Source organism: Ascaphus truei, chromosome 1 (assembly GCF_040206685.1).
Source record: "Ascaphus truei isolate aAscTru1 chromosome 1, aAscTru1.hap1, whole genome shotgun sequence".
Lineage (NCBI taxonomy): Eukaryota > Metazoa > Chordata > Amphibia > Anura > Ascaphidae > Ascaphus > Ascaphus truei.
Genome location: NC_134483.1, coordinates 369,722,906 through 369,834,546, shown reverse-complemented (window position 1 = coordinate 369,834,546; position 111,641 = coordinate 369,722,906). Strand labels below are relative to the sequence as shown.

The 111,641-nt window shown below is 43.1% G+C and overlaps 2 protein-coding genes across 2 annotated transcripts in view; both read left to right on the top strand.

Moving 5' to 3' along the window:
- Nucleotides 1-2,823, top strand: part of CYP4V2 (cytochrome P450 family 4 subfamily V member 2) — a 41,127-nt gene extending 38,304 nt beyond the window's left edge. Inside the window, exon 11 of the mRNA XM_075610121.1 lies at nucleotides 1,546-2,823. Coding sequence (XP_075466236.1) covers nucleotides 1,546-1,703 — 158 coding nt within the window. The 3' untranslated portion in view covers nucleotides 1,704-2,823. The remainder of the gene's footprint in view (nucleotides 1-1,545) is intronic.
- Nucleotides 2,824-22,476: 19,653 nt separating this feature from the next.
- Nucleotides 22,477-108,739, top strand: KLKB1 (kallikrein B1). Its single transcript, XM_075610120.1, has 16 exons — nucleotides 22,477-22,559; nucleotides 22,916-22,974; nucleotides 37,234-37,393; nucleotides 37,630-37,736; nucleotides 38,959-39,118; nucleotides 50,514-50,623; nucleotides 52,631-52,790; nucleotides 73,594-73,703; nucleotides 73,810-73,969; nucleotides 74,183-74,295; nucleotides 74,650-74,830; nucleotides 84,108-84,283; nucleotides 85,047-85,142; nucleotides 93,054-93,193; nucleotides 108,224-108,378; nucleotides 108,480-108,739. Exons 2-16 carry the CDS (start codon nucleotides 22,917-22,919, stop codon nucleotides 108,490-108,492), a joined length of 1,899 nt encoding a protein of 632 aa, XP_075466235.1. The 5' UTR covers nucleotides 22,477-22,559; nucleotide 22,916; the 3' UTR covers nucleotides 108,493-108,739.
- The last annotated feature ends 2,902 nt before the right edge of the window (nucleotides 108,740-111,641 follow it).

Genomic DNA, 111,641 nt, shown 5'->3' with positions numbered 1-111,641 from the left:
CCTAGTACCTCTATGTAAGTAATGAGGGATCAAAAAACCCCAACATTTTTACTAAACATTAAAATGTGAATATTAATATTTTTAAGAGAATAACATGAAATACATAGTTTCGAATATGTTAATGTAAAACTAGAGAGTATTGCATGCTTCCGTTATATGTTTTTCCGCCATAATTGCAGTGTTACTAGGAATTATTAAAATAATGACATTATCAAACAGTTCAATAGTGGTCATGTGACTATTATCAAACAAAGCCAATGCAAATCTCTTGTTAAATAAAGTAAATGCAATAAATAAAAGTAGGTATAGCAAATCATTTGTGTGGAAGTGTTAAAAGTTCAGTCCAAGCGCAGCTATCGTTTCTTGTTGTTTTGTAAATCAATTTGAAGCAAGGAGTCCCCGGAGCTGAACCATGTTAATTTCAGCTGAACCATGTTAATTTCAGCTCCACAGACCCCTGCTTCCTGAGATACAGATTGCATGTAAGAGAGCTGACTTACTGTACAAACATTGTTAGCGCTGTAGGGCAGGGACTCGCTAATTACTAATGTCTAACAAACTTCAGAAACATTGTCTGTCTATATTACAATTTTGCAAACATTGGTGGCGTTATACAAATAAACACATGCTGCACATACATAAAAGACATTTTTCTTCTTCTCTTTTTCCTTATTGCTCTCTTTGTTTCTCGTTTCCTCTCTTTTTTTCCTTCCTTTCTTCCCTCCTTACTTACCCTATGGTACAAAAGAAATAGCTTTTGTTCTAAATCCAATCCTAATGTTCCCCACATTAGAGAACATCATTTTATTTAGAGCTAAATAAATATCTGATGGTGGCAGGCAGGACCCGCACTCTTCCATGCACCCCACAAAAATTGTATAATCCTATTGACTCTTACAGTCCTAAAGTACTGTAGGAGAAATAATACAGACTTTTGATTATACGGAAAATCTGTACTGTACGGATCTTTTCATACAGGGTATTTCTGAATAAGTCATTTTTATAGAATTTGTGTAGCCACAAAGTTGTGCAAAGCTCCCATTATATGGAATATACATTGTGTCTGAATATGGATTCTATATAGATTTGTGACATTTTAAATTCCACAGATTTCCTCTTCAGAAATATATGCTGCATGATTATACAGTACGTACATGTATTCAAACAATAGAGATTGCATATGAAATTTCTGGCACGGCTTTGTCATTTACATTTTTAAAGGGATAATTTGCATAGAATGTCACTAGGGAAAATGCAATAAACCTCCCTTCAACTTTAACAGCCAAAACAAAGAAAATGAATGGAATTTGCAGTTTCCTTATGTGAAAAAAATCCAACAAGTTTCCAAGTTAATGTGCAGGTCACATGATACTGCCATATTCGCACAAGCGGAAATTCTGGTGGAAATTGGCAGACGTGCCATAATTTGAAAAAATGTTGCTAAACGAAGTATTTAAGAAATGGTGTTGCATTTTTAACCTTAGATGTTGATGGTGTTATTGTCCCTTAGCATTATTGATCATTTCATGTCTTTTTAACGTGTAGGCCAACGCTTTGCTCTGATGGAAGAAAAGGTTGTTTTATCCACCATACTAAGACAATTTTGTGTTCAAGCAAGCCAGAAACGGGAAGAGCTTTGCCTAGTGGGGGAGCTAATTCTTCGCCCACAAGACGGCATGTGGATTACGTTGAAGAATAGATAAGACTCTTATCAGATCTCAAAACCTGCAATAATATCAATGTATGATCTTCATGTTGGTCTAATATTATACATCAATTACTATTAATTGTAAGTAGTTAATTTTCTATATGACAGAAATATAGACATTACAAAATGACAAAGAGAGTATTGTAGAAATTGGTGAAAGACAATGAAAGTGATACAAAAGTTTCCAGGCCTATGAACTGGAGCAACAAAAACTTTGCTAAATGTACATGATCAAAGGAAAGCATGCCATTATTTTAAGTGGCATTACAGTAACTGGGAAACTGTGATGTCCGATTAAATGTCTTCAAGTACAGTAATAATATTTGCAATTCCCTTGCTGTTGAAGCTGGTCACCCTAGGCAGATTACTGCATTGCAGTAATAGCATTAAATGTCTTTTTAGGTCCCCCGGATGGTTGTAGTGCAACCTGAGCCCCTCTTAACCATAGTTCTTTGCAAAACAGCATTATGTTTTGGTGTTGTCTGCTTCCCTGTACAGGTACAGCTACTGGTGAAGAATCTTTCTAGTTAAAGTATCAATACTACTTTCCCCCTTTTTTCTTTATGTTTTATCTTATTATTATTTGTATATGTAAAGCTTGTGACAATGTATAATTCTACATTCTTACCAGAGCTGGCAATCTTTTGGTGCTCTTGTTGTAAATCTGTAAAAATCCTGATTGTGTGCCTAACATAATGGCTGCCTTCTAACTTTGTGCTACTGTCTGGGAAATGCTGCAGATGATATGTAACATTATATTACTAACTGTAACACTTCATTATTACAGCTTGAGAGCAATAGACAATCAGAAATCCCTCTAGCCAATTAGGCGAGGGATAGACCCCCTCCCCCTCACCTCACTAAGGTGTATGGGCTGCCGCCGTGGCCTGGGGGAGGGGCTAGGGAGAGGCCTTAAGGCACAGTCGGGAGCGGGAGCGTTCATTCTGCTCCCGGCTGTAGCGAAACGGCCAGCTCTTTGGGGCTCGGACGGCTACGGTGGCAGCAGGACAAGGCCTGGCTGACCAAACAACCCATTGAGCGAGCACTCTGGCAGGGACTAGCGGTTACTCTATTATTGTTTAATAAACAAAGCTGTGGCCTTTTATACGTCCAAACCGAGTCTGTCGTTACTTGTCTGTTATATATGTGTTTCGGTCAAAGAGGGGGGGGGGGGCTCGCAGCCACCCTGTCATGCTGTTTGGAACACAGCAAAGTGCAGAGATCAAAACAGAAAGTGGGTGTGACTTTCTAAATGGTTTCTGGTGCAATTAAAGGATGATCAGTATATTTTTTAAAAAATCATTAAAAATGGCATTAGGAGTTAAAAATAAAATGCTGACAGTATTATCTAATACTACAAAACTGAATTATTTAAAAACATAGGATTTTTCAATTTTTGCTGCTTTAAAGTTATATTACCACACTTAATTAATATTTCCTATTTGACTACCACATCCTTGTATTTTTTTCTAGGACAAAATTTAGGGGGGAGGCAGTGGGAAAATAAGAAAGTCTAAGATTTCAAAACCTTGTTCATATATATATATATATATATATATATATATATATATATATATATATATATATATATATATACATACATACATACATACATATATATATACAGTTGTGTGAAAAAGAAAGTACACCCTCTTTGAATTGTATGTTATTATGTCCTGATATGTAAAACCAATCATCTGTTCCTTACCAGGTCTAAAAATTAGGTAAATACAACCTCAGATGAACAACAACACATGACATATTACATATACTTGTCCCTGAAGAAGCTCCTTTGCTGGAGGGAAACGCGCGTTGGACGCGCAATGTTGTCAGTCTCCTACTTGGAGCTGTTTTCAATGTAGTGCTTGCAATATCCTGGGTGTAACTGTGAAGACCATATGAGTTAAACTATTCATTAATCAATTCATGGTCAGTGTGCCTGCTATCCTTGCACCTTATGTGAGGAATTTTCACATCACACTGCTGTGTATTCAAGCCAGCACTGCTGTGTTAGGAAGTTCTATAACACAGCTATTATACCATCACATGCCAGCGGTATTATCTCTATATACTGTACACGTGCAGGGGAGCTATATATAGCAGTTATAGGATATTCAATCCTGTGGCCACCTACCTGAATATATTTATATACAACTCTACATTTGGTCTCATCGTTGCCCCAGAGGGGTTAATACCCTACTCATAGCAGTCCCTGTCTTTAACATCCCATCATATCAATTGGTACTGGGATAGTAAGAATAACTAATGACACGGTTGCTTGATAGCTATGATTTAATACATTTTTAATTCACATCACACATTACTTTGGTAATATATGTTTTAAGTATTTATTAAAAGTTAATTTTTACACTTGGGTGGTGTGCATTTAAGTGAATTCTTTTGGGGGCACATCCATTTTGTGTTTCCCCTTCCCCTTTTCTGATTCACTTTCAGTTCACAGTTTGCACCCACCTTTTGATTACCTCACTTATGAATATAAACACTTCATTCAATAGTATGGTCCTGTGATCACTCCCCACTCTTTGTTGTTTCGTCATATTACACCGTGTCATGATTTATTTAATAAAAATAAAGCCAAAATGGAGAAGCCAAGTGTGAAAAGCTAAGTACACCCTTACTGCTTCCATAGGAATTAAAGTGCTAAGTAGCAAACAGGTGCTGCTAATCAAACGCCCTTGATTAATTGATCAGTTTGCTGGTCTGGAGCATTCAGGTGTGTGTTAACACAATGCCAAGGAGGAAAGACAGCAGCAATGATCTTAGAGAAGCAATTGTTGCTGCCCATCAATCTGGAAAGGGTTATAAGGTCATTTCCAAACAATTTAAAGTCCATCATTCTACAGTGAGAAAGATTATTCAAAAGTGGAAAACATTCAAGACAGTTGCCAATCTTCCCAGGAGTGGACGTCACAGCAAATTCACATATATCTCAGACTCTACAGGCCTCAGTTTGCATGTTAAATGTTAAATTTCATGACATTACAATTAGAAAAAGACTGAACAAGTATGGTTTGTTTGGAAGGGTTGCCAGGAGAAAGCCTCTTCTCTCTAAAAAAGAACATGGCAGCACGGCTTAGGTTTGCAAAGTTGCATCTGAACAAACCACAAGACTTCTGGAACAATGTCCTTTGGATAGACGAGACCAACATGGAGATGTTTGGCCATAATGCACAGCGCCACCTTTGGCGAAAACCAAACACAGCATATCAGCACAAGCACCTCATACCAACTGTCAAGCACGGTGGTGGAGGGGTGATGATATGGGCTTGTTTTGCAGCCAAAGGACCTGGGAACCTTAAAGATATCAGAGCATATTGTGCTCTAGAAAACTGGTGCTCAAGAGTAACTCGCAGATAAGAAAATAAGGCAGAAATTTGTCCCCTGCTGGGGAGTTGTTCATATACTGCATGCAGATACCAGGGAGCACGCCAAGCAGAGGATCCACTATGCTGTGTTTATTTGGCAACTACAAGCCACCATACCTTTACTTCATCCATTGAGAGAGATGACATCACGCAGCTTGGGCAGAGAGGTCTGAGGGTTTTGACACTGCATACTTCTGGCTGTGACGCGGAGCTGTGAAAGCCGCTACAGAGCTGAGTTTAGCAACGTGGGAGGCGTGGACACCACACTCGACATAAACAGTGCCGTGAGAGATGTGCCAGTCAAGGATTACTCCCTGATGTAAGGCGTGCAACAATTATTTGCTATACCAGACGCTCCCCCCCTCTCCAGCAGCCCATTTGCCAAGTCATGAGTACTATTACCCTTTGATGGGTGTTCTATTACTATACAGTGGAACTTCTGCCTTATTTTCTAGTGACTCTTGAGCACCGGTTTCCTTAGAGCACAATATGCTCTGATATCTTTCTGGGCTTTGTATCCTGGTGGCCCGAGTCAGCAAATATAATAAGACTGTATGTTTATCATTTATTTGAATGAGTACTCATTCTGATGTGCTTAAGCCAAAGTTTTTTATATTCTTATCAATCATCATGCACCTCACTTAGAAGATGGAACATAGGGTGAAACGAATCAATATCACCTAAAGGAAAAAAAATTGTGCGTATTATTGTTTATTGCACCCAATCAGGACACAATTATCTGGACATTGCTTCATATAAATATATTTTAGTGGTTTATGTTGTGATTGAATTGTTACCACTATGGAAGATGGGAGTGAACCCACCACACCTGATGATTCTGTTATACCTGAAGATAAAACCACATTTGTACAAAGATGTGGGGATGATGCTAGAAGATCTAAAAAAGCATTATATGTCTTTGAGAAAATGGATGATGAGCTTATTTGTGATGAACCGTCTGATTTGATTGATTTATTTGTAAGACTTGAGAAATTGGTATCACAAGATATTAGGTTATTTTGGGATATCACAACACTTGAGAATTATTTACTTGTCAAAAGGATTTCTAGAGGGCTAAGGATGAAAACAAATGCCCACATTTGGTTTCAATGATATTGAATTTGAACTTAATTGGAAACAAATATTAGATGATTGTTCCAATAAATTTATGGAATTTATAATACAATCCAAGATCAAAGAAAGGATTGGTCTTAAATCAGAGATTAAATCTCTGAAATTGAAACTTAAAAAATTTGAAACAATGGACAATTTTGATCATGATGATAAAGTTCTATCAAATAACATTGAAACCATGGAGAAAGTTCTTATAAGGAAAAAACATGATAAATTTGAGAGAGATAAAAAAGATTACGAGAGGAAACAAGTTTATATCTGACAGAGAAATATCACTGCCAGAGACTTTAATAGATCCAAAATATTTCAACATTCAACACCTCAAAATCTAGCAAACAGATCCTTTCAAAAACAAGAAAAAATACCTAAGAAATCGATACTCAAGACTAACTACTCTGAGTTATCGAGTTTTGATACTAACTGAGATGTGGGAGATAGACCCACAGTATCTTTCTCTAGAATGAGTTCACGTGAGAGAGATGAATCATATGACACGGGACACTGATAGATATACCATGTCACGAGAGGATACTGCTAGAACTACTTTTAATACACATTCAAAAAACTGGGAAAGACAAGAAGGGGAAAAAAGAATAGAGAAGCAAGGCGGGCCAAACAAAAGGAAAAAATATTCTTGAATGAAGTACAAAACAATGTCATTAATATTTTGGGCTTTGAATTATCAGTAGAACAATTGAATTTACTTAATAAAGGTTTAAATTTTGCCCCACATACAAATTTCAATTTGTTTGACACTATGATAGATGTACAAAAATTCACTCGAAAACTAGCTTTGAAGAAAATGTTTATTAAAAAAAAAAGATGATTTAGATCATAATGGTCTGGATATACGTTTAGGGAGTAAAACCTCTAATGTTGTTCCTACTTCTTTCAGAGAAGTCACTTTTTTTAGTGATATGGAAAGTTTATTGCAAGAAGGTGACACTGAAGTGATTGACAATGAAACCCCCTTTTTTGGTCATGTTGATTCAGGACTAAGGAGTAAATCGATTTTTATACCTAGTACCTCTCGTGGTCCCTTTATATCTACATTTGAGAGATTAGTTGAACGAGACCTCCGCACGTTAGCTGAGGGATATTCTTTTTCTCATCCTAATGTTGACAATTTAACATCTGAGGAACGAATCAATTTAAGAACCTTGAAAGAGAACAAATCAATCGTCATAAAAAATGCCGACAAGGGGGGCGCTATTGTTATACAATCAGCTTCTAAATATAAATCTGAAGCACTCAGACAACTTAATGATTTAACTTTTTATGTCAAATTGGATAGAGATCCAACTAAGGCTTTTCTGCCAGAATTTGAAGATCACTTGGAATTAGGGAAAATGTTATATGTTTTGAATACTAAAGAATACCAATATTTACATACATTACATCCAGTCATACCAGTGTTTCACCATCTCCCAAAGATCCATAAGTCTCTTGACAACCCTCCGGGGCGACCCATCGTGTCAAGCATTGGATCTTTGGGAGATGGTTTATCACGGTATGTAGATACATATTTAAAACCCTTAGTCTTTGGGTTACCCTCTTTTATACGAGATACAACTGACCTACTCATGGCATTGGAAACCATCACGTGGAAAAATACTTATAGATGGGTTGTTATGGATATAATTTCTTTATACACTAATATTGATCACTTTCACGGAATTACAGCCACACAACATTTTTTAAATTCTTCACATTTATCTATTGCACAACGCACTTTTCTTATTGAGTCAATTTTATTTTTACTCACTCACAATTATTTTATGTTTGATTCACAGTTTTATTTGCAGATGAAGGGGACAGCGATGGGCACATCCTTTGCCCCTTCCTATGCAAATTTATTTATGGGATTTTGGGAGCACGAGCACATTTATAGTAGTAATAATCAATTTCATCATCACATTATATTTTACAAACGCTTTATAGATGACTTGATTTTAATTTGGGAGGGTGATGAACACACACTCAATTCTTTTGTCACTTCACTTAATATTAATGACATTAATTTACACTTTACCATGGAAACTAATATTGAATGCATTAACTATTTAGATGTGACTTTATCTGTTGACACAGATAATCATATACAAACAAATGTCTACAGGAAATCACAATCTAGGAATTTGTTTCTAAATGCCACGAGTAGTCACCCACGATCATTGATTTATGGTATTCCGAAAGGTCAATTCTTACGTTATAAAAGAATATGTTCAAAAGAGACTGCTTTTCTCGAGATTTATATCATAGATTTGAAGAGAGAGGGTACCCCTGCGTTTGAACAAGCCAAATATACTGACAGGAAGGACTTATTGGTGTACAAAAAAACAGGATTCAAGAAAACCAACAAACAAGATTTGCAAAATCCATTGTTTATTACGAAATACAGTAGACAAGCTACTCAAATTACAAATATTTTGAAGAAACATTGGAATACATTGAGACTAGATGATGATCTTAAATCAATTCTAAAGAGAGGACCCCACGTGGTCTTCAGAAAAGCTAACACAATTGCAACCTCAATATCCCCCAGCCTTTCCCGCTCTGATGATGAATATCAAAATATTCATTGTATTCCAAAGGATTTTTTCTCCTGTGGTTACTGTAACTTCTGTAAATAAGCCAAACCTTTAAAGAAGATAAGAGGTACCCATTTAAAAGGGGGTTACAAGATACAATCTTTTATAAACTGTGACACAAGCTTTGTCATATATACACTCTCCTGTGGATGTGGCAAACGCTATGTGGGCCAGACAATAAGGCCTCTAAAAACAAGGATTTCAGAACATGTACGACTTATCAAGAAAAAAGATATATCTCATCCTGTTTCCAGACATTTCTCAAGTTGTGAGAAAGGTGGAATTAAGAACTTCAGTTTTACAGGGGTGGAACATGTAGCTTCACACATCAGAGGAGGTGATAGACTCAACTCTCTAAATCGCAGAGAGATGTATTGGATATTTGTTTTAGACACTTTATATCCTAAAGGAATAAATATAGATTGGGAACTTAAACATTTTCTCAACTAATTAGATTCCTCTCTGATGTCTGAATTACATTAATATTCCACAAAGGTTCAAACTTTGACATTATGTTATATTTGTATACTTATCAGATTGGTTCAATCAAACTTGATTCCATAAGAGTTTAAACTTTAACATTATATTATACCTGCTTATTTATCAGATGTGGTTATTTCACTTAGATTTTATAAGGGTTCAATTTTGGTATTGGGTTATACTTGTTAACTTTGATGTATTAATACATTCATCATAGTTTAGGTATAGTACATATATAGGAGTGGTATAGATGGGATTAATCAATTCCATTCTATATTTTCAACTAAAATCAAGGATTGTATTTATTCACATTAAATGAATTATTAAGTTTATATATATTAACTCCAATTTTTGATCTCAGATGATAATGATTATTAAATATTAGGTCATTTCCAAAATTCATATTGATTTAATATACTGCATGTCCATTAATTTGTTGTTTCTATGTTATGTGCACATGTGATATTAGGTTCACAAGATTAGTTTCAAGTACTGATCAGGTTCTACACTTGGGACCTTAATGCAATTATTCTCAAGATTTTGTATTTTCTTAATATATAATTAATACAATATAAATAAATAAATATATATATATATTAAGCATGGCTGTCTATTTGTTTAGACTGTTTTTTCAGATTTTAACTCATTGGATGTTGTTGTGGTTATGATTAAACCATTATTTGCTGTTTGTGATTTTCTGTCCTGTGTATTCATTGAGTGAATTTCTTGTGGCACATCCTCTCTTACAGCTGTTGGATATCACAATCACGTTGTGATTGGCAGGTATTTCAAATGGGTGTGGGAAGATAACTATAAGAACATCACTCAGAGACTCATATTCACTCTTTGATAAAGCACCCTGCATGTGAAACATGTTAGAGTGACTGTATCAGTGCTTTTTTGTCCATGTTTTTTATCTAAATAAAAACCTCTGATTATTCATTCATCCCTTCGCTGTGCACCGGTTTGTCCCCTGCTGGGGAGTTGTTCACATGACCTGGGAACCTTGCAGTCATTGAGTCGACCATGAACTCCCCTGTATACCAAAGTATTCTAGAGTCAAATGTGAGGCCATCTGTCCGCCAGCTAAAGCTTGGCCGAAATTGGGTCATGCAACAGGACAATGATCCCAAACACACCAGCAAATCTACAACAGAAAAAAATCAAGGTGTTGCAATGGCCCAGTCAAAGTCCAGACCTCAACTCGATTGAAATGCTGTGGCTGGACCTTAAGAGAGCTGTGCATAAACAAATGCCCACAAACCTCAATGAACTGAAGCAACGGTGTAAAGAAGAGTGGGCCAAAATTCCTCTGCAACAATATGAGAGACTGATAAAGTCATACAGAAAACGATTACTTCAAGTTATTGCTGCTAAAGGTGGGTCTACAAGCTTTTGAATCATAAGGTGTACTTAGTTTTTCACACATGGCTTCTCCATTTGGCTTTATTTTTGTTAAATAAATCATGACACGGTGCAATATGGCATGTGTTGTTGTTCATCTGAGGTTTTATTTACCTAATTTTTTGATCTGCTAAGGAACAGATGATTGTTAATATGTCCTGATATGTAAAACCATGGAATTCAAAGAGGGTGTACTTTCTTTTTCACACAACTGTATATAATAGGGTGTTTATGGTGCTTAGCCATCCTTTTCTGTTAGCGCATCACACCACTACCTGACTCATTTTGTGTTAGTCACCTGCTGTGCCATTCCCTCTATGACTTCTCTAATGAATACTGATTCATTGCTCATACATTGCTTTATCTCCTCCCCAACACAAAAACATAATAGTAACCTAAGTTCTTATGTCCACAATACAGTATTTAACACACAGTATAGTGCAGTAAATAGTGTTTTCATGTCCACAATGCACAACAGCAGTGTATTTAATCATCTCACGTGCAATGACTAACAATTGCTTCAATAAGCCACGCATGTGCACACAAACCAAAAACATAAGCAACAAAAAAAATGACAAATACAAGTGGTTATACACAATTATCCACTACATTATAAAATACATAATAAATATATACTGTACACATATGTTTTAAAAATATAAAATGTATAAATTTCTATATAATTTGGATCATACCTGTGTTACACGTATAATACCCTTAACTAATATAGATTGTACATACAAATAAAACAGATTACTTATTATTGAATTTATACATTATTTAGTCTCAAGTGGAGGAGACACAATAAAAACCACAAAAAAGAAATACTCCTGAAATAAAATTTTAAAAAGGAATTCCATATATTCAAATCACTAGTTTTGAATATATGGAATTAATTTTTATCATTTTATTTATTTATAGTTTTCAGACCTTATGGATATATCCCTTGATGAAGCGATTTTCACGCGAAACGCGTAGAGGTATCCATTGTCCTTACGTAGCATGTGTGACATCTCACGCAGGACGTGGCCCAAATTCTCCCCCCCATCATTCCCCTCTGGGATCTACAGGCACGCTGCTTGAGCTCTGCAGCGGGCCATGGTGTAGCCCCAGGCAGCGGTGTCATCTGCTAGCTCCAAAACTGGCTTTATGCTGTTATCTACAGATTAGATCTACCTACCATCTGGTAGCCTGAGGAATGTGGGAGATCGTGCAATCATTTATTAAAGACTGCATCTTGATGTAAGTGTTAAACTTTTATATTTATCTATAAAGTTATTATTAGTATATTGATCTTTTTTGTTTTTATACAATTTTTTAGATATATGATACTTCAGTTGCTAGCTGATCCACATTGTAGAAAAAAATAAATCTTAGTGGAAAAAGGAGGTGAAGGATATGGAGATGTATAATTATTAAATTTCAGTGAAAAATAAATTCTCAGTAATGTGTGCTGACACGCATGCATATACTATTGTGCAGTGAGTCGTGACACATATATATGCATTCAACAGTGTCTTACAAAATAGTCCAATGTGAACATAAAAGTGCTCTACATAAACTGCTTATGTTAAAGGTAAATCATTAAAAAAAAAATCTGTTACCTGTTTACCGTATATGCAGAGTGAGAGTTTAAAAACATAAGAAACATTTACAGTAGGATACCTTGAACATGTTTCACCATACATGTACTATCTTTGTTTCTTCCGGAGGAGCAATACACTTAACTCTGGGTAATATCTTAAGGCAAAATTGGATTCAATATTCTTCTTTGTACCTGCCATGTATTACAGCCAGTACTTATATTTAACATCTTTGAGGGTTTATTTAGAGCACAAGTTTGGAGATTTTAGCCCACAGAAGCATGGTAAAATGTAAAAATTAATACTTTCTATAAAAGGTAAAGTCACAATTTGAGTTGATCCGACTACAAAGGATCTTTAGATCGCCAGACAGAACACAGAGGTTTAACAAACCAGAGTTTATTTAGCTGAAACTAACAGTAAATCACACAATACATACAGTAAAAATGATAAGAAATAGGGCTCGGGAACAAGAGAGACTACCTACTGTAGTTAGACTAGATACCAGGTACTTAGATGCCAGGTACTGTCATAGCCAAGGTACATCTGGAAGTCCTTTTAGTGAGAGAACAAAAAGTGATTCTTTTGGCGTCTATTTCGTTTAATGACACAGGTCCAACTCACAAGACAACTGCGGATACCTATTCCAAATAGGTGTAGGGTAAAGCCGTAACTGACTTACCTCCTAGGATCGGGTTAGTCATCCAGCAAAAAAGGGCTTCTTTTCCCAGATGGATGCGGCGATGAACAGGACTTGCACAAACAAATATATAGTCCCCAGCGCTATAAGTCCAAGATACCGTGACCTTAAAGGAAGTCTCTGATCTTTCAAGATGGTAGTTGGGCTTGATAAAGATGTTTCAGATGGGACAGTGTCTTTGATGTAGATGATTACACCTTCTGAAATATAGATGACAGACACACCTGATTGCGCAGCGTATTTCTACAGTCAGATCCCTATCTAAGATAATACAGAATCTTACTCACATGAGTTATGTCTGTATGTTCATTGGAGAGAATCTGTGGTGGCTCCCCTTCTCCTCTGTTCCTCTCACGAACCCCCGTGTGGAGACAGCTTACTGGGATCAATCACAGTCCTCAATGACGTCAGGGATGGTTCCGTTGCGACACCCCCACCGACGTGAGATAAGATGGGCACAATATGGTGTAGTATGCAATTACTTTATTGGGCTAAAACAATTAAACAATGCTTAAAATACACTCACATGGTGCAATGTGGATGATACTCCGCGCTAATGCCGTCCGCAGCTTGCAAATCCTTCCAACACAGCGGGGAGGTATACGGTGAGTGAGGAGTATGCGAGGAGAGAGCCCGATGAAGTAGGACGGCTGTGGGGGAGTGTCGGAGGATGCAATTCCAGATGGATGCGGCGATGAACAGGACTTGTAGGCTTCCTTCTTCTGTCTTCCACACACAGCCTAGACACTGGCGGTATGGATGCAGGTAACCTGATTCACACAGAATACAGGTCTGAGCACACGCACTCAGAGGGACGAAAGAGTGTCATACCCTGCTAGACCAAGTGGAGATGAAGTGGGCTAAGGATCTCATGAACTCGCGGTTAGAGATACATAATGCGGAGGCAGTCACTGGTCTGCGCGTGCACGTGGGAGAAGGGAGCCGACGCGCGCGTTTCGCGAGAGGCTTTCTCAAGGCGAATGGTAAGTATGGTTACTTGCCTCCGCATTATGTATCTCTAACCGCAAGTTCATGCGGCAGCCTGCTCGTGCAGAATATACAGGCTAAAAGTGCCCCGATGGTCATTTTAAGCCTCTACTGTGTGGTGTCTGTTTAGAGAGTGCTAAACATACATAGATGTACTGATTTATGGTTACCCGCAGTAACATCCTAGCTGCGCCGCTGTTAAGGATATTCTAGATAGCAGCACATAGGGTCACTATCTGTGCTTACCTTCAGCTTACCCTCTGATATAGGATCATGATCACACACCATCTAGCTATAGTGCCTTCCTGATAAAGGTCCCTATAACCTTACCTTCTGCTTACAATTTATACTATCTACCTGCTACACACAGCCCTAGAGGTTAATGCAGGACACTTATCCCTGCAGTATAGCATTTCAAGGTTACCTCAGGTCAGTCTGACACTCAGCTGGATACACCCCTATATACAGAGTGGCAACATAGCTGACAGCACATACGACCACTGATAACCACTATATATATGTTCCCAGTGCCTATCAGCATCTACATATCACACTTACCACCTTATTAAAGGATTTACGCAGACCCTGCTACTATGTGATATGTCTTCTCAGTACCTATTTTAGCACACCCAGCAGCACACACCTATCACACAGGTCCACATCAGGATCTCGGTGCTGTTCTGTTACCAGTGTTCCAATATAGTTATATCTGGTATATAAGATACTATCTGATCCGGAGCCAACACGGCTACTACTATCTAGGATCAACCTACATCCAGTACGTTGCTCCAACACCTACTATTTTAATATATGTTACTAATAAAGAATATGTTTTAAATCACTCACCCACCATCAGAGCGTGAACCCGAGTGCTATATACTGTAGGGTTCTCTCTCTTTTTGTTCACTACATTAGAATACATAAAACATTTCTTTAAAAGTTAAAAAAAAAGCTACAAGTATTTTCTCATAGTACAGAACTGATTTATTTAAAAACACACATGTAGGATATTGCTTGAACTGCAGCTTTAACAGAATTATTGTACTTCCATATTAAGGGACTGTTTAATACAGGGGTGGGGAACCTTTTTTCTGCCAAGGGCCATTTTGATATTTATTAAATCATTCGAGGGCCATACAAAATTATCAACTTAAAAATTAGCCTGCTATATTTGGTCAAACATTTAATGAACTCACCCCTAATGTGATGGCTGGAACTGCTTCTCTTTGGGTGACTGACTGACTCTTGGGTGGTGGGTGACGATGACTGACTGCGGGTTGGTGTCCGTGCACACGCACACACACATGTACACACGTACACACACGTACACCAGGCAGGGGGGAGGGAAATCAGACTCTCAGACCCACTCTCAGACTCTCAGACCCGCTTTCAGACTCACTCTCAGACCCACTCTCAGACTCTCAGACCCACTCTCAGACTCTCAGAGCCACTCTCAGACCCACTCTCAGACTCTCAGACCCACTCTCATACTCTCAGACCCACTCTCAGACTCTCAGACCCACTCTGACTCTCAGACCCATTCTCAGACTCTCAGACCGACTCTCAGACTGTCAGACCCACTCTCAGACTCTCAGACCCATTCTCAGACTCTCAGACCCACTCTCAGACTCTCAGACCCACTCTCAGACTCTCAGACCCATTCTCAGATTCTCAGACCCACTCTCAGACTCTCAGACCCACTCTCAGACTCTCAGACCCATTCTCAGACTCTCAGACCACTCTCAGACTCTCAGACCCACTCTCAGACTGTCAGACCCATTCTCAGACTCTCAGACCCACTCTCAGACTCTCAGACCGACTCTCAGACTCTCAGACCCACTCTCAGACTCTCAGACCGACTCTCAGACCCACTCTCAGACCCACTCTCAGACTCACTCTCAGACTCTCAGACCCACTCTCAAACTCTCAGAACCGCTCTCGGACTCTCAGACCCACTCTCAGACTCTCAGACCCACTCTCAGACTCTCAGACTCTCAGACTCTCAGACCCACTCTCAGACTCTCAGACCCATTCTCAGACTCTCAGACCCATTCTCAGACTCTCAAACCCATTCTCAGACTCTCAGACCCACTCTCAGACTCTCAGACCCACTCTCAGACTCTCAGACCCACTCGCAGACTCTCAGACCCACTCTCAGACTCTCAGACCCGCTCTCAGACTGTCAGACCCACTCTCAGACCCGCTCTCAGACCCGCTCTCAGACTCTCAGACACGCTCTCAGACTCTCAGACCCACTCTCAGACTCTCAGACCCGCTCTCAGACTCTCAGACCCACTCTCAGACTCTCAGACCCGCTCTCAGACTGTCAGACCCACTCTCAGACCCGCTCTCAGACCCGCTCTCAGACTCTCAGACACGCTCTCAGACTCTCAGACCCACTCTCAGACTCTCAGACCCGCTCTCAGACTCTCAGACCCACTCTCAGACTCTCAGACCCACTCTCAGACTCTCAGACTCTCAGACCCACTCTCAGACCCACTCTCAGACCCACTCTCAGACCCACTCTCAGACTCACTCTCAGACTCTCAGACCCACTCTCAAACTCACTCTCAGACTCTCAGACCCACTCTCAAACTCTCAGAACCGCTCTCGGACTCTCAAACCCACTCTCAGACTCTCAGACCCACTCTCAGACTCTCAGACCCATTCTCAGACTCTCAAACCCACTCTCAGACTCTCAGACCCACTCTCAGACTTTCAGACCCACTCTTAGACTCTCAGACTCTCAGACCGACTCTCAGACCCACTCTCAGACTCTCAGACTCTCAGACCCACTCTCAGACCCACTCGCAGACTCACTCTCAGACTGTCAGACCCACGCTCAGACTCTCATACCCACTCTCAGACTCTCAGACCCACTCTCAGACTGTCAGACCCACTCTCAGACTGTCAGACCCACTCTCAGACCCGCTCTCAGACCCGCTCTCAGACCCGCTCTCAGACCCGCTCTCAGAATGTCAGACCCACTCTCAGACTCTCAGACTCTCAGACCCACTCTCAGACTCTCAGACCCACTCTCAGACTCTCAGACGCACTCTCAGACTCTCAGACCCACTCTCAGACTCTCAGACCCACTCTCAGACTCTTAGACCCACTCTCAGACTCTCAGACTGTCAGACCCACTCTAAAACTCTCAGACCCACTCTCAGACTCTCAGACCCACTCTCAGACTCTTAGACCCACTCTCAGACTCTCAGACTGTCAGACCCACTCTAAGACTCTCAGACCCACTCTCAGACTCTCAGACCCGCTCTCAGACTGTCAGACCCACTCTCAGACACGCTCTCAGACTCTCAGACCCACTCTCAGACTCTCAGACCCACTCTCAGACTCTCAGACCCACTCTCAGTCTCTCAGACTCTCAGACCCACTCTCAGACTCTCAGACCCACTCTCAGACTCTCAGACCGCTCTCAGACTCTCAGACTCACAGACCCACTCTCAGACCCACTCGCAGACTCTCAGACCCGCTCTCAGACTCTCAGACCCACTCTCAAACTCTCAGACTCACACTCAGACTCAGACCCGCTCTCAGACCCTCAGACCAACTCTCAGACTCTCAGACCGCTCTCAGATTCTCAGACCCGCTCTCAGACTCTCCAACCCGCTCTCAGACTCAGACCTGCTCTCAGACTCTCAGACCCACTCTCAGACTCTCAGACCCACTCTCAGACTCTCAGACTCTCAGACCCACTCTCAGACCCACTCTCAGACTCAGACCCGCTCTCAGACTCTCAGACCCACTCTCAACTTTCAGACTCTCAGACCCACTCTCAGACTCTCAGACCCGCTCTGAGACTCTCCAACCCGCTCTCAGACTCAGACCCGCTCTCAGACTCTCAGACCCACTCTCAGGCTGTCAGACCCACTCTCAGACTGTCAGACCCACTCTAAGACTGTCAGACCCACTCTCAGACTCTCAGACCCACACTCAGACTGTCAGACCCACTCTCAGACTCTCAGACCCACTCTCAGACTCTCAGACCCACTCTCAGACTCTCAGACCCACTCTCAGACTCTCAGACCCACACTCACCCACCCACACACACTCACCCACCCACACACTAAATAACCCACACACACAATCACCCACACACACAAAATCACACCCAGAAACACAAAATCTCACACACACACACAATCACCCAAACACACCCACACACACACACTCACCCACACACACTAAATCACACACACAATCACCCACACACAATCACCCACAGACCCACACACACACACACACACACACAATCACCCACACACAAATCACCCACACACAAATCACCCACACACACACTCACCCACAAAATCACCCACACACACACTCACCCACATCACCCACAAACACACACACACACACACACACACACACACACACACACACACACACACACACACACACACACACACACACACACACACACACACACACACACACACACACACACACACACACTCACCCACAAAGTCACCCACACACTCACCCACACACTCACCCACAAAGTCACCCACACACACCCACACACTCACCCACAAACACACTCACCCACAATCACTCACCCACACACACACAATCACACACACACACACACACACACACACACACACACACACACACACACACACACACACACACACACACACACACACACACACACACACACACACACACACACACACACACACACACACACACACACACACACGCATGCACACACACACACACAATCACCCCCCACACACAAAATCACCCACACACACACAAAATCACCCACACACACTCACCACACACACACACTGACCCACACACACTAAATCACCCACACACTAAATCACCCACACACACACTAAATCACCCATACACACTAAATCACATACACACACACACACACACGCACATGCACACGCACACACACATACACTCACACTCACACTCACACACACACTCACCTACACACACACTTACACACCCACACACCCACACATACACTCACCTACAATCACCCACACACACTAAATCACCCACCCACACACACTAAATCACCCACCCACACACACTAAATCACCCACCCACACACACTAAATCTCCCACACACACTAACTCACACACACACACACACACACACACACACACACACACACACACACACACACACACACACACACACACACACACACACACACACACACACACACACACACACACACACACACACACACACACACACACACACACACACTCACACACACACACACACTCACACACCCACAAAATCACCCACACATACACTCACCTACAATCACCAACACACACACTCACCCACAATCACCCACACACAATCACCCACACACACACACTAAATTACCCACCCACACACACTAAATCACCCACACACACTAAATCACCCACACACACTAAATCACCCACACACACTAAATCACACACTAAATCACACACACACAATCACCCACACACAATCAGACACACACAATCACACACACACAATCAAGAATGACAATCAGCTGCAAGAAGTGACAACTTGAGATGCATGAGATCACACAGTCATTTTATGGGGCAAAGATCATTGGGGGGGGGGGCTGCAAAAGTTAATCATACAACTTGTATTGAAGTCATGGAAACCAATGATGCTGGGATTAGGCTGTGTCCCCGCTAGCGCTGAGCGGGCGGCGCTTGGCGAGGTGACTTGCATATATATATATCAGCATCATATATGTGAGCTCACGTGATGCGTAGGCGCGGGCACACACGCTCATCGGCGCTTAAACAAATTTTAGACGGGGGGGGACGCTGCAGGGGAAGCTAGAAAGTTTTTAAAAAATTGTTTACTTAAGCGCCGGTGAGCGTGTGTGCCCGCCGCATACGCGCGCATTGCGTGAGCGGGGACTTATATATATATATATATATATATATATATATACAGTGGTTGACAAATCACCAAAAAATCTACTCGCCACACAAAAAAATCTACTCGCCACCTAGTACCAAACGTGTGCTGCTTGGGCCAATATTTACTCGCCCGGGGGTTAAAACCACCTGCCCGGGGCGAGCAAATGTATAGGTTTGTCGAACACTGTATATATATATATATATGCAAGTCCCCGCTCACGCGATGCGCGCGTATGCGGCGGGCACACACGCTCACCGGCGCTTAAGTAAACAATTTTTTTTTAAACTTCTAGCTTCCCCTGCAGCGTCCCTTCCGTCTAAAATTTGTTTAAGCGCGTGAGCTCGCATATATGATGCTGATATATATATATGCGTCACCTCGCCAAGCGCCTCACGCTCAGCGCTAGCGAGGACGCAGCCTGTGTGTGGAGGAGGACCGTGTAAGTGCGCGGGGCGGGGTCCGTGGACGTGCGCATGGGGGGGAATCAGAGCGGGGGGGGCGGGGAAATCAGAGCAGGGAGGATCGTAGGAGGACCGTGTAAGTGCGCGGGGGGGATTCTGAGCAGGGGGGGATCGGAGGAGGATCGTGTAAGTGCGCGGGGGGGGATTCTGAGCAGTGGGGGATTCTGAGCAGGGGGGGATTCTGAGCAGGGGGGGATTCTGAGCGGGGGGGATCGGAGGAGGACCGTGTAAGTGCGAGGGGGGGGATCGGAGCATGTGCCCTCCTCCACAACTGCTGCCCTGTGTGGTGTGTGGAGGAGGATCATGTAAGTGCACGGGTGGGGGGGGGGAATCGGAGGAGGACCATGTAAGTGCGCGGGGGGGGGGGGATTCTGAGCAGGAGGGGATCGGAGGAGGTCCATGGACGTGGGGAGGGGGGGGATCGGAGCAGGAGGGGATCGGTGCAGGTGCCCACCTCCGCAACTGCTGCCCGGTGTGGAGATTACATTTTCAAGATTCAAGTTTCTTCCTCTGCAGACTTGCTCTTCTGTGGACGTGCTCCGTAGGGGGGGGGGGGGGTCTTGGCAAAAAAAACAAAAAACTCTTGGCAGTATGCCAACACGAGGCAGCCAATCAGGAAAGGGGAAGTTTATTTTTTTCCCCCTCCTTTCTTGCGAGCGCGCAAACGGCCCCCTGACTCACGGGGGCCGGACCAAAACAGTTGGCGGACCATATACGGCCCGCGGGCCGGACGTTCCCCACCCCTGGTTTAATACAATGCTGCTTTAAAAAAAATCTTTATTCGTTAGAAGATTTATGCTAAAAAAAATGAATTTTTTTCTATTAAGTTCTGCTTATGTCGCATGTTTTAAGTTAGATGACTTATATGCTAGTGTCTAGTTATAGAAAAGGAGTAGCAGCACATTGTACAAATCATTCTGAAGGTTTAAGATAAGAAGTTTGAACATGTCTACTTGTTGCATAATTTGCCATAAATTGCAAAGAACTACGCCGTGCGCGCGCGGCACATATAATTGCCTGAGGTTAGTCAGCCCTTCTATACAAGGGCCGCGCGCGCATGGCAGTGAGCGTGCATCTGGCCGACAGCGGGGAAGATGGGGAATACAATGATACAGTGTGTATATATGTATGCGTGTATGTGTGTGTGTGTGTGTGTGTGTGTGCGTGTGCGTGTGTGTGTGTGTGTGTCTGCACGTGTCTGCACAATGTTAATAAATATTTAATTTTTACCAATGTGTTTTTTTTTAATAAATAAATTACGCACATGCACACACATACACACACACACACATACATACATACACACACACATAAACACACAGTACATTCTCAGCACACACCTCACAGAATACACAAAAACCCTGCAGCACGTGCACGCGCGTTCGCACTGGCACGCACGGCCGCACACACTATATATTACAAGCCTTAAGATTCTGCACAAGAAGCTACAAAACGTCACCTGCTTGTCAAAAAGAGGTTTCAAACTATTGTCTTGTAATGTTACAGTGCTTCGTTCAAAGAACAATATAATACAATATACTGTAATACTAGGGGGCCGAGTATCTTTAGTGTTCTCCATATTTTATACAGAATAGATATTAAAATGCATAACTACAGTATTCTGAAATACAGATCACTAGCTTTGCAAATATTTATGTCATTTTATTTTAACCATATAAATTACCACTAGTTTTTAAAGCCACTTTGACTTTTGCTTACAAATCACATCAACATCACATATTTCTACAGGTATATTATTTCCAACTATACATTCTACAGTATGCACTAAAAACCTTCTTATATTATGTTCTATTCATAGGTTTCTTGCAACCCCCAAACCTAAAGAAATCATTGAAAAAAATATAGGTATTAAAAAAAAAAAGACAAATACGTGTTTGACAGTTTGTGAAAGAATAGTCGCCTTTGTGACTTTCTAATACAATACTCTGCACTTACTGTATTGTGCCACTTTAATACATGGTATAGCTAAGGATGCAGCAGTTTCAAAATGCTCTTGTGGCAGCTTTGCTGATTCAACAGCTTTTTGCACAGCAAATATTGAACTTAACTTGCAGTCAGATAAAGATTACTCCCACAGATTTACGTAACACAGTGTAAACACAACATCTTTTTTGATGAAAGCTAAAACTCTGGACTCAAAGAAAGGCAGGAGAAAAACAAGTGCCGTTTATACAGGTAATAGCATTTTGTCTCCCTATGGAGCATTGTAAGACATTTATTGAAATTAGATATTTATGACATTTGGACTGTTTTTTTGTTTTTTTTAAATAATATGGTGGCCATTTGTGGCAAAACATTGTATATACTGTACAGATGTCTTTCTTTTTAGTAATACAAACTAAAGTTATAACTTATCTCTTTACTCTGCTTTTATCAATTAGAGTTTAGATTGGGTTCTTAATTTATATTAGTGCATTATCGATTCCATTGTTTATAGTGTGTAAATATGTACAGTATGTACATTATTTCTAGAAGAAATAGAAATGTATATATAATCAGTCCTATACTTTTCAAACCATTTTACCCTGTAGGATGGACTGTTATTATAGTGTGGTTTGCTGTTTCATCTTATTTACTTCAGCATATGGCGGTAAGTACATTTTATTTTTCAAAACAGTTGCTTGCTGTATATGAATGGTAACGTTTGTACTTCAATTCAAGATAAAGCTTAAGATAAAATATATGAAGATGTCATGACAGGTTTATTAAACAGTTGTCTTGCCATTGTTCTTTAATGAATTTCACAGTAATGAACATATTGATTACCTGTCCTGCTTCTTATCATACTGTGTAACTGTGTTTTTTGTTATGTCTAGTCTTACAGTATGCAAGTGTAGCCCCCTTTCCCCGTGTCTAAGGGAACTATGCGTGCTGATGATTACCTGTATGGTGTACAGGAGGCCTAGGCCTCCGCTGCTGGGAGACTGGGGTGGTCTCGTTCCTCTGGTTACAGCGCCTCCACATGAGAGGGATCCTAGTGCAGCAGGATAACCCCTCACAGGAACCAATACAGTCAGTAATTACACACACAGTGTATATAACAAGAGTATTTACTGAACACAAACCACACTAATATATAGCAGTACACATGCAAAATAACACAATGTCATGCAAGGCCCAAAATGCAATGCCCACACCATAACACCACTCCGGTGGAACCCCCAAAGTACTGAGGTGCCCTGGGCACCTAACCACCCATTGTCCACTGAGCAAGGCCCACCCAAAGAGTGTGTGGAGTAGCGCTACCCACTGTGTATGGCCGTTGGTGCATGTAGAGTACCTTCCTGGTCTTAGGCCAGACCAGGCCGACTTAGATGGTAGATCCGTTAAACCGTTGGAGGGAGCTCCAGCTGGTGGGTGTGTCTTTAAATGTCTATTAGAATGCCTGTGGTCTTCTCCCAGACTGCAGGCCACAGCTCAATGCATAGCGTCCATCACCGGTGCACTAACCTGACACTAATGTGCACTAATGTAGTGTCCCTATCTGGGGGCCTTTCCTACAGCACCACAAGCTAGCTGGGACCTAAGGGGATATCTGGCCTAGTCCAACAGAGCACTTCTCCCTGAACCTTACCTCACCCCTTGCCGTCCTGTTCTCGATTGAAGTGGGTGGTCCTCAGCACACCAAATGTATCTATCTGCCTGCCGGGAATACCAGGGTCCTGTTGGCTGTCGGGCCCCACGTGGTGTACAGCCCCTGGGGCTGCTAGGACTCGTAGTCCCGTGCGGAGCGTGGCAAATGGCCGGCGCAATTCTGTGCACTGCGCATGCGCATATCTGCCATCGCCCATGCTCGAAGATCAAGATGGCTGCCGCCTGTACCGCCGGTCCGCCCTGGAGTTCCGGCCGCACCCAACTGCCCTGCAACCTCCCCCCAAGCACCACGGATGTGAGTGGGGAGCGGGACTACACAAGCAAATAGAATGTGAGACAGACAAGGAAAACAATGATTAGTATATTTATTATACGCAAAAGGATTTTGTCCATGATCATTCTAAAACCTTTTTTTTTTTTGCACCTTTATTGTAGTGCTTCTGGCAGGGCAAGCTAATAAAAATATTTCTGTTTACCTTTCTAATACAATTTACTGTATGGAACTTGTTGTCAATGCGAATTATTAGAATTATTTGTGGACTTTTTTAATATTAAGAAAAGGGGGAAAAGAAAGGAGACAGGAGGATTATCTGGGCACACGCACATGTGTGTCACAAGGACCTTCATGGAGCCTGTAACTCGGGAAGCAGCGGGTCCCTGGAACTGAAATTAATTCGGTTCAGCTCCGGAGCCCCCTGCTTCAATACTGTATTATTAAAATAAAATAAAAGCCCAGCGATCACCTGTTAGAGGGGCATGTCTCTTACAGACAACTACAGCCCGGTAGGATTCACACTGATTTACAGTACCTGAATATACTATTGTATGCAGGTGTTTGCACAAACGCTTGCGCGACTCACCGCTAGGGCTCCCTGCTTCAGCATATCCCAGAAAGGTAAATGGGGCAAAGGGATGAAAAAAGTCCATGTAACTGAAGGGGTTCCTAGATTAAGGGGGATACCCCAGTTAATGCCCAGGTAGCCCAGAACCTGTATTGGGTTCATGGGTGCTCCAACCGTAGATAAGGTTGTGAGGTGACTCTCAGTGTCCAGTCTAAGTCCAATAGATAGTGTGTGGGGAATAAAGGCTGATAGAAATAAAAGTACATTTTTCTATTCTATTCCTCATACCCCGGGCTTAGGGATGTATAAAAGTTTATTTTATTAATAAATTGAAATGTACTGTTGTGTACCTGTAACATGCTGGAACTTTTGGAAACCGATGCCCACACAGACTGTCAGGGCCACCGAGAAGTGCCAGTAAGTCTGCTGGACATCAGAATTCAAAGTAGCCGGAGGATGCAGGAGGTGTGAAAGCTATTTGGGTAGCAGGGAAGGGCTCAAATACCCAGGTCCGGGGGATAATGGCAGTCGTCCGGGCTGCCATTTGTTCTGCCAGACCTAGTGGAGCCTGACCCAGCGGGTGGCATGAGATAGCCAGGGACAGAGGTGGCAAACTTGCGCATGTCACTTGGCAATTTCAGATTTCCTGCTGACCCAGCTTTTCAGAACGGCTTGCTCTGATTGGCTACTGAGAAAGTTCCAACGCAATGGTTGGCTGCGGAGTTTCATGAATGAGACTCAGAATACTATAAGAAACGTCTGAGCCAATCAGATTTGAAATTTCTAGTGGTAGAAGTGCGAACGGGCTTTTCAAAGATGCTCTTACGCAAATAGCAGAGAAACCGGCTTCGATTTCAAGCCAGAAAAGCGTGCCTGCTAGATTCTAAATCCCGTTTTTAGCGCCCAAGTTCTCAAAGTCGAACGTAGCACTCGCAGCTGGGATTTGATGCCGATTTCGGTTCCAGAGGATCGATGGTAGCTCACGGTGAAAAGAGTCAATTTTCTCAGAAAAGATGGGAGCGATGACGTGTGAAACTTCACGCCGGTTTTGAAACCAGGAGATTCCGGGTCAGAGTAAAACTCCTATTTAGAGTTTCCTGTATCTAGGAGTGTCTAGTTTTAGACCCCCAGTAAGTGCGTTTTCGTCTGTATTTTGTGTTTCATTGTGTGTATGCGAATTTATGCGAATACATTACAATTTATTTCATTACCTTGTTTTACTCAACGAATGATCCTGGTAAAAAGGTGTAACACTGCCTGGTCCCCAGTGACAGTCCTTGCCTTAAGCTGGAGGCCTGGATACCTAAAATAATTTTTTAGCACCCTCAATCTTACTTTAACCTTGCCATTGATGCCAACATGTACCTTGAAACCTGGGCCAATCCCAGACCTTCCAAACAATCTGTGTATCCGATCCACAATACAGTATGTCGAATCCAAGCACACGAGAGACAACAAACTGCTCTGTGCATGCTGTCACGGCAACAGATTACCCTATCTACTCTCCTAACAATTGAGTCCCCTACCAACACAAGATGCTTACTGTATTCTCTGAGTATCCTAATCCCTTTTGTGTGCTGGAGGGTCTATTGCCCTGGATGCTAGAAAAATCAGTCTATCCCAGTATTGCCATTCCTGCCCTGACCCCTCCAATATCTTCAATCATTTTGGCAAATCTATTGGGATGGGTTAGCTCAAAACTGACCTGCCTCTTCTCTTCCCCTTCTAACTGTTACTGAGATGGCTACCATCAGGTAGGCCTTTGTCCTTTGTCATAGCGTCACATCTCCATACAAGCTTGCCAATGTCCCTCAATGTTGCAAATTGCCTATTCAGATACAGAATCTGAGACTCCAAAGAGACAACCTGTCCCCATTTCCTGTAGAGGTTTGCTCCCTGGAACGGGCGCTCCAAGTGCACATATGACATTATTTTTGCATTAATTCATACTCTCAATCCGGCTAATTTACCTACTTCCAAACTCTGCAATAAGAATTCAATAAATATGCAACTATGGAGTAACACGTGCCAACTAACAAATTTGTTCTCTAAATCTATCTACAGGTGATTTAGATAGCTCTATCCAAACAGTGCTCACACGCTCAAGTGTTTGTTCAAATCTCTGCTTTTTCACAGCTACATACCAACCAGGTGTGTCAGGAAAGCAATGATCTCACACACCCATGCCTATTGCAACCTCTCACAGATTAGGCAGTAAATAAATCCCTATTATGGGCAGGGAAGCATGACCCTTTGCCTGATGAAGCATGGAGTGATGCATTGTGGGGGAGGAGGATGAGGGGGGGAGAGGTTACTTAAGGGAATGCTGCCTCATGAGTGATCACTCTCACCCTGAATCACCTCCTCAACAGATTTCAGCCCTGTACTCCTGCTGCAGGATTAGCGGGACACAGCTAGCAGGAGAGGGGCATGCGGGGGCTGTCTGGCACCTCTCTTCAGAAGCAGCATCTGGCTTGAGGACGAGCTCCAATGAGTAAGGGAGTAAGAGCAGATGAGAGCCCTTCCCAGTTCTACATCTCCATTGGATGCTAGGGTATCGGTCAAGAGAAGGGTTCACTGGCATTGTAGAGGAGCCGCGGAGGTCCCAAAGCAGGCAGAGGGGGAAGAGCCTTGGACCTGGTGGAGATCTCCCATCCCAAAAGTGCTTAGCATCAGCGGTAGCCCCAGCCTACGAGTGCAGCTGGCATGGCAGCAGAGTAGAATCATCCCCAGCTCTGAATCTATACTGGTGGAGCATGCAAGGGTAAAGGCCGGAGTGAGTGGCAATGTAGCACATCAATGAGAGGAGCTTCATGCCAAGCGGAGGTCCCTTCTCCCAGAAGCAATCAGCCATGTGGCAGCCCCAGGCCTGCGAACAGCGGTGTAGACGGACGTACACAGAGGTACACAATTGGAGACTTTATAAGGTGAAATTATAACGAGGCTTTATTGTGCCTTTCCCTTAACATCAGGAAACCATCCAAACAAGGGGGAAACACAGCTTCTATTCACTTGGGAATGGTTCTACTGAAATAATATGCAATTCACAGCTCCCTTAGTTAAGCATGTCTCCCAGCCCCAAACACATAGCATGAAATGAACAGATATAAAAAGTCTTGTAATAAAAGTCTTATCTGTTCCTTGTAGTTTGGAGGGAAAATCTTCTCTGTCCCTGGTTGCTACCTTTTCTTCAGAGTTTGACAGCATTCAGGTTTAGAAATTTCCCCTGTGTCTTGGAAGCAGGTCTGCTGTGTCTTCTGGCAGAGCTCAAGACATGGTCAGCTCCAGAGATCTGTGTTCTCTTGGTCAGTCTCTCCTGGGATACTCAAGAACCTCTGCTCTGTCTCCAAAGTTCAGCTCACACGTGAGCTAAGGAGTCACTTCCTGTCTCAACAGAGAGGCTTTTGTAAGCAATCTAAATCAGGCAGGTGGTGTTTATTAATTGACTACCAGCAGTTAACCACCACACTGCTAGATTAAAGGCACATTACTTGAACAGGGATTACTCCCCTGTTACATACCTCCCCTGTTTGTGGGAAGCTCGGGCTTGTCACGGCCAAAGCCCATCCTTCCACTCTCATTCAGATATCTCTGTGACTAGAATGAGAGTGGATGGAGGAAGAGAACCCTCAGTCCTGCTGGGATTGGAGCCCTTTCTCCAGTTTATTCGTGTCTCCTCCTGAAGGTGCTTGAGATCAGCACCCCTCAGTCGCTCGAGGAGGACTTTTTCCAAGTATAGTCTTTTTTCTACGTGCGCGGTCATGAGATTTCTCTCGTGTCGGGTGCTCATCTTATTGTAGGCAGACTGTATGGCAGCAGTTGCAGAGCATTTAAAAACAGCCCTTTGAGTTTTCCGCTCTTGAAGCTGTCTCTCTGCCCTTTTCCCACTCAATGGGGTTGCTAGTTCAGCCTCTTTGAGATTAAGTTGCAATTCCACCCCCACTTCCAGAGACTGCCCCATCTTTTCAGCTTCATCAGCTAAGGATTCTTCTGGTTTTAATTCAGCATGTGCACCTTCTTTTGTTGCCTGCTGGGTGGCTGAAGGTTTTGCTAGTGCTTGTTTAGGGGTTTCCAATTTTGCAACCTTGTCTTTCAGATGAGCGGCATTCCCAGCTCTCACTGTACCCTTGTCTTCATGGGGTTTTTGAGGCTGTGGGATACTGACGCTTAGTCTGGGTCAATACTTGTCCTTGTAGGACTGTAATCTCATCTGCGAGAGATCCCTGTTTTTTGAGTGCGTCTTGCAAGTCTCTTCTCATGGAATTTATCTGCATGCTTTGCTTTCTCTGAGCTTGCTTCCACATTTTTATTGCATTGTGAAGCACATTTGAACTTCTTTGCTTGGGCCCCAGTTACTTGTTTCAGTTTCTGGACCTTCTTGTGCTCCCTTTTGTGCCGCGTCACCTGGGTTCTAAGCTTGGCTTTTAGCGTTGCTTTGGTGATGCTCAGGGTAGCCTTCAGTTTCTCATGCTGCTTTGCGGGGACACACTGGGTCATCAGACGTTCCTGCAGCACTTGAATTTCTTTAATAGCCTGCAGATTGTCATCCTGCAGAGTTCGCTGCTTCTCCTCTGCCTTCTCGAGGTGCGTACGCAGACCTTGCAGTTGGTTCTGCAGTCGGTGCTCTGCTTCAAACTTCTCACCTTCCAAAAGTCTATTTATTTCTTTAAGCTCGTGCAGCTTTTCATTTTTTTCCTTGACGTCATTTGTCAAATTAAAATTTTCTTCTTTGAGTTTTACGTTTTTTCTTTGTAATCTTAAATGTTCTCCTTTTTCAGTCTCTGTACTATTCAGGGCCTCTTTGCAGTCCTCCTTCCATTTACGCACATCTGCTTTGAGACTGACAGTCTCCTGGCGTGAGACATCCTTCTCTAGGTTGAGGGTCTGAAGCTCCTTCTGGGAGACTTGGAGATTTGTATTAAGATTGACAATCGTTTCTTTAGAAATGTCCAGCTCCTCAGTGAGACGGTGTAGTTCCTTTCTGGAAACTTCCAGGTCTGTGCGGCAGCTGTTGGTCTCATGATGTGAGGCATTCAGCTCTATGCGAAGAGTATGAACCTTTTGCTGGAAGACTGTCATCTGCTTCAGTGCCTCCTCATACTTCCGCTTTAGCGTAGCCACCATTGTATCAGATTGGCTCTGCTTTTCATCCATGGCGGAAATAGTAGCATTTGCAGTATCTAGCTCAGTCTTGAGATCGTCCAATTCTGTCCCAGATTCAGAGTACATTGCGAGCACAGTCATCTGTAACTCAGCATTATCTGCTCTCTCAAGTTTCAATTGTTCTCGAAGTAGATCACAGTCACGCCTGACAATTTTCAGGACGTCTTCAGGGCTGGTCAAGCGATCGTCACTCACTGGTTCCGGCTCCGCTTCCCTGGGATGACTGGTTGAGGGTTCCTCACTGTTGGCACCGGACAGACACTTCTTTGGGGTACACGATTTCTGCCTTGGGCCCTCTGGATATTCGGTTATCCGCGGGACAAATTCTCCATTTTCTCTAGGCTGCAGGGCAACTCGGTCTCCCTTTTCCTCCACAGGATCTGCGGATGTGTCTGTTCCTTCCACGGTAAGTGAAGAAACACTTTTCTTTTTCTTTTTCCACCATTTTGTTTTGGATGACTCCGTCCCATCAGGAATACTGGGGTCTCCTTTATTTGAAATTTTAGCAGCGTCACTGGATCCACCTGGCTTTTCTTGCAACTGTAATAGCTGACGGAAATATTCGGTGATCACTGCTCCCGCTCTGTCTCCTGCTGATCATATTCGTCATCAAAGGGAGCGGTCTTTTCTGTTCGTGCTGAGTTCAGGCACCCCACCATTCTTGGGGTGTTTTGTGGGTGTGACTCGGTTCGGGTTCCCCATAAGAGATGTCTTCCTCTTTATTGGACTGGAAGGGCCACTCTTCAGTGGGGTAGGGTTCATTACAGGAACGCTACATCTTGTCCTCAATTTTTAGGCTTTCAGGTGTAATTTTCTTCCTGACCTCAGGAGGTGCTATTGCAGCTGTTGCCACTGTATTTGCTAGAACCCCCAATTGTGGTAGTCCTACAGGTGGGCATATTTTGCTTGTAGAGGTCGTTGCTCTCACAGGCATCTCTGTAGACTTTTCTTTCTTGGGTAATTTTTTTAACAATATCAGCAGTACTGTGCATGCATTTTCTCTTATCAGGTATACAAGATGTGCAGTTGCTAGGTAAAAATGTCTATTTGCTTTACACCATTTACTTGCTAAGTCTAATCTCTCATTAGGTATGCTGAATGTGTGGTTGCTAGGTAAAAACTTCTGTTTGCTTTACACCATTTACTTGCTAGGTGCATTGCCTCCGCTTCAGCAACAGAATTTGGTTTTCTGCTTGAGTTCAGTCATTTTCAGTCTCATCTTTGGGTATTATGGCATTCACACTTCACACTTTGGGTGTCTGTTTTGCTCCCAAGATATATATAGGCAGACTTTTTTACTTGCAGAAAAAAAAACATTCTTTGCAGTGGACTATTTCTTTCATTCCCGGCAGGGTGACTCAACACTCAGCAATTGGCTTTGAAATACCTTTTACACAGTTCAGCAATCCCTTTTTCCCCTCTCGGGCAATTTTACGCTCAGCATTTGTTTGCTAAAAATTCCCCTGCTTCAGCACAGTCTTGTATCAATTTTCACATTTTTCTGCATATACTCCATACACAGCTGATAGCCCTATGCGGTGTGGCAACCTTTATTTGCAAAATCAGTACCGCTCGTGGGTCACCATCGGAATTCACTGCTTCAGCGAAACTTTTGAAAACAACAAACACCTATCCCTTTTTAAGGGCTGACTCACTTCTTGTACCCTGACTATGGCTGGAAGGCAAAACCCCTATTTCAATGACCATATTACACTTTGTGATAGGCAAATAAGGTTTAGCTGCTTCAGCAGTCTCTCTCCTCTTGGGATTGGGGTTTCAGTGCAGTGGTGTGTATCAGAAAAAGTGAAGGGAAACACAAAATGGATGTGCCCCCTAAAAGAATTCACTTAAATGCACACCAAAATAGTGTAAAATGTAACTTTTAATAAATTTACTTAAAACATATATTACCAAAGTAATGTGTAATGTGGATTAAAAATATATTAAATCAACATTATCAGGCAACCGTGTCGTCTATTTGAATTATATACTATCCCATTGAACCACTTAATAATGGTGGGATAAGAGGACACAGGTTGCTAGAAGTCAGGGTGTTAACCCCTCTGGAGCAACGATGAGACCCAAAAATACAGGTATATAAATGTACACAAGTGAGTGGCCAGTGTGTTTAATGTCCAGCTACCTTGTTTAAACAACCAGCACTGCGCACTATAATAGAGACTTTAGTATGTTAAAGTAGGAGTGCTGGAGTAATAAAGCTGGCAAGTGCAGTGATAATGATGATACATACACTGCAGCATAAACCTGCCAGAAACAGCAGTGCTGTGCAAGGAAAGCAGGCACACTCACTATAAATAAAGAATAAATAATTAACTAATGGGATCAACAAAGTTACAGCCAGGAGACTGCTGACACTACATTAAAACAGCTCCAAGTAGGAGACTGACAACATTGCGCGTCCAACGCGCGTTTCCCTCCAGCAAAGGAGCTTCCTCAGGGACAAATTTTACTGGGGCAGTGAGGTCTGAACCTTTTTATACCCTGGCAGTACCCTAATTGCAGAATCAATTGTTAACAGCTGTTGCACATGCGCAGTGTGTTTACACCTAAACTCACTTCATAATGTACTTATACTGTATACTGATTAAACATACTATCAGTCAATTGCTTAGTGTCATACCTTCTGAAAACAATTGGTGTGGTGGTGTGTATCACTTTAATTCTGGTCTCTGCTGCCTGAGAGTTTTTTTTTTTTTTTAAGTTGCTCAGACTGTTTGTAGGCAAAAAGCATTAAAATAATTTCACAGAAAAATATCTCCGGTCCTTTCTAACTTCAAAGACGACCTCTCGTCCCACTTCGGACATCATATGTAGACGGACGTTCACAGAGGTACACAATTGGAGACTTTATAAGGTGAAATTATAACGAGGCTTTATTGTGCCTTTTCCTTAACATCAGGAAACCATCCAAACAAGGGGGAAACACAGCTTCTATTCACTTGGGAATGGTTCTAGTGAAATAATATGCAATTCACAACTCCCTTAGTTAAGCATGTCTCCCAGCCCCAAACACATAGCATGAAATGAACAGATATAAAAAGTTTGTAATAAAAGTCTTATCTGTTCCTTGTAGTTTGGAGGGAAAATCTTCTCTGTCCCTGGTTGCTACCTTTTCTTCAGGGTTTGTCAGCATTCGGGTATAGAAATTTCCCCTTTGCCTTGGAAGCAGGTCTGCTGTGTCTTCTGGCAGAGTTCAAGACATGGTCAGCTCCAGAGATCTGTGTTCTCTTGGTCAGTCTCTCCTGGGAGACTCAAGAACCTCTGCTCTGTCTCCAAAGTTTAGCTCACACGTGAGCTAAGGAGTCACTTCCTGTCTCAACAGACAGGCTTTTGTAAGCAATCTAAATCAGGCAGGTGGTGTTTATTAATTAACTACCAGCAGTTAACCACCACACTGCTAGATCAAAGGCACATTACTTGAACAGGGATTACTCCCCTGTTACAAGCGGGACTTCAAATGAGAAGCCACATGGAGCAAGGGTGAGCTGCACAGTTAAAAGAGGGGTTAAACCTCAGTAGACCCCGAGAGGGAGCAAACCCCAGCAGGCACATAGGAAGGGGTATATAGGAAGGGGGGCTCCAGCAGACCCCTGTTTGTAGATTCCTTGGAGGCTCCTAAATTGGGAAGCCCTTATAGTCCCCTGTGTTAGTGTGCTCAGCAGGCCCCCAAGGAGGGGAGGCCCCAGTGGACCCCAGGGCTATTGCCCTTGCAGGACCCAAAGGAATTCAGGCCTAGCATGCCCCAGGGAGGTAAATGCTTGTAGGGAATGGAGATCACCACAGCAATAGGCAGGAACCATATGATGCTAAAGGGAGATGAAGGCACAGGCAGGAACAAGGATGAGGTAGGCCTGAGGTGCCCCTAAAAAGGAAAAAGAAAATATGGAGTTTAGACCCTTGCCCCCTCCCCCCAGGAATGTCCAGTAGTGGGATCAGAATAGCAGGAGCTGGGCCCCTGATGGCAGGAAGGAATGGTGGGGACGTTGGTGTGGTCAAATGATCAGTTGAAGCAAACAGTATGGAAGAACCAGTGGCAGCTGGGCTGGTGCCCAGTCTGCTAAGTTTAGGAAAGCATAGAAGATAGTGGAGGATGTGGTGACAGGTAGTAGTTAAGTGGGACTTGATGGGCATGGGATTGTGGTTGTCTAAGATGATGCCGCAGTGTCTATTCCCTGGTCAAGCGCTGGTAGCAGGGCAGTTGGCCATGCGTTAGGCAGGGAATAGGTTAGGCTTTTAAAAAAAGGAGAAGGTATGGAGGGGCGTCATGGCGCTTCAAGCACGAGTGCTTGTGTTGCAGAGGGCAAGGGCACAACATAGTTCATTGCGTTAAGAAGGTGATGAGTGTTAAGGAGGGCTGCTCGGAAGGGCGAAAACTCCAGTGAGGGTGGATGGGTTGTCCTGTGGGTTTGATTGTTAGACAAGCTAGCGAGTGGGAGAGTGGCCCCGAGTATTCGGGTCATACGAATGGGGGTTAATGATAAGGGCCAGATGTAATAGCTAGAGAGAGGAATGCGTGTCACATTGGGATGTAGCCAGGTTGATGGTAACATTCCAACACCACGATTTGGCGTTCTCAAGTTCTGAGTAGTTGGGATTCTTTTGTAGGATGTTTTGAAGCGGGCTAAACTGCTGTTTGGAGCAGCCATTCAAATTTAAGGGGTCAAATGGCCTTGATATTGGAGGGGTAAGGACTGGTCAGATTTGCCGAGGTGGTAATTTAGTGGAATAGGAGGGATCCAACAGGAAGCTCTCTTGGGTCTAAGGAGATACTGATAAGAGGGACCCTTTGGTGATGCAAAACATGAGGGCTCACTGAGCGGCAGTGAGCTTAATCAGGTTTACTGGTTTATTCTACTTGCTGACCAGGTCCAGGAGGTTGTGGTTTATGTTTAATAAAAGGCTATTGCCATTTGTGTTTTATTTGGTTTGGTATAGTGTTTAAATAAGCTTGGAATGGGCTATAATCAAGGGTAAGGGGGTCAAGAAATCCAAGCCTATTAGGGGAAGGGAAGCATGACCCTTGGCCACTCAATCATCCACCTCTCAGTCATTCCTGCTCCATCAACCCCCCTTCTTCCCCTGCCACACACACACACACACACACACACACACACACACACACACACACACACACACACACACACACACACACACACACACACACACACACACACACACACACACACACACACACACACACACACACACACACACACACACACACACTTCCTCCCCCACACACATACACAATTCAACTAATTTCCCCCACAATACCCACACAATCCCCCTCACAATAATTACTGCCCCACAATACACACACCATAACCCCCCCCAATAATTAACCCACCCACAATACCCCCACAATACACACTCACTAGTTACTCACCCACAATACCCCTACAATACACACTCACTAATTACTCACCCACAATAACCACTCCACACAATAAACACACAATAATACACCCTACAATACACCCCCACAATACAAACAACAATAATAACACCCCACAACAGACACAATACCCCCACAATACACACACATCCTACCAAATTACCCACACAAAAATGCCCCCTAAAATACACACAATAATACCCCCCACAGTGCACACAATAATATCCCTACACAAAATACACACAATACCACCCACAAAAAACACATACTAATACCCCTTACAATACACAATAATATGCCCCCCACCATACACAATACACACACAATACACACAGACAGATTAATCTTGGAGTGGGGGTTCTCATGCCTATGGTGCCACTCCAGACCGGCTTAACTGCTTAGCAGGTCCAGCCTCCCAAGCACAGCGATAGGAGATGCACACCCGGCGAGAGAGAGATATCGCAAGAAATGTGTGGTGCTCTAAAGGCTTAGGCCTTAGTGCTTGATTAGCTCACAATATTGAAAAGTTCTCTGATGGAGTACTCCTTTTGTATCATATTGATGTAAATATTGAATACACCTTCAGAAAAACATCATGGTGCCACAAATATTGAAATTAGCTGGTAGAGATCCCACTGGCACTGTAGGTGTTGGCTTTTTGCCCAGACATGCTGCTTTTTTTATATGATCCAATAAAATGTGACCATTTTTTTTCATCGTGGGTACGCTCTCTGCTTGACTAATTTTCAACTGCTTGGAAGTAGTGCTCGGTTTTCTTCGTTTCTTCTTCCGGCGAGAGAGAGACAGGCCAGTACGGGAAAAGAGGCCGGCAGCATCTGGGGAGAACTGGGCACAGCAACAATCAGAGGCCTAGCAGCCAGACGTAGAAGCTAGGCCTGACATATGGCCAAGCCCAACTTCCCGCACCAGCAGGCGAGGCCCCACGCAGCCAGTGGGACAGTTGTTCTGGCTCTCACCCCTGTTTAGTGGCCCTGGTTTAGGTTATGTGTATTATTATGCTTATACTTGTTTTGATTGTATTGTAACGTTATAGTTTTACAAAAGAAAAACAAAATGTATGAAAAAAAAGAGTTAAAAGAGGGTATGGTTAAAGTGGCAGGTGGTGGTATTACATTTATCACAACCAGAGGGGCGTGGACTCGGCAGTTTTGCTCAGGTGGTAATTTTATGGAATGATGGGGTGGGGTGGGGTGGGGGTGGAGGTCTCAACAGGATGTTGTACTCTAGTGTCAGGACCCCAGGTGTGTGGGCCTAAGGGACCTGTTGGTGGTTCGAACCATGAGTGGTCACTGGGTCATGTAGCGGTGGTGAGTATAATTAGGTTCACTGGTTGGAGCTACTTGCTGACCAGGTCCAGGAGGTTATGGTTTATGATTAATAAAAGGCTCTGGCCATTTTTACCCAAGAAATGTCTGTATTTATATGAATGGGTTATTAAAAGGGATGGGAAAGAGGTGTGGATACAGGGTTTAAGGACAGTGAGCACAGAATGAGCTATAGTCAAGTGTACACGGGTCAAGTAATGTTGCTACGAACTCCCAACATCTAGATAATTATTATAAATTAACCCTCTCTCTCCATGCTCACAGACACACTAATACAGTAGAAATAAATTCTAGCAATAAATATTGCGCACCATTTTCCTTCTGGTCAGAACTCCACAATGAATCCATCTGCACTTTACCAAACTGCACCTAAATCAAACAGAGTTTCCCTGTGTTAGTCCCCTTATCGGCACTATTGCAGTTTAAGGAATAAACCCCATAGAACTGTAAAAAGAAGGAAGGTTTTACAGTGACATTTCTTTTCTCAGACTGTATATCAGAGCTGTACCAAGATGTATACTTCCAAGGAGGGGACCATGGTTCAGTTTTTGCACCTGATGTTGACTATTGTCAATTAGTGTGCACTTTCAGCCCACGCTGTTTGATGTTTTCTTATCTGCCAGCAAATTGGCCTGTACAAAATGAAAGGTAAATAAATAATTGTAATGTTTCGTTGTACATGGATGATATTGACTTAATAATGCTGCTTCTTATGACACCTTGCTGCATCAGTGGACATCTTAATGTCCATTCATTTGCATGGACAGTAAGAAAGAATCTGTTTTGTTTAAACGTTAATTAACAAGCCAATTTTTTTCCATTTTTTTTTTTTACTAAATAAATATATAAGATTTGTATACATATATTATTGTTTATTTGAATAGGTTTTCCTGTTTTCTAAAGGACAGTGCAACAGGTACATTGCCAAAATTGCCCTTACCAGGATCAACTTCTGGTCATTCCTTGAAACACTGCAACAATAAAATAAATGGTGAGAATATTTATCGTATTTTGCTTATGTCTCTGCCAGAATCATGGAATTATTTTCATGTTTACAGTGCTTAGCTACAATTTTGGATCCTGTGCGTGTAGTCATAGCACTAGTCAGTCCATGAGTTGAATGTTATTTAAGTGAACATTTAAAGCTGCCAAACAGAGATAATACTAGTGCAAAGAAAAAACGATCCCTGAAAGATACTGTAAAATCCCTTTTTTTTCATTGGTCCTTCTTTTACTAAGGATTCTATGTACAGTAGACTCCCTATACACAAAAATCCCTATACAGGATTCTCAGTAGACTCCCTATACACAAAATAAATATCCAGATCCGAGTCCGTAAGTGTAAATCTATCTATGAAAATACCCTTCTGTGCATCTCAAACCTCGAAAAGGAATATTCCCAATTTATGCCAGTTCCCGTGAGCCTTTGAGCTATGTCCTCTGCATTTATTTTGCTATTGAAATCTTCATACTCGTGGGTAAAATAGCTTTACAGCATACTTAATAGAGGCCACAGAACCTCCACCACACTCTTGTTCCCTAGGGTAATATATAATGTAACCCCTTTTCCCCCACCCTAAGGGAGATCTTGTTACCGGTGTAGTCTGACAGGATACTGAGTGTCCACCAGTGTTAGTTGGGGATAGACAGGACAGGCTTTCAGATCTGTAGCTCTCATCTTTGGTGCAGCGCCTACATTCCAACAGGGCCTATCAGAGATAGGTGCAGTCCTTGCAGGAAAAAACCCTCCCTCCCCCTGAAAGACTGCAGTCTCAGGCAGGAGTAAACCATAATGGTGGTCTTTATTCGGTACGGCATACATCAGAACAGCACACTCACATCATACAGCACACTCTCTTCTCTGTGTCCTTGGAGCCAACTCCTGGAGCTTGAGGCCACAAGAGTCTCTCCCTGACTCCCACACTCAGTGGTGGAGTATGGGGTAGATGCTTCAACTCCCCTGCGGGAGGGAAGACCTGAAACCAGGTGTGAAACCAGCATGAGTTAACCAAGAAAGTGTTATTTATTTTCCTGTCCTCTTTATAATGGTTTTGTAATCTATGTTAGAAAGATGTACTGTATGATGCTTTGATCTGATTTTATTTAATCCATATGACATCACATAATATGCTTGCACTCTTTCGTGCAAATTATAATGATAATCATCCAGAAATGTGGACATATATTTGTCACACATTCTCTTTGTCCCATAGCTTGCAGTAAGAAAATTCACACTGCATTGGATATGATAGGGACAAACTATAACATTACTACAGTAGCAAACGTAGAGAAATGCAAGGAACAATGCACCAATGACGTACACTGTCAGTTCTTTACTTACGTCACCGAAGCATTCCACAGTGTACAACTGCGGTGAGTAAAATGTATGGTAAGTATGAAAAGGAAAAAGAAAAAGTAGGGGGACATACAAAAAAAAAGAAAAAACAAAAGTGTCCTTTTTTTTTTTAACTTCAAATTTTTGCCTTACATTTTTTTTAAACGTGGGGCACAAATTCTGGATATCAACTTTTGTTGATTACTCATCTAAGTCTTTGTCTCCCTCCTCCAAAAGCCGTACTGCATTTCGCCTACCTGAGGGAGATGAGATATTTGGCCATGACTTTCTGGGTGATCTGCTAACTCGCATCTTAGTGAAAAGCCAATCAATGTGTCATTTTGCGAGTTTGCCTCATTTGCATCCAAAATAGAATTGCATGGTCATTTTTGTAGAGTTTGGACATGCGTCTGTTTTCATTTGGAGTTGTACATATTGGAGTTTAATAAATAGGTTCTAATGTGACCAGATTAAATGTCACTTCTAAAGTCTTCAACTGAAGTCATGCAATTACTTGCTGCTATCCCACTTGGCATGTTAATGCTAATGCTACAACATTTCCAAGGTCCACAAGAACTACACAATACTGTATAAAACAATGAACATTTTGTTTTTTGTCACTTACAAGTGTCAGGAAGGAGTTTATTTTTATTTCCCTTGTTAAACAGTTAGAAATGTTCTTTTAGTGCTTTACTCTATCAATATTGAAAAGCAAATAAATGTAAATGTATCTTCTCTGATGCAATATGCAATATTAAATGAGTTGAGGGACATAACGACCATTTCTAAACCATGAAAAAACAGCAATTTAAAATAACTTGTAAAAGTAATGATCCGTTGTTCAAAATGTTGGAGAAAACTATTGGCAAATAACAAACACAGAATCCCAGCAAGCACTAACCCCCAGAACCCACTACACATATACCTATTTGTATCAAAAGGAGTGCTACTGAGCGTGGCCAAATGTACAGTATACAACAAAAGACAACAATACCCAGTGCTACATCCAAATGTGCAAAATACATAGTTAAATTCTTCAATGTTAGTATTCTCATGAGAAAGGGTCATCAAGTTAAACCCTTTAGCCAAAGCGTTATAAGCCTGCAGCCACTTCACGGCATGACCAAGTATGCAGCTCCTAACACTATTTGTAAAATATCTCATTTACCTCTGCTGTGGAGGGAGAATGGTCTTAATAGACCTGTCCTGCACAGGAACATGAAGGTAGTGTTAGGACCTGCTTACTGGTCATGCTGTCAAGTGGCTGCAATCTTATAATGTTTTGACCAAAGGGTTTAACTAAATGACCCTTACTCAAGAAAATACTAACATTGAATTATTTAACTATGTAATTTGTCACATTGGATGTAGCATTGGGTATTTTTGTCTTAAATTGGCAAATAAAAAAAATATTTTTACTAGACTTTCGTAAAGAAACGTGTACCTACATATATGAGCACAAATATACAAAGTCACATTGAAATCAAAGCTTTCATTCCAGAGCTATTTGCTACGAATCTGCTTTCCCTCCTGGCAGTAAGTCCTGGTACAAGCAGGCCTTGCCAGTAGTTATCATGGGATTTTCCATCTCCTTGGTGTTGCACTTGAGTGACAGTGGGAGGTGGTGACATCAGGCCTGAGCGTGTCCAACCATGGGGCAGACCTGGTGCCCTCCTCCTGGCTGAACTTAAGGGCAGTGCCACCCCAAATTTTTTAGTGCCTCTACCTACTTGAGAGGGGCAGGTCACAACAGCTAAGAGCCTGACTATTCGGCCTTCTTTGGTCCTCTTCCCTCCGGGGGAGAGTGAGTGTGTACCATACCTCTGCCCCTGATAGAGGGGCAGGGAAGAGCTGGGACTGCTGCAGGTGCTCTTGGCCTGTAGTGAAGGTCCAGGGACCATCCCTCAGTAAGTAGCTGACAGTTGCTGCATTGGGAAGAACCCTGCCATGTACTGTGCTGCCCAGAGTGAGACAATAAACCGTTCCTGTTATTATACCTGCGGCCTGGTGTGTGATCTTACTGGGGGAAGAGGTAATCGGTTCTACCGTGGGAGATCATCTTCAGTTCCTGGAGCCTACAGATGGAGGTGCTGCACTGCTAAAGATTTGTAGGGTATAAACCCCAGAAGCCTAGTCCTGTGTCCCCACTACCATCGGCGGACGCCCTCCTGTTACAAGCAGTTATCATGCACCACAGACATGGCCCAAATCTCCACCGGGTTGGGGAAACACCATTACACTTATATATCAGTCTCTTACCTGCAAAACTGGAACAAATGCAGTACACCAAAAAACATAGGGGGCTATGCACTAAGCAGTGATAAGTCATTTTAAGAGCGCAAAGTGCTCTTAGAACGTGAAGTTCCACCGAGCGCGTATCACTTTGCGCTCTAAAACTGACTTTTTTCAAGAAATTTTTCAAAGTCCAACTTTGCTCGTACGATCAGCTGTTTGCGCTGAATCCTGCCCTTCTGCGGGATTCACTAAGCAAAGGAAACTTATCGTACGCGAACGTTTGCGCTGAATAAAGCTCACCAGCTAAAGGCAGGTGATAAAAAAAGCAGGAGTTAGAAAAATTTCTTTGTTTACATTTTTGCAGGCGCAACACCCATACAACAAGTCGCGGGTGTCCCCGGCTGACCCCACGGGGTCCGGGGGTCCTGCGGGTGTCCCCGGCTGACCAAGCGGGGGTCCCCGCGGGAGTCCAGGGGTCCCCGCGGGAATCCGGCCCTGCGGTACCAATGTTGTGCCTCCAAAAAAATAAACAATATTTCTAACTAAATACACCCCCCTCACCCAAGCCCCCTAATGCATACAATACAGTAATGGCCAAAATTACTATTATCCACATATGGATAGTAATGCATTTGCCCATTTAAAATACATATAAATCACAATAAATGCAGTAAATACATATTACACTTACCTTTTCCAGGCACCCACGATGAAGGCCGTCTTCATCCTCATCTTCATCCTGCCCATGTCCCCTCCTAAGCTGCAAAACATACAAAACAATCAAAATAGCCAATGTAATGTCCCCTAACCCCTTAATCACCTTAGCGGTCATTAACCGCTATAGTCATTAAGTGGTTAACCCACCCTCACCCACCACTCGGGAGGCCTATACACCGTCCCCCACTACCCACCCTGTGAGGCCTAACCACCCACTACCACAAGGAGGCCTACCCAGCCTGGTTTGGGGACATTACCCACTTCCCCCTCCCCGTTAATCACAATAAACAGCACTATATTTAATAACACTACATAACCCACCCCGTGTGCCCCCCATAAATACCTGATTTATTTTTTTACATACAGGGTTAATACCCCAGGCCCACGGGAGTCCCTGGTGGCCCTGACGGGTGTCCGTAAGCCTCATAGTAGCCCAGCACAAGGTTTCAAATAGGGTCTGGAGGCCTACGGGTGGTCCCTGCCAGGCGCCGTGGTCCACCAGATGGTCTCCGTGGATCACCGTGGGCCACAATGGGGTCTCCATGGGTAGGCCTGCAGGTGTCTGGGGGGCCCCGGGTCAGACCCACAGGTGTCTGAGGGGTCTCGGGTGGTTCCACGGGGGCCTGGTGGCCCTCGGGTGGTACCTATGGGTCCGCGGTGCCCCCACAGATGGGGCCACCGGTTCTTTCCCGCAGGTGTCCCTCGTGGACATGCCCGCCTGGTACCCGTAAGCGTCAGAGGAGACCTCAGGTGGTCTCCAGAGATCCCCGCAGACCTGATGAACCAACCCTGTATGTAATAAAAATAAACCTGTCCTATCCATTTAAATACATAAATACCCCCCCCCCACACACACACACACACATACAGTACAGTAATGTGCAAAATAACTATTATCCAGATATGGATAATAGATTATTTGCCCATTATGAAACACATAAAACATGCATAAATAAAAACATGAAATCTTAATCTGAAAATCATCACATTGCATCTTAAAATTAAACCAGCAGCACTTTTAAAAATAAATGATACTGTATCTCCTCTCCCAAAAAACCAGCAGCTAGATAAATGATTATCAAATGTCACACAATTGCATTGAGTGTGTACATGATGCAATTAATCTGTGCATCATGTAGCAATATGCAAAATCAATTTCAAAATAAAATAAAAAACATACAATGCCATACACAAAATCAAATAGAAACTAAGCAAGTAAACATAAATAAATTTACCATCAATCAATTAATCAATTTCCTAAATCATTTACAATACAATACAAATCAATTATACAATTCACTATTCAATTCCTAAATCCAAACCATTGTGAAAAAAATTCTACTTCAAAGTAACCACCATCATACAAATCTAACTACCAGAAATAAGCCATTATTAAAAAGCAAGCCCATGAAATATACTACTGCAAAGACCATTACATGTAATTAAATAAAAATTCAGGGGCTTGCTTTTGAATAATGTCTTATTTCTGGTAGTTAGATTTGTATGATGTAAAGTCCCATATGTCGAGACGAAACGCGTAGGGATTGATTCATGATATATTGTCCTGCTTTTATTATTTATATGCCACTCCGACACATGGGACTTTACATTGTTTGGCCATCAACACCCCCGATATCCTTGCGGGGATCGCCGTAGCTTACCCGGATAACCCAGTGACGTCACGAGCTCTCGCGAGACTGCTACCAGGAGCTCATTGCTGTGACGAAGGGCTGGAAGTAGAGAGACATTCTCCACTTGCTCAGGTACATGTAGTAGAACTGCAGTGTCGCTGTATTCCTTCACATCAGACGGTACTGGAGCGGCTGTATCCTGCTGATGGGCTGGCGATTGAGTATAACTCATGAATGCTTTTATTTCCCTTATGTTTGTGAGTCTGCATTTTTACACATCCTACCTCTTATAAATTTGTAAACCTTAATACGCTATGAGTGCGCCTGTTTTTTGTTTGTTTTTTCTGTAGATATCTTGGAGGGAGTGGTTACCCCCTGTATTCAGGCTGCAAAGACTCAATTGGACAGCGTTTGGAGTTGGATTTTGATTTGTATTCCTTTTTTATATTTGGACACTATTCATTCATCTGTTTTAATTAGATTTAGGTGGCACCATATCTTCTTCTCTCTCTCTCTCTCTCTCTCTCTCTCTCCTCTCTCTCTCTCTCTCTCTCTCTCTCTCTCTCTCTCTCTATATATATATATATATATAAATATATATATATATATATATATATATATATATATATATATTGCAAAAAGAAAAAGAGCCACTCCCAGTTGAAGGCTAAGGCCGAAACGCGCCGAAATGCGCAGGAGCAGGTCCAGTTGGCAGGATCCCCTGTTTTGTCCCCCTCTTGGGACACTCTGATGTGCTTCTGCTTTGCTCCTTGATTTCTCTACAGACCTTGCTGAGTACCTGACATAAGGTGAAGTATTCATTTTTTGCTACAGCAGACTAAGGTGGGCTTTTCTGTGATAATCTTTGCATGTTCACTGTGAATTTGCTGATTTTGCAATGTTATATACTTGTCCCCAGAACTAGGGAGACAGCAGCAATTTGCTACGCACTGTATGAGCCACCTTATATAACCACTGAGTTGTGTCTGCTGATAGCTTTGTATTACACACCTTGTCAGGTACTTTGTCAGTATTTATCTGTCTATTTAGACTTTTTGATTTGTCTTTCAGTATAACTCCCTGATTAGAGTTTAATTCAAGTTTGCACTATCCAGGGGATCCATGCCGTGTTTTATTTCTTGTGCTTTTAATTTTATGTTATGTTCTGTGACACTCTAATAAACAATTTGGTTTTGTATTGTGAGGCATACTTGAGTGCTTTTATTGGGGCTCTTTTTCTTTTTGCAATATTATATGCCCTTATAGCACCACCGACAGATGATTACATCTTTATGTTATTGTCGGTTTTATAGTTGCCATTATTTGTCACATGGATGCGGGGTCATCTCTCTCTCTCACCAAATATATATATATATATATATATATATATATATATATATATATATATATATATATATATATACAGTGTTCGACAAATCACCCAAAAATCTACTCGCCCAACCCAAAAATCTACTCACCACCTAGTCCCGCCCCTAGTCCCGCCCCCAACCCCGCCCCTAGTCCCGCCCCCACCCCGCTTTAAAATAAAAAATATAAATAAAATACATTTAATAAATTCCTAGTCAGAACAACATTCGTTTTTGACATAAATGTATTTATTGTATTACATTATACTACAATTAGTCCTTGTTACATGTGTGTGTGTAAATGTCGGATCTAGAAATAAAAGCCAGGTGTGAATGACTAGTTTCCTGAACCCCTTAACCAGTGTCTGGATGTCCCCGCTTCACAATATCTAAAGCAGCAATCCCACCTGGGATCTTACCTGATCCGCAGTCCCTCAATGTCCAGGTACGCTCATTCCCGCAATGTTATACATTGGGGAGGTGTTCATTACCTGTCTTCTGGGTTAGGGGGGGGTTCCGATGTCTTCCGTGTGAAGCTTGAGCCAGATCTGGAAGAAAGCAGTATAGGGTAGTTAAGATTTCGGTGTAGTATAGGGCAGTTAAGATATATAGGGTAAATAAGAGATCCAGAGTGTGAGTGACAGAGAGAGAGAGTGTGGGAGTGACAGAGAGAGAGAGTGTGGGGGAGAGAGAGAGAGAGAGTGTGGGGGAGAGAGAGAGAGAGCGTGTGGGGGAGAGGGAGAGAGAGTGTTGGGGAGAGGGAGAGAGAGTGTTGGGGAGAGAGGGAGAGAGAGTGTGGGGGAGAGAGGGAGAGAGAGTGTGGGGGAGAGAGGGAGAGAGAGTGTGGGGGAGAGAGGGAGAGAGAGTGTGGGGGAGAGAGGGAGAGAGAGTGTGGGGGAGAGAGGGAGAGAGAGTGTGGGGGAGAGAGGGAGAGAGAGTGTGGGGGAGAGAGGGAGAGAGTGTGGGGGAGAGAGAGAGAGAGTGTGGGGGAGAGAGAGAGTGGGGGGGAGAGAGAGAGTGTGGGGGAGAGGGAGAGTGTGGGGGAGAGGGAGAGAGAGTGTGAGGGAGAGAGAGTGTGGGGGAGAGAGTGTGGGGGGAGAGAGGGAGAGAGAGTGTGGGGGAGAGAGGGAGAGAGTGTGGGGGAGAGAGAGAGAGTGTGGGGGAGAGAGTGTGGGGGAGAGAGTGTGGGGGAGAGAGTGTGGGGGAGAGAGGGAGAGAGAGTGTGGGGGAGAGAGGGAGAGAGAGTGGGGGAGAGAGAGTGTGGGGGAGAGAGAGTGTGGGGGAGAGAGAGTGTGGGGGGGGAGAGAGAGAGTGTGGGGGGAGAGAGAGAGAGAGAGTGGGGGGGAGAGAGAGAAAGTGGGGGGGAGAGAGAGAGAGAGTGTGTGGGGGAGAGAGGGAGAGAGAGTGTGGGGGAGAGAGGGAGAGAGAGTGTTGGGGAAAGAGAGAGTGTGGGGGGGAGAGAGAGAGAGAGAGAGTGGGGGAGAGAGAGAGAGAGAGAGTGTGGGGGAGAGAGAGAGTGTGTGGGAGAGAGTGTGGGGGGGAGAGAGAGCATGTGGGGGGGAGAGAGAGCGTGTGGGGGGGAGAGAGAGAGTGTGGGGGGGAGAGAGAGAGTGTGGGGGGGAGGAGAGAGAGTGTGGGGGGGGGGAGAGAGAGTGTGGGGGGGGAGAGAGAGTGTGTGGGGGGGAGAGAGAGTGTGTGGGGGGAGAGAGAGTGTGGGAGACAGAGGAGAGAAACGGTGGGTGACACACACAGAGGGTGGGTGATACACAGAGAGAGAGGCTGGGTGAGTGACTGGCTGGTTGAGTGGTTTGCTGGGTGAGTGGCTGGGTGGGGCAGGGGTGACTGGGTGGGTGAGTGACTGACACTGACTGGGGGTGGGGGGTGACTGACACTGACTGGGGGTGGGGGGGTGACTGACACTGACTGGGGGTGGGGGGGGTGACTGACACTGACTGGGGGTGGGGGGGTGACTGACACTGACTGGGGGTGGGGGGGTGACTGACACTGACTGGGGTTGGGGGGGTGACTGACACTGACTGGGGGTGGGGGGGGTGACTGACACTGACTGGGGGTGGGGGGGGTGACTGACACTGACGGGGTGGGGGGGTGACTGACACTGACTGGGGGTGGGGGGGTGACTGACACTGACTGGGGTTGGGGGTGTGACTGACACTGACTGGGGGTGGTGACTGACACTGACTGGGGGTGGGGGGGTGACTGACACTGACTGGGGGTGGGGGGGTGACTGACACTGACTGGGGGTGGGGGGGTGACTGACACTGACTGGGGGTGGGGGTGACTGACACTGACTGGGGGTGGGGGGTGACTGACACTGACTGGGGGTGGGGGGTGACTGACAATGACTGGGGGTGGGGGGTGACTGACACTGACTGGGGTTGGGGGGTGACTGACAGGGGGGGGGTGACTGACTGACTGGGGGGAAGGTTACTGACTGGGGGGTTACTAACTGGGGGGGTGACTGACTGGGGGGGAGGTTACTGACTGGGGGGGTTACTGACTGGGGGGGACCTCTGGTGTCACACACATACACATACTCCCATACACACATACATTCATTCACACACACACACACATTCTCCCACACACACACACACATTCTCACACACACACATTCTCCCACACACACACACATACACATTCTCACACACACACAGGGGAGGAAAGGCCGCGACCAGCACCACGCAAATCCCCCACCCACCCGCGCCCATCTCCCGCTCGTGTGGGGGGCAGGCCGACACCCCCCCCCCCAATCAGCAGGGTGGGAGGCACGTGGCGAGGTATCCCCCACTGGGCGCCCCAGGTGACAGTCAGCCCCGCCGTGGCCGCCACTGCCCTGCTCCCCTCGCCGGCATGTCACAGTGCACGGCCAAGCTGCAGGCTGCTTCTTCCCCCCCAGCCCGCGGCGGCATGATGCTCGTGGCGGGGGGGGGCCAGGCCGACATCCCCCCACCTCATGCGGCGGCTGCGCCATCATGAAGGTAGGGGACGCATGGGAGGCACGTGGTGAGGGCCGAGCCCCCCCCCCGCAAGCCAACCGGGCTGCAGCAGCGGGGACCTCCCGCCCCTGACATCGATCGGTGGATCGAGGGGAAGGGGACAGGAGGAGGGGAAGGGGACAGGAGCAGGAAGAGGGGAAGGGAGCAGGAGGAGGAGACAGGGGACAGGAGCAGGGGACAGGAGGAGGGGACAGGGGACAGGAGCAGGGGACAGGAGGAGGGGACAGGAGCAGGGGAATGGGACAGGAGCAGGGGACAGGAGAGCTTCCGCGGTGGGGAGTAGGGAGCCATGTGGGGACCAGGGGGATCGCAGGGAAGGAGCAGAGGGGCCGCAGCATGGAGAATACTTACCCTCCAACAGAGCTCCAGGCAGAATGGCTGCTCGTTGGGGGCGGGCTCATATAGCGCCTGGCCGCGCGCCCACAAAGCCTGGAGCGCGCGCCAATCAGGAGTCAGGTAGGGGAGTTTTTTTTTTTTTTTTTTTTTTCAGCGCGAGCAGGGAAATTTCAGCGCGAACGGGGGAATTTAAAAAAAAAACACGTGTGCTGCTTGGGCCAATAGTTACTCGCCCGGGGGTTAAATCCACCCGCCCCGGGCGAGTAAATGTATACAATTGTCGAACACTGTATATATATATATAACCCACTGTACAAATGCATGGGGGCAGGGTGAGTTAACCCCTTAATTACTGTCGCAGTTATTATCCGCTAAGGTGATTAAGGGGTTAACTGGCATTTGAAAATATTTGCTATGTTTTTTTTTGCCAACGGTGGCCGTTTGATGCCCGGATGCCCACCATTGCCAGGGGGTCAGTAGAACTCAATTTATTTATGTGTTTAATAATGGGCAAATAAGCTATTATCCATATGTGGATAATAGTTATTTTGCCCATTAATGTATTGTATGTGTTAGGAGGCGGGGGTATGTGTGTTGTATATTGCTATGTTTATTGGGGGCAATTGTTCCCAATAAACATGCTATGGTGCCTTAACCCCTTCATTGCCTTAGCGGATAGCTGCTAAGGTAATGAAGCTGCTTTAATGTATTTTTATTAATAGTGTGTGGGAGCAGGGGGTCCCCTGAGCTGAACAACATTGATTTCTGGCTCAGAGACCCCCTGCTTCCCGAGTTACAGGCCCCGGTTTGGGGCATTGGTGCCAGTGTCATTGCCATCTTTTAGCGTCCACGTCGCGTCTTGGACGCTATAAAGATGGCGGTGACACTAGCCTCCGATGCTCCATACATGGCCCTCTAACTCGGGAAGCTGAGGCAGAAATCAATGCGGTTCAGCTCAGGGGACCCCCTGCTCCCGCACACTATTATTAAAATATACATTAATGCAGCTTCATTACCATTGCAGATAGCCGCTACGGTAAGGAATGATTGTTTATTGATATGTGTGTAGATGTGTAGGGGGTCTCCTATGCTGAACCGCATTGGTTTCAGCCTCGGGGACCCCCTACTTCAGGAGATACAGGCCCCGTTATGGGGTGCCTGTATCCCCTGCAGAATTTAAATGTCCCGGTCACGTGACGCAGAAGCTTTAAAAGTGCAGGGGATACCGGCACCCCATAACGGGGCCTGTATCTCCTGAAGTTGGGGGTCTCTGGACCTGAAACCAATGCGGTTCAGCTCCGGAGACCCACTGCTCATGTACACTATTATTAAAACGTATTTATTTTGTGTAAGATCGCCTGTAACAGCCTAGCATGGAGATGCAGAATCTCCATGCAAATGTTACAGACGGCTTATTTTTTCTATCAGCTAGCGTACGTGAAGTTTCAGTGCGCTAGCTGAGGGAAAAAACCTTGCACGCACGATGCCAGTTTTGGGCACGTCCGATAGAAAATGGGCTCAGGGCCTCAGTGAATCGCGCCGCCGGCTTCATTTTTTATCGGACGCGCTAATTTTTTTCATACCGTTTCGAAAGCTCGGAGCTTAGTGCATAGCCCCCATAGATTGTGCTCATCTGCGAAGGGACAGTGTCTGTAAAAAAAATGCTATGTGCTGTGTGCTGCGCACTATACTGTAATTTGTGTCCCATTGGGAGAAAAGCACAATATATGAAATAAAAGTTATTATTATTACACAAATCTACACCAGAAATATCAAAAGGAAACAATTATATAGCTGTTTTTTTTATTTATAAATCTGGTACTGTTTTTTTTTTGCAATTGTGTCTCGGTATTGCAGCCATCACACCTCGAGAAATATACTTCTTATTTTGTCTCATCTGATTAAATTAAGTACAATTAATGGTTGATAATAAATTGTGGTTTATCATGAGATTTTTGTGTGCGAATCTTCATAGTGTAATTGCAACCATATTAAACTCCAGTATATTTCTTAAGATTAAATTATTACTGGGTATCCTAAGTAATAACAGTACCCACCAGGGATTTTAGATGTTAGGATATCAAATGTCATATACTGTTTGTTACATTGACTGATGTTATCTTTTTACAGCAACAAATGCTATTTCAAGTACACTGGTAAAGGAACTCCAACAAGAATAAGACAGCTTGACAATGTTGTATCTGGTTTCTCATTAAAAGCTTGTGGAGAATCTTCATTAGGTGATTATATTCTTAAATGTAATTCAATAAAAAAGGCCATAACTATGGGGGTGGTAGTTACAACAAATAATATTAGCATGAAAACGGGTAGAGAATGCTCAGAAAACATCTGGGTACCAAGGAAACATTAAACACACACACACACATATAAATATATATATATATATATATATATATATATATATATATATATATATATACACATGCTTATATATATATATATATATATATATATATCCATGTAGAGGTATCAGTACCGTGTTAGCCGAGCTTCAATAATCAAAAAATAAATAGATGATACCGTTCTGTGGCTAACGAAATGCTTTTATTTGTGCGAGCTTTCGAGATACACTGATCTCTTCTTCCATCCCAAATTTTTCCATCCCTATACACCAATAGGGACCACATAGTATCCACACACACTTTTAGTTGTGCTACAAACTCTCACATTTCCACACCCACCCACACCATTTATATCCCTCTCACTCCACACACACCTTGTGTAGAGCACTGTTTATACTGTGGGCTCTCCATTCATTTTTATTCACACTGATACACATACACACTCTTTCTTCACTTGCTTTCAGTTACCCTTTGACACCTCTAGCCATAAAACACATCTACACCGGGGGAAGGACCAGCACAGATAACATTCCAAGAGACACTGTTTTTCCTTGCTTCATTCATTGTAACATCGCCGGAAGAAGAGATCAGTGTATCTCGAAAGCTCGCACAAATAAAAGCATTTCGTTAGCCACAGAACGGTATCATCTATTTATTTTTTGATTATATATATATATATATATATATATATATATATATATATACAGTGTTCGACAAACCTATACATTTGCTCGCCCCGGGCGAGTGGATACAGTGCCTAAATATATATGTATAAATATCTATTAAGTAAAATGGTCTTTTAGTTTAACATTTTAGGCCAAAATTGTTGTAAGCCCTTGAGCCAACTGCACGGCAGACCACAATTATATATTAGGGCACTGTACCGTGTATGAGTTTCACTGGATGTGCTAAAACTGAGCTTTGTCTGTGTTTTATGTTCTGTCTCTGGTTTTAAATATATATTGCCATGCTCAGTAGCACTCCTCTGTGACACTCATATGCTTATATATATGTTGTGGTTATTTTGGGGGTTCAATAGGAGCTTGTTAGGTGTCCAGTATGTTTTACAATTGTTGTTCAGCTAGTCTCGGCTGATTGGAGGGTGGCAACCTCCTACCTAATTGTAGCTCACCCCCTCCCACATTTAAATGGTTAAGGGCTCACTCCATAGCATCTTCCACTCAGGGGAACTTGCGTGCTTGCAGTATGGTTGTGACAACTCTAATACAGAGTGCTTTTCCTGGTAATGTACAGGTTAATAAAAGCTTAAATCAGACTTAGAACTTTGCAACTAATATTGACAGATTTACTATAAATCATTCTTCCTGTTATTACACAGGTTATTAAGAATTTATATTAGCGTTAGGGACCCCTGAATTGTGGTCTGCCGTGCAGTTGGCTCAGGGGCTTACAACAATTTTGGCCAAAAATGTTAAACTAAAAGAGCATTTTACTTAATAGATATTTATACAGATATATTTAGGCACTGTACCGTGTATGAGTTTCACTGGATGTGCTAAAACTGAGCTTTGTCTGTGTTTTATGTTCTGTCTCTGGTTTTAAATATTTATATTTAACCAACATATAATTGCAATGTGTTTCCCTTTGCAGGGTTATACGGAATCTATAAAGCACCAGTTAAATTTGACATTGTTAAATACATTTCACGCCATAATCACAATCACCTCTTCAACTAAGTGTAGAGCTGAGCTACAGTAAAGCTTTGTTTGTGTTAAAAATGGTAGAAATATTCATACTTATTTAATTTGTTTTCAAAACTAATCTGAAGATAAGGAAAGTTTAAGGGAGGTTTGATTGGTTAGGAAATGTCAATAGAACAATAGCATAATACAAATATCTCAATTCACTTTTTTTTTTATATAGGTTGCCAATCGGATTTGTTTCAAAGTATGGAGCTTTATGGAGATAACATCACAGCCGTTTTTGCCCCAGATGTACATACTTGCCGGAAGATTTGTACATACTACCCAAACTGTTTATTTTTTACCTTCTTAACTAAAGACTGGACGGAACCTTTGCAAAGGTTAGCAACAATTTGTTTTGTATGTACTGTTAGCATGGCTTATATAGTAGATATGACAAATAAGAAAAGAGTTTATGGTGAGATAAGTACGCGCTGGCTGATAGATAATCTACACTCCCTTCTAAGAGTCGCTCCTGCAGCTGATCCTTCTCCCGTGATCAACAGGGTCAATACAACACTAGAAGAAAAAGTAAAAGAAGCGCATGGAGGGACACTATTAGTAAAAATAATGTGTTACGTTATATAAAAAGAAACACTTCACAACACTTACATAAAAATGTATGTTCCAATCGTCCTAATAGGACTCAGTTGTTCACTGGACCTCGGTCCCATCTGATTTTGGTCCAGGGAGAGTCTTATTTACTAGCAGAGAGCTCACAGAACGGCTATAGAAGCTGGCCATAGTGTTCTCACTAGGGAGGCGTTTACTCCAGGCGTCCGTCATCATGGCGTCTTACGTCATCCGTTATGGAACTCCAACTCAATATCTCAATGCGTTTCACGTCTATGACGCTTCATCAGACTTAGGTTTCACTATGTACATTTATTTCCCCATTTATTTTTAGCCCAACGGGAGAAGCGCAGGGATTCACTTTCTGTTTTTTCACTCTATGGTTTGTGACTGGACTACAGGTGTAGATTAGGCGTGGTAAATATAGTTGTGTCATTAGCATAGAGATAATAGCTGAATCCAAATATTTAGAGAAGAGTAGGGGACCTAAAACCAAGCCCTGAGGTAGAGTATACCAACAGAGAGATACATAAAGGTAGGAAGGCATTGGCAAAAGAGAGTCTAATGGAGTGGAGAGGTATATAGGAAGAGACCAGGAGAGGGCATTGTCAACAGCATACAAAACAGAGGAGAGGTCCAGAAGAAATATAGTGGAGAAGTTTCCTTGAGATTTGGCAATAAGAAAGTCATTAGATACTTTGGAGAGTGTGGTTTCAGTTGAGTCGTGTATGCTGTGCAGAAGCACAATTGGAGAGGGTCAAGTAGATTATGGGAGTTGAGGAGACATGGCGATAGCTACAAAGAGTGGTAAGGTCAATTGTGTCATTGCTGCATGAAAGTATTTACTGAGAAATGAAAGGTACTGTAATATGTACAAAAAAAAAACAATACAAAAAATTATAATGCCAAAACATAACAAAATAGAGAACATATACCATTTAAATAGAAGTATAAGGCAGGCAATAGTTGGTACATGCAGGCAATGTTTTGAGCGCAACAGTCCAGCCCTTTCTTAAGCTTTTGTAAGACTCAATCACAGAGTCAGAGTCCATAAATAGTGCTCCTCTTTGCACCGGAATGAGTGATGGGAGCGACTTACCCCGCAAATCGCAGATTTTTTATAGGATTTAATGGCAGTGAATATCACAACATATCCCACCAACATGGTCAATAGAGTTATGAAACACAGCAATGCTGTAATTGGGGAACAACATCCAAGAATCCACAAATGTATTGTGCAGAAAAAATATATACAACTAAACGCAACATAACAGAAAAAATAAAATGCAGAAAATATCTACGACTAAAAAAACGTAACACACAAAGACCTTAAGCCCTCTTCTAGTTCAATGACAAAAAAGAATTCAAGTAACAATATATAGCATACCTCTATTAAGATTCAGGCTCAAAACAATCCCTTGTGTGTAGAATGTGAGGAATTATGAAGCCAAAGAAAAACATGTACTGAATATTAAGAACAGCGTGTACATAGCAAAAGCATGTCCGAGCAGCGTCTCAAGAGTCATTAGTAAAACTAGCCTGTATGTGGTAGACAAGGTCATAAATATCAGGTGACAGGGGTCATAACAAAGGGAGCTGCAATGTGTGTACTGACAACTGTTCAGAGAAATGTAGGACAATTATCTACTCGCACAAATTAAATGGAGAAAACAATACAAACAACATAAATAAATGGGAAAAAAAAGGAATAGAATACAAATGTTCACCATACAAGTAATTATCAAAGGTGACAGGTACAGAAAAGCAAGAGAGAGTTGTGCTATAATAAATCCAAAACTGTAGGGAGACTGAGCTATCAGGATCAGGACTCCAATATAGTCCCATGGATGACATACTACAGCGAAGACCTACAGTATGGAAACTATTTTGTATGTAGTATCTTTAGTTTTTTTCAGTAAATTCTTTGACCCTGCAATTCCAGTTTGCGTTTATTCATTTTTTTTCTCTGAGTGTTGGAGTAAGTCTGCTCTTCTCTTTTGTGTATCTGCTTCTCTCAGCACTCCATTCCAGATTTCTATCTGCAGTTTTTGTTTAGCTTTCTACAAGTTGAGTACTATCTGGGTATGCTTCTTTGTTTAATGTATTATCTGCATTGTCCTGGAATGTATGTATATGTATGGATATCTTTATTCATTTTGCGCCCACAGTATACTCAGCACTTTACAAAAAGAGACAATACAGTACAGGGAATTATATTACAATACGTGCAATAAACACAATCAGACAATAAAATAGGAAGTCCCTGCCCCAGAAAGCTTACAATCTAAATGGTAAATTGGGAGACTTAAAGGGACAAGAGGTGAGGCAATAAGTAGATGGCAGTGCTTAGCCACCATTGTTGGTAGGAGTGACTGTGGGTGTGTGACAGTAGACATGAGTCTAGGCTATTGAAATGCTTAATTTAAGAGGTGAGTTTTAAGGTTTGACTTAAGTGGGAAGAGAAGGTAATTAGTGTATACTAGGTGTGAGGGTGTTCCATGCGTTAGGGGCAGTGAGGGAAAAGGTTTAAGGCGAGAGAAAACAGTAGAGGTGAAACTGGTGCAAAGGAGACAGTTGTGGGTAGAGTGCAAGAGACAAGCAGTGGAATAATAGATTAAAGCTCATATGCAGAGAGGAGCAGATGAATGGAGAGCTTTGCAGGTAAGGAGGAGAACTTTGTAGGTTATCTTATGTAGCTAGGTCACCTGATGGCTTCTATTCTGCCCTTGGGCTGACAGTAAACCCTGGTACAATCAGGTTGCCAGTAGTTGGTATGGGGGTTTCCCCGTTCCCTTTGGTACTGCACTTGAGTGACAGCAGGGGGTGGTACATCCTGTTGTAGCTGGGACAACGGGGTGCCCGCCTCCTGGCTGTACTTAAAGGCAGGACCGCCCTAAAGTTAAGAGTGTCCTTCCCTCTGAGGAAGGCAGGTCACACAACTGGGTGCCTAAGATTGGGGCCTTCCCATGTGCTCTTCCCTCCGGGGGAGAGTGAGTGTGGACCATACCTCTGCCTCCGCTAGGGAGGTGGGGAAGAACTAGGATGGCTGCGGGTGCCCTTGGCCTGTAGTGACGGTCCAGGGACCATCGTTCAGTGAGAGCTTGCAGTACTGCATCGGGCTGAAGCTTGCCGTGTAAGGCTACGCTTATAGTAGTGCCGGCGACACGACGGTCAGGCGATGGTCGCTGGAAAATAAAATAGAGATGACTTCCAGCGATCGTGACCAATCCGTCGTGGCAATGAATTTGTTTTGCCGCGAAGTCGCGTCGCTGTCTTCGGCACTGCTAATGCAGCCTAACTGTGCTGTACAGAGTGAATAAACCGTTCCTGTTGTTATATACCTCCTGCCTGATGTGTGACATTACTGGGGGGAGAGGTAATAAGTTCTAACATGGAAGATCACCTTCAGTTCCTGGAGTCTACGGCAGATGGAGGCGCTGCACTGCTGAAGAGATTTGTGGGGTATGAACCCCAGAAGCCTGTTCCTGCGTCCCCACTACCATCAGCAAATGACTCAGCCCTCCTGTTACCAGGAGGTATATGCACCATACACTGTAGTAATGGACAAATCTCCCACTAGGTGGGGGAAACACTGTTACATTTGGAAGCGCTGCTGAGATATGTTTACCAAATAGGACAGGCTTTCAGCGAAACAAAGCTGGAAGTTTATAGATACGCTTCCAGAACAAGTGCTGAAACTGAAGGAGGGATGCTAAGTATAGTGTCCAGGGGACCCTGGAATACCATAACCAGGGCCCACTTTCCCCGCTATGGAACTATGGGGGCTATGCACTAAGCTTAATGGCTTTGCGTTCTGATTTGGCAAAAAAGCAGGTTCGTTAAAAAGTGACGCGATTCACTAAGGCCTTGAGGCCATTTTTTAACGTACCTGCTCAAAATAGCTCAGAACACCCACAGCGTACGTGTTGCTTTTTTGTCCCCCTGCTAGCGTTCTTAACCTTTACGTACGCTAGCTGATAGAAAAAAAAGCCGAATGTAACATTTGCATGGAGATTTACAATCTCCATGCAAGGCTGTTACAGGCGATCGTACACTAAATAAATACATTTTAATAATAGTGTACATGAGCAGGGGGTCTCAGGACCTGAACCGCATTGGTTTCAGGTCCGAGGACCCCCTACTTCAGGAGATACAGCCCCGTTATGGGGTGCCGGTATCCCCAGCACTTTAAAGCTCCCGCATCACGTGACCGGGATATTAAAATTCTGCAGGGGATACCGGCACCCAATAAAGGGGCCTGTATCTCCTGAAGTAGGGGGTCCCCGAGGCTGAAACCAATGCGATTCAGCTCAGGAGACCCCTTGCACATCTACACTAGTATTAAAACACACATAACAATAAATAATAATTCATTACCGTAGCGGCTATCCGCTATGGTAATGAAGCTGCTTTAATGTATTTGTAATAATAGTGTGCAGGAGCAGGGGGTCCCCTGAGCTGTAGCGCATTGATTTCTGCCTCAGAGACCCCCTACTTCCTGAGTTACAGGCCCCGGTATGGGGCATCGGGTGCCAGTGCCGCCACCATCTTTATAGCGTCCAAGACGCGACGTGGGCTCTATAAAGATGGTGTCCACACTGGCACCGATGCCCCAAACCGGGGCCTGTAACTCGGGAAGCAGGGGGTCTCTGAGGCAGAAATCAATGCGTTCAGCTCAGGGGACCCCCTGCTCCCGCACACTATTATTAAAATTAACATTAATGCAGCTTCATTACCTTAGCGGATAGCCGCTAAGGCAATGAAGGGGTTAAGGCACATTAGCATGTTTATTGGGGACAATTGCCCCCAATAAACAACACACATCCCCCCCGCCCCCTAACACATACAGTACTGTAATGGGCAAAATTACTATTATCCACATATGGATAATGATGCATTTGCCCATTTTAAATACATATAAATTACAATAAATACAGTCAATATATATGACACTTACCTTTTACAGGCAAACACGATGAAGGCCGTCTTCATCCTCATCTTCATCCTGCCCATGCCCCTCTGGTGCTGCAAAACATGCACAATAATCACAATAGCCAATGTAATGTCCCCTAACCCCTTAATCACTATAGCGGTTATTAACCGCTACAGTCATTAAGGGGTTTACCCATGCTCACCCACCACTCGGGAGGCCTACATACCCTCCCCCACTAACCCCCACCCCATGAGGCCTTACCACCCTCACCCACTACCCAGCCGGGGAGCCTACCCACATACCCTTGGGGCCAATACCCCCTCCCCCCACCCGTAGTACCCACAATAAAAACAATACACTGTATGTATTTAATGTATAGGTCCGGTTTATTTATTTTACATTCAGGGTTTGTTCCTTTGGTCTGCGTGAGACCTCTGGAGACCACCTGAGGTATCCTCGGGTATCTCACGGGTATCAGGCTGCGTGGTCCACGGGTGACACCTGCGGGGAATAACCGGTGGCCCCACATCCGTGGGGGCACCGCGGACCCGTAGTGTGTGGGGAAGAACCGGTGGCCCCACATCCGTGGGGGCACCGCGGACACGTAGTGAGAACCCGTGGGTCCCCAGACCCCCGTGGGAACCACCCGAGGCCCCTCAGACACCTGTGGGTCTGACCCGGGGCTCCCAGACTTCTGCAGGCCTACCGTGGGGACCCAATTGTGGCCCACGGTGATCCGCGGAGACCACTTGGTGGGCCATGATGCCTGCCGGGACCCACCAACAGGCCTCCAGAACCTGTGTGAAACAAGTTGCTGGTAACCTGTAGGTCTGTGAGGTGACCTGTTGGGCCCACCGGGGACTCGCGTGGGCCTGGGGTATGAACCCTGTATGTAAAAGAATAAATCATGTATTTATGGGGGGGCACAGTGGGTGGGTTATGTATTTAATAAATAGAATTATGTTAATTGTGGGGCTGTGTATTGTTTTTATTGTGGGTACTGGGGGTGGAGGGAGGGGGTATTGGCCCCAAGGGTATGTGGGTAGGCCCCCCGGCTGGGCAGTGGGTGAGGGTGGTTAGGCCTCACGGGGTGGGGGGCTAGTGGGGGAGGGTATGTAGGCCTCCCGAGTGGTGGGTGAGCATGGGTAAACCCCTTAATGACTGTAGCGGTTAATAACCGCTATGGTGATTAAGGGGTTAGGGGACATTACATTGGCTATTGTGATTATTGTGCATGTTTTGCAGCACCAGAGGGGCATGGGCAGGATGAAGATGAGGATGAAGACGGCCTTCATCGTGGGTGCCTGTAAAAGGTAAGTGTAATATGTTTTTACTGTATTTATTGAAGTTTATATGTATTTAAAATGGCAAATGCATTATTATCCATATGTGGATTATAGTAATTTTGCCCATTACTGTATAGTATGTGTTAGGAGGGTGTATTTAGTTATAAATATTGTTTATTATTTTTGTAGGTGCAACATTGGTACCGCAGGACCGCGGGTACCCCGGGACTCCCGCGGGGACCCCGGGACGGCCGCGGGGTCAGCCGGGGACACCCGCGCGACCCCCGGGCTCCCTTGGGGACCCCCGCGGGGTCAGCCGGGGACAACCGCCGGCCTGTTGTATGGGTGTTGCACATGCAAAGATGAAAAGCAATAATTTTTTCTATGTCCAGCTTTTTTTGCGTCTACTCTGACCTGACGTGTTCTGATCAATGCAACTTTCGCGTACGCTAAGGTTGCGTTGCTTAGTGCATCCCGCTTAAGGGCAGAATTTAACGCAAACAGGGTTACGAACGAGCAAAGTTGGACTTAGAAAAAATTCCGGAAAAAAGTCATTTTTAGAGCGAAAAGTGCCTGTTTGCGTTGCTTAGTGCATCGTGTTGAGCGCGAAAGCACGTTCTAAGAGCACTTTGCGCTCTAAAAGTGACTTAACAGAGCTTAGTGCATAACCCCCTATGACTTAGATGGCCCTATCAGGTGAATGGTCTGGAGACAAAAAGGCTATTTCTGTTCTAAGTTGCCTGAATAGGGTCCGTGAGGTCGGCAGCCATCAGGGCGGTGTAAGAGTACCAAAAAGGGAAGAACCCAGAGTACTACTAGCCAGTAGCCCGAATATGGAACTAAGACTTTTTGTGATGTACTAAAATCGTGTATGCGTATCGAGATGGTGCTTTGCTAACCTGGGGTACAACCTACTCTTGGTAGACTGCAAATCTATGTGCTGTGAGGAACCCCAAGGAACGGATTCCTGCCGGAATTGCGGTCATTGCGTGTCTGTGAAGGAACTGTGCCGAGAATGGGAACTGCGTGGGAGGCTTGCAAAAAGTCTGTAAGTATTGTTGCAGAGTCCTGCAATGGTTTGGCCAAAAGCCAGAACCCCACCCAAGCGTTAGGACTAAACCAGATAGGAATCAGAGTCATGCCCCATCCATGTTACCTAGTGTCCCTCCTCTAATCTCCACCAGAGGGAGGGAACACGCCGACAGAAAATGCCTAAAGACTTTGGAGAATAAGGGAGGTACCGGATGTGGGGGACGGCACCCTCAGTTCTTCAGAGCCTGGCGTGTGAAAGGAGTGAGCAGCCCCTTGCTCTTGTGCCCGTGTTTGGAGATATGGAAATTGACCCTGATCAGCTACCAGAGGACTTCTGGTTGTGAAGGTGGAAGGGAAGAAGTACTATCGATGCCTCTGTCCCAAGTGTGACTTCCCAGGTGGCGACCTGGTTTGGGGAGCCCAGTGTGCTCGCTGCGGAGTACCATTCCTGAAGCCCACGCTGTTGAGGGTTACGGAGTTTGCCCAGAAAGATGTGACTGACCCCAATATTTGGGCAGTCGATACTGCTGCTAAAGCAACTACCTCAAGTATGCAGGCTTCGGAGGGCCAGTGCGCCCGAGATGAGGCCCAAAGGGATCCGAGTGTCTCGATGACCACAGAGCAAGCTGAAATGGAACCAGACCCGGTCCCCGCAGAGGAGCCAGAGACAGTTGGTGAACCGGAGCCAGTCCACGAGATGTCGGGTAAGGTAACTGCCTGGGGTGATGAGGCACCATTGTTCTCAGAGGCACAGGAACCTGGAGAGGCCTTGCCTATTGCCACTGTGGATGCGGAAATAATCCGGTGCCTTTCACCTGCGGATGTATCCCTACCCTCGTCCTGCACCAGTAGCTGCCTATTTTCGGTGGTGTTTGTTGATTATGACAGACGAGATTGGAGACGGACCGAATGGTGTCAGCGACTGTGCATGACAGCTGATTCCCTTACCGATGACTGCGACTGTGAGACCTGAGAGGCGGATGAGCCCACCTTTCGTGGAAGTGTCCTGAAGCCTACCCAGAGACTCTCTGGTAACGATGGAGGTAGCTTCCGGCCCTGATGACCATATGGTGGAAGCAAGTCAAGATACAGATTCTACCTCTACGCAGCGACCGGATGTCGACACCCTTCCAGTGAAGGATCTGGGGGAGCGCCAGGATCCTGTGTAACTTGTCGGAGAGGACATCCTGCTGATAGCGACTGCTGGGGCGGATGAGATGTTTCGATACCCGCTCCAGTGAGTACCGCTTCCCCTTGTGTACGAGAACTGCAATTATCCACTCTATGTATGAGCGCAGGGCTCAACAGAAAGCAAACGAGATGGCCAACAAGGACAATAGGCCTCTGGTGTGTCTGGATGTTCCCACCCCTGCTTTTCTGGCTCAGTACAAGACTATTTGCAAGGACAGACACCTCGGCCAAAATCGATTACTGCACAGCCGATAGTGAGTATAACCCTAGTGTCGGGTCCCGGGGATGTAACCATTCAAGGCCCCTTTACCAATGACCATTTTGACTGGTCTTCGGGTGTCTTGTCGCCCTTCTTTTGCTGGGACTTCTAACCAGGGAACCCCTACTATCCGAGTGACTCAGGGTGGGTTACCGCCTGGGGAAGCTGATCGAACCACAAGAGAATGATACTTCAAAAAGAGGAGCCTGCGGGCCTCTAAGACTCTTGTCCCATCATCAGACTGGAAGGACTGGTCTTATGCGAATGAAATGTTGATCGATGATAAATGTGTAGAAGATGATGTGTGCAGTGTAAATAGTGGTGTTAGTCATTATGCCGTGTCTGTCACATCTGATGTTTCCACATCCACAAACACTACCTCACACACAGGGTATGCTGTAACAGGACCAGCTGGGTCTTTACCATGGTGGCACCCAGGGTTTCAGGGATATGTACCCTTTATGGACCGCACAAGGTTCTTACTCGAAACCGAGACCATAGGGGATGATTGGTGGACTAAAGGAGTGATTAGTCCTGATGAGGCTGCCCGAGAAATGAGGAGAAGGGAAGCAGATATCATTTAGGGTGTTATTCAGTCTACGGATAATGTCTCTGATAATGATGTGCCCCCGGTTCAAGAACCATTGTACTGGATTCAGCCAGGTCAGGCTGATAGTCGCCAGCTCACTAAGATTAGCTGAGCGGCATATAGTGCAAAGGTACCGGAACTCTCATGGGTTTGAGTACCTGTATGTCCCTGAGCCACTGATGAGGGAGATTGAAGCTAACCGGGAACAGTGGTTAGTAGAAGCTGTAAGGGCTTACGTGCTAGAGCACAGCCGCAGTACTTTCCATAATATGCAAGAAAGAATATCGTATTTAGTGCAGGTCTGGAAAGTAGGCCGATTGGTGTACATGGATAGGGTGGTGTACATTTCAAAAAGAACCCCAAAACGAGTGTATTCTATTACAGTCACTGTCGCCTCAGGAGCTAGTGAGAAAACCTGACTCAGAGCACTACTATTGATAAGAAGGTTGGGAGGGACCTAGTTCTGCAACACAGCAATTTGATTGTTGTATTCAAATATAAGCCTTATAACGATATTCATTGAAATGTATTATTATGCATATTGAAATGTGATCAACCATTGTGTGAAAAATGTTATCTTGTAAATGTTCAGGTTTTCTTTAACGATGGTACTCGAAAATTTAGGACCCAAGCGGGATTGGTGGGAATCCACCATAGGGAGAATGTTTCCAGGTCACCTGATGGCTACTATTCTGCCCTTGGGCTGGCAGTAAACCCTGGTACAATCAGATTTCCAGTAGTTGGTATGGGGTTTTCCCACTTCCCTTTGGTACTGCACTTGAGTGACAGCAGGGGGTGGTACATCATGTTGTAGCTGGGACAGCGGGGTGCCCGCCTCCTGGCTGTACTTAAGGGCAGGACGCCCCAAAGTTAAGAGTGTCCTTCCCCTCTGAGGAAGGCAGGTCACACAACTAAGAACCTGAGATTGGGTCCTTCCCATGTGCTCTTCCCTCCGGGGGAGAGAGAGTGTGGACAATACCTCTGCCTCCGCTAGGGATGTGAGGAAGAGCTAGGATGGCTGCGGGTGCCCTTGGCCTGTAGTGACGGTCCAGGGACCATCGTTCAGTGAGAGCTGAGAGTACTGAATAGGGCAATTGTGTGCTCATTTGAATGTCATTTCCCAGAATCCCTTGCTGCAGTGGAAGCAATGTATGCTGGGGATAATGGTGAAAAGCAGGGTCTCCAGCTGAGTCAGCACAACCAACCTCACACTGATGATACCCATCAAGGTTGAAACATGTCTGTGAGTGGGTTTACTGGCTTTGCATCTCACCCCAGCCTATGCTTAAAAGCTGTGTTTAAAGCAGCATGCATTGGCTTAAGGGTTGCTCATGTGATATGAGCTTGAGACAAAAGGTGGCACTGTGTGCTCATTTGCATGTCATTTCCCAGAATCCCTTGCTGCAGTGGAAGTGCTGTGTGCTGGGTGATAATGGTGAAAGGCGGGGTTGCAGACCTGCCTAAGACATGCAAAGGAGCATACAGTATATTTACATTTGCTATATGCTTTGCTGTGGAGGGTTTTTGTCACTTTTTTTACTCACCATAACTTAACTCAGAATATATATACTGTATATATATTCAGTGATTTTTTCTGCGCAAAAGGGTGGGGATACAGTGGTCCTCTATAACACAAAAGAAAAAAATATATATGGAAGCGCAGTTAAAGGGGCACTGGTATGAAAATACCTCTATATTAAATTGTGTCAATATAATCACAAACAATAACAACAATTGTCAAATTAAACTCAAAAAATATATTAATATAAAAAACAAGTGGAAGTGGGTGCAGTACTGAAAGGCGATCAAAGCAAGTTCCTGCTAATTGAATGTCAGAGGGGTTACATCAGGATTCTCCTGACGAAGCCATTCATTGGTGAAACGCGTAGGAGGAGGAGCCAAGGGTCTGTGCTCTCATTTGGTGCAGTGGAGTGGAACTACCAGCACTGTAACGTGCGTCTGCGAGGGCGGCACCTGCCATCGGCTTGTTTGCCTGCTAATTTGACATCACTACTTCGTAGTAGGATCGCACAGCCCAGAGACAACCGGGAAGGGTTATTGCGTCACATCAGGAAGTGACGTCACACCCGGAAACCCGGCGGGCTTTGCAGAGTCAGCATCTTACCATCGTGACCGGAGAGGCTGTTGATTTGGGAGAACCATCAGGCCCCCACTAGACATCGGCGGAGGTTGGGTGAGCACACTGAGCATTGGCTCAACCCACGGGCACCCCCCTCAACAACATATCCCCTTACGTTTTACGTATTCATCTGGGGCCACTTCCCTGGTCACAAGACTTTGATCGCAAGCCAGGTGATATCCTGATGTAACCCCTCTGACATTCAATTAGCAGGAACTTGCCTTGATCGCCTTTCAGTACTGCACCCACTTCCACTTGTTTTTTATATTAATACTGTATATTTTTTGAGTTTAATTTGACAATTGTTGTTATTGTTTGTGATTATATTGACACAATTTAATATAAAGGTGTTTTCTTACCAGTACCCCTTTGACTGCGCTTCCATATATATTTTTTTCTTTTGTATTACCAATCTTTTCAAGGACTGGGGTTCCTTGTTTAGGAAGCTGTGTTATCATTTGGGTTTTGGTTTTTCAACACATTTACCCTTTTGTTGCCAGACCCTACATGCTCCAGATTGGTTCATGTCACATTATATATTGTATATTTATTTGAATTATCTTATAAGAGTTAGTCCATTATTTTAAGTTGTATTTCTATTTGGCGCACCCACAATTCTTTGTTTCTTTTTTCTTTTGGTCCTCTGTAACGCCTGTATGCCCGCAGACCTGACCAGTCCCCAGTACTGAGGTGGGTAAAGGTATACCACGCACCCACAGCAGTGAGGGCGTGCCCGGAGTGTGGTAGTAGCGTTGCCGGGCCTGGTGAGTAAGGGTTAACGTTATACTTGCTGAGTCCGAGGCGCCAGAGGTCAGAAGGTATTGTCCAAGAGCCAGAGTCCAGGGATTGGAGAGAGCAGCGTAGTGATGTCCGAAAGCCAGGATTCAAGGGCAGGAGAAGGCAGCGTAGTCAAAGTCCAAAGCAGAGTTCAAGTTCAAACCAAGGGAATCCAAACAAGGGCAGGGACAGGAACCAGAGCTGAAATAGACAAGGGAGCTGAGCATAGACACTGCACACACAGGAGCTACAGGAAAGCTATGCAGAGCAAGGAAAGAGAGGACAGACTGGGGTTATAAAGGAGGGAGGACAAATAGCAGGAAGGGGTGGAGCAGGGGTTTGTCTGGGAGCTTGCAGGAATAGGTGTGTGAGAGCAGAGGAGGAGACAGGGAGGTAATCTAGGGTATCGGCCTGTAAGCTCCGGGGGGCGGAGCCAGTACCTGGGGAGGGTTGGTAAGTAGAGTGGGTGTGCGCGCCCTCTGTAACACAGTCACGCTCGCGCGGCGTGCGAGTACCAGAGCGTGGGGGAAGCATCTCGGAGGAGGTGCTCGGCTGGAGGGTATGAGAGGGGGAAGGAGCGGAGGAACCAGGTAAGGAGACGGAGGTACGCCGAGGGGCGTGAGTCCCCTGACGGGAGACCAGGGACCGGGAACGCGCGCGCACAGTGAGGGGACCGCGCAGACCGCGAACCGGAGCGTGCCGACCACGCCGCGAGTGAATGAGGCAGAGATCGGGAAGGCAAGGAATGGGAAGGGTTAGCCAGAGGAACCAAGGTGACGGGGACACACTGGGAAGAGAGAGTCCCCCGATCCGTTACATCCTCAAACAATCTTTTTGTGAGAAGCTATTAACACAGGAGCCGTCTGCTCATGTGCGACCTCTCGCGCATGCGCAGATGGCTACTGTGTTAATAGCGTACACAGAAGCCTTATGAAAATGGTAGGGATGCAGCATATCTCTATGTACCCCCAGAAAGAAAGCCCTGTATGTATATATATATATATATATATATATATATATATATATATATATATATATATATATATATATTAAAACAGTGTTCGACAAACCTATACATTTGCTCGCCCCGGGCGAGTGGATTTAACCCCCGGGCGAGTAAATATTGGCCCAAGCAGCACATGTTTGGTACTAGGTGGCGAGTAGATTTTTTTGTGTGGCGAGTAGATTTTTTGGTGATTTGTCAACCACTGTATATATATATATATATATATATATTTTTTTTTATATATATATATATATATATCCAAACAAGAGTGACCTAGGCGCAAGTAAAAACAAGAAAAACAAACATAGGGTAATACGTTCAAACAATTGGTCTACTGGGGGGTACGATATGCACTTACAGCAGGTAGAATAAAATCAGGCCTTGTATCCACTCTGGGATCAGGAACAATGAATGAAGATCTGGAACAGCCAGCAGCAACTCATCTACAGGAATCGTATCCTCGTGTGAAGCATCACATATAGAAAGAGAAGTGGGACACATACATAGTGTAACACAGTTTATTTTAAAAATTTAATAAAAAAGACAATAGGTAAAATACTCACACTTTGTGAGTTTGGGTAAAAGCGTTTGAGAATTTAGAGCTTCTCACACTCATCAAGGGTGGGTATACACAGACTCTATTGATTCCTTATAAAATGTCCTTGTAACCACATGCGGTGTTGTGGCCAACTTCCAAGGGTATGGAGTCACTTTATGGGGCACTCCTAATAATATCCAGAGCCTCTGAGGATGGGGTACTTGCTCCGTTGTTGCGAGACCCGTAGTAAAGGGCCGTGTGTTTCTTTAGCTGCACCTAATGTGCAAGTAGTACTCACGCTACTTCTGGGGTACAGTGTGATGTTTTTCCCCATTAGTTAGTGTCCGCCTCGATAGTCTGTGGACCTCCCCGCTTCTCTGACTGCTCCGGATCTCCGTGGCCGTCCGCCTGCACGCAGCGGCGTGGTGACGTCACGTCGTCTCGCGAGATTCTGGATCCAAATCTCCCGCTCGCTGTGTTGATCTCCGTCCCACACCTACTCGTTGGAAACATGTACCATGCCGGTACACCGATACAGATCACTGCCAGACAACTGAATATTGCTGGCTATTCTCCCAATTGTCCTGTGCTCACTCTCAGTAGTTCCAAACCACGCCCTACGCGTTTCTCCTTTCGGCTTCGTCAGGGGCTGATCTAACTATGTGTCCCTATTCCTGTGTAGATATACCCTCCTCCATTACATGATTGGCTATCTAGTTGATTAGAAAATTACAAAAAGCACCTCTCAATTGGAATTGTTATTTCCATTCTCAGTAGAAAGTATTCTATAGGGGTTTTAATTCAAATACTAATGTTAGTAATTTAGATGCATTTTTGGTGTGTTACCAACTGCTGAATAAAGTAAATATTGCATCATTATACAGTATATACATTCACTTTCATTATAATTATACATATACATAAACATCTGAGTTAGAATTTAATAATAAGGAGCAATAGATATTGAGTATATTTAATTAACCATTTATGTCCTTCAATTTAGACAGAACTCACTATAGTTAAGTATTTTTTAGAAATACCTTCATTGTAGAGGCTATAATTATAAACCATATTACGTTCTCATACTTTATGCAGGACAATTTTGTATAAGTATTTATAAATGGGATATAGTATTCCACTTATTTCCAATATGTTACTCATAGGGGGATGGTGTAAATTTAAACCTCGTTACTTCAATTGTGACCACTGTACATTGATAATGGCATTTCAAAATAGGATAATATAAACGTACGTTCATTCATTAATTAGATACCTTTGGGATACTTTATTTAGGCCTAATGTATTTGATTAAGACCAAACTGTAATACAACGGTATTTTTTGGATATATATTGACATAATGATAACATATGTATTATATTCGAATCTACAAATGGTTGCATATTTGCCAACTGGTAATAGGCACTTATTTCTTACATTGCATATTTAATGGTGATATTGTATTCAGGGCAATTGCATATATAAATATATCTTACTAATACATAAAAACCTTACACACAAGCTAGAACATAATTTTCCCAAAAGTTGTTTAACCACATCTTTATAGTTGTATGATTGCATAGCATAATCTTATATTTGGGAGTGGGATGATTTTATCATACTATAATCCACTTTGTTTTTTACTGATTTGGAGCTGAACTCAATGTAAGACATATATTTTAACACAGATATTATCTAACACAGGTTATGTTTAACACAGATAATGTTTAATCTCTTAAAAAAGATCCCAGGTCTATGTCAATATTGAGACCTAGCGGAGTAAGTGTTTTAAGGGCATAGATCCAGTATGTTTCCTGTCTTGATATCTTGTTCACAGGATTACCCCCTCTCCAGCTAGGTCTAATTTTTTCAATACCTACAAATTTTAGACCCTTAGGGTCCTGGCCATGGAATTCTTTAAAGTGTTTTGACACACTATGTTGTTGTAAACCTTTTTCTATGTTTCTTACATGTTCCGCTATGCGGATTTTCAGTTTTCTCGTAGTTCTCCCAATATATTGTTTGTTGCAAGGGCATTGCAACAAATAAACTACAAAGCTTGAGTTACAATCGATCATGTCTTTTATATCATAAGTGTCATTTGTGACTTCTGACTTAATCGATTTGTAACTCTTTGTTGAATTTGGATGAAGTTTGCAACCTTTACACATTTGACATTTGAAAAACCCTGTCGTTATAGTGACAGGTTTCACATTGTCCTTTTTTAGACAACTGGGGGCTATTCTTTGCTTTAAATTGCTTGCCCTAGTAAAGATAATCTCTGGTTTGGATGGTAAAATCTGCTGTAACATAGGGTCTTTATGTAGAATGCCCCAATGTTTATGAACAATCCTCCTAATATCACTAGCAGAATTACTATACCTCGTCACAAATGGGATTGATGTTTTACCCTCTTCTCCCCTCTTTGTAACTCTATTTTTTATAATGTATCAGTTCTGCCCTATCCATCAAAGAGACTTTTCTATATGCATCCTCTACTGTGTCTTTTTTGTAGTTTCTCTCATCAAACTTAACCATTAGATCTTTCGCCTGTTCGTCAAATACATGCTTTTTTGAGCAATTACGTCTAATTCTTTGCATTTGACCCAATGGGATGTTATTTATCCATTTTTCAGAATGTCCGCTATTACCCAATAAAAAGTTATTAGTGTCAACACTTTTAATATATGTTTTCGTTTCAATCTGTCCATCTTCTATATAAATAAGCAGATCTAGGAATTCGATCTGTTTGTTACTGTACTTAGTTGTGAACTTCAGATTGTATGGATTATTATTTAATCCAGCTAGAAACTTCTCCAAAAGATCTATGCTACCCTCCCAAATCAGGAGGATATCATCTATATACCGATGCCATGATACCAAGTTTGCGCCAAACTCGTGATTGGACCAAATATACTGGTCCTCCCACATACCCATAAAGATATTTGCATAATTTGGCGCAAACTTGGTACCCATGGCAGTACCCCTCACCTGTAGATAGAACTTATCATCATTCCAGATGTAGTTGTGACTCAAGATGAAACCAATGCAGTCTACAATGAAATCTACTTGTGTTGATTCCAGAATTTTACTGTTCGTCAAATTATCTCTAACAGCAGTGCACCCTTGTAGATGGTCAATTACTGTATAGAGCGATCACACATCACATGTTACTAAAACATAACTATCCTTCCATTCAATATCCTGTAAGATGTTGAGAACCTGAATTGTGTCCTTTAGATATGATTTCAACTTACTTACAGGTTCCTTTAGGAAGTGGTCAATATAACCAGATAGATTCGATGTGAGGGCCTTAATTCCCGACACTATGGGACGACCTGGTGGGTGGATGGGATCCTTGTGGAGCTTTGGCAAGTAATAGAATATGGGGATTCTGGGAGATTCTATATACAAAAATTCCCACTCACTTTTGTTTAGTATACCATCTTTAAGACCTCTATTTAGTAATCCTAACAGTTCTATCTGGAACCTCTCAGTAGGGTTACTTTCCAATGGTTTGTATGTTACCGTATCTCCCAAAAGTCTTAACGACTCCAGATCATAATCCTTTCTATTGAGGATCACCACCCCTCCCCCCTTATCTGCAGTTTTAATTACAATATCATCTCTTCCCATTAGTTCTTGGACCGCATCTAGTTCCCTTTTGGTCATATTCTTAGGGAAATTTTGTTTTTTCCTTCCTTCTAGTTTCTCCATATCCTCCTGCACTAATTTGCTGAATGTATCAATATGTCCTCCCCTTAGGTAGCTAGGGTAGAACAGTGATTTCTTTTTACATGCAGTATGTATAAATCTTTCATTACTTGTGGTGTTTTCGTTTCTAACTTCTTGTGTCACATTTTGTTTCATAAAGTACTTTTTTAATGTCAGATTCCTTGCAAATTTGCTAATGTCGATGTATGTGTTGAAAACATTTATTCTACTACTAGGGGCAAATGCCATACCTTTGCCCAGTACAGACTTTTGTTCTGTTGTTAAGTCAACATCACTCAAGTTGAAAATGCCTAACTTATGGGTATCTACAGTGTTGGTTTTTTTGGTGGCTTTAACCCCTCCTCTAGTCCCTCTTTTAGTGGACTTTCTATTTTCCTTTTGCGGGGTGACGATGTTTTGTGCATCGTCTGGGGTTGTGTCTTTTCCCCCCCCGCTCCCCCTCCTGGTTTGTCTTTTTCCTGTCTCCTCTCTAAAAAAGACCTGGATTCTGCGGATGTTGTTGGTTTTTCTGCTTCTTCAAACACCTCCTCTATATCCTCGTCTTTACGTGTATGGTTCTGTGGGGCTTGTTTTTTATAGTTCCCTTTCCAACTTTGTTTCCTGGGTCTATATTCCCCAGAGCCTCGTCTATCTCTATCATGCCAGTATCTACCCCTATTATCTCCCCAATGGTGGTAATCTTTTTTATAATGATAATTAGATTTTGGGGCATAGTATTGGCTATTGCTCACATTTTGATGGCCTGTTTGGTTTTGTGGGGCTTTATTGTCTTTAGATTCAACAATGGGCTCTTTTTTATTTTGTTTCCATGTTCTATAGCAATTATTTTGATAATCCTCCTTATCCCTCCTTGCTTTTCTCTGTTTACGTAATTTTGTATCTCTTTCATTTTTATCAACCCTCAATTTAACTTTCTTCTCTATTTCCTTATATTTCGAATCATGATTAATTAGATCTAGTTTATTTTCCAGCTTGTGTGTAAGGTTTTTATGTATTAGTAAGATATATTTATATATGCAATTGCCCTGAATACAATATCACCATTAAATATGCAATGTAAGAAATAAGTGCCTATTACCAGTTGGCAAATATGCAACCATTTGTAGATTCGAATATAATACATATGTTATCATTATGTCAATATATATCCAAAAAATACCGTTGTATTACAATTTGGTCTTAATCAAATACATTAGGCCTAAATAAAGTATCCCAAAGGTATCTAATTAATGAATGAACGTACGTTTATATTATCCTATTTTGAAATGCCATTATCAATGTACAGTGGTCACAATTGAAGTAACGAGGTTTAAATTTACACCATCCCCCTATGAGTAACATATTGGAAATAAGTGGAATACTATATCCCATTTATAAATACTTATACAAAATTGTCCTGCATAAAGTATGAGAACGTAATATGGTTTATAATTATAGCCTCTACAATGAAGGTATTTCTAAAAAATACTTAACTATAGTGAGTTCTGTCTAAATTGAAGGACATAAATGGTTAATTAAATATACTCAATATCTATTGCTCCTTATTATTAAATTCTAACTCAGATGTTTATGTATATGTATAATTATAATGAAAGTGAATGTATATACTGTATAATGATGCAATATTTACTTTATTCAGCAGTTGGTAACACACCAAAAATGCATCTAAATTACTAACATTAGTATTTGAATTAAAACCCCTATAGAATACTTTCTACTGAGAATGGAAATAACAATTCCAATTGAGAGGTGCTTTTTGTAATTTTCTAATCAACTAGATAGCCAATCACGTAATGGAGGAGGGTATATCTACACAGGAATAGGGACACATAGTTAGATCAGCCCCTGACGAAGCCGAAAGGAGAAACGCGTAGGGCGTGGTTTGGAACTACTGAGAGTGAGCACAGGACAATTGGGAGAATAGCCAGCAATATTCAGTTGTCTGGCAGTGATCTGTATCGGTGTACCGGCATGGTACATGTTTCCAACGAGTAGGTGTGGGACGGAGATCAACACAGCGAGCGGGAGATTTGGATCCAGAATCTCGCGAGACGACGTGACGTCACCACGCCGCTGCGTGCAGGCGGACGGCCACGGAGATCCGGAGCAGTCAGAGAAGCGGGGAGGTCCACAGACTATCGAGGCGGACACTAACTAATGGGGAAAAACATCACACTGTACCCCAGAAGTAGCGTGAGTACTACTTGCACATTAGGTGCAGCTAAAGAAACACACGGCCCTTTACTACGGGTCTCGCAACAACGGAGCAAGTACCCCATCCTCAGAGGCTCTGGATATTATTAGGAGTGCCCCATAAAGTGACTCCATACCCTTGGAAGTTGGCCACAACACCGCATGTGGTTACAAGGACATTTTATAAGGAATCAATAGAGTCTGTGTATACCCACCCTTGATGAGTGTGAGAAGCTCTAAATTCTCAAACGCTTTTACCCAAACTCACAAAGTGTGAGTATTTTACCTATTGTCTTTTTTATTAAATTTTTAAAATAAACTGTGTTACACTATGTATGTGTCCCACTTCTCTTTCTATATGTGATACTTCACACGAGGATACGATTCCTGTAGATGAGTTGCTGCTGGCTGTTCCAGATCTTCATTCATTGTTCCTGATCCCAGAGTGGATACAAGGCCTGATTTTATTCTACCTGCTGTAAGTGCATATCGTACCCCCCAGTAGACCAATTGTTTGAACGTATTACCCTATGTTTGTTTTTCTTGTTTTTACTTGCGCCTAGGTCACTCTTGTTTGGATATCCCTTTTTTACCAGCCCGTGGAGCGGTAGACCTTTTGGCTGCAGACTTAATCAGGGAAAGTTAGATTGTGAGGTAGTATACCCTCCTATATATGTGGTAAATATCATTATTAGTCTGATTGTGATTGCGCTTATTGTAGTTTTCTGTTTTTATATATATATATATATATATAATACAAATGCTTTCTTTGTATTATAGGTACTTGTATACACGTATACAATACAAGCAATCTATTTACATATAGTACTACAGTAAATGTAACGATATAATATTGTATTATATATAGATATAGTTCTATATTTTTTTCCCTAGGAATCTATGCTATATAAAGACATCTAAAACTGGACTTCCAACTGATGGAAAAGAAAGGGAACATGCTATATCTGGTTTTAGCCTTTTATCCTGTAAATATAGCCCTTCAGGTAAACATAATAAACCAGTTTAATCTGATTACGTTATCAGTTGCAAAAGCGTTTGCCATGTTACTGAAATTGTACATCTTGTTTTGTCATTTTTCCCCCATTCTAGTTTGTCCATTACCACTACTCTCAGATGTTAACCTTCTTGGAGAGGACTTACTTATAGAAGATGTTAATGGGGAGAAAGATTGTCAACAACTTTGCACGAGTAATATTCGGTGCCAATTTTTTAGCTACAGACAAGTTCAAGCAGACTGTATTCAAAACAAGTAAGGAAGAGCATATAACTTGTACATTAAAAATATAGTATTGCTTCAGTCACAGAAATCTAAAGTCACTGTTCCCAGAGCTGTTCTACATCTCCCATAAAGAGACCATGCTGCGTTTTTTATGTGGTAACGCATCCGAGTGCAGCCACGGCTCCAGAAACAAGTAGCCATGCTACATTTATATGTATATAATTATTTGTGGGTTTTCTTTAGGTGCAAATGCCACTTGAAGATGTCTTCCAATGGGCTGCCAACTGGCATATTGCATGGAAGAGGAGGCATTTCGGGATTTTCTTTAAGGTTGTGTAAAACAAAAACTATTATTGGTAAGAACAGTCTTTATATTTGATGTCAAAATATAAATTCAGAATGGAAACACCTTTCTAATGCATTATTGGTAGGAAGGTGTAGGCATCAGATGTATAGCATTCTTTATTATCATACCATAGTCAAGGGCAGTTCAACTGATATAATGAAGTTATTGCTAGTTTTAATTCAATAATTAGCTTAGCATTGTATTTTACATTTTCATGCTATAGATTATCATACTAATCTTGTCATATTGAAGTCATTTAAACATTGTCTTAGTGTAAAAGCAAGTATACTCGGCATATAATATTCAATGAGATACTTTTGTTCAGTTTAATAGTGAATGTTTATTGTATTTATTTCTCTTACAGGATGTGGGCAGCCCATTGAACTAGAAAACAAAATTGTGGGGGGAAAGAATAGCTCTATTGGTGAATGGCCATGGCAAGTGAGCTTGCAACTCAAGTTAAATGTCAATACCAAAAGGCACACGTGTGGTGGATCCATTGTCAACAACCAATGGATATTAACAGCTGCCCATTGTGTTGACCTGTGAGTACTTGATCATCCTGAAAATACATTACGCAGTTGCAATACAGATTAACAACTGAACAAACAACACACACTGCTTGAGAGTCTAACTAGGAGATGAAATCAAATTGAGTGAATAATGCCAGGGACACACACACACACACACATTATATTGATAGATAGATAGATAGATAGATAGATAGATAGATAGATAGATAGATAGATAGATAGATAGATAGATAGATAGATAGATAGAAGCAGCTGGCACTCCAATACAAGCAATGTGGTTTGGTGCATGTTCCATAAAGGTAAATAGAAAAAACTGTTAACCCAAATGAGAAAACAAGAAACCGCACTCAATGTAAGATGCAAAGAAAAACCTGCATTAGGCAATACAAAGCACACTTAGTCCAACGTTTTGGTCTAGAAAGGACCTTCCTCCAAGAACAGAACAATGGCGCAGAACGATATTTATACCCAAAAGCAACACCTAGTGTTGTCAAGCAGAAGAAGCTAATTGACTGTTTAGGAAATCACATGACTGCCTTGGGAAAACTACTGCCCTCATCTGTTCCTGCCACCAGCGGTCACAGAAGGAGAGAGTCTCTTAGACTCTACGGTCAGGCAATTATAGTTTTCATTTTCTTACACCCATTAGACATTCAATTTTATTTGCTCTCATTTTTTGTCTACCTTCTATCCCACCGTGTTATATATTCTTTTAACTCTACTGAGAGGTGTTAATATCCATCATTGTATTGTGTGTATTTTAATATTCAAAGCTACTTATAAAGTATTTTTTCATTTATTTCTTGTGCCCTTCACTTTCTTTTTTTCTTTCTTTTGAGGTTTTCTCTATCCTGAGTGGAGTGTCATTCTCTCCTGTGGGCCATCATCATCTACTGGGGCATCATCATCTACTTGTTGAACAGTACAACTACTTAATATTCCAACACACATATGAGGATTATATACCTTTAGGACTATTGGGACTATATATGTACTGACTTATGGTCTACATTCCAAAGGGTTATGCTATCAGCGTTTTTATATCTATTTATTGGTCTTTTTTGCATCATTGAATATATTTATCAGTTTTATTTTCATTCTTGCGCTTCTATTTTTGATTAAATGTGTTTTAATTGATTTTATTACATATATTTATATTTTTCCAAGGCTTATCCGCCCGGTGGTTGGATTAGGACCATATACTGTACCCCTAGAGGTTTACTTAGTGTTCAGGGGGATAAGGGTGTATTGAGCCAAGCTCACCACATAAGCACCTCGGGGCATGTGCCTCGGTACATATTTTTCCCTACTCAAATAATTAACCCCATACATATATTACAAAAGCCTTAAATGGAGAGAGAGAAAACAAAATAGAGAAAGAAAAAGTGATTAGAATACAATAATGGAATTAAAACAAGGTGGTATCAGTAATAACTTCCATCTTAGACCACCACCATTGCACTTATTCTTGTGCATATTTTCTTTAATATATCTAAGAGTGAATAAATTAAAGATTAAAGCAATATTTTAAATAGTTTTTGACATAGCTTCAATTATAACTAAAAACCTGCAATCGTTTGAGAGTCTTTTTTTACTATGGGAATTTGGACACAATATATACATGTAGACTAGTCCTCCTGCTACTATCTTTCTTTTGGACCCTAACAGTATAAGTACTGTTAGGTGAAGGCTCTGTGAGGTATAAGTTCTTTGATGAAGGCCGAGCTTGTAATTGCAGCCTGAATGCACTGTTACTGTATGCAGGGGCGGGCCTAGCAACTACCCGAGAGTGTCATCCCTGGGAGGATACTGGCTGGGTCACATGCACAAAATGTGATGCCTGTCAGTATCAGATCTGCCCTGTTATGGGGTTACAAGCCACTCCCTCTGGATACATATCTGACACGCTTCCAGAAGTCAGGGCTCTCTCCCCTCCCCCTGTGGAGTGGGAGCATGTCTTACCCTGTATGCCATCAGGGGTAAAGGAGCTGGGATGGGGCCTACAGGGCCCCAAGCTTGTTAGATGCTGCTCCAAGGGTTGTACTGGTATGAAAAACATATGCCTTTAATAAACCCAGTTGGATTATACTTGTGTCTACATTTCCTGGAACACATCTGGGTGCCAGTGTGGACCATCCTGCCTGCACCAGGATCGTCACTGGCTGGAGGCACTGCATCATGGAAGATCAGTACTGAGAACATATACTGATGTCACCCCATTCCACCGTGGAGTTTCTCAAGGCTTCCTGTTCCACCTCACAAGTATGCACCGCACCAGAACACACGGTAGCCGCATGATCTCACTCAGGGTGGGGGAACAGGTGATACATACAGATCCTTAATATCTTTATACTTTTAATTTAGATTTAATTCACTGCATATACAGTAATAGAAATAAAGCTATGTCTTTATAGTATAGCCAATACATACCATTAGTCCCATTATATAGACATAAGAGGATAAGAGTACATTGTTATTTAATCTAGTTTATACTCTATACCTCCTCCTATAATTAGGAGGGTATAGATGGTGTATCATAATTTGTTGGGGAATGTTGGTACCATCCACACTATATAGATGGTCATTCAATAAGGGAGGATATTAATCCCATTCTACCAATAAGGGTAGATAAAGGCCATATTTTTCAGTCCAATTTTATTGAACATTTACTCCAATATTAAAGAGGTAAATCATGGTCTACAATAATACCTAAAGCTTATAGTACCCACCATGGGTCTCTAGAAAACAGGAATTAACAAAGAGAGTCCCATAATTAGATATACTGGAAATTTTTAATGGACTTATAGAGGTAGATCCCTACTTTTAAGACAGAAAAAAACATAATTCGAAATCCACATTAAGTCCATTCGGGACTAGGGTCTTTAACTTGTGGATCCAGAAAGTTTCACTCTTGGTTAATTCATTATCCCTGTCACCACCTCTCCAATGGGATACTACGTATTCTAAATCTGTAAATTTTAGTCCCCTGGGGTCTGCTTGATGATGTGTCAGAAAATGTTTCCCGAAGTTATGGGTGACTAATTTCTGTCCTATATTTCCCAAATGCTCATGGACTTTTACAGGCCGTATTGTCTTGCCCACATATTGGATGCCACAGGGGCACACTATGAGATAGACCACATGGTCTATATTACAGCTGATGTATTTCTCAATTGCGAAACTTTTCTCAGTGACCTGTGACACAAATTTGAATTTATCTTCTGCTCTATGGTTACAGGCCTTAGAGGTTGCACAGCCAAAAAAAACCTTAACCTGAGCTACAGTAGCCAGTTTTTTCTTGGTTCTTTATCATTGACAGAGCACTTGGTGCCAACCTCCTTTTCAAATTATTTGCCTTGTGGAAGATGACATTGGGTTTTGCTTGTACCACATCCCTCAGTAATGGGTAATTCCTAACTATATGTCAATGTCTATTAATGATGTTCCATCCTTGTTATAGTTGGTCATAAAAGCTAGGTCAAAGCCCTGTCAAATATCCGGTCTCCCTCCAGGTTATTTGATCTTAATTAATGCCTTTCTATCCAGACCACACACTATATCTAGTGCCTCGGCCCAGAAATCTTTTCTTTAGAAAATCAGACTGACTTTCAAATTCAATGTCTTTGGTACAATTTCTTCTAATTCTTCTAAATTGTCGGTATGGGACATTGCTAATCCACTTCTGGTGGTAACAGCTGTTTTGCAATATGCAATTGTCGCTATCAACTGGTTTGAAGTATGTCCGTGTCTTTATCTTATTATCCTGGACATAGATAGAAAGGTCTAAGAAATCAATCTCAATCAGACTCCATTGACATGTGAACTTTAAATTAAAATTATTATTGTTAATGTAGGTTATGAACTCACCAAACTTAATTAATCTCCCCTCCATATGAATATCACATTGTCAATGAACCTCTGCCAGAGTAACAAGTTTGCGCAGAGTCCTGGGTAGGACCAAATAAATTGGTCCTCCCGTACCCCCATTAAAATGTTTGCATAACTCGGCGCGAATCCATGGCGGTTCCGCATTTCTGTATATAAAAATTCCTGTCAAACCAGAAATAGTTATGACATAATATATACCGAATACAGTCTAAAATGAAATCCGCTTATCTACGATGGTGTTCTTCATCTCTGTCTAATACTATTTTAATTGCATCAACTTCTTGTTGAAGTCCTATGGACGTACAGCAGAGACTGCGACTATTCTAACACAAACCAGTGGCAATCGCCAAAAAGACCCAGGTACACCCAGGTACATTCTGAATACATGCCTTAAACTTGCTTTAAACTAGCCCCAGCATTTCTGCATTGATTAATGGCCATCAGATTAAGAGCGGGGGTCCCTGGCAGCCCCATTTAAACTGAATGGGACTGCCAGGGGCCCCTGCTGTGTTAATCCTATGGGTCATTAGTCAATGCAGAAATGCCTTAAACTTGCCTTAAACTAACCCAGCACATACCCAGAATGTAACCGGGCTAGTTTAAGGCAAGCTTTAGAATAGTCGTGGTCTTGTCTGTATAAAGCGATGTTACATCGCAGGTTGCCAGTGTCATGCCTTCATACCAAACACAATCCTCAATGCATCTTAAGACGTCCGACGTATATCTCTAAAATAGGATCTAATATCCTTAACATATTTGTGAAGGTAGATGTTAATATAATGAGAGACATTTGATGTTAGAGAGTCAATCCCAGATATAATGGGTCTACCCGCTGGATTGGACAGGCTATTATGGATTTTTGGGAGGAAGTTGTAAAGAATCCACACCTCGGTTTACTGCTTACCTTGCCTTACAGACCTGTGCAGTCCTGGAACACTCCCCCTGGTATCTACTGTAGCTGTGCAAGCTATCACTGCAACCTAGCCTTATACTCACTCATTGGAGCGAGAGCATTGGAGCACCCTCACACCCTCCTCCGGGGATTGGCCCGCTGGCCTTTAAGTACTGCATCCCCACAATCCTTCTCTGCCGAGCATAATCCTTCTTGGGTGTTCTGTGTTTGCCACAGCCACCTGTCTTGGCCATCTTGTCGCTGTTTCTTGTCCTTTGTTCCTAGCCCATGTTCCTGGTTCCTGTGCTGAAGCGTTGGATCTCCAGCATAACTTCAGTTTCCTGTTTCCTGAAGCCTGCTGCCCTTCCCATAGCAGAGGCCTGTCTCTGGTTCCTGGGACCTGCTGCTCTCTCTCCATTGCAGAGGCCGTGTCCTGGTTCCCGTGCTGAAGCGGTGGATCTCCAGCGTAACTTCAGCTTCCTGTTTCCTGAGGTCTGCTGCCCTTGCCATAGCAGAGGCCTGTCGCTGAGTCCTGAGTTCTGTAGCTCTCTCTCCCCGCACAGGCTTGTTCTGGACTCCTGCGCTGAAGCATTGGTTTACCAGTGCTGCCTGGCAGTGTGCCCACTCCGGTCAGCCTTCTCCTTCCTGAGACCGGCGCCATGGGCCATGGATGCCACTTGCGCAAACCCCGTTTCCGACCTGCAGCAATTTTGCTGAAGCAGGAAGACCTGCTTGATCTCCTGTTGCCGACTCCCTGCTTGGACTACGTTTACCCTGATGTTTCCTATCCTGATCCTGGCTCGTCCACTGACTACGCTGCTCTCTCCAGTCCCGACCCTGCTATGTACAGTACGACTACGAACTGCGCAATCCGGATCAGCCTGCGCGGTCTAAGGTCAGTGCTTATACAACCCCACCTCAGCCATGTGGTCCGACCCTGGTTTGTGGCAAGCACAACCGTGACAGAAGTAGAACACTGGCAACTGCGTTTCTCATTCAGAAGATAAAAGAACTCTTTATATTTCAATATTCCACTTTCTTTCCCTATGGTACGTAGATCATTCAGTTCTATGAGGAATTCAGCGGTAGGATCAGTCTTAATCTTAAAATAGGTTTCTACATCACCTAGTATTCTCTCAGATTCTTTCACATAGTCAATACAGTCTATAACTACAACCCCCCTTATATGCTTGTTTAATTACTATGCTCTTATCCTCAACTAGTTCAGTACCAGCATCTCTCAGCTTTATTGAGATTGTGTTTAAATCTGTGCTCTCTTCCTGTTAATTCTTCAAAATCTTTTTGTATGAGTTGTGTGAAAACTTCCAAATGATTAGAAAAGTTTTGAGTAAACAGACTATTAAAACGTTTTTTAAAACTAAAGAGACTGAATTAAGGACTTATAAAAACAGAACTGATATTAATCCTGTTATTATAAATCCTTAATTCAGTCTCTTTAGTTTTAAAAAACGTTTTAATAGTCTGTTTAATCAAAAACTTTTGCGCATCAATAAAATTGTTTGGTCCTGCCGTGGGCGCAAATGTAAGCCCCTTAGATATAACTTGTTTTTGAGTGACAGTCAGAATTTTATCACTAAGGTTAAAGATATTATTTATTTTGCATACCTCTTTGACTTGTTTCCTTTTTCCTCTCCCCTGTTTTCTTCTGCTCTTGTATCTCTCTCCATTACAGTGTAGCCCTCTTTCCCCTACTCCTAAGTGAGATTGGGGTGGGTATGCTATCTTCAGCTACTTCTAAGTGTGTTGGGCTGTGACCTGTTGATGAACAGGAGGGCCGAGTGCTCCGCGATGGTGTGGGGAGAGCAAGAACAATGGTGCAGGTTACCTTTTATTCCTGAGTGGTGCAGCGCCTCCAGTCAACCCAGGTTCTCTGCAGGGGCAGAGGATGAGCCATGCTGACACCTTGATCTTTCATCTCAGCAGGCAGTAATTACAATGATGCTGGGTACAACTGGCTTTATTGCAGATAGGTGATATCAGACAGCAACACAGATGCATCCCTTTTCTCTCCTTGTTCCCATCTCCTGGTAAGAGCCCTGATTCAGGCCTGTTCCTCTTTCCTCCCATCCCTTGATGGAATGGAGAAAGAGTCTCCCCTCTCCACAAGTGGAGGGGATCAACAGAAATCTTCTTGAATTTCACATCACTTCTAGAACTTCACCTACTGAATTTAGGAGTGTGTCAGGATTTATAAACTGAGATTGGGGGTTGGAACCTGTCCCATAACAGCACAGGTTGAATACTGATTGGTTATCACTGCTTTTAGATGAACCAATCAGTATCCTTCTCTCAGGCTGACACTCTCTGGTGGTTGCTAGGCCTGTCCTTGGATACCAGAATTGGATCCAGGTCTGTAATACACACACAGACCTATAAAGGAATTAACCCCTCCACTGCCTGCTCCTAACAGGACTGACACTGGAAGGGCCCAGGAAAAAGAAGTAGCGACTGGGAGGCTATGCTATAAGAGGAAGAAATCTGTTCTCTCCCCATGAATTTGAAGACTTCTTTGGTCCTTAAAAAAGACCCTGATCGAGGGGAATCTATTCTCCTGGGTCAACATCCTTGTGTGCTATGGGACTGTCTGTGTCCAGGTATAGAGATCTTGTCCTCTTGTCTTGCTGGCAGCATACAGTCCTTCTGTGTGCATTAAGACATCTTCTTTTCCTTATTTGATCCCAGGTGTGGGCTAATGAATCTCTGCAGTCTTTTTCCTTGGTCATCTCCCGTGTGAGCTAAGGAATCTCTGCAGTCTTTCTTTTCCTTATTTCAGCTCCCTTGTGAGCTAAGGAATATCCTTCCTGTTTCTCAGAACAGGCTTTTTCTGACAGTCCTAATCAGCCAGGGGGAGTCTGGTTGATTGCTGTTGGGCAATTAACCAGCACACTGCTGGATTAGAGGCACGTTTTTCCCTGTTACACTTTTATTAATAGTTTTTCTAACTTCTGAAATTCTGCCTCCATAATGTTATCCTCTCCTACTGTTGATGTCTCTTCAATGTTAAGAATTGTATTAAAATCCATATGTCGTAGCAATCTTTTCGAAAAAAACATTGCCACCTTCCATATTGGAACAAACTCAGTGGTGCAGCCACCCAAATGTGAAACAAATAAACGTATACAAAGAGAAAAGAGCATGGCACTCGACACTGAAGTGACAAATAGTGTGTATGTGATATAATAATCAGGAAGTACTTAAATGTTAATTAAAGTGAAGCGTGATCTATATAAATATTAACAGAATAATAATGATTAAGTGAACAATAAGGTGAAAATATAAATATACTGGTCTAGAAATAATTAGACCATATAATATAACAAGTGATAATAATAATTAAAAGTCTATACTCCTTCACTCGTAAGCCCTGGAACAGGATATGTTTCAATATCCTCCACAAGCAATATCCACAGAAAGCAGGGGAGCAGGGGATGTGGCACCATAGGAGAGAGAAAACAACATCGGGCAATATTGCAGGATTCAGTATTGTTCTTCACTCAAGTGATCATTATTATTCAGTTAATATTAGATCACACTTCACTTTTTTAGCACTTTAGTACTTCCTGATTATTATATAACATAAGCACTATTTGTCACTTCATTGTCGAGCGCCACGCTCTTTTCTCTTTGCATTAGATTCAAATGTGAGTCAGCTTTAATTTTGAAAGAACTTAGACAGGTGGTGACTGTGAGAGACTCCGGTAGATTGTTCCAGTTTTGGACATCATCCCAAAGGCACATATACAACAACACTGTATAACTGTATGACATATATTGTGTGCTTTAATTTTGGTCATAGAAAAACTGAACCTCCAAACTGCACATAAAAGACATTTTCTTTTATGTGTTCACTTTTCAATGCTGCTGATGTGTGAAGCCCATTAAACTAGCAAACAAATTTGTCTGGGGAACGAATTGCTTGATTAGTGAATGGCGATCGCAAGTGAGTTTGCACCGCAAGTTAACTGCCTATCACAAAAGGCACTGGTGTGGGGGATCCATTATCAGCAACCACTGTGTTGACCTATGTGTACTTGATCATCCTGAAAACATGTCAATCAGTTGAAATAAAATAAAATCAGCTCTTTAGCACCGTTTTAATATTGTTTCAATGGAAAATGTGATTAAAGGTTGTTCAAAATTAGTTTAAAAAGCCTACAGTCACTGCAAGACAGAATAATGATAAACAACTGAACAAACAATGCATACTGCTTTAGAGGCTAACAAGGAAATCAAATTGAGTGAATAATGCCAGTGACACAAAATTATGGCCTATTGAAAAAATCCCAGATATATCCCTCCAACCCACCCCCCAAAAAAAAGTCTAAGATGTATTGGGTATCAAATTACACATGAAATGAGAATTGAATAAAGATCGCCTTTGTTCTAATGAACTGGGAGAACTTTTATAATAAAGGTAACCAATTGTAAATGTTTATCACTATTATTTGAATACAGTATGACTAGAGGTTTTTTTTTTGTATTTCCTAGTTTAAGAAGACCACAAATATGGAATGTTTATGGGGGCATTGTAAAACAGTCAAGTATAACTCCAGCAACGCCATTTTTTGAAGTTGAACAAATTATAATTCATCCTCTTTACACTGGATCAGAATATGGCAATGATATTGCCCTATTAAAGCTAAAAACACATATCCCATATAATGGTAAGTATTCTAAAAGTTGCATAAATGTATACATGTGTAATAATAATGTACATCAGTGGTGCGTCTTTGTAAGTAAGACGTGTATAGGTGGGCCCCGGTAATATGGTGGGTTCCGCTCTATGGTCCCGTCGCAAAGTAAAAATCACCGGAAAGCGGAATCGGCGATTCTCGGCAGCTACACATGCGCAGACCGGCAATTTTCCCTTCTGCTCATGTGCAACCTCTTTTCTGTGCAAGCGCGACCATATTCTGTGCATGCGCGACCTCTGCACCCTCGTTCTGCGCATGCGCGACCTCAGCAGCCCCCATTCTGCGCATGTATGAGTGGAACGCCGTAAAGCAGGCCACCGAAAAATGGGGCCCTACTGTATTTAGAACAGCAGCTGGAAAGTGAAGACATATTTATTGCCACCACTTAACAACTTAACAACTAGAAGCTTCACTTTCCAGCTGCAGTTAATTCTAGTACATTCAGCTCATCAGTTGCACCCACCATCAATCTTGACGGTTCAGGCACCATCATATTACTATCACATCAATTGATTTAGTGAGCATTATATTTCTTTTTTTGTTTTCTTTCTGTATTTAGAACAGCACTGACAGCCACTGTCAGCTCAAGTCCAAATTAAAAAAAAAAAATCTTTGGTTCCAAACGAACCATTTTGTTTTCTAGTGTGCTACGTTTTGGAATTGTATACATCCTAACCAATTCTTCTTTAAAGTCCTTCTTAACATGCCGATGTTATATTTTGTAATATTTCAGATTATCAACAAGCTATCTGCCTCCCACCAAAACAACATTCATTTAAAATTCCTACCTTTTGTTGGATAACTGGATGGGGTTTCACAGAAGAAAAAGGTATTTGGATATTAAAAAGTTCATACTTTTTATTTTGTTAGTCAAGTCTATTATTTGTTTTGCATTGGAAGTTTTGCTAACGTAGACAGATGCAGTGGCCATTATTCGAACATTTACCTGGTTACATTTTGCATTGTGCCGTGTGTAGGCTGCGATATATTCACAAGTTGTGCCGCTGCAGACATAATGGCCCATCGGATTAACACAGCAGGGGTCCCTGCTGTGTGAGTCCTACTGGGGTCTTCCTGTCTGTAATAGACGCGCAGAAAGAGATAGGCTGAATCAGTCACTCTACTGCACGCCCCTCACAGGCGATTGTGAGGGGTTTATTTAATTTTAAACATTACTGTAATGTTGCAGGGGGTCTCCGGAGCTGAACCGCATTGGTTTCAAGTCCGGGACCCACTGCTTCCTGAGATACAGCCAGCATAATGGGGCCATTATAGTCTGCCCTGGCAAAACTTGTGCGGATCACAGGGAAATCTCGAAATCCATTTTGAGATTTGTTCGAATAACGGCCGCTGCATGTGTATATGACACTAGTACACAGTTTCTTCGCATTAAAGCTACAGTTCAAGCAATATCCTACATGTGTTTTTTTTTAATAAATCAGTTCTGTACTATGAAAAAAAACCTGTTGCATAAAAAAAAAAAAAAAAAAGTTAAAGACATTTTTAATGTATTCTAAAGAAGCAAGTCACACCCCCTTCCTCTTCTGAAACAGACTCTGGCTCTTGTGCCTATAAATAATCTAAGGGCAGAGTAGAGAACTAACAACCACTGAGGAAGCCACAAGAAAGCAAAGGTGAAACGCGTAGGGCTTTTTGACCCTCTGAGGGTCCCATAGCCGGTTGCGGAGAGTCCTGTCCCTGGTGAGCCACCATACTGCAGCACGTGCAGACGTGGATGTTGGCGTTGGCGTTGGATCCAAGCTACTGGCGTGGGATTTCTGCAAACAAGGAGACTCTGTTCCGGGAAACTTTGGATGAAGCAGAGTGGTGTGAGTGTGCACTTATAGCACTCAATGCTTTAAAGATTTGGGAAAATGGGAGTGTGCCCCTTTCCCACCATATTTGTATTTTTGTTTATTAAACTGTATCACGCTATGTTCTCTCTATATACATTCTTTAAGAGAGGGAGTGCGTGTCAAGATATTCTTCTACAGAAATTCATGCAAGTGATTTTTTCACTTAACACTCGAGCACTATTAATGAATTAATTTTTGGTATCATTGGTAATTTAGTATTGCTGGTTGCACTCTATTGCGCTTAATTTTCCACTATCAACACATGTATGCAGTACCTAGAAACTGTCATTTTTTGAGCTGCACAGAGAAGCACTATATATTGTTAATTTAAGATTCTGCTTCTCTTTTTTCACCTTCTTGTCACCACTTCTAGTTTTAGGAGCTGCACCTTAAGTTTTAACAATTTTTACTTTGTACATATATGCACTGTTTGCACAATAAGATTGATTATATTATTTCTTAATTTTGTATATCACATTGTTATTTTCTTTAGTCACTCACTCCATTAGATATTTCTAGCTAAAAGTGATCATCTTATAGTGTTATTATGGAGGAGAAGTACACCTCTATATTTTCCAAAAGAAATTCTAAATATGTAGATTATGATGCCATATTTTCAGGAGAAGAAGGTTTTATTAAAGGAAGGGATGTTGATTTTTTTTAGCTGAAGGTTTCTCAAAATTAGAAAAACTTCTCTCAATTGAGTCAAGGAAATTATGGGATATGATCACTCTGGAGAGATATCTCCAAAGTGAGCGGATCCCTAGAGGACTCAGGTTTGTAAAACTACCCACATTTGATTAAGAAGATCAGGTTTTCCTACAAGCCTGGAACCGAATTTTAGACAATTGTTCATTTGAACTTATGAGACTCATTGTAGTACACCATAAAAAAAAACTTTAAATAGAAATGACCTACAAGTAGAGGATCTAAAAGAAAAACTTGAACCTTATGAACATTTGGCTGAGTTTAAAACAAGGGACAAAGGCGTTCAGGCTAGGATAAATAAATTAGAAGAATCTGTGATTTGCACAAAACAAAACATTTTTAGAAGAGGCAAAGAGGATTACTTAAAGGATGAAGTTAGGAACTGGTCCAATAGTAATCCTGAGATTAGGGATAAGGATTCCAACAATAAAATAGAGACTAGTCATGTAATGAGGTCAAAACCTAAAAATACCCAAAGTAGTCCCAAAGGAGAAATACTAGATGAGAAGGTCTACGACACCAGACATGTTAGCCAGAATCCAACATACCATGAACCACGGAGAGAATTTAGACATTATGATCACAATCAGAATGATTACCCTCCTAGAGGTTTTTACCCGCTAAAAAGGAATGATCATTGGGGAGGGGTAATTTTAATTACCATAAGAAAAAGCTTTACGAAAATCGAAATTAACATATAGAGAATAGAACCCCACAATGGAATATGGATTACCATACGGGGGGGAATAAGAGATTTTACAAACCATCAAGAAAGGGCAAGTGGAGGGATTACACACCTGTTCCGATGAACTATTCTAAACCACAGGAAGTGCCAAAATATGTTGGAAACCAAGAAGGGAGAGTCAGATATTTCTCAGACTTTCCTTTTTTAGGGGAATGGGAGACCACGGAAAAGACAAAGGTGGTAGAGAAACCTATTTATCTGTGGCTCCATCCCAACAGATTTTCCCCCTTGAGATAGCTGTCTCTGGTGGCATCAACCCTAAAAAGAAAAAATGGAGAGGGACCAGAGGCGGGAGAAGGCAGAATAACAAAAAAGAAGATGAGGTAATACAGCCAAAAGGTATCTTCAATATTAGCAATGTGGAGTTAACTGAAGATCAGATTTCACTTTTAAACAAAGGACTACATTTTGCACCAGCCCAAGGACAGAATTCTTTTAAACTATTTGTGGATGCCCACAAATATTTGCGGAAACTGACTCTTAAACGCTATTTTTTTTTAAAACAAAATGCGGAAGAAATTTTTTTCATGAAAAAGAGAAGAAAGAAGAGATAGTTATTAGTGATAACCAGGTACTCTATCAACATTCGAGCCTAAAAACTTTTTTTCCGCTAATCACCAAAGATTTTGAAAATTTACCAAAGACTTGCAGTAAGAAAAAGTTTAATCTACTAAGTAAAAAGAACACCAAGCAATTCTGGATTTACAGTTCAATAAACAGCTTGTTATAAAACAAGCTGATAAGGGTGGAGGAATAGTGCCTCAATCGTATTTTAGGAGATACATCAACGTATAGAATATAGGAGGGCGATCCAACAATCAGCTTCCAAAAAGTTTTAGAGAAATTACTGGTTGAAGGAAAAAGTATAGGGATAATTAACGATAAAGAATATCAATATTTAAATAACAAGCATCCCAGACTCCCAATTTTTTACTTTATCCCAAAAATACACAAACATTTAGAGCGGCCCTCTGGCAGGCCAATAATATCGGAAACAAATTCTATAACCCAAAACCTGTCAGAATATATTAACTATTTCCTCCAGAAATATGTGGTAAAACTCCCTTCTTATTTAAGAGACACAACACAAGTTATAAATATATTTGATCACTTAGAATGGGAGGATGATTTTATGTTTGTAACATGCGATGTAAACATCGCTTTATAGAAGCATAAAACATGATAAAGGCTTAGGGGGCAACACTCAAATGCAATTGTTTGGCATTTGATATATATTTGTCTAGCTGCTGGTTTGTTGGGAGAGGAGATATCATTTATTTTTAAAAGTGCTGCTGGTTTAATTGTAAGATGCAATGTGGTGATTCTCAGATTAAGATTTCATGTTTTTATTTATGCATGTTTATGTAATCCTTTAACATTTATTTATTTGTATATATATAATATACCCACTGTATAAATGAATGGGTGAAGGGTTGGTATCGGTGCAGGGTGGGTTAACCCCTTAATTACTATAGCGGTTATTATCCGCTAAGGTGATTAAGGGTTAACTGGCCTTAGAAAGAAATTGCTATTTTTTTTGCCAACGGAGGACCTTTGATGACAGGACTGCCCATCTCATTGCCAGGGGGTAAGTAGTGTGTGTGTGTGTGTGTGTGTGTGTGGGGGGGGGGGGCGGGGGGTATTTATGTATTTTAACTATAGGACAGGTTTATTTTTTTTACATACAGGGTTGGTTTCTTAGGCCTGCGGGGACCTCTGGAGACCACCTGAGGTCTCCTCAGAGTTTCCACGGGTACCAGGCTGGCAAACTCACGGGGACAAAACAAATGCGGGGAAGAACCGGTGGCCCCATCTGTGGGGCACCGCGGACCCGTAGGAACCTCCCGAGGGCCACCAGACCCCTGTGGGAACCACCCGAGGCCCCTCAGACACCTGTGGGTCTGACCCGGGGCCCCCCAGACACCCACGGGCCTACCCGTGGAGACCCAATTGTGGCCCACGGTGACCCACGGCGCCTGGCGGGGACCACTCGTAGGCCTCCAGACCCTGTTTGAAACCTTGTTCTGGGCTACTGTGAGGGTTACGGACACCCATCAGGGCCACCGGGGACTCCCGTGGGCCTGGGGTATTAACCCTGTATGTAAAAGAATAAATCAGGTATTTATGGGGGGGCACAGGGGGTGGGTTATGTAGTGTTTATTTAATATAGTGATGTTTATTGTAGTTAACGGGGGTGGGGGAAATGGGTATTGTCCCCAAGCAAACTGGGTAGGACTCCTTGTGGGTAGTGGGTGGTTAGGCCTCATGGGGTGGGTAGTGGGGGAGGGTGTATAGGCCTCCCGATTGGTGGGTGAGGGTGAGTTAACCCCTTAATGACTATGGCGGTTAATGACCGCTAAGGTGATTAAGGGGTTAGGGGACATTACATTGGATATTTTGATTGGTTTGTATGCTTTGCAGTTTAGGAGGGGACATGGGCAGGATGTAGTTGAGGATGAAGACGGCCTTCATCGTGGGTGCCTGGAAAAGGTAAGTGTAATATGTATTTACTGTATTTATTGTTATTTATATGTATTTTAAATGGGAAAATGCATTATTATCCATATGTGGATAATAGTAATTTTGCCCATTACTGTATTGTATGTATTAGGGGGTGGAGGGTGTATTTAGTTAGAAATATTGTTTATTTTTTTGGAGGCACAACATTGGTACCGCAGGCCGGCGGGGAGCCCGGGACTCCCGCGGGGACTACCGTGGACAAACGCGGGGACCCCCGGACTCCCGTGGGGACCCCCACATGGTCAGCCGGGGACACACGCGGGACCCCTGAAAAAAGTCAGTTTCATAGCGCAAAGTGCCTGTTTGCGCAGCACTGTGAATCGCGGTCGGCGGAACTTCAGGTTCTAAGAGCACTTTACGTTCTTAAAATGACTTATCACAACTTAGTGCATAGCCCCCTTAGAAGCAATAAGGAGAGTACTAATAAAAGATGATTCACTTAAAAAAGAACAATTGGAGTTTTTGATTTCGGGGATTAATTACATCTTGAAAAATAACTACTTCTGGTTTAATGATTGTTTTTACCTACAGCTATGTGGCACGGCCATGGGGACCAGGTTCTCCATAAGTTATGCCAATCTATTCATGGGGGCCTTCGAAGAGGACCATGTTTGGAGGTGTGGCGTTCTTGGGGTGGGCCTGGTCCGGTGGCATCGCTACATAGACGTGATCTTTGTATGACGTGGCATCAAAGATGATGCCACAGAATTCATAAATAATCTGAATCAAAATGCTTGGAATCTGAATTTCACATACACTGTGGGTGAGAACAATATCCAATTTTTAGATTTAAATATATATGTTGAGGACAAGAAGGTTAAATGCAAAACACATTTCAAATCCATAGACTGCAATACTTGGGAAGAGATTTGACTCTGATCTTTTAGACAGTGCGATGAAGAGAGTCAGCAATTTAAAAAGAGAGGAGACTCTCATATCTAGCAATAAATCTAAAAGGAGTAAACTAGAAAAATGTCAGGACAATTGGATCCCGTTTATAACCCATTTTAATACCCAATCGGGGAAAATAAAAAAACATTCTAAACAAACACTGGAAGATTCTACAGCAGGATCCTTTGTTAGGAGAGTTTCTACCTCCAAGACCTCAGTTAATATTTTCTAGGGGTTCAAATCTAAAAGAAAAATTGGCACCAAGTGTCCTTAAAGGACATAATAGAAAGGACAGGACATAATAGAAAAAGAAGGTTCTAAAGATATGTGGCTGGAAACCTATCCAAAAGGTTTCTTTTCTTGTTTACATTGTAAGGCCTGCCCTAATGGGATCAATAGTCTATGGAGTTCAGCTCAAATGTAATGAAAGAGATATTTCCGATTAGACATTTGACAAACTGCAATAAAAGTTTTGTCATCTATCAATTGGAATGTTCTTGAGGCCGGACGACTAGATTATTAAAAATAAGAATTTTAGAACATCTATGTAATATTAGAATAGGGCTCAAAATACGTAACGTCTCGTTACATTTTAAACTTTATCACCAGTCAAACCCGGGGTGTGTACTCTTCAAGGCCATAGACTTTGTCTCTAAAGATTGGAGAGGAGGTGATAGGGAAAATGATCTATCCAGAAGAGAGACCCTCTGGATTTACCGGCTTAAGACCTTGAAGCTCATCATCCAGCCAAACATCTGCAGGAAGTCTGTATTGCTGTACAGGACCAATTTCAAAAGACTTTATTGACTAACACGATCCTGCCTTATGTTTACAGAAGAAGGTTGCTTGGCAACCAATATACAGAAGGAGGTGTCTGAAGGCGCACGACGAGGACGCCATACGTGATGACATCATGAAGCAAGGAGGTCTTCTCTTCGGAAGCAGGACCGCATTGGGAAGCACAGCGAAAAAAGAAAATACCATGATGACGTCACGCTCTCGCGAGAGCGCCGGTAGGAGCAGCTATTGGAGGGGGGATGGAAGAATAAGGAGCCTGAAGGATGTCAACACCAGAACAATCGTGAGCAATGCGACGGAGCTGGGTTATGATGAGCTTATGGACTAATATGGGACACCTGGTTATAGGGCTATAAGATGGTTTTGTTTGGGACATTGAACTTTATGCCATTCTGCTTTTGATAAAGGCCATGTATGGCCGAAACGTCACGTCATTCTATTGGCAATAAATAGTGTATTTAAAATATGTGGCGCACTGTTCTTTATACCTTCCCAAGGCATCCCCCTTCTATTGGCCCTACTTGGGACCAGGAGGTTCTCAAATCAGGGCTAAGTCCATATTAAACCCATCTCTGCCCTCGGACATCGACCATGGGGTCAAAATCCACCAAAATGTAACCCTATTTCTTTCAGCAAGGCTGTCAACCTCTCTATTACGTATACCTGCCATATCCTGACTTTTACCATATTCATGTCAGGTATTCTTTCCTGCTTCCATAGGGCTGCACGCAACATCTTGCTATGTTTGTTTTTAAAGATGAACGTTAAATTAATAAAGCTGTGGCTTTTATCACCATTTTCATATACTACTGTCTGGTCTCATTATTTATTCTAAGTTTTAAGGGCACATGCGTCCTGTGCAGGACAAACTTATAACCGGTATTCTTTCTTTACAAAATATGGGAATTAAACTAGTATGCTTTCAGAATGCTTTAAAAGGTCGCAATATACAAAAAATATGTATTATATAGAAGAAACTGATGTCTACTTTTCCATTTAGATTTACTGTAGAACACTAGCAAGCAGTGCTGTGCTCCTCTATATTGTGCACTATAGTTTTTCCATGTTCTATTATATTTCAGTGCAGAATATCAATTGTAAACACAAACTCAATTATTGAAGAAAAAAAATGATGGGGTCATTTTGCTGTCATATGTTTAAAAGGGATTTCCTGGCCAACACTGGATGCTTATTTGTAAATCTATTTTCTATTTCATTGCAGGAAGTCCGAGCAATGTTCTCCAAAAGGCAGAAGTCCCTCTAATTTCAAATGAGGAATGCCAAGCGAACTATCAACATCATAATATTACTAATCAGGTGTTGTGTGCTGGATATAAACATGGCCAAATAGATGCATGTAAAGTAAGTGGATGACTAGTTTATAATTATATATGTACAAATCTGTAGTACTTGCAAAGAATAAACTCAATTCTAGCCTGTAAGCCTGACAACTGGTACTATTTATGTATAGGGACATTCTTTACACATTTTAAAGTGCTCTTTAATTGCATGTTGGTTGTCTCTTAATTTATAGTATTTAAGTTTCTCTGTGAATTTAAGTTTATTTTTGTTATATATTACATTTGCTGTATAGTATTTGTTATCAGCCCAGCCCAACACATTTACAAATTGTTTTTTGCATATGCAAATGAATCTATATGGCTGGTATATGTAATTGTTACATAGTTAGGTAACCCTGTTTTCCCCACCCAATCTCACATAGGGCCTCTCTCTGGGAAACTCGCTCTAGTTACATGGCATAGTGTGGTGCAAACCTGCTGGTAACAGGGGGCCCTTGGTCTCCCGCATGGTGGTATAGGGGAATAACAAGACAGGTTTCTGAGGTCTTGCCCGAATAGTACTCACAGGTGCAGCGCCTCCATCTCGTGCAGCCCCCAGGTGTATGGGGAGACGTCTCTGCAGAAGAATCTCTTCCCCCTCCTCCCAATAGACTTCACTCTCAGACAGGAGGTATAATAAAACTCAGACTTCTTTATTGGTCTCTGTATTCAGCAGCAGCAGTTGATATCAGTTGAAGGGTGTCCACCCTCAGGAGGTCCCTGGATCCACTCCCAGCCAAAGGGCACCAAGAGTGGTCCTTGCTCTTCCCTTAAGAGGATAAGAGGTAATGGTTTCCCACCGCTCCCCTAAGAGAGGGCCTCAAACTGCCAGAGGCCTGACAGCTTAGTTTGGGAAAACCAGCCTCTATCACGGTAGAGGCAGACTGGCTAAATACAGGAAGTACAGTGCATTAAGTACAGATCCAGTTAGCACCACCCCTGTGCCTCTAATTGGACACAAGGCCTGATGACAGTACATTCTCTGACTCACTGCACTGCAAGGAATGGGGAAACCCATGATTACTCCTGGCAACCTACCCTTACTAGGCTTTACTGCCAGGAGGTGAGCAGACCTATAGCCCAAAAACCAATCAGGGCTACAGTTATGTAACACCTTCTCTCTATCCCTAAGGGAAACAGCGTTAATTACGGTCACTGGTGCTACCTGTTAGACTTACAGAAGGCCTGAGCCTCCACTCCTGGGGAGCCTGTGGTGACAGTGTGCTTGCTCTCTCTCTGGTTCAGCGCCTCCACCTTTGAGGATCCCGCATAGCAGGATAGCTCTTCATAGGAACACGTATTCATTTATGGTATACCCCAATAATACAATACAACAGGATTATATAATAACTATTTTACTGTGGTTCCAAAGTAGGGCCAAATAATACCCACAGTCACAATAGCAACAATAGTGACAATAATAACAATAGGAATGGCCCTGGGGTAGCTAGCCACAATAATACCTAGGGTGCTTGGGCAGCTATAGCCTGGTGTCTGGCAAGCAACCCTTCCCAATGTGTGTATGAGGGCAGTGCTACCCTCCCCCTTGCGGTGGTGCACCTGTACCTTCCTGGTTAAGTCCCTAACCAGGGAATACTTCCAGACGTAGAAGGATCACCGGCAGGGTCCCACGCCGCGGGGTCTCCAACAGCAGCCCCTCACGCTTCACATCCGGATGCTGCACAGTGACACTGGAGGAACTCCTCTCCAGCTCTGGTCCTGCTCTGCGGCAATCACTCAATACAGGGAGATCCTTAACTGTATGCCCGGCCCTATACACCACTAAGGTGAGGGGACTACATGGGGCCCATGGGTGGATGTCTCTGGCCTAGTCCATGAGTTTGACTGGCTCACACCTTGCAGACTCTGCAGCAACTGGCAAAGTCACCTCTGTCCCGCGGAGGAAATCCTGCTTCTCAGGACATCTTTTCTCTGTTACTCTATCTGGTTTGGGTGTACCAAGATGGCTGCCACATATGAGTCCCATATCCCGATTTGGGTGCACCAAGATGGCTGATGCAACTGCACTGTTTCTCCCAGCCAGTGAGCTGATCTCCCCCCAGGAGGTAAGAAGAGAGACCCCTGCTACTCTCCCCCTGGTGAAGACTTCAACGTCCCTTCATGAGAAACCAACATTAACACACAGTTCTATTATGGAAAATGCAATAGCATAACATACAACATAATTTAATAACACAGGTACTTAAACTACATTAAATACTTCAGTGAGTATCTTCATTATGGACACAAGCTAGCTCCAAGACGACTGCTGAGATTCATAATAGGGTGCCCCAATGAATCATAAGCCACCCTCATTGGAGGGTGACTCATTCTTTGACCCCAACGAATGTCTTGAATGATCACTTCGGATTCTTCCTCCACATCTTCTTGGTCGGAGAGGCTTCCAGTGGCTTGAGGCCCTGGCCCTCTCATAGTGTGTGATTGTCTGTCTGAATAGTCTCTTTTTGGGGTGAAACTTGGGCTTTTTTGGATCAAGAGGCTGACTTGTTGTTTAGCCACTGGGGATGACTCTTGCTTGACAGGACTATTACCCAACTCTTCATCTGTGATTGGAAAATCTTCCTCCACTGAAGCCTGGGTTTCTTCATCTGTGAGATCTTGGATCCCACTGGCGTCTTCCTGCTCCATTTGTGGCATCATAGCTGACTGATCAATCTCATTATCAGCGTCCACCTGCGGAATGTGTAGCAAATGGTTCCGATGCCATACATTTAACCTACTGTACCTTCAGCATCCTTGATACGGTAGATGGGGAGGCCAGGCATCTGTGACTCAACTTCAAAGGGGGCATCTCTCCATCAGTCAGCCAACTTATGTTTCCCTGGTACTCCCAGGTTCTGTAGGAGTACATTGTGCCCATGCTGATGTTCCCGATAGCGCACTTTGCAATCATATCGCCTTTTGTTGTTCTGATTCAGTTTGGCGGTGGCTTCTTCTGCCAACTGATACACCCTATGAAGGTTATCTTTTAGTTGTTGTACATACTGATAATGGGTCATATTGGGTACTCCATCGATGGACACTCTCAGGCGAATATCCACAGGTAATCTGGCTTCTCTGCCGAACATCATGAAGTATGGAGAGTACCCAGTGGGCTCATTCCTAGTGCAGTTTTATGCATGCACCAAGTGTTCCACATGTTTACTCCATCTGGCCTTTTCAGAGTCCCACATGGTACCTAGCATATCAAGCAAGGTCAGATTGAACCGTTCCGGTAGGGCATCTCCTTCAGAATGGTAAGGGGTCATATGTGACTTCTCAATGTTGAGTAGTTTCAGCAGCTCTTGAGTCTGCTTTCAAAGTCACTCCCCTGAACTGAGTGCATTCGGTTGGGTAGCCCGTAGTGGATGAAGTATTTCTCCCATAATACCTTAGCCACCGTGAGGGCCTTTTGATCTTTGGTGGGGAAGGCTTGGGCATATCGGGTGCAGTCGTCAGTTATCACAAGCACATTTACAATACCCCTGGAATCTGTTCAATACACAGAAAGTCCAAACATATTATGTCCTTAGGACCAGAACTCTTCAGGTGGCCCATTGGGGCTGCCCTTGTAGGCAGTGCTTTATGCTACACTACCGACACACTTTATTAAAGTGTGGCCGGTACTGCAAGCCGGGAGATTTCCCGGCTTGCTAGTGGCCGCCCCTCGGCGTGCCGCGCGCCATAGACGCGCGGTCACGCGTCTTCGGGAGCCTGCGCCCCCTGCACGCACGTCCAGGGCTCCCCGAGGGAGCCCTGGTGTCCCGCGATCGCGGGACGGCGGCAGGGGGTTCCGGGGGACCCGGCGGACCCGGCAGCGGTAGGGAGAGCGCCCCGATCGGAGGGCGCTCTTCCGCTGCTTCGGCGCGCGCCCGTCACCCTCGGGCGCGCACCAGGCTACTGCTGCGGCCAAGAACGGGCAAATGCTCGAATAAACTTGACCGCAGCAGTAAATACATCACAAGCATCTTCGGTAATGATGTTCCACTGATTCCCTCATTTTGGGCCAGAAGAATCGGTTTCGTAGGAATCCGAAGGTCTTGTTCACTCCCAAGTGCCCGTGGTCATCATGCAGGGACCTTAGGACCATATACTGCAGTTTCCTTGGCAGAACTAGCTGTCTTCTATATGGATGGTTGTGATAAGGAACCACTCGATAAAGTACGCAATTGTCTATTTGAAACTTATCCCATTGTCGAATGAGGATAGCAACCGTGTCTACGGGGGCACGCTTCACTAAGGAGGGATTCTGGGTTTGTATGGCCCGGCTTATACTGTAGTTCTAGCCACCGAGTCAGACTTCTGAGCATGGACGAGGTCTTTCCAACTCATTACAGTGGCTTGAGTGATGGACATGGCCTCAGGACAGCAGTACACAGCAGGGAGTGCTCCTGATTGAAACCCAGGGAGTCTGCCACTCGAAGTTCAGAGAAGGCTATGTTTCCCTCTAGTATAGAAGCTGTGGAACACATAGCCTGAATCCCGGGACCAGGGATCTCTTCCCACACTCCATCGTCAGGTACTGGGCTCTGCCCTGGTCTTATGGACAGAGTGTCGGCTCCCACGTTCAGGGGGCCCGGCTTGTACTTTAGGGTGAAGTTGAAGTTGGATAGCGTGGCCAACCATCTGTGGCCGGTGTCAGAATGTAGGTAAGCGGATTGTTGTCCGTTCTTACCTCGAAGTATACCCCATAGAGGTAGTCGTTCAGCTTGTCTACAATGGCCCACTTTAAGACGAGATACTCCAGGTTATGTACCGGATAATTCCTCTCGCTCAGAGTTAGGCTGCGACTCACGTAGGTGACAGACCAAAGCCCCGTAAGGTACTTCTGATGGAGTACCGCTCCCAGTTCATTGATGCTGGCATCCACGTGCGACACGGTTGATCCAGGTCAGCATAGGCCAAAACGGAGCTTCAGTAAGCCTTTTCTTCAGTTTCAAAAAGGCCTCCTCACAGGCAGGGGTTTATTTCTCACCAAACGGTGTTCTTGGACTCACAGCCTTCTGAAGAGGGTCCTCAGGATAGATCTTCAGCAAGTCATTCAAAACTTTGGCAATACATTTATATTCTTCCACAAATCTCCGATAGTAGCCACAGAATTCTAGGAATGAGCAGAGCTCCATCACATTCTCAGACCGGGGCCAGTTCACCACCGCTTCCATCTTGGTAGGGTCAGTTGCCACTCCGTCTGCGGAAACAATATGACCCACATAGGTGGCGGAGGTCCGACAGAATTTGCACTTGTTTTGGGACAACCTCAATCTTTCCTTCTGCAATTGGTTCAGGACCTTCAGAAGGTGCTCCTCATGTTCCTCCAGTGTCCGACATAAGACGATAATGTCATCCAGGTAGACCAGACACTCTCTTGGGTTCATATCCCTGATGGTCTTCTCCATCAACCAATGGAACATAGTGGGTGCTCCACAAATGCATTGAGGCATCTGGGTGAACTGATAGAATCCTAATGGGCAGACAAACGCAGTTTTCTCTTGGTCGTCTGGGCTCATAGGGACTTGATAGTACCCCGAACGCAGATCCAGGACACTGAACCACTGACAGCTGGACAGGGTGCTGAGGATCTCTTCGATTCGAGGTAGCGTATATTGATCAGGAACCGTGCCGCGATTCAGGGTACGATAATCCACACATACAGTAGGTGCACAGAACCATTCTTCTTCCGCACTACCACTTTGGGTGATGCGTAGGGGCTACGGGACTCATTCACGATGCCAGCGTTCTCCATCTCATTCAGAATGTCCCTAACATCGTCCACATCTCTCAGAGCTATACGCCTGGACCTTTCACGGAAGGGGGTTACATCACTCAACCGAGTGTATAATACGGGTAAATCTGACGATTGACTCACCAGGCGCTCAGAAATAACGTGAAACTGCTCATTGGTATGATAGCTGTTATCGCTGTGAGTTGGGACTTAGGCAGTGGTACACCCCAGTAAATAAAGAATATAATGCATGAATGGTAGCTTTTCCAGCAACAGGCTCCCTAAGAGCACCATATAGTTGTAATGAAAAGACTCACGTGACTGAAACTGGGGTGATCGGTTCCGTGCCTGTAACGTCCTCCAACGATATAAATTCTCCTGCTCACCGAACTTTCCTTGGAGCTGTATAGTTGTAAGGTGAGGTGAGTCACCACAGCTTCACGAGCAGCCGAAGGTCTCTTCACCGCCAACCCTGCATCCGCTCCATCGCGGTGGGTGGTCACCTGACCGGCGGCAAAAGCGGAACTTCCGGGTCTGTTCTCAGGAGAGAAGGAGTGCTTGTCGCAGCTCAGCGTGCAGGCGATGATAGATAGCACTGTGAGAAATCCTCCCGAGGATTTCTCACAGTGCATCACTCAACCGAATGGTGTGTTGAGGGATCCTGCTACAACCCACATTCATTTCACTGGTGGAGAATACTTATTTGTGCGCCGCCAGTTTGTCACTAAACCACTTCTTCCACACTGGTGGTAAAGCCAATTCTCAGAAGTCGAATAATTATTATAATAATCGTAATTAAGATGAGCTTCCTGCACCGAAGCAGCGTTTACATGAACTAGGGGTTCTACGTGAGTGACAGGATATATTCGGCCTAGTACTTGGGAGACATCAAACCGAACAGGGTGAGGCGACATATTTTGTATGGATATTGTAAATCGCAGAGGAAGCATAGATTTCCACTCCATCTGTGGCACCAACTTCCATCCTCTTATCTTGTCTTCTGGCATGGTTTCCAGGGAGAAGTACCAGTCTCTCTCATCATGAGCAGGGTAGGTGGGCCTAGCCCTCACATGTCTCACTCCACCTGGCGGAATCTCTGTCACCCCCTTCTCGAGGTTGAAGGACTGTCCAAACCGTTCTTGAGCAGAAATTCTGTAGCACTTTTCCTTGAAGGCCGGCTGAATCTTCAGAGAAGACAATGGCAATTCCACAGCATCTTTAATGAATGCCCTGATCAAGGATTGTACTACATCAGCATTGGTTCCTAATATGGAGGAATTCGGATGTTCCCTTGGTTCAGGACACACCAATGCTTCTATTTCCATGGGATGAGTCATATTCGTGTTGACTTGCGGTATATCCATCCTCGCACAGATCACTCCATCTATGTGGTAGTCTTGACTACTGAGGCCCCATAATACTATTTTCTCCACCGACTGCAGAGACGGATGCTGGAGGGAATATAATACAGTAGAAGGACTGGTAGACAATTGTTACTTGAGAGCCGGTGTCCAGCAGAGCAAAGACATATATCCCCTCGATTAGTACCCGTACTATGGCCGTAGGGCCCACTCAACTATAGGCCTCCAGCGACAGTTCCTTTTCATGGTTAGTTGAAGGGTTGCTTTCTGGCAGCCAGCCGCTCCACTGGGTGCGTGATGTATGTCAGGGCAGTTGGGGTGGGAGTTGTCATCTGACGCCAGTCCCTCACTAGGTGACCTTCTTTATTGCAGGTATAACAGCACATACCTATGGCTGCGCCTGGGCTGGGTTTAGGCACTGGGCTCCGGGGCGCCTTGGAGGCGTATGTAGGAGTCTCCTGAGGCTAGCTATCTTCAGAATCCTTCGTCTTGTTAGGCTTCTGGGACGGGGTTCCCTTATTCTCTCCCTTGCGAGAATTCTTAGGTTTCTTGGGAGTGTGTAGCCGTGCATGATCCTCATGCCCTTTCACCTGGCTCAATTACCCCTCAAAAGTAGGAAGACTCCCTTGTAGGAGAGAACACCAGAACATTAGAGCTATAGGATGGGTAAGAATCGATCCCCTCAGGTATTGATTGCGGCAAAATTCATCCACGTTCGAGGCTGAAATAATTTTTGTGGGAGCGTAGAGCCCACAATGCTAACTGAATGCGGTGTAGAAATGCAGACAGTTCTTCTCCTTCTTCGTGTTGAAGGCCATATAATCTAATCCAAAATTCACTTTCGTCTTCCTCCAGGGAATAGGCTTGTGTTAAGAAGTCAACTAACATCTGCGCTGTTATGTCCACATTCTGCTCCCTGTGCATTCTTACCATCGTTGAGGCTGGGGGCTTTAGGCATTCCACTATCCGCGGTCTCTTGACAGCTTCAGAGATGGACCACTCATCTAGTACTTGTAAGGTATGGTCCTTCCACTCCTCAAATGCTTCTTCCCCCGCGGGCATTGGCGACACCCCAGGAAAGGCCTTTAAATTACGCTAGTGATGTATTAGGTTTCCAGCCAGCTGCTATATCACTTCAGTGAGTATCTGTCTCCAGACAGCTGTGGGAACTGCGGCTGCTTCGACCAGCCTTCGGCTGCAGACGGACTCGGAGCTAGCCTCATTCCGGCTGGGACTATGCCCTCGAGGGCATTTCTGAGGTAGGGCCAGGGCTGGGATTCTCCATTTTGACTGTCAGTTTGGAGTATTTGAGGAGACACCCACCGGGCAGGGCTCCAGGGAAATGCAGGATCTGAGGGCCATCTTCCTCAGTCAGGTCATCACCACCTGTAATTAGTAGTGTACTCCATAGAGAGACAGGGTCCCATTCTCGGACTACGAGGTGGGCTCCAGATAACACTGGGAACAACCTCAAGGCTACACACAAGCTATATGTGGCCGGGAGATACATGGCAGTCCAGGGCCCACTGATGGACACTCTACCTGGATGGTAAGGACATGGTTCTTTACTTAATTTTGTTCTTTACTTTAGATCGGGCAACCCAGGTCTGAATCTCAGAAGCGCCTCCAAATGTAACACCCTTTCCCTACCACTAAGGGAAACAGCGGTAATTACGGTCACTGGTGCTACCTTTTAGACTTACAGAAGGCCTGAGCCTCCGCTCCTGGGGAGCCTGGGGTGATGGTATGTTCTCTCTCTGGTGCAGCGCCTCCACCTATGAGGATCCCGCATTGCAGGATGACTCCTCATAGGAACACGTATAGATTTATGGTATACCACAATAATGCAATACAACAGATTATATAATAACTCTTTTACTGTGGTCCCACAGTAGGCCAGCTAATACCCACAGTCACAATAGCAACAATAACAACAATGATAATAAAAATATGAACAGCCCTGGGGTAGCTAGCCCCAATAATACCTAGGGTGCTTGGGCACCTATACACCGGTGTCCGGCAAACAACCCTTCCCAATGTGTGTATGAGGGCAGCGCTACCCTCCCCTTGCGGTGGTGCACGTGTACCTTAATGGTTAAGTCTCTAACCAGGGAATACTTCCGGATGGAAAATGATCAGCGGCAGGGTCCCACGCCACGGGATCTCCGACAGCAGCCCCTCATGCCTCATGTCTGGATGCTGTATGGTGACACTACCTACTGGAGGAACTCCTCTCCGGCTCTGGTCATGCTCTGTGGCAATCACTCACTACATGGAGATCCTTAACTGTATGGCTGGCCATACAGTACACACTTCACTAAGGTGAGGGGACTACTTGGGGCCTAGGGGTGGATCTCTCTGGCCTAGTCCAGGAGCTTGACTGGCTCCCCGGACACTACCTCGCAGGCTCCGGATCAACTGGCAAATTCACCTCTGTCCCACAGAGGAAATCCTTCTTCTCAGGACATCCTCTCTCTTTCTCTATCCTGTGTGGCTGTACCAAGATGGCCATCTCACCATTTACATAGGAGTCCCATAGCCCGTTTTGGGTGTACCAAGATGGCAGACGCAACTGCACTGTTTCTCACAGCCATGGAGCTGATCTCCCTCATGAGGTAAGAAGGGGGACCCCTGCTACAGTTACATACAGTAATGGATGAGGTTGAAAACAGACACATGTCCATCAAGGTCCACCTATGTTAAATTTAGATGATAGATTCTTATCCTATTTAAGATACAACTGGTAAGCATTTAGAAAAACAATGTGTTGTAACCAGTTTTTATTTTTGGACTAACTAAACCAAGACTCACCTGTTTAAGTACTAAAATGATCGTTTGATATATGAGAAGCAAAAAGTAACAGTCTTATATTATGATTAGCGCTATGTGCATGGATTGAGTTATATAAATAAAGATATACATACAGTAAGTATATGATTTTCATGTTTACACGCGTAATCTTATGCACAGAGAAACTGGTTCTAAATATGTGCCAACAGAGAAAAAAAGTATACATTATCCGACTATGCCATGCAGAGCTATACATAGTCACCTGCAAACAAGTTAAGGAAAAGAATCACTATTGTTACCTAAATGGCAACCCTTTGAATCCTTGCACATCAGACAATGTGATCCCCAGTGTGGATTAAATCCCCCACATACTGTGCACGAATAGGTTATTAGGACTATTGCCCCATGATGCTGGTTTCCCAGTAGAAGTAATAAGGCAAATCATCACAACCTAAAGTATCATAACCAAACAAAAAATGTATCCTCAATGGATAAGGTGATATAACAAAGAGTAAATGCTGCACACCACAATATGATAAAGAGTGATACAATTACCGGTGCTCCCATCAATGTTCGATCGGCTGCATCCAATCCACGGCATACAAAAAGGAATGAAGATGGGGCACACGGATTTCCAAAATAAAGAGATTTATTAAAGCATACACCAAAAATAAAGAGATTTATTAAAGCATACACAACGTTTCGACCCTAAGGTCTTTGTCAAGTGTAAAAAGTGGCTTAATGAACAGAACACCAATGAATCTTTAAATAACACCCATCAATACCCACAGTGCTTCCTGTTCTAATTGTTCATCTTAAACACGTGTGGAACTGCCTACTCATCATCCATTGACATAATTAAGACTTCTCCTCCCTTCCCTTCATAATTATACATGCAGCAATAAAAGTCATATCATCAATGAGTCACGTAACCCTAATACTCCATCATTTTAGCTTCTGGCAAGCATTGCATATTATTAACAGTGTTCCCGTATATTCATACTGACCGCAAAAATTCATCCGGCTAGCATCTATGCTATCGTCGCTCCGTTGATGTCATCAGTCAATGGCTCCTCCTCCTTGTATCCTGTAACCCTCGGCAACGAAACCACCGCCCGTGGTCTTGCCTCCTGGGTAATGTCACTCTGTTTATTTATTTATAAAATATTTTACCAGGAAGTAATACATTGAGAGTTACCTCTCGTTTTCAAGTATGTCCTGGGCATAGTTACTATGACAAATAATACATGGTTACAAATACAGTTACATAAATGAACAGGGTATACATTATATACAATACATTGCATGCAGAGTTAGAGAAGATGTATATTATAGGCTAATGTAACTGTTACAGACCAGATTAAAATGTGAGACAGCCTTAGTTTTGAAAGAACTTAAACTGGTGGTGTATGTGAGAGTCTCCGGTAGGTTGTTCCAGTTTTGGCGTGCACGGTAAGAGAAGGAGGAGCGGCTGGATACTTTGTTGAGCCTTGGGACATCATCAGTCGGCGAATCCAACTACTCCTTGTAACCCTTAGCAACGAAACCACCGTCCGTGGTCTTGCCTCCTGGGTAGGGGAGGAATTGGTAACCGTGGTCACAGCACTCCACACAACCAACGCTTGGAAAAATATAAAAAACTTTATTTAAACTCCACAGTGAGCATACACAGCACCACTCTGACGCATTTCGTCTATAGAAAGACTTTTTCAAAGACTCTGAAAAAGTCTTTCTATAGACGAAACGCGTCAGAGTGGTGCTATGTATGCTCACTGTGGAGTTTAAATAAAGTTTTTTATATTTTTCCAAGCGTTGGTTGTGTGGAGTGCTGTGACCACGGTTACCAATTCCTCCCCTTCACACGTCATATCCGGATAGGAGCACGCCGATACCACGAGGAGCAGAGATGGCCACCGGAGCGTTCTTACAGCAGCATTGCAGAACGGGTGTCGTGAGTACATAACGATTACATGCAGATATGTTTTTGGCAGAGGTGAGGCTACTTGGTACCGTACTGTGACTTACCTTGGGGTCTTTTCTTTGAAGAGGCTCCGCTGTATTTCTAACGGATTAACCAGCCCACTGCTAGTACTATCACTGCCTTTCATCAACAAAAAACTGTTTGGCTTATATATAAGTGGTGTCAGCTCCAAGTTCTATGGGATGATTGCAGATCCTACAGTGTCTGTGGTTTCGGAGACTCGGTACTCAACGGGTTAATACCCAATTGCTTTTGCCTCCTGGGTAATGTCGCTCCGTTCATGTCATCAATCGGCGTATCCAACTCCTCCTTGTCTATTAGCAACTGGCAAACAGCCATTGAGTGCCTCTCTTGCTTGTTGTTACTCCGATATCATCGTGAGATGGTTGCTCCTCCTCATGTTTAACCCCTAAATGGCGGGTTGAGTGTAGCTTGTAACTAATGCCATGTCCAGATAAGCTTGCAATAGGGATGTGATGGTGACTATTTGTTCGAGGTTCATGCATGAAAAAGAGGGGGGAGAAATGTGTAAGCACAACAATAAAACAGAAAAATACCCCAGATATGAAAACCATAGTGATCAGTGTAAATATAAAATTAAAAATGGAGATATGATTGTCCAAAGGTAATTTACTAGATATTAAGCATAAAAGGAGAAACGGAGCAAACAGTAGTAAAAGCATTATCTCTCTTCAATAAAACTATTTAAAGATAAATAATCGTTGAGCCCATATGGTTGAACTGTATTCAATGTATACTGTATGTCCAATAAGCCTCTCGTTGTAGCAGTAGGGTATCCGTTTCTTTCCCCCCTCTTGCTATCTTAACATGTTCTATACCCATAATTTGCAAAGAAGATGTAGTATAGTTGAAATCTGCTCAAAGTTTTATGAGAACAGTGTCCTCTGCATGTAATCCGATCTTGCTCTTATGCTCTATAAAACGTGTTTTTAACATTCTTGTGCTTTTCCCCACATAACACAGTCCGCAGGGACATTTGATCATATACTGCTGCGGCCAGCTTTATTGCTGCATTTGCCCGTCTTGTCCCGCGGCTTTTTTCGGGCTGGCGCCAAACTTGGCCGCCTGCCAGCCCCATCTTCCCCTCCCCTTCACCTCGCAACCCCCTGGCTGCGCTCCACAACGGTACAACGCACACAACGCTGGATGATCGCATACCCCCCCTTTCCTCACCTTACCTTAAGCCCCCTTTGGGGATGCCTGGCGTCTTCGGGAATGCCTGGCATCTTCGGGGATGCCTGGCGCGTGTGACCGGCGCCCGGCTGACGCGCGGCATGCGGCGGGACAAAAAAAACCAGTCGCGTCTGCCGCAACATTGCGGTGGCGGCCGCATTAGAATAAAAGCGGCCACCAGTGTATATGATATTACATGTGGTGCATAAAATGCGATCCTTAATCATATATTTTTTCCCACTACGAGGGTGGTAAAATTTATCCCCCAAGATCAGGCTATTACATACACTGCAATTGTGACATTTGTAACAGCCAGCTTTGGGTTGTGCCATGATATGTGGTGTTTTATAGTGCATCAGATTATCTGCCTTTATGAGAACCTCCTTAATGTTCTCTCCCCTTTTGTAAGCAAAACGGGGGAATTCCTTACAAACATTGTTAAGACTCATCAGTCTGCAAAATTCTCCAGTGTTTTTTGATGATATTCTTAACAAAACCACTGGCAGTTGTAAATTTGCTCACAAATGTCATCCTAGGTTGTTCTGATGAAATCAATGTTTCTCTTGGTGTAGTGTTGAATGCATCAACAACATCTGCTCTTGTATGCCCATGTTCAACAAACCTCTCTTCAATATCCAATAAAGCTTCTTTAATTTATAATCTCTATCTATGATACGAGTAGCTCTGATTTGGGAGAATGGTAACATGTGTTTAAGACGTTTGGGGGGAAAGCTAGTACCGTGTAGAGTGGAGTTCCTGTCAGTGGGTTTTCTGTATAAATCAGTGTGTAAAACCCCATTATCAATGGTCAGTAATACATCCAAATAAGAAATTTGGTGATTGCTCCAGCTTTTAGTGAAGCGAATGGTAGTATCTAATCCTTCAAGATAATCAAAGAATCTTATCAATTCATCTGAGGTTCCAAAGAAAAAACTAATCATCTATATATCTGCAATAAAATAGTACAGTATGTTATCAAAAAATTTAGTAGGATAGATATATTTCTCCTCAAAATCACACATATAACAATTTGCGTATGATGGTGCCATACTGCTACCCATCGCAGTCCCTGCTGTCTGCAAATAAAAACTATTCTCAAATTTTAAATAATTTTTATAAAGAATAACATGTAGAAGCAGCATTAAATAATCGATTGGTGGGTCAGCTATGAGTGAAGATGTGAGATTGTGACGGATGACATTGAGACCCTCCTCATGTGGAATAACGTATATAAATTGGAAACATCCATTGTAACCATTATGATTGAAGTCCCTACAATAGGGACTGATCTAACCTTTGTAAGAAAATCAAATGTGTCACGAATATATGACCTACACTTTGTAACCATTGGCTGTTAGAAAGTATCAAGATATATTGATAATGGCTGACTAATGGAACAAATAGCAGAGATTATGGGTCTCCCAGGGGGATTTAACAAACCCTTATGGATTTTTGGTAAAAGGTATAATACCAGCCTTCTCGGACTTTTCATAGTGAGAAAATTGACCGTATCCTCATTAATCCAAAGGTTATTCTGTCCCAGTTGTAGGATTCTCTTAATCTCTGTTTGATATCTTAGTGTTGGATCATAGTACAATTTCACAGTGTATGCTTTAACAAATCTCTTTATTTTGGAAATCCGTGTGCTCCGTTTTCATTCCTTCCTCTATGGATAAGACCATGTGTGGCCTCAAAGGATCATCCATAAAACAAATTCTGGTTATTTTCATGTGTGCACTCAAAACTGTAACAAAACCTACACAATCCGTGAAATAGACTCACGTCTATTATGTTCCTGGGAGCCATGGTGAATGCACAACTTACAGAAAATATACAAATCGGTTGTTCTGGGAGTGTAAATTTATGAAAAAGTTAAATATTTGTCTACACTTCTACTTTAAGTCTCCCCCTACCCACACAACATATACTACTGAATTGTTCTCAACAGTTTTCAGAAATGCTTAAAAAAGATTAAAATCAGACATCTTTGTCTTTTTGCCACAGGGTGATTCTGGTGGCCCATTAACCTGTAATATTGACAAGACATGGTATATATTTGGCGTTACAAGTTGGGGAGAGGGCTGTGCTCGCCCTGGGAAGCCGGGAGTTTACACAAAAGTGTCTGAATTCACAGACTGGATTCTTGAAAATACAAAAGTGTAAGATATCACTTTTTTCTTTACAATTTATGACTGGAATGACATATGTTAATTCTGGTGTCCTTTATTTTAATGTCACATCTTTGTATTATCTTTTTCAGAACTCAAAAATAAGCATCTGTGTTCCAGAAAAAAAGCTTCACCTATAAAGGAATATTCAGATTTCTTCATTTAGGCCAGTAATATATGAAATCAAATGTGTGTGGTTCACAACATGTTACTATTACTTTCTCCTCATTTTCTTGTTCTGTTTCATTTTCTTATCTTGCATACTCTTCTCATTTTTTAAATGACCCTTTATTTTTATTATCCTACTGTAGCAATGATGGGAAACAAATAAAACAATATATCTGATACACCACATTGATTCTCATAAATTCAGCAATGTTGTCTCATAGTATAATAATCTGTACAAATGACTGTAAGAGATGTCTGCAGATGTATGCTAATGGAGACTGATTTTGGTGAGATTAAAACATGGCTTTATTGAGCCTGTTCCTTTAAACAATGCACAGCATGCAAAAAACAAAATAAACTAGCAACAAACACCTACCCTGTGTAAGGGCTAACTTACTTCCCCAGTCCCTCTCTACAAGATTGGGAGGAAAAGCCCCTTACTAGCCTACCACTCCAAAGTCTCAAGCGGTACTTTAAGCAGGTGACCCTTCAGGTCAGTGGTATCCGGGTGTCTTGATCTCAGCACAGCCTTTTTACTCAAGACTCTCTCCTCGTGTCCGCAGCATTGTGTGCTAAGGAAATCTCCCTGTCTGTTTCTCACATGAGGCTTTTTCTTAGAGCTCTGATTAGCTAGGTGGAGCCTGGTTAATTGCCTGGCTGCAATTAACCAGTGCCCTGCTGGATTCCTCAGTGTATTTAGGGACAGCTTAAACAGGGATTAGGCCCTGTTACAATGACCTTACAGCACAAAATACATGAGTATACAACCAGTTTTACAGAACTATGAGTAATATTGTGGAAATAGTGTACAATACACTGGGGTACAGTAGATAAGTTGTGTTAACACCAGTCAGGACTCCAATTAGCTCATATCAAGGAAAGAGTTCAGTAAGTTTCTTTTGAAGCAAATACGAGAAACTTGTGCATGCACCCTGAATCATTAGCCCCAAATATCAGTCCAAACACCAGTTTTTTTCTCTGAACCACTGTTGTCAACTGGACTAGATAAAAACACACTGATAAAGAATATGACAGACATATTCCAGACAGCCAGATGAGGGAGATTTGTGCGTTATGGAACAACAATGGGCATTTCAGCAGAAACAAATAGGAAATTCTATCAAAATCTACTTGTGGCAATAAAAATACTCACGGTTGCCATGATAACATGACGGCAAATGACGCAGCGGGTCACGTGACATCACACGACCCCGCAGCGTCATTTGACGCCGCGCGTGGTAAGGGGGACACACAACAACGGAGGAGAGCAGGCAGGGGGGTGCAAAAAAAGTTTGCGCATCCCTGATCTAAGTTGATGCCTCGATACTGTAATTGTTAACATATATCTTCAAAGCTCACTAACGCAGTGTTAAGTGCTATTATCATCCATTAACTATAACACCTATTAGTGCTAATGATATGCAAAAGAAATGCCCTCTAACAAAGTCGATCCACAGAGCTCCGTTATAGTCTATATTTCAGGGTCTGGCTGCGTCTGAGTTAGCTGTAGACTTTCCAATAGGGCCGATCTGACTATGCCCTAAAGTTCCTATCTGGGGAACCCCTTTTGGGCCTAGGCTTCCTCGTATCTGAACAAATAGATTCACCATGACTATTGCTGAGGACGCTATCTGGGTAGGATATTTTCCCTAACTATAAAACAACAAACGCTGGCAGATCTATCTTAGTACACATATCTATATACAGAAACATATTTACATTAATAACAGTGAGGTCCCTCCAACTGTCACTCCCCGGAACCTAATTCTAGAACCTCTGGACTGGCTATATATACCATGGTAGTGATGTCACTGGTCACTAAGCATATTGTGGGAGTGACTGCTTTCCTGCCAAGTCACCAGAGTCACTCTACACCATGTGAGGGGAGAGGGATGTTACTCTGTGTGAGCCCACACAGTTAACCTCATACAGCCGCTAACCTCATAACCAAATAGTAGTCCTTATGTTAGTTACTAAACACAGAAAAAAACTGGAGGAATTGCTAGCCAAAACAGGATAAGAAAATGTGATATGAGGCAAAGCAGTTACTGAGAAAACAAGAAAGAAATTAAGCAATCCCATGGTGCAAGAACATAAATTGAATATAAAGAGCTTTGCAAGGTGATTTGCAAGCATCTAACTGAAGATGTACAGTAAGGGACTATAACTGTGATATGATGAAACTGAAGAAGACTATCGAAGATAACACAAGTTTAAAGAAAATAAATAGTGACTTAGGATAAAACTAATTATTGCACTAATACAAGACGATGGATCAAAAATTACAAGAAATTGTATAAGAACACAGGGCATAATCCAATCTATTTCCAATCACTTACAAATTTGTACGAAGATACAGTTTATAATCAGCTGCAACAGACCCTGGCCTTTCCCCAGCCTAGAGAACAAGCCGATTTTGCAGAGGATATAACACAATGGACCACATTCAAGTTGTACCAGATGAGTTTCCTTAAGTAATGAATAGAATCTACCACTAAATTTAGGATTCATAGATTATGAAAAAGCATTTGATTTGTGAACACCTCAGCTGTTTAAAATGCATTAAGAACACACATTGTTGAATAAGCATACATTGATATTAAAAGGAACACTTACCAGAATGCCAGATCAATCATCTTCATACATGAAGATACAAGCAAGATCAGGATCAGCAAAGGAATGTGACATTGAGACACCATGTCACCAAAGCTCATAACAGCAACACAAAGAATTGTTCAAGACACTAAAGTGGGAAGAAAAAGGAATCAAAATCAAAATCAACAGTGAATATTTGAGACAGCCAGGCTGTATACACGAGAACATAGCACCATATTGATGACTTGTCCTAGTCACCAACTTTATACATTTGTATGATCATCAGAGCTTATACAGCACTGAAAACACGATCACAGTTACTGATAGTGTTGTTCGATTTTAAAACCCATAATTTTATATTAATTTGATGACATTAAAAGATTTTTAACTAATTCATTTTAGTGATTGAGTGCTCTGAAACTAGGTTTCCTTTTCTCGTGTATATGTCTAGTTGTACCTAGTGAGCACCTCCCTTTCAATATTGAACTGTA

Coding starts and splice junctions, on each gene's coding strand:
- KLKB1 (XM_075610120.1), top strand. CDS start 22,917: ATGGACTGTTATTATAGTGTGGTTTGCTGTTTCATCTTATTTACTTCA. Junction 37,394..37,629: donor TGGCCTGTACAAAATGAAAG/GTAAATAAATAA, acceptor TTATTTGAATAG/GTTTTCCTGTTTTCTAAAGG. Junction 84,284..85,046: donor AACACATATCCCATATAATG/GTAAGTATTCTA, acceptor GTAATATTTCAG/ATTATCAACAAGCTATCTGC.